The following is a 144,179-nucleotide window of genomic DNA, read 5'->3' as shown; positions in this document are numbered from 1 at the left end:
GGTGACCACCTCTGATAGCTTGCACATGATTAGAAAATTTTAGAGGAAAATGTTCCAATTTTTTTTAAAGTTTGGGTTTGGAATTCGTTGGAAACTGCAAAGACAAGTTTAATCTATTTATAGATGTTAACGAACCATCAGTAATGTGAGAGTTGGACGTGAATGAATTTGCAAAAGCAAATTGAATTGATTAATCCATGATAATGATTAATCATACCTGGAAAGGCTATCTGGGAATTAAACTTTAATTAGCCTGAGAAGTTGGTTCATCCAGGTTAATATGGGAAGTTTAAAAGTGTCTCATTTGATTGCAAGAACCTTAAGGTACAGTATGCTCAACAATTTAACTGATGATAATCCATACAATCTCCATTGATTGATTGGATATCATAAGTGTAAACAATAGTTCAAATGTTAGGGTACATTCACCACTAGGTTCACTTCTCCCTAAGGCCGAAGCCACATGCCAGCGGGAATCCCATATATGAACCTGAGAGGTTACTTCATCTAGGTTAATGTGGAAAAAAACACTTGAGTGTCACTTGAATAATTCTTCTTGAAGGAAAATGTACTGGCGATTCTTCAGAGGTCACTGATTGCACACGCTGAAATCAAACGGATGTACAAAGGGCAGGACTTCCATTGCGCAAGGCGAAGGAATTTCAACGTGACACAGGAAAAACAAAATGGCTGTTTTCCCTTTGTTAGCTTAGCATCTAGTGCAAGCTAATCCTACTTTGTACACTTTCAGGCATAACATAGGATCCCCTTCATCAAGGTAAGGTTTTACTTATGACGTATTATGTTCAAACCCTTTTCGGTGTAATTTTGACAATGTTTTAACCGGAACGCACGGCAAACAACGAAATGCACCGAGGTCTACCCACGTGGAAACGCGCGCGAGAGAGATAATTAACGCTGGTCAAGCTAATATCTACTCAATTTCAATCGGCTGGCTCTTTGTCCTCGCTCGTGAAATTAATCATGACCGAGCCTACCCGGGACTGAAACGCTGGAGGCACAAATAGCCCTGCGTTTGTCCAAACGCTCTATTTCTCCAATTTTGATAATTAGCTTTATCAGCCCTAGTACTAGAATTGTGTAGCTTACGCTACCCACTAGCTACATCAGAGAACCACATGGTGGCAGTCTTCAGAACACACACACACACACCACCAATAATTCCTATCTACAACTCCAATAATATGTATAATAAACTGGGTGTAGTATGTAATCTGCTTTTCAATTTTATATAGGCTGAATCAAAATGAAAGCGTCATTAAATTTTAGATTCCTTGCACAGGGAGTCATTAATGTTGTGTCTTTGCTATGCCAGATTAAGTGATATGACATGCTATTTTATGAAATAATTTCTCTGTAATTAATATTACCCGATTAAACTAATCATGTAAATATAATTACTAGGAAGTCGGGGCACCACGGAAGAATGTTTATAGAGCTGTTGTCTTCCGAATAAACTCTTAAAGACCTTCTAATCTTTTACATCAATAGCAGTCAATTATTAGTCGTCACCTTACTCAGTCTCATCTGAACATCGTAAAATTCTTGGTTATCTTCACAAACCCTGGCTAACAAGTTGAATCAGCAATACAACATTTGGTTTAATGATTTATTTACTATAAATACCTAAATAATCACACAGAATTACATATACACAGGATGGATCATACATTGATTACTAATTATGTCATACAAGAAAACGAAAACACAAAGACAGGTGGTTGGGTTTGAATGAAAGCGCGGGAAGACTAAGGAAGAAAAGGATTGGGTCTCTATCAGACCTCATGAAGCTATGCTATCGTAAATACAGAATCTTATGCTTTCTAAATAACCGCCCATTTGGAAGAGGAAAATGCAAGAAATATTTACTCTGAGCTGCGCTTCGATAGATTGGTCATAGATGGAAGGCTGGGTTGCTCAGCAAAAATCTCTCTTGTCCTCTGAAGAATATGTGTCACGATTGTCATCGGGAGAAAGAGAGGAGGACCAAGGTGCAGAGTGGTAAGTGTTCATCATTTTAATTAAAATATGAAACACTTGACAAAACAACAAAACAATAAACTAACAGTCCTGCAAGGTGAAACAAACACTAAACAGGAAACAATCACCCAATACACAAAATGGAAAACAGGCTACCTAAGTATGATTCTCAATCAGAGACAACGATCGACAGCTGACTGATTGAGAACCATACCAGGCCAAACACAGAAATACAACAACATAGAAAAAAGAACATAGACTGCCCACCCTAGTCACATCCTGGCCTAACCAAAATAGAGAATAAAAAACCTCTCTATTGCCAGGGCTTGACAATATGTCTTGTGGTAGAACGGATACGTTGTAGTACCGTCGTCGTGTGGTAGAACGGATACTTTGTTGTACCCTGTCTTTCTGAAGAGATTGTCCGTCCTCTTCTAGCCCGGGTTTACAGCTGCTGCTGCTAACTCGACATCTAGGATGTATCACTTCCTCAATGAATAAGAGTTCAAAGTTCATAACAAGTTGCCATACTATAAGCTCATGCTATATTCTGGCTGGTATAGTCGAAATTCATCTTTCCAGCGTGTCGATCATCACCTCCACGTTGAAATTAGCCCTTCTAAACGTATGGACATCAGTCACAATGTTAATTTTGTTAGGTTGTAGTCATTCAACCATTCACAACCAGAGCTCACACTGAGGTTGGCTTAGTTCTGCAGTTGATGTCAGTTGATATTAGCCCTTTTAAACGTATGGACGGCAGTCCTTACGTCATCGGGAACACAAGGTTGACTTTCATCAATGGGCTTTTGTAGTGGTGGAGAGAAGGGCGTGTTTTATAGTTCACAACCAATGTCTGTTCACTTGGCGGGGCCACTGAGTGAGCATAGTTCACTTATGAAAACATTTCTCTCATTTATAAGCTAAAATTACATTTAATCTTTTCACAAATAGTTTCATATTTAAACATTTAAATTGCACGACAATTCCATGTGAATCTGATAACTAGAATGTGTAGACTTTCCAAGATACAGTTTATGTCATCCTCTCATCAGTAATAATGTCTCAGACAACAACTGATCTGACATCATATTCTTTAAGTACCAACGGATATTTTCGACTGTTTGGATTACCGAAATATGGTTCCGTTCCCAACCTGTTACCAGTTAACAAAGGGCTTTCCAAGAGTAAAATCTGTAGAGTAGAGAGAGAGAAAAGGGGGAAAGGTATTTATGGGAGTCATAAACCTCACCAACAGGGCAACGTCATGACACCATCAACAATTTGTCAATTCCTGATAGAACATGGTGTGTGGTTAAAAAGCAAGACGGAATAATCAATAACGAACTTACTATTTTTAGATTCAGTCCAATTGTAAAAGGTGATTCTTATATGTTTATGAAATAATATGTCAGGGATTTATGAGACAAAGTATTACATACACTGAAATACAATGAAAAGACAGAAAATGACGATTTGCACTTGAGAGAATGTTAAATAATATAATTGAGAGAACCTTTGAAAGAGAAGCCACTTTCTCCTATTTCATCATTTATCCTGTGTTCCAGGAACTATTATCTGCTGCACCAGTCCCAAAACTGGGATCCTTAACATAACCCATGTCTTTTTAGTGATTGAGTGATGTTGTCTTCCTTGCACACCCTGACATTTCTATGCCTTATTTTGCCTTCCTGACAGATGCAACCAAAAACTTTTGTATAACTTTCTATGCTAGGATAGTTTCTGGCCGTCGGTGTTTGAACAAAATATATTACATCTAAGACCAAGAGTGTGCTATGTCAAATAAAAAATCTTAGGTGCCTTACTTCTTCCAAAGAAACTGTCTCTACACTGTTTTAATGTGGACTTTCATTTGGCTTTGGGTGATGGTGGGGGAGGAAAGAGAAGAGAGGCTGAAGGGTGAGAAGGAGGGTGGGTTAGGAACTAAGCTTGATGAAAAAGATTATTCCACATAATTTCCCACTCTTTGTCATTGGGGACATTGTCACAGTCAGTGAAGTTCTGTCTTGCAGTGGGCCTGAGCAAACATTGTAAAGCATGCCAATATTCTGCGGAGGGGGAATTAATTTATCCCAAAAGTACACACATCTCATCTCCTTTGGGTGGGGGCCTGTTCCATATGCATGGTGCAAGATGCCAAAGTTCTGCAGCATCTGTGGTGTTGTCAGCACCTTTGCGATGTCACTGTGCTCGTGTCCTCGCTAATACTGTAGCGCTAAATCATTCCCTGTTGAAATGACCCCCCTACTCCCAGACACACACCCCGGAGAGATGCATTAGTCTTGTTTGAGTCTGTCATTGTGGAACTAGTGCATTAGTGGGAGACGTAATTACAGAATTTCATCCTGGGTCCAGTCCTTTGCCACGTTGTGAAGGAGTGTCGAGATGGTGGCTGAGGTTATTAGCCCCCTTCGTTGCTGCGTTGGAGAATGGGGACGAGTGGAGGCTCAGTGTAGGCGGAGGACAAACTTATGTGGGTGGTCTTGTTCGTAAGAAAACAGAGGTAATCCATGAAGGCTCTATGTCCATTTTTTAAATTGTATTCTCTCTCCCCTTCTTTCTCTCTCCTATTTCCCCCTCTTGCCCTTGTGCCCCAGTCCCTTGGTGATAAGAAATGGCCTTAGCTGCAGTCATATCAGACCTCACTTTATGGGCCAATGACCCATGCATTCCCTCCAGCACTCTGGCTAAAGCTAGTGTCAATGGACAATGTAGTATTCCCAGTTGCACTTTGGCTGGTGTTCATGCCAACAGACCATGCGTTCCCTGCAGCATTTGGGCTAAATCTGATGTCTATCTCCTTTGGGAAGGCCTATAGATGCATTCAAATGGCCTGTGAGTTATGTAGGCCGACAAAACCTCCAACAGCATATTCTCTAATAGCACATTTCCCAATGTCTGTATTGGGCTTGACTAAATTTTCATAACCACGGATGTACTCAAACATCTTCCCGGGCAGATTGAACTCTGTTTCAACTCACGCTTCAAGACTGCTTCGATCACGCGGATTGGAATATGTTCCGCATTGCGTCCAACAACAATATTGACGAATATGCTGATTCGGTGAGCGAGTTCATTAGGAAGTGCATTGACGATGTCGTACCCACAGCAACGATTAAAACATTCCCAAACCAGAAACCGTGGATTGACGGCAGCATTCGCGTGAAACTGAAAGCGCGAACCACTGCTTTTAACCAGGGCAAGGTGACCGGAAGCATGACCGAATACAAACAGTGTAGCTATTCTCTCCGCAAGGCAATCAAACAGGCTAAGTCCCAGTACAGAGACAAAATCGAGTCGCAATTCAACAGCTCAGACACAAGAGGTATGTGGCAGGGTCTACAGTCAATCACGGATTACAAAAAGAAAACCAGCCCCGTCGCGGACCAGGATGTCTTGCTCCCAGACAGGCTAAACAACTTTTTTGCCCGCTTTGAGGACAATACAGTGCCACTGACACGGCCCCCTACCAAAACCTGCGGGCTCTCCTTCACTGCAGCCGAGGTGAGTAAAACATTTAAACGTGTTAACCCTCGCAAGGCTGCAGGCCCAGACGGCATTCCCAGCCGCGTCCTCAGAGCATGCGCAGACCAGCTGGCTGGTGTGTTTACGGACATATTCAATCAATCCTTATCCCAGTCTGCTGTTCCCACATGCTTCAAGAGGGCCACCATTGTTCCTGTTCCCAAGAAAGCTCAGGTAACTGAGCTAAACGACTACCGCCCCGTAGCACTCACTTCCGTCATCATGAAGTGCTTTGAGAGACTAGTCAAGGACCATATCACCTCCACCCTACCGGACACCCTAGACCCACTCCAATTTGCTTACCGACCCAATAGGTCCACAGACGACGCAATCGCAACCACACTGCACACTGCCCTAACCCATCTGGACAAGAGGAATACCCATGTGAGAATGCTGTTCATCGATTACAGCTCAGCATTTAACACCATAGTACCCTCCAAACTCGTCATCAAGCTCGAGACCCTGGGTCTCGACCCCGCCCTGTGCAACTGGGTCCTGGACTTCCTGACGGGCCGCCCCCAGGTGGTGAGGGTAGGTAACAACATCTCCACCCCGCTGATCCTCAACACTGGGGCCCCACAAGGGTGCGTTCTGAGCCCTCTCCTGTACTCCCTGTTCACCCACGACTGCGTGGCCATGCACGCCTCCAACTCAATCATCAAGTTTGCGGATGACACTACAGTGGTAGGCTTGATTACCAACAACGACGAGACGGCCTACAGGGAGGAGGTGAGGGCCCTCGGAGTGTGGTGTCAGGAAAATAACCTCACACTCAACGTCAACAAAACAAAGGAGATGATTGTGGACTTCAGGAAACAGCAGAGGGAGCACCCCCCTATCCACATCGACGGGTCAGTAGTGGAGAAGGTGGAAAGTTTTAAGTTCCTCGGTGTACACATCACGGACAAACTGAATTGGTCCACCCACACAGACAGCGTCGTGAAGAAGGCGCAGCAGCGCCTCTTCAACCTCAGGAGGCTGAAGAAATTCGGCTTGTCACCAAAAGCACTCACAAACTTCTACAGATGCACAATCGAGAGCATCCTGTCGGGCTGTATCACCGCCTGGTACGGCAACTGCTCCGCCCACAACCGTAAGGCTCTCCAGAGGGTAGTGAGGTCTGCAGAACGCATCACCGGGGGCAAACTACCTGCCCTCCAGGACACCTACACCACCCGATGTCACAGGAAGGCCATAAAGATCATCAAGGACAACAACCACCCAAGCCACTGCCTGTTCACCCCGCTATCATCCAGAAGAAGAGGTCAGTACAGGTGCATCAAAGCAGGGACCGAGAGACTGAAAAACAGCTTCTATCTCAAGGCCATCAGACTGTTAAACAGCCACCACTAACATTTAGCGGCCGCTGCCAACATACTGACTCAACTCCAGCCACTTTAAAAATGGGAATTGATGGAAATTATGTAAAAATGTACCACTAGCCACTTTAAACAATGCCACTTAATATAATGTTTACATACCCTACATTACCCATCTCATATGTATATACTGTACTCTATATCATCTACTGCATCTTGCCATCTTTATGTAATACATGTACCACTAGCCACTTTAAACTATGCCACTTTATGTTTGCATACCCTACAGTACTCATCTCATATGTATATACCGTACTCTATACCATCTACTGCATCTTGCCTATGCCGTTCTGTACCACCACTCATTCATATATCTTTATGTACATATTCTTTATCCCTTTACACTTGTGTGTGTATAAGGTAGTAGTTGTGGAATTGTTAGGTTAGATTACTTGTTGGTTATTACTGCATTGTCGGAACTAGAAGCACAAGCATTTCGCTACACTCGCATTAACATCTGCTAACCATGTGTATGTGACTAATAAAATTTGATTTGATTTGATTTGATTGATTTGACAACACTAAACAAAACATTATTTGCACTATAACAGTGACAAACGGTGCCCACAAACTGTTAGGGCCTACATAAGTCCCAACAGCAGTCCCAACACCTTAGCACTGCTACACCTGGCTATCAGCGGAGCCTTGTCTAGCAGCGAAACAGTTAATTCAGCCTCATTTACTGCCTTTTAAAAAACATGGCTGACTTGCTTAAACAAATGTGGTTTCTACTGACAATTGAGTTGTACAAACTATGGTATAAGGGGACGACAAGCGGATGAGAGACCATCCGTAATTTCGATTAAGACATTAATGAGCGAGCTAGGACGGATGTAGTCAATATAACTGTTTGTTCAGCACTTTTGAAATGTACAGCGACAGAATTCAGAACATGGGCCGTTCTTCCATTGTCCTCCCTGTACATTTCAAAAGTGCTGAACAAACAGTTATATTGACTACATCTGTACACCAAGTCAGAACCGTAGGAAAAAATAAAGGGAGGCATATAAGCAGAAAATGAAAGAAAATGAAAGCTCTTACAGTATTCGATGATTACATTTCTCAAAAACAGGTTAAAGGCTACATGTGCACCACCACGTCAGAAAAGTTGGCGAAATTAATTAAGAGGTGAAAATAGACCAAATTGTTAGGGTGAGGCACATGGGCTACTACCAGCTTACTACACAACATACACTTAGTATTACTTTCTTATCTACAGTATACATATCTCCTGGCATATTACATCATGTACGTAGCAGCACACAATACATTTTTGGACTCCCCTTGTTGTGCTGTGCTCACTTGAACAGGAAGGTGGTGCGGCGGTCCTTCGTGGGCAAATTTTGTCATCAAAGTCTGTAATTCTCTGGATTTACGGTGCTTTCAAGACAACTGGGTACTCTGAGAAGAAGAAAAAAGTTTGAATCATGATGACGTTAGTGATCTTCAGGTCGTAGCTCTAGAAAGAGGCCCGAGTTCTGAACTTACAATTCCAGGTTGGATGAAAGTTCAAAACGTATTTTCCCAGTCATTGCTCGTTTTTCCAGAGTTTCCAGTTGTCTTGAACTCACTAAAATCAGATTTTGCAGTTCCCAGTTAACAGTTGTTTTGAGTGTGGCACAAATCATGCTTCATTGACAGCATGGCCAATGTTGAATGTTTATCATTTTAAACTAGGAAAAGAGACTCTTAATCTTAGACTTGGCCATGACTAGACACAGCCATTCCACTTAGTGATTGCTTTGCATTGCTTGGAGTTAGCCACTGATTCCCTCCCAAACCACTCATTGTTGAATTTAGGATTTCCAACGTGTTGTGTAATGTTTATGTCCGATGGCAGATGAGCACCGATACGTTTTATCTATCATTTCTCTTCATTATTTCTCTTCATTTGACAAGGTTAAAAAAGGATTTTCCAGTAGATTATCGACTTGATTCATGATGATGACTGCTAGCTAAGATTTTGAAAGTACAGTATGACGTTGACATGATCAGTCCAATCAAAGCTACTGTAGATATAACGTGATTTGACGTTGTTTTATCTGTGGCCAATGACCTTGAGCCTTCTTGGATGGGCACTTCTAATGTAACTCTATGGCAGCACCCAAGGGGCTAGAATTTTCCACTGATAGTGTATGCTGATCACACCTAATCCTGGACTACAAACCTATTTCAATGGAAATTCTCAATTGAATTACATTTGTTATCTGGACTAGGGCTGTTACAGTGATCGTATTACCACCTCCCCGGCGGTCACGAGTCATGAAGACAGTCTAATTCCACGTGATCGTTTAGTCACTGTAATTAGGCTTTTCCATGCTGCTGATGGTCATTAGTAGCCTACCAAACTTGCTAACTGCCTGGTACTCAGCACTCTATTGTCCCTCTAATCACTGTGACATTGAAAATCTAATTAGACACTTCATGAGAAGAAGGAAGGCCGCAAACTCAGCTCAGATGCAATAATTTAATAATCTAATAACCAACGTTTCGACAGACAAGCTGTCTTCATCAGGGTATAATGACAAACACTGCGGGTCACTAGTTTGTATAGTGTCAAAGGACACACACAGGTGTCTGTAATCATGGCCGGGTGTGGCTTGATATCTTTGGTTAATTTATAGATATAAATACAACATATAAAAAACAAATGGATAACATACAATCACAGATACAATTTGGCTACATAAGCCTACAAACATTTACAATGAATAGCAAAATCACAATCACAAGACTGGCTTCAGATCAAAGTTTACGGTGAGACTGAAGAGAGCAAAGGACTTTAAATTAAAGATCCAGGCAGCCTTTAGTTTTAACAATAAATTGTCAAGGTCACCCCCTCTCCTAGGGAGGGTGATGTGTTCGATGCAGATATAACGTAGGTACGAAATCGAGTGGTTTGCTTCCAAAAAGTGGGCTTCAACTGGGTAGTGCCCCGAGATTCGTTATTTTAATTCGCTCTTTGTTTTACCCACAATTTCTGCCACAAGGACAAGTTAGAAGATAAATAACTGCCTTAGTGGAGCACGTGATAATACCTTTGATTAGGATCTGTTTCCCTGTTTGGCGGTGTTTGAAGGATCTACATTTGTATGTACCATTGCATTGAGCGTAGCCATTACACATGTAGTTTCCATCCGGGAGAGGCACAAATAGAGTTGTGTAGGTGTATTTTGGAGTGGTAAATCAGAGTTTATCAATTGATCTTGGAGATTTCTGCCCGTGAGAATACGACCAAGGGAGTGTCCAGAAACACATTCTCGATACTGTCATCGGATCTTAGAATGTGCCAAAGTTTGTGAATGATTCCCTTCATTCGTTCAGAGCGCATTGAATAGCGGGTAGAAAGAATGCAAGTATGCTTCTTTTTAGGAGGCTGTACTTGAAAGAGATCATGTCTCAATTTTTGGGGGTATTTTCTCAATGGAATTATTAACCTGACCATTTTTGTACCCCTTCTTGAATTTTCTTTGCATCTCAGCCCTATTTCTGTCGATGTCCTGGCCTGAAAATGAACCACAGGATAAGTGTCCTCTATTCGCTATTTAAGTGCATAATGTCATGTATTTTTTTCCCCTGCCCCTGTTTCGAGACAGGTGCATAATAATGGTCCATTCTAAATCAAAACAAATTTCACACATATTGTATATTATTTAGTATATGTAAAGACAAGATTAAATCAAGAAAGAAAATATTAGCCTATCATGTGTGAATTATATATTATCACTTGTCAATGATGCCCAGCGTAAGGCAAGAAACAACGCAGACCTTTTTCAAATCATAGTCGCACACCTCATGCAGCCTAGCCCATAGGCCTATATGTTTGTTAAGGTTTGTATCACAACTAAAGTTGCCAAATAACTTCTTCAAATTAAGCACATTAATCCGCTTTACAACAGGTGTAGAGCTTAACTGGCATACATACGCAGCGCGTGAGTTTGAAGTGTGGGGAAGATCATTTTCACCATAAAAATGCACCTTAAGAAAAAAATATAATCGCATTTGTGGTCAATTTTGATAATGTATTTTTCCCGCTAATGGAACATTCACGCTGATAACCTATAATAGTAAGAAATAGCCTAATAGTTTATCAACATTCTAAGCTAAACGTTGTGATCAGTTTTTTTTAATGCTAGTCGTTGTATTAATTTGGGATCTATCGCATCCCACAACTGTCCCAGACTCTGTTTGGAATGTTTATTTATTGCACAGAATAGAATAGGTCAGCTTTTTTACTATGGGGAAAAGTAAATTGACGTATGCTTTTGCTGTTCGTTAGGCCTACTCATCTTGTTGGCTGATAAAAAGTAAATGTGGACAGTTCTTCCAATATCTTCAATATGCGCCTCGGAATTAGATAAGGACGTGCGCATTTGCGTCCCCGATGTGTCTGCTTTAACTTGTAATCTGTGAGAAAGACCCTATCACATGAAGGAGATCCATGTGAGTGAGAGGTGCTTCAGAGCAAGCAGCATGCAGGGGAGAAGGGAATTATAATTATTATATTCAGCCCAAGGGGACAACAGCCACTGGCCGCAAAAGGCATGGAATTTTTAAGGTGGCATTACGGCCACACAAAGGTGATGCTGCCGGGAAATTCAAGGCATTATTCTGCGCTTGTCAAATTGGGAAATTGGGAATGAGAGACTGATGAAGTGTGTACAGCCTACACAAAAAAACTAAGCAGAGCTCATGCCTTTCATGCGACTTTTTTCAAATCATCATCAGAGTCATGTCATACAGCCTTAGAATGTATTAAAAATCAAAACATATAGCCCAACGTTTGTATCACAACTAAAGTTATATAACTCTAAATTGAACATTTATGAGTAACTGTTTTTTTGTTAACCACTCAACACAAAATAGCCCCATGTGTGCAATTGCTCAAATGTTTGGAGAAAATATCCTTTCTATTTTATTCAATTGTATTCTTCCAACTATAAAATACTATAAAATAATGCCACGGAATTCTAAGCAAATCATGTCTGCTAAATGAACTAGTGTAGCCCACAGCCATATGGCATAGCCAGATCAGTACCTAACATAAGGACAACTGAGTATGCTATTCTGTTCTTCTGAAATAGACTACATTTTCTTCATATCATGTTTCTTTAGACCTGTCTAAAATAAATAATGGATTTATTGTGTAGGTGTAGGCTATATACCATGGATTTATTACACCTTTTAAAATGTAGTAGTTCCAAAGGTCTGCATCAGTGGCTTGTAGGCTGTGTGTGGAGCCAGAAGATGCTATTGTAAATGTGTTTATGTTAATTATCGGTCAATTACCATGAGACCGACAGTTATTTGTTTGACAATCACCGGCTGACGAAATGTTGTGTCCCCCACAGCCCTAATCTGGACCTTCCAAGGGAACCTATTACACCACAAGTAGTCTACAGAAGTAGATTCGACATTTGTTTGGGGCTAAATTATGGGATACTTTTACATCATCTGCCACAGGGCCTTAGGCAATTGCCTCGGTTGTCTGCCCTTAAACTGTTGACAGCCCCTCTCTCGCGCACTCAAGAAAGATACGAAGGAGAGACAAGAGGAGATGGAAATGCACAGTGGTGAGATATCCTGTAGCGAAAGGTAATGTGTCAGCCTATTAATTATGAAAATATTAAAACCACCCTATTACTATACTATTCAAAATCAAATACAAATGTTCTATAATTGTAGGCTAACTGTCAGCCACCCTGCACAATCAATGAACCAACAGCATCCCCTAGTTCAGTTTTTTAAAATGCTTTTCTGCAGTGCATAATATGGGGTAGGCTATCTATTGTATAACACCACAATCAATCATTATTTTAATACAGGTATTTTTTCGGGCTTAGGCTCATATCAAGTGCATTTAGAAATTATTCAGACCCCTTGACTTTTTCCACATTTTGTTACGTTACAGCCTTATTCTAAAATGGATTAAATTGTTTTTCCACCTCTTCAATCTGCACACAATACCCCATAATCACATAGCAAAAACTGGTTTTTAGAAATATCACATTTGCCTAAGTATTCAGACCCTTTACTCAGACCTTTGTTTAACTTCTTTGGGGTAGGGGGCAGTATTTTCATGTCCAGATGAAAAGCGTGCCCAGAGTAAACTGCCTGCTACTCAGGCCCAGATGCTAGGATATGCATATTATTAGTAGATTTGGATAGAAAACACTCAGACGATTCTAAAACTGTTTGAATGATGTCTGTGAGTATAACATAACTCATATGGCAGGCAAAAACCTGAGAAGAAATCCAACCAGGAAGTGGGAAATCTGAGGTTTTTAGTTTTTCAACTCTTTGCTTATCCAAGATACAGTGGAAATGGGGTCATGTTCCTAAAGCTTCCATTAGATGTCAACAGTCTTTAGAACCTTGTTTGATGCTTCTACTGTGAGGTGGGGCCGAATGAGAGGGGATTGAGTAAGGTCTGCCATGAGCTGAACATGCGCTGACCATGCGCGTTCATGTGAGAGCGAGCTCTGTTCCATCGCATTTCTGAAGACAAAGGAATTCTCCTGTTGGAATATTATTGAAGATTTATGTTAAAAACATCCTAAAGATTGATTCTATACTTAGTTTGACATGTTTCTACGGACTGTAATATGACTTTTCGTCTGAACTTTTGCCTGGACCTGCCAGGCGAGGAATTTGGACAAATGATGGACATTATCGAACAAAACAAACATTTATTGTGGAACTGGGATTCCTGGGAGTGCATTCTGATGAAGATCATCAAAGTTAAGTGAATATTTAGAAAGCTATTTCTGACTTCTGTTGATTCCAACATGGCGGATATGTCTTTGGGTGGATTTGTCGTCTGAGCGCCATACTCAAATTATTGCATGGTTTCCTTTTCAGAATTTTTTTTTTTGAAATCTGACACAGTGGTTGCATTAAGGAGAAGTGGGATCTAAAATTCCATGTATAACACTTGTGTTTTCATCAACATTTATGATGACTATTTCTGTAAATTGATGTGGCTCTCTGCAAAATCACCGGATGTTTTGGAACTACTGAACATAGCGCGCCAATGTAAACTCATATTTTTGGATATAAATATGAACTTTACCGAACAAAACATACATGTATTGTGTAACATGAAGTCCTATGAGTGTCATCTGATGAAGATCATCAAAGGTTAGTGATTAATTTGATCTATATTTCTGCTTTTTGTGACTCCTCTCTTTGACTGGAAAAATGGCTGTGTTTTTCTGTGACTTGGCTCTGACCTAACTTAATCGTTTGGTTTGCTTTTGTCGTAAAGCCTTTTTGAAATCGAACACTGGCTGGATTTACAACAAGTGTATCTTTAAAATGGTGTAAAAGACATGTATGTTTGAGGAATTTTAATTATGGGATTTCTGTTGTTTTGAATTTGGCGCCGTTTCACTGGCTGTTGACGAGGTGAGACGCTACCGTCCCACATACCCTAGAGAGTTTCAGCACTTTTGGCAGTGATTACAGCCTTGAGTCTTCTTGGGTATGACGCTACAAGCTTGGCACACCTGTATTTGGGGAGTTTCTCACATTCTTCTCTGCAGATCCTCTCAGACTCTGTCAGGTTGGATGGGGAGCATTGCTGCACAGCTATTTTCAAATAGACTTTCGATCGGGTTCAAGTTCGGGCTCTGGCTAGGCCACTCAAGGACATTCAGAGACTTGTCCCGAAGCCACTCCTGCGTTGTCTTGGCTGTGTGCTTAGGGTTGTTGTCCTGTTGGAAGGTGAATCTTCGCCCCGGTCTGGGGTCCTGAGGTCCGCTTTGGAGCAGGTTTTCATCAAGGATCTCTGTACTCAGCTCCATTCATCTTTCCCTTGATCCTGAATAGTTTCCCAGTCCCTGCTGCTGAAAAACATCCCCACATCATGGTGCTGCTACCACCATGCTTCACCGTAGCGATATTGCCAGGTTTCCTCCAGACCTGACACTTGGCATTCAGGCCAAAGAGTTCAGTCTTGGTTTCATCAGATCAGAGAATCTTGTATCTCATGTTCTCAGAGTCCTTTAGGTGCCTTTTGGCAAACTTCAAGCGGCTGTCTTGTGCCTTTTTACTGATGAGTGGCTCCCATCTAGACACACTACAAAAAAACCTGATTGGTGGTGCTGCAGAGATGGTTGTCCTTCTGAAAAGTTTTCCCATCTGCACAGAGGAACTCTGGAGCTTTGTCAGAGTGACCATCGGGTTCTTGCTCACCTAATTGCTCAGTTTGGCTGGGCGGCCAGCTCTAGGAAGTCTTGGTGGTTCCAAACTTCTTCCATTTAAGAATGATAGAAGCCACTGTGTTCTTAGGTACCTTCAATGCTGCAGAAATGTTTTGGTACTCTTCCCCAGATCTGTGCCTCAACACAATCCTGTCTCAGAGCTCTACGGACAATTTATTCCACCTCATGGCTTGGTTTATGCTCTGAAATGCACTGTCAACTGTGGGACCTTATATAGACAGGTCTGTGGCTTTCCAAATCATGTCCAATCAATTAAATTGACCACAGGTGGACTCCAATCAAGTTATAGAAACATCTCAAGGATGACCAATGGAAAAGGGATGCACCTGAGCTCAATTTCGAGTCTCACAGCAAAGAGTCTGTATACCTATGTAAATAAGGTAATTCTGCTTTTTATTTCAAATAAATTTGCAAACATTTCTAAATACCTGTTTTTGCTTTGGCATTATGGGGTATTGTGCATAGATTGCTGAGGAAAACATTTATTTAATCAATTTTAGAATAAGGCTGGGGGTCTGAATACTTTCTGAATGCACTGTATAGGCCTATGCATATGCAAAAGCTCTATGTGTATTGGTGTTTTGAATTAATCAGCACTTTAGAAAGCGCTGTCCATTTCGTTGAGTTAGGCTTTAACAACATCAACCATGTTTTGCACACAGCTTCAACCTTGTTCAAATTCTATGTTCAAATTCTATGTTCAAATTCTATGTTCAAATTCATCAATCGCAGTGAGGTGTGTTTTAAAAGCATGATACTGCTTTGATCATAAGTGTTTTGATGCCATTTTCGATTGTATTTGCATTGACGTCAGAGTGGTTAGAGGGACAATAGAGCCCTTAGTACCAGACTATTAGTGACCTGATGGTCATTAGCTAATTGGGTACCAACGCATGTCCAGAGTGCATAAAAGGAGATTACCGTGTACCAGACCATTAGTGACCTGATGGTCATTAGCTAATTGGGTACCAACGCATGTCCAGAGTGCATAAAAGGAGATTACCGTGATCCAACGGTCACTGTGGTCATGACTTGTGACTGCCGTTGTGGCTTTTATATGGTCACCACAACAGCCCAATGGCACGTGAATATAATGAACAAACCCCTGTTCATGATTCCACTCGTTCGCAAAGAGGAAGGCGCAATTAGAACCTCACTCAAATCAAGAATATAAGCGTGCTGTGCTTTGATCAATGCTAAAAGCAATATTTACAAAATATATATAAAAATCACATTAGAAGATGAGAGGTGTAGTTAAGGCCCTGCCAGGGCAATTTGCTCCCAGGAGCTAGTGACGATGAGTGAGTAAGAGTTTTTCAGGCCCCGCTTGACAGTATTTTCCAAAAAAACGCGAAGTGAATACAGATTAATTGTTTCAAAGCATAATCATTTTACATTTTTGTGTCTAATCTTCTCCTCCATTGTCTTTGATCTGTAGTCATGCTAAACCAATTGTGAGTCATCTCTGGTCTGAAAAATCCTGATTGCATTGCATTTAAACAGTGTCTGGCTGTTTTTGAAGCTCAGGATTTGACCCCCGAAAAATGATTGTCTCCGAAACATGACACGGCCATTATTGATCCTCAAAACAAAAATGCCTACAGGGTCCATTAGCATCGAAAGTGTCCAGAGGCCAATAGATTAGGATATATCCTTTTGCCCTTTGCTATATCCCATTTTGTGTTTCTTTGTGTTTCTCATTAGACGCGGTGATAGATTACTGTGAACTGCTGTTCCACTATCTGTACCTGGTCTCGCTGGGTGTCAGCACCTTGTCTATCGATGGTCCATCCGGAGAGTACTGTACTCTTTCTATGGCCTGTGGTGAGTTTAGATATGGTAAGATTAATGTTTGATTAATGTCTGTGTGGTAGTCTGATGACCTAGGGAGAGGTCTGCAACGCCTGTTATGGCCCTATTATATTTAAAGCAGAAGTATGTCTGGAGTCCCAGGAGATACAATGCGGGTACCCTCTCCAAGTTGGGGAAAGAAGGAATAAACGGGGATAGCTTTTCACGTTGTTCATTCAGATAACGGTCCGTTTTTTACTCTTAGAATGTGTGTCCACACACGTGGTATGTATCTTATTTGAATAAGATGTATTTGAATATGTCTCTTGATTTAACATGTACGATGAATTAAACTAGGGGTCTGTAATTCCAGTTATCCATGGCTTCAGTGTCTGTTGGTTTTCCCGTCTCCTTGCTACGTAATTTATCATTTTATTTCACTGATCGGACAGAAAATCTACTCATTCAATTTCCCACATATCAGTCATTCTCGAAAGGAAACTACAGAATGAGACATTGCTGTTCACTGAGAGTAGATTTCTGTGCCCCTGTATTAGACAATAGCAGAAAGTAAGGATGAACTAACTGTTGGTTAAAAAAAATCTAATGGGACATAGGAACCCAACGATAAGTGATAATAAGTGACGTAGCCAAATCTCCAGATAACAGCAGCAATTATATACACTACCGTTCAAAAGTTTGTGGTCACTTAGAAATGTCCTTGTTTTTGAAAGAAAATCACTTATTTTGTCCATTAAAATAACTTAAAATTGATCAGAAATACATTGTAGACATTGTTAGTGTTGTAAATGACTATTGTAGCTGGAAACGGCCGATTTTTTTGTGGAATATCTACATAGGCGTACAGAGGCCATTTATCAGCAACCATCAAATGGCATGTTGTGTTATCATTATAAAAGGCTAATTGTTCATTAGAAAACCCTTTTTCAATTATGTTAGCACAGCTGAAAACTGTTGTTCTGATTAAAGAAGCAATAAAACTGTTCTTTAGACTATTTGCGTATCTGGAGCATCAGCATTTGTGGGTTCGATTACAGGCTCAAAATGGCCAGAAACAAAGAACTTTGTTCTGAAACTCCTCAGTCTATTCTTGTTCTGAGAAATGAAGGCTATTCATTGCAAGAAAATGCCAAGAAACTGAAGATCTCGTACAACGATGTGTACTACCCCCTTCACAGAACAGCGCAAACTGGCTCTAACCAGAATAGAAAGAGGAGTGGGAGGCCCCGGTGCCCAACTCAGCAAGAGGACAAGTACATTCGAGTGTTATTACAGTTTTTATTTTGAATACATTTGAAAACATTTTTTAAACATGTTTTCTCTTCGTCATTATGGGATATTGTTTGTAGATTGATGAGGAAATGTTTTTAATTTAATCAATTTTAGAATAAGGCTGCAACGTAACAAAATGTCAAGGGGTCTGAATACTTTCCGAATGCAGTGTATTTCGTGGTTATAAGAGCAATGAAATGAATGGTGACCATGAAGGTACCTCTAATGAATACACCACCAAATTAATGAATATATAATTATACCACATAATTCCACATATAAGGTTTCACATGTGCTCACAAAAATAATCAGATACCACTGACAAAATTACTGAACCGATGGCCTGTGTCAATTTGAATGCAGGCAATTTCCTCTGAGCAAATATAGAGCCAAGATAAAAATGTATAAAAACCCATTTTCACTTTGTCTTTGTGGGGTATTGTGTGTAGATTGATGAGACAAATCTAGAATTGAATCCGTTTTAGAATAAGGCTGTAACGTATCAAAATGTGTAAAAAGTCTAGGGGTCCAAATACTTTCTGAATGTACAATATATGTCAAATCAAATCAAATGTTATTGGTCACATACACATGTTTAGCAGGTGTTATTGCGGGTGTAGCGAAATGCTTGTGTTTCAGACCCTTTCAGAGACTTGTCCTGAAGCCACTCCTGCGTTGTCTTGGCTGTGTGCTTAGGGATGTTGTCCTGTTGGAAGCTATTGGCTCAATCGGATATTACCTTTACATTTCAAGCGCGACACAGCGCTGAACACTGAAATATGGGTTGAATCCAGCCCTAAAAACCTTTTTACTTCCTATAGCTGTTATGGCTTATGTACCAGAAAATGATCAAGGAGACGAGCTGTTGCGCTAAAACCTGCTGTCTGCCATAAGAGAATTCAGCTCATGCTCAAAGTAGAAGCATAATGAACCGACCGGGTCTTGCACTCTTCCATTCCCTTCCTTAGTAGAACATGCGGGGGCGTAATGTAGATGTGAACCTGGTTGACAGGGGAGGTTGTACCACCTGTCAATCATACGCCCCCACTGCACCTTACCGACTCCTCCCCCATTATTTTTGTCATCACGCAGGTGTCATTCCTTATTTATTTTTATAGATTTTTTTTTACATCTCAAATTTTAGAAACATATACAGCTGTTAGATTATCTATAAAGAATGCGAAGTACATAACCAAGCACTCAAAATTAATAAATAACACAAATAAAATAGGGGGGAAAAGTATTTTTTACAAATGTCACAGAGGACTTATATACATTCAATTATACATATCATATCAGGCTGCAATTAGCTTCAGGGTACGTTTGTTTTTAACAAATCTTAATGATTGCACAAAAAATAACAAACTCTCTTTCAAAAACAAATAATAAGGAGGTAGTCTTGAAAAATCTGCATTTGTATATAAAGGATTTGGCTAATACAATTAAATTATTGACCGGGAAATTGAAATCATTAGCATCTTGTAATAAATCAAATTTGGCGTCATTGTATGTGGAATTGGCAATATTAATAGTCTTTTAAAACAATAAATCATGTAATTCCAAGTGCTAATATGATCACAGTAAATAAAATATTTTCAGTAGCTTCAATGTCATTCCCACAAAATGTACAGTCAATGGAAGTACAAATATTTAGAATTTTAAGATGTTTCTATTTGGCCTTGGATTGTGTCATGACGTGGCCCTTTCTGGGTATAGATTGTGGCTTCCCCCTCTCTCACTCTCTCCTACACCCAGGTTCTGTTATCTCAGGTTGTAAATTCCTGGCGGAGACTCTCTCCCCCTTTTCATGCAGAGAGACCACAGACTGAACAAAGGATTTCACGTGGCCGAACTCCTAAATCACCAAAATGGGAATGGTCCGTGGACACTTAAGGGATGGGTATGACGAGAGTGTTTCATTTGGTGATCTCACAAAGGACAGGAAACACACATAACTATATCTCTGAATGTGTACATTTCTCAATTATGGTGTTTGCATTTAATTATTGTATAAAATGAATGAGTAAAGATGAATCTATTTGGGAACTGATGTAATTCCCTTGTCACGTTCGTTGTATGGAGGAAGAGAGGAGGACCAAGGCGCAGCGTGATATAAATACATTCTTCTTATTTATTTAACGAAACGAAGAACACTTGAACAAACTAATCAAAACAACAAAACGAACGTGAAGCTATATATATAAAGTGCAGACACAAGCAACAAATACATAGACAATAACCCACGAAATACCCAACGGAATATGGCTGGCAAAATAATCTTCCCAATCAGAGACAACGATAAACAGCTGCCTCTAATTGAGAACCAATCTAGGCAACCATAGACATACAAACACCTAGACCAGTGAACACCCCATAAACATACAAAACCCCTAGACAAGACAAAACACATACATCCCCCATGTCACACCCTGACCTAACCAAAATAATAAAGAAAACAAAGATAACTAAGGTCAGGGCGTGACAGTACCCCCCCCCCCCCCCAAAGGTGCGGACTCCGGCCGCAAAACCTGACACAGAAGGGGAGGGTCCGGGTGGGTCTTCTTACGGCGGCGGCTCGGGTGCGGGACGTGGACCCCACTCCACCATAGTCAATACTCGCTTTGGTGGTGCCTCTGGAGCGGGGACCCTTGCAGCGAGTCCCGGACTGAAGACCATCGTAGAGGGCGCCACTGGACGGATGGGCAGCTCCGGACTGAGGGGCAGCTCAGGACTGATGGGCAGCTCCGGACTGACGGGAAGCTCCGGACTGACGGGCAGCTCCGGACTGAGGGGCAGCTCCGGACTGAGGGGCAGCTCCGGACTGAAGGGCAGCTCCGGACTGAAGGAGCAGCTCCGGACTGAAGGAGCAGCTCCGGACTGAAGGAGCAGCTCCGGACTGAAGGAGCAGCTCAGGACTGAAAGGCAGCTCCGGACTGAGGGACAGCTCCGGACTGAGGGGTAACTCGGGACCGAGGGGTAGCTCGGGACTGAGGGGCAGCTCCGGACTGGCGGGCGGCTCTGGCGGCTCCTGACTGGCGGGCGGCTCCGGCGGCTCCTGACTGGCGGGCCGCTCAGGCGGCTCCTGACTGGCGGGCGGCTCCGGCGGTTCCTGACTGGCGGGTGGCTCCGGCGGCTCCTGACTGGCGGGCGGCTCCGGCGGCTCCTGACTGGCGGGCGGCTGGGAAAGTAGGATGACAAGGAAAGTCATGTTTTATCATAAAATGTCACGCCCTGACCTTAGAGAGCCTTTCTATTTCTCTATTTGGTTAGGTCAGGATGTGATTTGGGTGGGCAATCTAGTTTTCCTATTTCTTTGTTTGGCCTGGTATGGTTCCCAATCAGAGGCAGCTGTCTATCGTTGTCTCTGATTGGGGATCATACTTAGGCAGCCTTTTTTCCCACCTTAGGTTGTGAGATCTTGAATTTTGTTAGTTGCTGTATAGCCTGCAGAACTTTACGTTCGTTTTGTATTTTGGTGTATTTTGGTGCTCATTTTAAATAAAAGTAAGATTTTCACCTACCACGCTGCACCTTGGTCTCATTCCAACAACGGACGTAACATAAAATCATTATAGCTGAGGATATTACCACTTTCATCTAAAAGATCTGAAACAGACCAAATATTTTTGTTAATCCATTCTTCAATGAATATGGTCTTTTTTACGTTACAGAATACACCTATTATTCCATATTGGTGTGTTATGTGGAGTGAAGTTGTGTTTATATGCCAATGTCCAATATAACAACACTTGGTGAAATGCAGAAAGTTTCACAGATAGTTTGATAATACTAGTCACATCTAAGCATGAAGTCTATTCCTCCAATCTAGTCCTTTTTAAAGATGGAAGCAGGGACACTGAACCACAGGCTATCTGTATCACAGAGAAAAGACTTTAGTTTCAAAATACCATTCATAAATTCAAAATCAATAACATTCAAGCCCCCATCCTCATAGGGTCTAAACACATCCCAATTTCATATGTAGTGAACCTTGTTCTTCCAGATGCTATATCATTTAAGTTAGTTAGGTTGATAAATTTTATAAACTGGGACAGCTAATGACAGTTGGATGGATTATCCTTCATTCTAATGAAAAAGTTATTCGGCTGTCCCCATCGGAGAAACATTTTTGGTTCCAGGTAGAACCATTTTTGGTTTCAGTAAAATGGTTCTAAAAGGAACCAAAAAGTGGTCTTCAAAGGGTTCTCCTATGGGGACAGCTGAAGAAGCCTTTAAGGTTCTACATAGCACTTTTTTGTCTGTAGACAAACTTTCCATTTTTGTCAGTACAATTCTTCTAAATATCAAATAAAATGTTATTGGTCACATGCGCAACAGGTGTACACTTTATTGCCCACATGAAGCCATAAATGCTGTCTGCCATCTGCCCGGTACAGTTGAAACCGGGATTCACCCGTGAAGCGCACACTTCTCCAGCGTGCCAGTGACCATTGAAGGTGAGTATTTGCACACTGAAGTCGTTTATGACACCGAAATGCAGTCAGGTCAACATCCTGGTGAGGATGACAAGCACACAGATGAGCTTCCCTGAGACAATTCCTGACAGTTTATGTAGAAATTATTTGGTTGTGCAATCCCACAGTTTTATCAGCTGTCCGGGTGGCTGGTCTCAGATGATAAAGGTAAAGAAACGAATTTGGAGGTCCTGGGCTGGCGTGGTTACACGTGGTCTGCGTTTGTGACGCCGGTTGGACATACTGCCAAATTCTCTGAACATTCAATTATGGTATAGAAATTAACATTCAATTATCTGGCAACAGCTCTGATGGACATTCCTGCAGTCAGCATGCCAATTGCACACTCAGTTAAAACTTGAGACAATCTGTGACGTTGTGTGACAAAACTGCACATTTTAGAGTGGCCTTTTATTGTCCCTAGTACAAGGTGCACCTGTGTAATGATCATGCTGTTTAATTAGATTCTTGATATGCCACACCTGTCAGGTGGATGAATTATCTTGGTAAAGGAGAAATGCTCACTAACAGGGATGTAAACACATTTGTGCGCAAAATCTGAGAGAAAAAAGTTTTGTGCATATGGAACATTTCTGTGATCTTTTATTTCAGCTCATGAAACATGGGACTGTGTTTATATTTTTGTTCTGTGTAGTTAATGATAGAAGTTATAGGACTACTGCTGCATATCTCTGAGTTCCATGTGCTAATTGCTTTAGCTGCCAATGGAACACAGTTTAGGCTATCAATGTTTCCATATGGCATAGGCTGGTGCTCTTGCATTAGATACATTTTAATTTTGAGATTTTTACCATTTAATTCTTATTTGTCTGATTAACCACGTGACAATAATTTTGAGAAACAAATACCAAATAGTATTTCTGAATATCAGGAAGGCCCAGGCCACTTCTATTTCTATCCATTGATCATTTTGAACGGCTCACTCAGAGGTTTCTCCCTCAAGGAACTTCCTGAAAAAATGATTTAACTTCTTGAACCAGTCTCCCGAAAGGGGTAGAGAGATTGCACTGTATGTTATACATTTTTATTGTGTCTATTATACCCCCAACGTGAGAGAGGGAGGTCTTTCCATCTTTCAAGGTGATCAGATATCTTTTTAATTAGAATGTTAATGTCACGGCTGTTAAAAGGAGATGACCATGGTGCAGCGGACATTTTATTTTATTTAATCAAAATGACACCGAACAAAACAATAAACACTACAAAAACAAACTGTGAAGCTCAAAGGCTATGTGCCCTAAACAAAGTCAACTTCCCACAAAAAACAGTTGGAAAAAATGGATACCTAAGTATGGTTCTCCATCAGAGACAACGATAGACAGCTGCCTCTGATTGAGAACCACACCCGGCCAAACACAAAGAAATAGAAAACATAGAAATAAAGAAACTAGAATGCCCACCCTAGTCACACCCTGGCCTAACCAATATAGAGAATAAAAGCCTCTCTATGGCCAGGGCGTGACAGTTAAAGGGAGAGAATTTCATGTATTTTGGGTTTTAGTGTTACTCCAAGGTATTTAACTCCTTCTGTAGACCATTTGAATGGAAGGGAGGCAATACTGTCTTTGTGACAGTGTATTTTTAAAGGTATTGCCTCCGATTTGCCCCAATTGATCTTATAGCCAGATAGCTTGCTGGGCATGAAGTACTGTTAGCAGTATGTCATCTTCTTAGAGGCTTGGTTTGACGGTCTCTTTACCTTTATTAATTCCTTGTATCCTTTTATCATCTCTCAGTAAGCGGGCTAAGGGTTATAAAGACAGAATGAAGAGCAAAGGTGAGAGAATGGATCCTTAGTGTGTTCCTCTGTGGAGGGTGAAGGCATCTAACATCAGACCATTAGAGCAGATTTGGGCTGTTGGTTACTTGTATAAAAGTGATATGTTCTTAATAATGTATGGCCATAAACCAAACTCTGATCGTGTTCTAAACAATTATGACCATTCTATGTGGTCCAATGCCTTCTCCGTGTCTAAGGAAACAGCCATTGTTGGGAAATAGGACTCTGGTGTTTGGGACTCTCTGGCAAAAAAAAGACTGTGCATGAGTTTTGCATGTTGTCTGCTATTTGTCTATTTTTTTTACAAATTACATTTTTACAAAGTCAATTTGGTCTTTGTGGATTAGTTTGTGTAACATCTATCTAAGCTAATACCTTACCAAATATTTAATTTTCCATGTTAAGTTGAATTGGTCTGTAATTGCTGTAATCTACCGAGTCTTTATTTTGTTTGGGCAATAGGGTTATTATCAAGGAGTTCAATGGTTTTGGAAAGGTGCTTTTAGAATTGTTTTTAAAACCTTTAAACAATTTCGATGACCGTTGCTAATCAAACACTCCAATTTGTGAAAATCACATTCTAAAGATTACAACAGCCGTGATGCAGTCCGTCCTGTTACCCTAACTAACCAAATGAATGCCCCAGTTCTATTGCTATTCGGGCTTTGCACTGACTGTTCATCTAATGAGATGGTTCCCTCTCTCTGTTTTCACTATCTGTCTGTTATTCCCTTTCTCTTTGTCTCTTTCGTTTCCTCCCTCTGTCCCTGAGGATGTGATTAAAAGTGTAGGCGGGTTCCCGGTGGGAAATCGGTCATGTCGCTGCATGGTGTGTCCATGGTGGACTGTTTTTCCTGCTCACCGCATGCTAAATTACTGTGCCGACTGGGGTGGAGGAGGAGGACAGATGCTATTTTAAAGAGACTCGAGAACTGCACTAAACCCTTAACACCACTCTGTTCCATCTCTCCACCATGTCCCCTCCAAGTGGCTTTTATGGAACACTTTTAACAGTGCTTCTAAACTTGAATTCCTGGAGGTCTTTATGTGCATGTCTGTGAGCGCTGTAGTACAAGGCAAATCTTCACTCAAAGGGAAATTGGGCAGATTTATTAAGACCAATTAAAATGTTGCTCTTATTGCCAAATACCTATGAAACAGAATAGACTTAGGCCGGGATTCAATCCGAACTGTGTTATAACTTGCTTGAAATGTAAAGGTAAATTCCAATTAAACCGTCAACTTGCTCTGTTAATGAAAGAGCATCACCTTTAAATGCCCAATGCAGCCGTGTTTAATATCAATATCGATTCATTTCTGGGTAACAATTAAGTACCTTACTGTAATAGATTTCTGATCAAATGGGCAAAAATGGCTTTTTAGCAAAAAAAACTATTTCTCAAACAAGGATTTTGCTGGGACTGTCTAGAGTGGTCTGAGCAGAGGGGAGGAAACTGACAACCAGATGTTTCTGGCAGAGTGGTTCGGAACCCCTTTTGTCATTGTTCTGTTAACCAATTTGTCGCATGGTGATGTCACCATGGAAAGCTGAATCTCACGCCTATGCAAACCTTCTGATTAGAAGGCCCTGTGTAAATTGTATTTTCAACCAGCAACTATTAGGAAATAACACTGATCCAGTGGGTAAAACAGAATAGTTGGACTATTGGTCTGCCCTTACAAAAATACATTTGTTGAGGCAAACTTCCGGCAAGTTTGTGACAAATTTGCTACCAACTAAATAGTGTGGTGAATCGGGCAGCAAACCTTTAGCAACAATAGCACTTATTGCCACTGGCAAACAATTCTCTCAAGATTATATTTGAATCTGTGGCAAACCTACAATACATCCCAAGAAGGTATGTGGACACCTGCTCGTCAAACATCTCATTTCAAAATCATAGACATTAATATGGAGTTGGTCCCCCCTTTGCTGCTATAACAGCCTCATCTGGGAAGGCTTTCCACTAGATGTTGGAACATTGCTGCGGGGACTTGCTTCCATTCAGCCACAAGAGCATTAGTGAGGTTGGGCACTGAGGTTGGGCACTGATGTTGGGCATTTAGGCATTGCTCGCAGTCGGTGTTCCAATTAATCCCAAAGGTGTTCGATGGGGTTGAGGTCAGGGTTCTGTGCAGGCCAGTCAAGTTCTTCCACACCGATCTCAATAAACCATTTCTGTATGGACCTTGCTTTGCGCACGGGGGCATTGTCATGCTGAAACAGACTTCCCCAAACTTTTGCCACAAAGTTGGAAGCACAGAATCATCTAGAATCTCATTGTATGCTGTATAGTTAATATTTCACGTCATTGGAACTAAGGCAGCTAGCCCGAACAACGAAAAATGGCCCCAGACCATTATTCCTCTTCCACCAAACTTTACAGTTGGCACTATGCATTGGGGCAGCTAGCATTCTCCTCGCATCCGCCAAACCCAGATTAATCCGTCTGGGTTAATCTGCCAGATAGTGAAGCGTGATTCATCACTGCAGAGAATGCATTTCCACTGCTCCAGATCCAATGGCGGCGAGATTTACACCACTCCAGTCAACGCTTGGCATTGACATGGTTATCTTAGGCTTGTATAAGGCTGCTCGGCCATGGAACCCAATGTCATGAAGCTCCTGATGAACACTTCTTGTGCTGACATTGCTTCCAGAGCCAGTTTGGAACTCGGTAGTAAGTGTTGCAACCGAGGACAGCACTCAGGCCACACAAGCTCACAGAATGGGATCACTATCACTTTGAGGCTCAGCCGTTGTTGCTCCTAGACGTTTCCACTTCACAATAACAGAACTTAGAGTTGACTGGGACAGCTCTAGCAGGGCAGAAACGTGATGAACTGACTTGTTGGAAAGGTGGAATTCTATGGAGAAAAAAAATATCCCAATGCCCCAGTGCAGTGATTCGGGACACTGCCCTGTGTAGGGTGCCGTCTTTCGGATGGGATGTTAAACGGGTGTCCTGACTCTCTGTGGTCACTAAAGATCCAATGGCACTTATCGTAACAGTAGGGGTGTTAACCTCGGTGTCCTGGCTAAACTCCCAAGGTGTCCCTCATACTATCACGGTCACCTAATCATCCCCAGCTTACAATTGGCTCATTCATCCTTCTCCTCTCCCCTGTAACTATTCCCCAGGTCGTTGCTGTAAATGAGAATGTGTTCTAAGTCAACTTAGTTGGTAAAAAAAATAAAATAACAAATGACGGTGCAACGTTGAAAGTGGCCAAATCGACTAATTTGAAGTGGTGTCCACATACTTTTGTATTCAGTATACAGTACTTTGCTCCTTTCATCTTTCCCTCGATCCTGCCTAGTCTCCCAATTCCTGTCACTGAAAAACATCCCCACAGCATGATGCTGCCACCACCATGCTTCACAGTAGGGATGATGCCATATTTCCTCCTGATGTGACGCTTGGCATTCAGATCAAAGAATTCAATCTTGGTTTCATCAGACCAGAGAATCTTGTTTCTCATGGTCTGAGAGTCTTTAGGTGCCTTTTGGCAAACTCCAAGCGGGCTGTCACGTGTCTTTTACTGAGGAGTGGTTTCCGTCTGGCCACTCTACCATAAAGGCCTGATTGGTGGAGTGCTGCAGAAATGGTTGTCCTTCTGGAAGGTTCTCCCATCTCCGCAGAATAACTCTGGAGCTCTGACAGAGTGACCATTGAGTTCTTGGTGACCTCCCTGACCAAGGCTCTTCTCACCCGATTGCTCAGTTTGGCTGGGCGGCCAGCTCTAGGGAGAATGATGGCATGATGGAGGCCACTGTGTTCTTGGGAACCTTCAATACTGCAGACATTTTTTGGTACCTTTCCCCAGATCTGTGCCTCGACACAATCCTGTCTCGGAGCTCTATGGACAATTCCTCCAACCTTATGGCTTGGTTTTTGCTCTGAGATGCACTGTTAACTGTGGGACCTTGTATAAACAAGTGTGTGCCTTTCCAAATCATGTACAATCAATGTAATTTAACACAGGTGGACTCCAATCAAGTTGTAGAAACATCTCAAGGATGTTGAGAAAAAAAATGTTTTATTTCCTCCATTTTAGAAAATGGCTGTAATGTAACAAAATGTGGAATAAGTCAAGGGGTCTGAATGCATGGCTTTGAGATTTAAGTTATCAATAATTTGTTTTCGTAAAAATAATATGAATTGCCATATTAGGCATAACTCCATTTTATGCTTTTCTTTCACTCAAGCCTCATACACTTCAGTCAGGAAGAAGAGACAACTAGTAGACAACTGATTCTTAATGATAAAGTCCCCAGTCTAGATTAAATATTATAATTAGTTGGTTACTTTTAATCAATTGTGTTGAGGCTTGGATGGAGAAAAATGTTGTATTATGTGGTTCTCTAGGGACAGTTTGCCACACATTAAATGTTGATTTAGTAGGTCTAGGTCTTTTATGACTTCCGGTGCCGACAGAGATGGGCGCCTCGATTCGCGTTCCTAGGAAACTATGCAGTATTTTGTTTTTTTTATGTGTTATTTCTTACATTGTTACCCCAGGAAATCTTACATTTTATTACATACAGTCGTGAGGAACTATTGGATATAAGAGCAACGTCAACTCACAAACATTACGACCAGGAATACGACTTTCCCGAAGCGGATCCTCTGTTTGGCCCACCACCCAGGACAATGGATCGGATCCCAGCCGGCGACCCAAAACAACGGGGCCGCAGAAGGGGCAGACGGAGCGGTCTTCTGGTCAGGCTCCGTAGACGGGCACATCGCGCACCGCTCCCGAGCATACTACTCGCCAATGTCAAGTTTCTTGACAACAATGTAGACGAAATCCGAGCAAGACTTGCCTTCCAGAGAAACATCAGAGACTGTAACGTTCTCTGTTTCACGGAAACATGGGTCACTCGAGACACGCTATCTGAGTCGGTACAGCCACCTGGTTTCTTCACGCATTGCGCTGACGGAAACAAGCATCTCTCTGGTAAGAAGGGTAGGGGTGCATGCCTTATGATTAACGAGACGTGGTGTGATCATAACAACATACAGGAACGTCCTTTTGTTCCCCTGACTTAGAATTCCTCACAATCAAATGCCGACCGCATTATCTACCAAGAGAATTCTCTTCGATCATAATCACAGTCGTGTATATTCCCCCCCCCCCAAGCAGACACATTGACGGCCCTGAAAGAACTTAATTAGACTCTATGTAAACTGGAAACCACATATCCTGAGGCTGCATTTATTGTAGCTGGGGATTTTAACAAGGCTAATCTGAAAACAAGGCCCCATAAATTCTATCAGCATATCGATTGCGCAACCCGGGCTGGCAAAACCCTAGATCATTGTTATTCTAACTTTCGTGACGCATATAAGGCCCTCCCCCGCCCTACTTTCATAAAAGCTGACCACGACTCTATTTTGTTGCTTCCAGCCTATAGACAGAAACTAAAACAGGAAGCACCCGCGCTCAGGTCTGTTCAACGCTGGTCGGACCAATCGGATTCCACACTTCAAGATTGCTTCGATCACGTGGACTGGGATATGTTCGCATGGCGTCGGACAATAACATTGATGAATACGCTGATTCGGTGAGCGAGTTTATTAGCAAGTGCATCGGTCATCTTGTACCCACAGCGACAATTAAAACCTTCCCCAACCAGAAACCGTGGACTGAAGGCAGCATTCGCGTAAAACTGAAAGCCCGAACCACTGCTTTTAATCAGGGCAAGGCGACCGGAAACATGACCAAATACAAACAGTGTAGCTATTCCCTCCGCAAGGCAATCAAACAAGCTAAGCATCAGTATAGAGACAAAGTAGAGTCGCAATTCAACAGCTCAGACATGAGAGGTATGTGGCAGGGTCTACAGTCAATCACGGACTACAAAAGAAAAACCAGCCCCATCGCGGACCACAATGTCTTGCTCCCAGACAGACTAAACAACTTCTTTGCTCGCTTTGAGGACAATACACTGCCACCGACACGGCCCGCTACCAAAACCTGCGAGCTCTCCTTCCCTGCAGCCAATGTGAGTAAAACATTTAAGCGTGTTAACCCTTAAAAGGCTGCCGGCCCAGACGGCATCCCCAGCCGCATCCTCAGAGCATGCCCAGATCAGCTAGCTGGTGTGTTTACGGACATATTCAATCAATCCTTAACCCAGTCTACTGTTCCCACATGCTTCAAGAGGGCCACCATTGTTCCTGTTCCCAAGAAAGCTAAGGTAACTGAGCTAAATGAATACCGCCCCGTAGCACTCACTTCCGTCATCATGAAGTGCTTTGAGAGACTAGTCAAGGACCATATCACCTCCACCCTACCTGACACCCTAGACCCACTCCAATTTGCTTACCGACCCAATAGGTCACAGACGACGCAATCACAATCACACTGCACACTGCTCTAACCCATCTGGACAAGAGGAATACCTATGTGAGAATGCTGTTCATCGACTACAGCTCAGCATTTAACACCATAGTACCCTCCAAACTCGGCATTAAGCTCGAGACCCTGGGTCTCAACCCCGCCCTCTGCAACTGGGTCCTGGACTTCCTGACGGGTCACCCCCAGGTGGTGAGGGTAGGTAACAACATCTTCACCCCACTGATCCTCAACACTGGGGCCCCACAAGGGTGCGTTCTCAGCACTCTCCTGTACTCCCTGTTCACCCACGACTGCATGGCCATGCACGCCTCCAACTCAATCATCAAGTTTGCAGACGACATTACAGTGGTAGGCTTGATTACCAACAACAACGAGAGGGCCTACAGGGAGGAGTTGAGGGCCCTCGGAGTGTGGTGTCAGGAAAATAACTTCACACTCAATGTCAACAAAACAAAGAAGATGATCGTGGACTTCAGGAAACAGCAGAGGGAGCACCCCCCTATCCACATCGACAAACTGAAATGGTCCTCCCACACAGACAGCGTGGTGAAGAAGGTGCAACAGCGCCTCTTCAACCTCAGGAGGCTGAAGAAATTCGGCTTATCACCAAAAACACTCACAAACTTTTACAGATGCACAATCGAGAGCATCCTGTCGGGCTGTATCACCGCCTGGTACGGCAACTTCTCCGCCCATAACAGTAAGGCTCTCCAGAGGGTTGTGAGGTCTGCACATCACCGGGGGCAAACTACCTGCCCTCCAGGACACCTACACCACCCGATGTCACAGGAAGGCCAAAAAGATAATCAAGGACAGCAACCACCCGAGCCACTGCCTGTTGACCCCGCTATCATCCAGAAGGCGAGGTCAGTACAGGTGCATCAAAGCGGGGACTGAGAGACTGAAAAACAGCTTCTATCTCAAGGCCATCAGACTGTTAAACAGCCATCACTAACATTGAGTGGCTGCTGCCAACATTCTGACTCAACTCTAGCCACTTTAATAATGGACAAATTGATGTAATAAATGTATCACTAGCCAATGCCACTTTATATAATATTTACATACGCTACATTACTCATCTCATATGTATATACTGTACTCTATACCATCTACTGCATCTTGCCTATGCCGTTCGGCCATCACTCATTCATATTCTTTTATGTACGTATTCTTATTCCTTCCTTTACACTTTTGTGTATAAGGTAGTTGTTGTGAAATTGTTAGATTACTTGTTAGATATTACTGCATGGTCGGAACTAGAAGCACAAGCATTTCGCTACACTCGCATTAACATCTGCTAACCATGTGTATGTGACAAATAACATTTGATTTGATTCCATGTCCCAGTTTATGCTACAGTAGCTACATTGTTTGTTTATTTAGCATTCATACAAATCAGAATCATTTAGAATGCTAGTGTCAGTGAGAAGCATATTAACATCAAGACAACTTTGTAACAGCTGATGTCGTTTTCCCAAAACATTACCTGCAACCAATTAATTACAACATTACCCCAAAAATGGAGGAGGCAGGTGGCAGCGGGAAGGATGTAGGGAACTGGTCTGTCTGCCCACTATAAAGGATCAAAACTGGCGGAGGAATAGAAATAGTATAAATAGGAAAGTATACCAGTTTCGTTTGAGGACCAGTATGTTGACAACTGTGCCATACAGATTGCAAAATAGTTGGGAAGAGATTTTTGTACCGATTCCACTGTACAGGGTGTATGAGTTGATATATAAAACAACGCAAGATTCAAGACTTCGTGCTTTTCAGCGAGAATTATTATATATAATTCTTTCCATCAACAAATATTGAATATTTGGTGCATAAAATCATCGAAGCTCTGCAGATTTTGTTGTGAGGATACAGAATCAGAATCAGACCAGCTATTTTGGTATTGCCCTCAAGTAGCCTGTTTCTGATTTAAAATTGACCATAGAAGTAGTACTGTTAGATCTGGATAGACCGGGTCAGTCAATTACTAATATACTAATACTCTTAGAAAAAGTATTTATCTTCAACTCGCAATCTGTGGATTCTAGTCGATTAGATTGATTGAAATTGTACGTTAAACATCACAGCATAGTTGAACGATGTATTTTGCGTAGAAATCCGAAGAGGGTGGCCAGCAGAGATAGGTGGGATGGGCTGAGGGAAGCTGAGGGTTGGGATGTGGAATTGGAGACAAGTGGGAGTGGAGTTGCTGGGCGGGAGATAGAATGATAGTCAAAATAAAACCTAATAAAAAGGAAGTTTGAATGACACTGAGGGGCAGTATTTTTACAGCTAATGCCGGTTTGCCTGGGGCTGATGCCGTGCAGGTGTTTGTACACATGCATATACACACACTCTCATTCAAATACACACATACACAGACACACACATATGTAAATAGTGCCAGACATGCACTCAAACATGTACAGTTGGCCTTGCCGTTATGATTTTAGTTGTCCTTTATGTCCTTTGTTTTTTTGCATTGTGGTTTTCTGTTTTCTTTCGTCTTCTTTTTTCTCATGAGTTGAAAGCTATTGCTCAGTCACTTGGCTCATGTAAATTCTGTACCTGCCCCTTTAAATATCCTAAGGGCAACATCCCTACAGAGTTCACATTTTCTCTCATGTAAATGTTGTAGCTACATAAAAATATTACAGAAATAATGTATTTGGGAAACACAGTCTTTGTTCTTTTCTTCATTAGCACACGGATGATTTCAAGTTATATTGGATTTGTTTTAGTATATTTAGTACATTTAGTATGTTTAGTTTTCTTTGTGAGAAGCAAGTTTGTTTAAAGTTAGATGTTTTATTTATGTAGATAAGACATTTCAATGTTGTTAATACACAAAGTAACCAAAAACCGGGTCTAATTTGCATATTCATAATGAGTTTGCAGCACACAGTAGAATGTTCGTCACAAGTTTCCCAGAATTGTTTGCCAGAAGTCGCCACATATTTGCCACGACAGTTTGCCAAAAAAAGAATTTGCGGCGACTTGGGAACTCCTGGTCAAAGATTTGCCACAACTGTTTGCCAGAAGCCGGTTGTTTCGGTAAGAGTGAGCTGGGTCTACATGATTATACTGGGAATGGTCACAATGATTAAATAATAATAAGAGGATAGAGGTTCTGGTATTTGGTCTTTCATTGGACTCACAAACATAATTCATGGGACCATCCAACATCCAGTTGGGAATGTCCTGGATAGAAGTTACAGGTTAAGTCTTGTGACCCTAGTAGCGCCCTTGTAAAAGGAGAGCTCTCTGAAGTCAATCTAGGGTATTGACCTAAAAAACTTGACGAAATACCACGGAAGTCCCACTGAGCTTATTAAATGGAAAAGATATTCAGCAGAAGACCGAAAATGTCTTAATCGAACCTGTCACGTTCCTGACCTGTTTTCCCTTGTTTTTGTATTTGTTTAGTATGGTCAGGGCGTGAGTTGGGGTGGGCATTCTATGTTGTGTGTCTAGTTTGTCTGTTTCTGTGTTCAGCCTAATATGGTTCTCAATCAGAGGCAGCTGTCAATCGTTGTCCCTGCTTGAGAATCATATATAGGTGGCTTGTTTTGTGTTGGGGATTGTGGGTGGTTGTTTCCTGTCTCTGTGTTTGTGTTCTGCACCAGATAGGACTGTCTCGGTTTTCACGTTTGTTGTTTTGTATTGTTGTAAGTGTTCACAGTTCGTTATATTAAACATGTTGAACACTAACTGCGCTGCATTTTGGTCCTCTCCTTCATCCCATGAAGAAAGCCGTTACACAACCCAATTAGGGCTGCATGTCTGGAAGACCTTTTTCATATTAAATGTCGCAATGCTGTTTTTAAATTGGTAATTAAGCTTGAAAAGAAACGTTAGTGTGGGAAGTACTTTCCATCCGTCTCCTATAGTGCAAGAGCAAGCATAGGGTTTTATGGCCATGCATGTGAATAGAGTGGTCTTACATTACAGCAATGGGTTTATAACTACCAAACCAAATGCGGCCTTCTTCCTCATAAAGGACGGTTAAAGTAAAGGAGTTCACGCGGGGGTTACAATTACCTACACTGACGGATAAGGTTTGTAAAAAAAAAAAATATTGGACGGGAGAGGTTTGGCCGCCATCAATTTGTTTCACGCAGGCGACAGCGAAGACATCTGGAAAACGTCCATGTCACGGGATTCGGAGTACATCAAATCAAATTTTATTGGTCACATGCACCGAATACAACATTACAATGAAATGCTTACTTACGAGCCCATTACCAATAAAGCAGAGTTAAAAACAAGTGTTTGCTAAATGAAAAAAGGAAATAGTAACACAATAAAAACAATAATGAAGCTACAGTGTGTATACAGTACCAGTCAAAAGTTTGAACACACCTACTCATTCAAGAGTTTTTCATTATTTTTACTACATACACATTTTTACAAATACACATATGAAAGTGTAGCAACAAAGATTTTTTGAACAAATCAAAATATATTCTAGATTCTTCAAAGTAGACACCCTTTGTCTTGATGACAGCTTTGCACACTCTTGGCATTCTCTCAACCAGCTTCATGAGAAATGCTTTTCCAACAGTCTTGAAGGAGTTCCCACATATGCTGAGCACTTGTTGGCTGCTTTTCCTTCACTCTGTGGTACAACTCATCCCAAACCATCTCCATTGGTTTGAGGTCGGGTGAATGTGGAGGCCAGGCTAACTGATGCAGCACTCCATCCCTCTCCTTCGTCAAATAGCCCTTACACAGCCTGGAGGTGTGATAGTCCCACTAAGCACAAACCAGATGAGATGGCGTATCGCTGCAGAATGCTGTGGTAGCCATGCTGGTTAAGTGTGACTAGAATTCTAAATAAATCACAGACAGTGTCACCAGCAAAGCACCCATAACTCATAACACTTCCTCCTCCATGCTTCACAGTGGGAACCACACATGCAGAGATCATCCGTTCACCTACTCTGCGTCTCACAAAGACACGGCGGTTGGAACCAAAAATCTCAAATTTGGACTCATCAGACCAAAGGACAGATATCCATTGGTCTAATGTCCATTGCTCATGTTTCTTGGCCCAAGCAAGTCTCTTCTTATTGGTGTCCTTTAGTAGTGGTTTGTTTGCAGAAATTCGACCATGAATGCCTGATTCACGCAGTTTCCTCTGAACAGTTGATGTTGACATGTGTCTGTTACTTGAACTCTGTGAAGCATTTATTTGGGCTGCAATCTCAGGTGCAATTAACTATAATAAACGTATCCTCTGCAGCAGAGGTAACTCTGGGTCTTCCTTTCCTGTGGTGGTCCTCATCAGAGCCAGTTTCATCATAGCGCTTGATGGGTTTTGCAACTGCACTTGAAGAAACTTTCAAAGTTCTTCAATTTTTCCAGATTGACTGACCTTCATGTCTTAAAGTAATGATGGGCTGTCGTTACTCTTTGCTGATTTGAGCTGTTCTTTCCATAATATGGACTTGGTCTTTTACCAAATAGGGCTATCTTCTGTATACCACCCTTACCTTGTCACAACAGAACTGATTGGCTCAAACGCATTAAGAAGGAAAGAAATTCCACAAATTAACTTTTAACAAGGCTCATTTGTTTTTCAACAGGACAATGACCCAAAACACACCTCCAGGCTGTGTAAGGGCTATTTGACCAAGAAGAGTGATGAAGTCCTAAATCAGACGCCCTGCCTCCACAATCACCCGACCTCAACCCAATTGAGATGGTTTGGGATGAGTTGGACCCCAGAGTGAAATAAAAGCAGCCAACAAGTGCTCAGCATATGTGGGAACTCCTTCAAAACTGTTGGAAAAGCATTCCTCATGAAGCTGGTTGAGAGAATGCCAAGAGTGTGGTTGAGAGAATGCCAAGAGTTTTAAACAAAGAATTTGTTTCACACTTTTTTGGTTACTAAATGATTTCATATGTGTAATTTCATAGTTTTGATGTCTTCACTATTACTCTCCAATGTAGAAAATATACTAAAAAAAAACTTGAATGAGTAGGTGTGTCCAAACTTTTAACTGGTACTGTATGTAAAGGAGATTTCTGTATTTAAATTTCAAAAAATTAGCTAATTTCTAAAAACATGTTTTCACTTTGTCATTATGGGGTATTGTGTGTAGATGGGTAAGAAAACTAATCTATTTAATCTATTTTGCATTCAGGCTGTTACACAACAAAACTTGGAATAAGTCAAGGGGTATGAATACTTTCTGAAGGCACTGTAAAATGAGATATCATATTGTAATGTCTAATTCAAAGACAGGAAGTTGCACGAATAAGAATCAAATCAACTAACTCAAGTGAGTATGTTTTTTGTACTGTACTGCTGGTCATACTGCAAATTAACTTGCAGTCTTGAGTCACTCTCGTATTGTGGTGGTGATTAAATCCGACATTAATATAGAATTGTTGTTTCCGATCCATGAAAATGTTGTAATTAATGTTGTTGTATTGTACTGGAAAAAAATGACGACAAACAATAATTGAATGGGTTGATTAAGAAAAAACGTTCTAAAACAATTGGGGTGACAATATCCTACAAGAATGATCAAAAACCTATGGAATCCAATATGATAACTTTTGATTTCCAATAAGAAAAAAGTAGTCCAATAGGATTCTGATAGAGGTGACACAAAATCCTATAGGGTTGCAAGAATCCTATAGGATCCAATAGAATTACTTTTGATTTCCAATAGGAAAACCATGTCCAATAGGATTCCGATAGGATTGTGAGAAACCAATAGGATTATTTTCGAACAATCACAAATTATATAGGAATATTTGTCTTTCTTCTAAGGTTTCACCCATCTTTATCCAACATCCCACTGGCTGCGTTAAGATCAGAGCTCTGTACAGCAGCAAATGTTAACAGAAATTGTATGAAATGTCATATCTTCTCGGTCTGAAGTCATCCATCACGTACTGCGACAACAATACACAGCTTGAAAATGAATAGGCTTAATTGGATTTGCAACTTTGCCTTTGTTTTAGACAGAAATGATAAATTACCTTAACAACGAAGAAGGATCGATAGCAAGCACAAAACAGCACAGATTGTCATGTGTTGCCTATAACCGATTTACATGTGTTCTTGTCTTTTAAAAGGCGTGATTAAATGCTACGAATGAAAAGGCGAGTAAAACAAAAGGAACAAAGTATTCCTCTGAAAGAGAAGAGTAGCTCCTCTCCCACGGGATGCTGACATTCATAAAGGGAACTATTTTGTACGAAACTTTTCGCACCGTTGATTGGTGGATATATTTGATGTAGTGATGTAATTCAATTGGCAAAGATTTCAGGACCATGGACCGCGCCTGCACGTGGTGGTTACTAAGGTACAGATCAACAGTTTCAGTGATAGGCTACTATCACAGCACTTAGCCTAAATTTGGTTAGATTTTGGTCAAAAGAAGTTGAGAGTCGGCTGCACATGAGTGGTGTAGCCAACTGTACCCTACTCTTTCTGTAGTGGAAGTGGCAGCAAAATAAAAGGGGGAATTGGCAGTGAGGTCAGGCGGCCGCAGTATAACTCCTATTCGCTCGCTTTCATCTGCGTTGGCCTTTTAACCCTCACTGCATTTTCAGGTAATTTGTACCCCCTGCGAATACGAAATGCTCAGTTCCACGGCGCTCACGTCATCTGTGAAAGTAGTACAATAATATTAACACAGGCGGAGAGAGTCTAGTCCGGCGGTGTGTGTGTATTTTAACTACCACGTGGTGGAGCACAGCCTCATCAAACTTTGTTCTGGTTTTAAACCCTGAACTGGGACACAAAGTTCTACATTTGGAAAACATATTATTCAAAGCAAAAAGTTTCTCTGCAATCAACTTTATTGGATTGTAACTCAGAAACCCACATTTTCAGTCTCTCCTAAAAATGCCAACCACACGCTTGTGCTGAGAAAACGGATTGCGATGATCGTGCCCAACGTGAGCCTCAACGGCTGCACAAGGACCAATAGCGCGCTGTGCGCGGGTGCTGGAGACAGGAATCTGGAAGCGTCATACCGCACCACCCTAAGCCCGACCGGGAACCTAATAGTCGCTGTGTGTTTGGGCTTTATCGGTACCTTCGGATTCCTCAACAACCTCCTGGTTCTCGTCCTCTTCTGCCGCTACAAGGTGCTGCGCTCGCCTATCAACCTGCTACTAATGAACATTTCCTTCAGCGATCTGCTTGTGTGTGTGGTGGGCACTCCGTTCAGTTTCGCGGCAAGTACGCAAGGAAGATGGCTCATAGGAAAAAGTGGATGTGTATGGTACGGCTTTGCCAATTCACTATTTGGTAAGTGTACTATAGAGTTGCTTCATTAGTAGCGTTTGGTTTCAAATGTGGTTGTAAAAGAGGCATAGGCTATCCTCGATGTGGTGTGCGCTTTTGGAATCTGGCTAGCACAATGCGTAGAGGGGATATGCTTGGTATAATTTTTTTATAGTTTAATTTGAATATCACAATTGCATATCGATAGTCATCAGTTCCAACCGCAGCATGCAGGCCTAGATGAATGATGGGTCCTTTCTATTCAAACTTCCATATATCACCAATTAATAGCTTGTTTCGAAATCCCCTTCTGAAGTATCTCACTCATTTGTGATAGATAATAAGATGTAAAAAAAAAAATATATATAAATATATATATCTTGTCATAGACATTAAATCAGGCTAGTTAAACATGATCTCTGCTTGATTAAACTGCGTTATGGTGTTCACTGTAGGTAGGCTACATGACAGCTCTGACGTCCCGGTGCATCAGAAACGAATCTTATTTACAGTGTTTAGACATTTTGTTTAGTTGTGAGTCAAATTGGTTATTTAGTCTGTTAAAATATAGTCGTTTTCACACGATTCATATGCGGTCTTCAAAGAGTAATGAAATGCATTTGAGGGCACCAACAGGTCGGCTATCATGTCCTTTGAACGACCTTTGTTAGGAGACTGTAGCAAGAGTGCAAGATTGTAAAGTCGAAGATAGACTCGCCATAGGCTTCCTCGCCAAGAATGGGAGTATAGATACAATTGCATTGCACGGGAGATGCTTCAAGATCTTTAGTCACAATCAACTGTGGGTGTTATAGCTGTCTATTTACTGATAAACCACGCAGTGACATGGTTCGATGCCTATACTGTAAAACCATGAAATGTGACACGTTTATAACCAAAACGTCAATATTTAAAACTTAAACATTAGGCATTTAGGAACATTAGGCATTTTGATTTGCTAGTATTCTCATCTCAAACACAGACGTTCAGAATACAGTATTAAACGTGATAGTCAGTTTTTTCCAGTCAGTTCCAACCAGGAGAACATCTATATCTACTGAGTGTTTCGATTTTTAAACACAAGTGTTTACTTTCCTATCATTCTGTTTTGAGTGCATCTAATCATTAGGGATGTATGTGACCTTCCATGTCTTTTATTCCGTTCAGTGTTAGGAATGTCTGTCACCTTACCTACATTTCAGCAGAACTGAGCAGGACATTTCATTTAAAAAATGTTTTTAACAAGGTGGAGTAATAACACCACTCAATTAGAAGTGAAATGTATTTTTGTTAACTCAGAGTGGAAAAGATGTAGGAGGGGCCTCATCATTCTTTCCCAGTATGCTTTGTTGCAGGTCGATTTTTAGAATAGTTTGTTTTAATATCTATTTAATGTCCGCATGCACATTGATTAATTAATGAATCTATACAAAGATAAATAACTGACATTTTTTCGAAACTAATCCAATCTGTTAGCTAGTCTTGTTTATTAAGTCCTTCACCATAGTAGTCATTTAGGGTACAGGTTGAGTGTGATAAAAATATTCAAATTCTTGAATATCCTCCCTCACTTCACAACTAAAGGCCGTATGTAATGTATAAAATGTTGCCATAAAGGGTTTACTTTTGATTGAAACACATTCACTAAGGCAGTCACTTGGTGAAAGCTTCAGGAATATAATTTATTTAATGCAACAACCAGGTCTCTGTCACTAACAAACACAGTCATTGATGGGTATCTCTCTCATTCACTCAAAAGGCACGCTGGGAAATATGAAAATACGTATTTTACACCCTACAGTGTTAAAACAACACTCCCAGTGTTTAGTGTTTAAAACCGAAACACATTGTGAGAATAAACTTGTTAATGTGTTTAAAAAGTGTTACAGCGAATCAACATGTTCGGGTGTTTACGATCTAAAAACACTATGACATGTTTTCATTGAAATTCTAAATCCCTTGATGCATTTAAAAAGTGTTATGGAAAAGTGTTTAGTTATGTGTTCAGTGTTCATAAACACTTGGTTTTACACTGTACCAGAGATTCAGGATACCATTGACTTAATTTCCTGTGATTTCAAGCTAACTGAAATAATCACTTCAACAGTGACTCCGAGTCATTTTATCCGTCCTACTCTGTGATGCTGCTTCAGTCCCTCACAGATGTCTAGAGTTTAGAATTGTGCCATATTGGCTTCTCATGAGTTAAGTTGTATGAATTTTAGATAATGAAGGTTATGTAAATACTCCACGCGGGCTTATTCAGAGATTTGCCTCTTTGTGTGGTTTTTACTGTTGTTTTTGGAGTTGGGCTCTCTCCTAATTGCCCAAAGCACAGCTAATTTGCTGCCTTGCACATTAAACTGTCCAAAGTGCATTAGTCCATCCAACCAGGCCTCAATAGACTGTAAAGGAAGAATCACCAATGTTCCTGTGATATTTTTCCCGATATAAACACCAGTTTATTGAAACTGGCCATATGTGGGCTGCTCGGGTTGTTCTAGGCCAGAACTAGTCTTTTTATAACATCTCACGCTCTCTGCTATCTTTATACAACATCATTTAGCAGCTATAGCTCTTTTGAATAGTCTCCATAAGCTTGTTTGAAACCCCACTGGCAAATTGTGTTTTAATGTGTCCAGACCTGCATTAATACCCATTGGCACCATTTTAAAATACAATGTCATGTTTCAACCCAGTATGGTACATCCAAACCAGTTTTAACTGCCCCAATCACACCCAAGAGTCTTATGGCTTATGGCTGTTCAGGAGTCTTATGGCTTTGGGGTAGAAGCTGTTAAGAAGTCTATTTGACCTAGACTTGGTGCTCCGGTACCGCTTGCTGTGCGGTAGCAGAGAGAGCAGTCTATGATTGGGGGGGGCTGGAGTCTTTGACAATTTTTAGGGCCTTCCTCTGACATCACCTGGTGTAGAGGTCCTGGATGGCAGGCAGCTTGGCCCCAGTGATGCACTGGGTCGTACACACTGCCCTCTGTAGTGCCTTGCAGTCGGAGGCTGAGCAGTTGCCATACCAGGCAGTGATGCAACCAGTCAGGATGCTTTCGATGGTGCAGCTGTAGAACTTTTTGAGGATCTGAGGAACCATGCCAAATCTTTTCAGTCTCCTGAGGGGGAATAGGCTTTATCGTGCCCTCTTCACGACTGTCTTGGTGTGTTTGGAACATGATAGTTTGTTGTTGATGTGGACACCAAGGAACTTGAAGCTTTCAACCTGCTTCACTACAGCCCAGTCGATGAGAAGCCCCCATTCCTTTAGTCCACAATCTTCTCCTTTGTCTTGATTACGTTGCGGGAGAGGTTGTTGTCCTGGCCCCAGGTCTCTGACCTCCTCCCTATAGGCTGTCTCATCGTTGTCGGTGATCAGGCCTACCACTGTTGTGTCATCGGCAAACTTAATGATGGTGTTGGAGTCGTGCCTGGCCATGCAATCATGAGTGAACAGGGAGTACAGGAGGGGACTGAGCATGCACCCCTGAGGGGCCCCTGTGTTGAGGGTCAGGGTGGTCAACAAGTTATAGTGGGGTCTACAAGTTATCATGAGATACTCTACCACAGGTGAGCAAAACCTTGAGACGTCCTTAGATTTCATGCACCAGCTGTTGTTTGCAAATATACATAGAGGCTACTGTTCTATCTTGTCAAAAACGCGTAAAACCCGACAGCTGTATTTTATGCATTTTGTCGTTCAGCCACAACTCAGTGAAACATAAGATATTACAGTTTTTAAAGTACAGTTGGTAGGATATACAGTATATCACAAAAGTGAGTACACCCCTCACATTTTTGTAAATATTTGAGTATATCTTTTCATGTGACAACACTGAAGAAATGACACTTTGCTACAATGTAAAGTAGTGAGTGTACAGCTTGTATAACAGTGTAAATTTGCTGTCCCCTCAAAATAACTCAACACACAGCCATTAATGTCTAAACCGCTGGCAACAAAAGTGAGTACACCCCTAAGTGAAAATGTCCAAATTGGGCCCAAAGTGTCAATATTTTGTGTGGCCACCATCATTTTCCAGCACTGCCTTAACCCTCTTGGGCATGGAGTTCACCAGAGCTTCACAGGTTGCCACTGGAGTCCTCTTCCACTCCTCCATGACGACATCACGGAGCTGGTGGATGTTAGAGACCTTGCACTCCTCCACCTTCCGTTTGAGGATGCCCCACAGATGCTCAATAGGGTTTAGGTCTGGAGACATGCTTGGCCAGTCCATCACCTTTACCCTCAGCTTCTTTAGCAAGGCAGTGGTCTTCTTGGAGGTGTGTTTGGGGTCGTTATCATGTTGGAATACTGCCCTGCGGCCCAGTCTCCGAAGAGAGTATGTCACAGTACATGTTGGCATTCATGGTTCCCTCAATGAACTGTAGCTCCCCAGTGCCGGAAGCACTCATGCAGCCCCAGACCATGACACTCCCACCACCATGCTTGACTGTAAGCAAGACACACTTGTCTTTGTACTCCTCACCTGGTTGCCGCCACACACGCTTGACACCATCTGAACCAAATAAGTTTATCTTGGTCTCATCAGACCACAGGACATGGTTCCAGTAATCCATGTCCTTAGTCTGCTTGTCTTCAGCAAACTGTTTGCAGGCTTTGTTGTGCATTATCTTTAGAAGAGGCTTCCTTCTGGGACGACAGCCATGCAGACCAATTTGATGCAGTGTATTGCGTATGGTCTGAGCACTGACAGGCTGACCCCCCACCCCTTCAACCTCTCCAGCAATGCTGGCAGCACTCATACGTCTATTTCCTAAAGACAACCTCTGGATATGACGCTGAGCACGTGCACTCAACTTCTTTGGTCGACCATGGCGAGGCCTGTTCTGAGTGGAACCTGTCCAGTTAAACCGCTGTATGGTCTTGGCCACCGTGCTGCAGCTCAGTTTCAGGGTCTTGGCAATCTTCTTATAGCCCAGGCCATCTTTATGTAGAGCAACAATTATTTTTTTCAGATCCTCAGAGAGTTCTTTGCCATGAGGTGCCATGTTGAACTTCCAGTGACCAGTCAGTATGAGGGAGTGTGAGAGTGATGACACCAAATTTATCACACCTGCTCCCCATTCACACCTGAGACCTTGTAACACTAACGAGTCACATGACACCGGGGAGGGAACATGGCTAATTGGGCCCAATTTGGACATTTTCACTTAGGGGTGTACTCACTTTTGTTGCCAGCGGTTTAGACATTAATGGCTGTGTGTTGAGTTATTTTGAGGGGACAGCAAATTTACACTGTTATACAAGCTGTACACTCACTACTTTACATTGTAGCAAAGTGTCATTTCTTCAGTGTTGTCACATGAAAAGATATACTCAAATATTTACAAAAATGTGAGGGGTGTACTCACTTTCGTGATATACTGTACGTGCTCGTAGTTCGTCTCTTTCATCATCCAATGATTGTACGTTGGCCAATAGGGACCGATGGTAAAGGCAGATTACTCACTCACCGCCGCATCATTACAAGGCACCCAGACCTACGTCCCCGATATCTCCGACTCTTTTTCCTGCGAATGGCGGGGATGAGGGCCTTGTCGGGTGTCTGGAGTAAATCCTTTGTGTCTGACTCGTTAAAGTACAGGGTGAATAATTGCTGTCCTGATATCTAGAAGCTCTTTTCGGTCATAAGAGACGGTGGCAGAAACATTATGTACGAAATAAGTTACAAATAAAGTTGAAAAAAAAAACAATAGCACAATTGGCTAGGGGACCGTAAAACGACAGCCATCTCCTCCGGCGCCATTAACTTCTCTAGCGTCCCAACTGACAAGCACCCCCAACCCCCCCCCCCCCCTCACTGATTAGCATCGCGTCACAATGAAAAGGAAAATCTAAATATCATAAAATCACAAGTCCAAGACACCAAATGAAAGATACAGATCTTGTGAATAAAGCCACCATTTCAGATTTGTAAAATGTTTTACAGGGAAGACAAAATATGTAAATCTATTAGCTAACCACGTTAGCAAAAGACACCATTATTCTTTGTCCACCATTTTTTCTCACCACCAGTAGCTATCACCAATTCGGCCAAATAAAGATATTGATAGCCACTAACCAAGAAAAAACCTCATCAGATGACAGTCTGATAACATATTTATTGTATAGGATAGGTTTTGTTAGAAAAATGTGCATATTTCAGGTATAAATCATATTTTACAATTGCACCCACCATCACAACTCGACTAGAATAAATACAGAGAGCAACGTGTATTACCTAATTACTAATCATAAAACATTTCTTAAAAATACACAACTCACAGCAATGGAAAGACACAGATCTTGTGAATTCAGACAATATTTCAGATGTTCTAAGTGTTTTACAGCGAAAACGCAATAAATCGTTATATTAGCATACCACATGTGCAAACGTTACCCGAGCATTGATTCAAGCCAAAGAGAGCGATAACGTAATCATCGCCAAAATATATTAATTTTTTCACTAACCTTCTCAGAATTCTTCCGATGACACTCCTGTAACATCATATTACAACATACATATAGAGTTTGTTCGAAAATGTGCATATTTAGCCACAAAAAAAACGTGGTTATACAATGACAATACTAGCAAAACTAGCCTGAAAATGTCGGGCGCCATATTTGACAGTGATCTTGTCTCATGAATAACTATTCATAAACTTGACAAAAAAAATATAAGTTGGACAGCTATCGAAAGACAAATTAGTTCTTAATGCAATCGCTGAATTACATTTCTAAAATTATCCTTACTGTGCAATACAGGGTTCGCCAAGCGAAGCTATACAAACAAAAATGGCGGAATATGCGTTTAACATTTTTCGACAGAACAACGATTTATCATCTTAAATATTTCTTACTATGAGGTGATCTTCCATCAGAATCTTGGGCAATGTATCCTTTCTTGGGTCTAATCTTCTTTTGGTCGAAAGATGTCCTCTTGTCCGTCGAAATGCCCACTAATGTTCGACCGGGACCCCGAAACGTGCCCGGCGCTTGAAAGTGCATCACAAAGCAATGCCTCAAAATCGCACTAAACGGATATAAATTGCTATAAAACGGTTAAATTAACTACCTTATGATGTTTTTAACACCTATAACGAGTAAAAACATGACCGGTGATATATTACTGGCTAAACAACAGCTTGGAAAGAGAGCAGTTCCGACGTCCATCGTGCGTCAGGCGCAGGGAGCAAAAGAACGGTACATCTGGTCTTTGGCCTTTTATACAGGCCCTGATTGCGCAATCGACTCCATTCAAATTGTCACCACTTACTGACATCTAGAGGAAGGCGTGGGCAGTGTTTGTATCCTCATAGCATTTACATGGACATTAAAACTGACCTGGGACCAGAGGCCAAGATTTCTGAAATCTCAATCCATATCAGGAAAAGTGCTGTAGAATGAGTTCTGTTCCACTCAGAGACATAATTCAAACGGCTATAGAAACTAGAGTGTTTTCTATCCAATAATAACAATAATATGCATATTGAACGAGCAAGAATTGAGTACTAGGCAGTTTAATTTGGAGACCAATTTTCCCTAAGTCGAAACAGCACCCCCTATATCCCAGAGAGGTTAAGGTAGAATACAGTATATACATATAAGATGAGTAATGCAACATTTGCAAACATTATTAAAGTGACTAGTGTTCCATTATTAAAGTGGCCAGGGATTTAAAGTCTATGTATATAAGGCAGCAGCATCTAATGTGCTAGTGATGGCTTTTTAACAGTCTGATGGCCTTGAGATTGAAAAACAGCTTCTATCTCTCCGTGCCAGCTTTGATGCACCTGTACTGACCTCGCCTTCTGGATGATAGCGGGGTGAACAGGCAGTGGCTCGGGTGGATATTTTCCTTGATTATATTTTTGGCCTTCCTGTGACATAGGTGTAGGTGTTCTGGAGGGCAGGTAGTTTTTCCCCGGTGATGCGTTGGGCAGACCGCACTACCCTCTGGAGAAACCTGCAGTTGTGGGCGGTGTAGTTGCCGTACCATGCGGTACAGCCCATGACACAGCCCGACAAGATGCTCTAAATTGTGCCCCTGTAAAAGTTTGTGAGTGATTTAGTTACCAAGCCAAATTTCTTCTGCCTCCTGAGGCTGAGGAGGCACTGTTTGGCCTCTCTTCACCACACTGTCTGTGTGGGTGGACCATTTCAGTTTGTCCGTGATGTGTACACCGAGGAACCTGAAGCTTTCCACCTTTTTCACTGCGGTCCCGTCGATGTGGATAGTGGGGTGCTCCCTCTTCTATTTCCTGAAGACCACAATCAGCTCCTTTGTTTTGTTGACATTGAGTGAAAGGTTGTTTTCCTAGGACCACACTCCCAGGGCCCTCACGTCCTCCCTGTAGGCTGTCTTGTTGTTAGTAATCAGGCCTAATACTGTTGTGACGTCTGCAAACTTGATGATTGAGTTGGAGGCATGCATGGCCACGCAATCAAGGGTGGACTGGGAGTACAGGAGGGGGCTGAGCACACACCCTTGTGGGGCCCAAGTGTTGAAGATCAGTGAATTGGAGGTGTTGTTTCCTACCTTCACCACCACTCAGGGGCGGCCCATCAGGAAGTCCAGGACCCAGTTGCACCGGTTAGGGTTCAGACCCAGGGCCTCGAACTTAATGATAAGTTTGGAGGGTACTATGGTTTTGAATGCTGAGCTATAATCAATGAACAGCATTCTTACATAGGTATTCCTCTTGTCCAGATGGGATAGGTCAGTGTGCAGTGCGATGGCGATTGCATGGATCTGTGGATCTATCGTCTGTGGATCTATTGGGGCGGTGAGCAAATTGAAGTGGGTCTAGGGTGTCAGGTCAGGTAGTGAGTGCTACAGAAGTGAGTGCTACGGGGCAATAGTCATTTAGTTCAGATACCTTTGCTTTCTTGGGTACAGGAACAATGGTGGCCATCTTGAAGCATGTGGGGACAGCAGACTGGGATAGGGGGAATTTGAATATGTCCGTGAACACTCCAGCCAGCTGGTCTGCGCATGCTCTGAGGACGCGGCTAGGGATGCCATCTCGGCCGGCAGCCTTGCGAGGGTTAATACACTTAAATGTCTTACTCACATCTGCCACGGAGAAGGAGAGCCCACAGTGGTCGGTAGCACTGTGTTATACTCGAAGCAGGCGAAGAAGGTGTTTAGCTTGTCTGGAAGCAAGACGTCAGTGTCCGTGACGTGGCTGGTTTTCCTTTTGTAGTCCATGATTGTCTGTAGACCCTGTCACATAGTGTAGTGTCTGAGCCGTTGAATTACAACTCCACTTTGTCTTTGTCCTGACGTTTTGCCTGTTTGATTGCCTTACAAACAGTGTAGTTATTCCTTCCGTATTCGGGCATATTCCCAGTCACCTTGACATAGTTAAATGCGGTGGTTCCTGCATTCAGTATTGCGTGAATGCTGCCATCTATCCACGGTTTCTGGTTTTGGGTAGGTTTTAATAGTCACAGTGGGTACAACATCTCCTATACACTTCCTGATAAACTCAGTCACCGTATCAGTGTATTCGCCGATGTTATTCTCAGAGGCTACCCGGAACATATCGCAGTCCGCGTGATCAAAACAATCTTGAAGTGTGGATTCCGATTTGTTAGACCAGCGTTGAATAGTCCTTAGCACTGGTACTTCCTGTTTGAGTATCTGCCCATAGGAAGGGAGGAGCAAAATGGAGTCGTGATCAGATTTGCCAAAGGGAGGGCTTTGTAGACATCCCGGGAAGTTGGAGTAGCAGTGGTTGAGTGTTTCAGCAGCGCGAGTACTACTGTCAATGTGTTGATAGAACTTCGGTTGCGTTTTCCTCAAATTCGCTTTGCTAAAATCCCCAGCTACAATAAATGCAGCCTCAGGATATGTGGTTTCCAGTTTACATAGAGTCCAGTGAAGTTCCTTACGGGCCGTCGTGGTATCGGCTTGAGGGGGAATATACACGGCTGTGACTATAACCGAAAAGATTTCTCTTGGGGGGCGAAATACGGTCTGCATTTGATTGTGAGGTATTCTAGGTCGGGTGAACAAAAGGACTTGAGTTCCTGTATGTTATCACAATCACATCATGAGTAGTTAATCATGAAACATACACCCCCGCCCTTTTTCTTCCCAAAGAGATGTTTATTCCTGTCTGCACAATGAACTGAGTGTTCTTGGGTATATCCCGAGAGAGCCATGTTTCCGTGAAACAGGGTATGTTACTATCCCTGATGTCTCCCTGGAAGGAAATCGTCTCCCTGAGCTCGTCAACTTTATTATCCAGAAACTGAACATTAGCGAGTAATATACTCGGACTAGAAGTCCACTCCGTATCCCGCTTCTCTGCCGGCGGTGTTTTGGATCAGCCTCTGGAATCAGTTCAATTGCCCTGGGGGGTATGAACAAAGGATGCGATTTGGGAAATTCGTATTCCTGATCGTAATGCTGGTAATGCTGGTGAGTTACTGCCGTTCTGATATCCAAAAGATCTTCCGGGCTGTATGTTATAACACCAAATTATTTCTGGGCTAACAATGTAAGACATAACACATAAAATAAAAATACTGCAAAGTTGCTTAGGGGCTAGAAGCACGGCTGCCCTATCTATCTGCGCCATTTTCTTGGTTGTTTTTCTTGACAGCTGTGTGACAACAAATACTGACAAGGATAACCTCTCACTTCCTATTCTTTTTCAGGCCAATTCAGAGGTGAGGTAAGTGTACACAACACAGACTTTCAAGTAAATCATTAATTGATGTCAATGGGTGAATTATATGGAACTTTTAGTTAAGTATGCAGATCTCAAGTCGTAACACCGTCTTTGTTCTATGTTGTTAGTTGCCCAGCATAGGAACATCATATCGCTGACTAAACAATCTACCGAAAGAAAAGCACACCAACTTACCCTCAAGAGGACCCTCAAGAAGCTGTACCCATGACATTAGCACAATATCTAGCTTTGGTTTTGAGGCTGTAAAACAGTTGAATGTTGCATACATAAGTCTCGCCTTTGGACCTGAACGGCCATTATTGTAGTTAAGTGATGTCTGGAATGACTTTAGAACATGCTGCCTCAACTTAATGGCCTGAGATGAGAACTCAGCAGGTTTAAGACCGGAAAACATTATTGCAGTCACATATCTTATTTCACATTAAAAGGGCTTGCTTAGTTAGCAGCCCTGGGCAACCATTTAGCCAGTCCAACTCCTCTTTGCATTTGTATCCTTATCTCGCAGTGCCATTGTCCTCTATTATATTGAAAAATACTTCCTTCCTCTTTTTGAACTTTCTTCCCTCCATCATTGCTTCGTGATCCTGCATACGGTAATGCACTACATGACCAAAAGTATGTGGACACCTGCTCGTCGAACATCTCATTCCAAAATCATGGGCATTAGTATGGAGTTGGTCCCCCTTTGTTGCTATAACGGCCTCCACTCTTCTGGGAAGGCTTTCAACTAGATATTGGAACATTGCTGCGGGGACTTGCTTCCATTCAGCCAAAATAACATTAGTGAGGTTGTGCACTGATGTTGGGCGATTAGGCCTGGCTCGCAGTCGGCATTAAAATTCATCCCAAAGGTGTTGGATGGGATTGAGGTCATGGCTTTGTGCAGGCCAGTCAAGTTCTTCCACACCGATATCAACAAACCATTTCTGTATGGACCTCGCATTGTGCACAGGGGCATTGTAATGCTGAAACAGGAAAGGGCCTTCCCCAAACTGTTGTCACAAAGTTGGAAGCACAGAATCGTCTAGAATGTCATTGTATGCTGTAACGTTAAGATTTCCGTTCACTGGAACTAAGGCGGCTAGCCCGAACCATAAAAAATAGCCCCAGACCCTTATTCCTCCTACACCAAACTTTACAGTTGTCACTATGCATTCGGGCAGGTAGAGTTCTCCTGGAATCCGCCAAACACAAATCCGTTCCTCGTACTGTCAGATGGTGAAGCGTGATTCATCACTCCAGAGAACACGTTTCCACTGCTCCAGTCAGAGTCCAAAGGCAGCGAGCTTCACACCACCCCAGCCGACGCTTGGTATTGCACATGGTGATTTTAGGCTTGTGTTCGGCTGCTCGGCCATGGAAACCCATTTCATGAAACTCCAGATGAACAGTTCTTGTGCTGACGTTGCTTCCAGAGGCAGTTTGGAACTCGGTAGTGAGTGTTGCAACCGAGGACAAACGATTTTAAGCGCTTCAGCACTTGGCGGTCTCATTCTGTGAGCTTGTGTGGCCTACCACTTTGTGGCTGAGCCGTTGTTGCTCCTAGACATTTCCACTTCACAATAACAGCACTTACAGTTGACCGGGGAAGCTCTAGTTGGGCATAAATTTGACAAACTTACTTGTTGAAAGGTGGCATCTTTTGACAGTGCCACGTGAATGTCACTGAGCTCTTCATTAAGGTAATTCCACTGCCAATGTTTGTCTATGGAGATTGCATGGCTGTGTAATATATATACACTTGTCAGCAACGGATGTGGCTGAAATATCCAAATCCACTAATTTGAAGGGGTGTCCGCATACTTTTGTATATATATATATATCGTATCTGCCTCAGGTGTACACAGGCTTTGAATTAACCTAACCTTGTCTGTTCTTGCTGAATGCAGAAGTTGGACTGTATTCTGTATATGGCCCCGATTCGTCTAGTGTTTTTTTGTCAAGGTCGGGGAGAACTCTCAACAGTAAAGGGAAGCAAAATCCCTCTCACGTAAAGGTCATGATACGCTGGTAATGAGCAAGTCCAATAAATAGTGAATAAACACACCTCACAATACTCATTATGTATGATGGGAGGTGGGATTTCAGAGCATTAGTATTCCTATACAGACTTGCCTTGGGTGCAGATAGCAAAAGCAGTCACTTGTACTTTCTCCGTAACCTTTTATTCATATAAAGAAAACAAGTACACAGCTTATGTAAATTGTGTAAGCCACTTTCAGATCCTGTATCTTGTGAGTGGTGCATTCTTTGACCTTTTGTGCCCGTAAATCCTTTTAAATGTATGCACTTCCTCTGGCCTTATGATAGATAAAGCAGAGGTTCCAAAACTTTTGCAAAGGCGTCCTTTCTCTAATCTGTATCGTTCCCACTTCGAAAGTCATTCAGAGTGGTTGTCTTCTTTCTAAATGGAATTTATTCCTCTTCTCCGTAATAAAACAGGGTATCCACTTGAGTCCAAACTTTTAACAATGGGCCTTCATTCATTTTCTTGCTGATTGTATTTTCCTTATGGTACAAAGGATTCTGAGGCTAGTTTATGTATTTTATGTATTATGTATTTATGATTTTGAGAAAACGTGTTTTTGGAACACTTCACTTGTTCACGTGAAATTGGTATGGTTTTTCCATCAGGGTGACTATGGTTGAACTACAGATAGTGTGCATGAAAATCTTTTGCAAACCATTTGTGGTGAGCTCTCAAGTTTATATTTGATAGGGGAACTTTTGCACGGATTAAACTTTTCCAGATGTTGATTTACTGTCTGAAATGGGAATCAGAAATGACGGCAGTTGAGGATTTTTTCTGGCGTGGTCGCCCACTCGGTGTAGCTGAAATGTAGAGATCGTTTTCTCAACGTGCTCGATAGAACTGCAGTTTCTAAGGAAATTTCCTGTAATTCTACACATGTTGCCATGGCTAATCCTGTGCTCTTTTGCTCCAACATAAGTACAAAATACATACTGCTAAATTCATTGTTATTGCAATCTCCCTGACTGTGTAGATTATATTACGAGAAAATATATAGGACCCCGATTTTTTTCTACATACTTTATCTCTGGTTGAAAGTTAACACTGAAAGCGTTTTTCCACGCTGAACATTTCATTTTTACAGTTTGAATTTAGGCGCCCCAAAAACCGCTTAGACGGCCCACCCAAGGATTTCAATGGCAGAAAAATCACTGCAGTCAATTATTGGGCAAATGTAGGTATCCTTTCATCCTGTGGTAAGAACTGTGCAATACCGAAACATGTACTTGATTAGGTATTCTGTGAAAGACAAATACACGATGCACAAGGCACTAACCCAAAACGGGGGAAATGCTCAAGTGAATTTCATCTTATTTAGCTATTTTCAAAACATTGTGAAAATGTTGAGGATATTAGATTAAGCTGGCCTCTCTGATGTGAGGTCCATCAAGTTGGTGTCCCATTCCATAAGGCTCTACTTTGAATAAGCAATCCCATGTTGATTTCATGCTAGCCCAAACTTGGGCAGAGGCATCTGCTTGGCCAACTAACATAACCTCATTTCGGCTCTTCTTTCCTCGACATAATGATGAGTTTGAATATTAGATTTCATATTCGCCGTCTTTGAAGAAAGGCTTTAATTATTTTTTCGTAATTCTATTTGATTTCAGTAATTTGTTGGCTGTATACAGCTCTCCATCAGCGGAGCATGGCCTTTATTATACGTTTAGATGCTTGAATATGCTGGGGTCAGTGCACAGAGAAGATACTGGGCACTTTATTAAATGGACTACCTGGATGTCTATGTATTGAAACCATGAGATGCTGTAGCATTTTGGTGTCATTTTTGTAATATATTGCAATTTCATAACTTTCACAAAGCTACAAATCTCACCGGCCCAGATGGGTCAAGAGTAGCAATAAAAACATCCATTAAGTCCATCAAGCAAGCACATGTGAATCCAGTAGCCGTGATTGTATGAGGTAAACATGTGACTTATATCTCTGAGCTTTGCCTGCGGCTCAGACAGTCAACGGCTGTATATTACACATGTATGCAGCCACTGCGGTGAACCGGTGTGCACGCACAGATGTGCACGCACAGATGCGCACGCACAGATGCCCGTACACTCTCACCTAAACAACCTGCACTTCAGAGCCCATGCAATATCTCCCATTGCCTGTGAGAGCTAAGAACTATACAGGAGCTCAGTGAAAGGTCTGGCCCACACTTTTAAATTAGAGCGCTGGTTGGGTCTGCTTCATTGCTGTTGGATATCAATGGCCGTGGAGGACAGCCTCATGGATCCAAGCAAATGTTATTTGTCTTCGTAAACAACAGGTGTAGACTAACAGTGAAAATCTTAGGGGCCCTTCACAAAAATGCAGAGAAAGAAAATAGAGAAATAATAGAAAAGTAGTAACATGTAATAATAAAAGTAATAATAAATACACAATGAGTAACGATAACTTGGCTATATACACGGGGTACCAGTACCGAGTCGATGTGCAGGGGTACGAGGTCATTGAGGTAGAAACAGTGTATTTGGACTCCTTCCTTTTCCCACATTTTGTTACGTTACAGCCTTATTCTAAAATGGATTACATAAAAACAAATCCTCATCAATCTACACACAATAATGACAAAGCAAAAAAAGGTTTTTGAAAATGTTTGCAAATGTATAGAAAATTTAAAACAAATACCTTATTTACATAAGCATTCAGACCCTTTGCTATGAGACTCAAAATTGCCCTCCGGTACATCCTGTTCCCATTGATCACCTTTGAGATTTTTCTACAACTTGATTGGAGTCCTCCGGTGGTAAATTCAATTGATTGGACATGATTTGGAAAGGCACACACCTGTCTATAAGGTCCCACAGTTGACAGTGCATTTCAGAGTAAAAACCAAGACATGAGGTCGAAGGTATTGTCCGTAGAGCTCCGAGACAGGATTGCGTCGAGGCACAGATCTGGGGAAGGGTACCAAAGAATTTCTGCAGCATTGAAGGTCCCCAAGAACACAGTGGCCTCCATCATTCTTAAATGGAAGAAGTTTGGAACCACCAAGACTCTTCATAGAGCTGGCCGCCCGGCCAAACTGAGCAATCGGGGGAGAAGGGCCTTGGTCAGGGAGGTGACCAAGAACCCGATGTTCACTCTGACAGAGCTCCAGAGTTCTTCTGCGGAGATGGGAGAACCTTCCAGAAGGACAACCCTCTCTGCAGCACTCCACCAATCAGGTTTTCATGGTAGAGTGGTCAGACATAAGCCACTCCACAGTAAAAGAAAAAGGCACGTGACAGCCCGCTTTGAGTTTGCCAAAAGGCACCTAAAGGACTATTAGACCATGAGAAACAAGATTATCTGGTCTGATGAAACCAAGATTGAACTCTTTGGCCTGAATGCCAGGCGTCACGTCTGGAGGAAATCTGGCACCATCCCTACGGTGAAGCATGGTGGTGGCAGCATCATGTTGTGGGGATGTTTTTCAGCGGCAGGGACTGGGTGACTAGTCAGGATCGAGGGAAAGATGAACGGAGCAAAGTACAGTGAGATCCTTTATCTAAACCTGCTCCAGAGCACTCAGGAACTCAGACAGGTTCACCTTCCAACAGGACAACGACCTTAAGCACACAGCCAAGACAACGCAGGAGTGGCTTCGGGACAAGTCTCTAAATGTCCTTGATTGGCCCAGCCAGACCCCGGACTTGAACCTGATCTAACATCTCTGGAAAGACCTGAAATAGCTGTGCAGCGACACTCTCCATCCAACCTGACAGAGCTTGAGAGAATCTGCAGAGAAGAATGGGAGAAACTCCCCAAATACAGGTGTGCCAAGCTTGTAGCGTCATACTCAAGACGACGCAAGGCTGCAATCGCTCCCAAAGGTGCTTCAACAAAGGTCTGAGTTAAGGGTCTGATTTGCACAAAAAAATTAAAATGTGTTTGCTTTGTCATTATAGGGTATTGTGTATAGATTGAGGGAAAAAATACTATTTCAAGGGGTCTGAATACATTCCGAATGCACTCTATGTACAGTACATATAACTAGGAATATAGTTCCTAGACAACAGGATAGATAATAAACAGTAGCAGCAGTGTATATGCTGAGTCAAAAAAGTGAGTGCAAAAATCTGTTAAAGCAGGTGCTATTTATTTAACTATTTAACCAACTATTTAGCAATCTTATGGCTTGGGGGTAGAAGCCTTTCAGGGTCCTGTTGTTTCCAGACTTGGTGCATCGGTAACGTTTGCTGTGCGGTAGCAGAGGGCCTTTCTCTGACACCGCCTGGTATTGAGGTCCTGGGATGGCATGGTGCTCGGCCCCAGTGATGTACTAGGCTGTATGCACCATCCTCTGTGGCGCCTGCGGTCGGATGCCAAGCATTTGCCATAGCAAGTGGTGATGCAGCCAGTCAAGATGTTCTCAATGGTGCAGCTGTAGAACTTTTGGAGGATCTGAGGGCCCATGCCAAATCTTTTCAGCCTCCTGAGGGTGAAGAGGTGTTGTCGTCCCCTCTTCATGATTTTGTTGGTGTGTGTGGACTATGATAGATCCTTAGTGATGTGGACACCGAGGAAGTTGAAGCTCTCGACCCGCTCCACTATAGCCCCATTGATGTGAATGAATGGGGGCGTGCTTGGCCCTCCGTTTACTGCAGTCCACAAACAGCTCCTTTATTTTGCAGACTATGAGGGAGAGGTTGTTGTTTTGGTTATGTCACGATCGTGTGGCGGATTGATGGACCAAAACGCAGCATTTGGAAAGTAAGCCATCTTCTTTTATTTAAAAAAAAGATGGCTTACTTTCCAAATGCTGCGTTTTGGTCCATCAATCCGCCACACGATCGTGACAGAATTACTCACCATTATAGGACCAAGCGGCATGGAAAGCGGCAACAGGACCTACCTACACAGGATTCATGGACATGGGAGGAGATACTGGATGGTAAGGGGCCGTGGGCTCAACCGGGAGAATATCGCCTTCCTCGTGAAGAGCTGGAGGCAGCTAAAGCCGAGAGGAGGCGATATGAGGAGGCAGCACGGAGACAAGGCTGGAAACCCGTGAGTACAACCCAAAAATTTCTTGGGGGGGGCCTTAAAGGGAGTGTGGCGAAGTCAGGTAGGAAACCTGCGCCTACTCCCTGTACTTACCGTGGAGAGCGAGAGTACGGGCAGACACCGTGTTACGCAGTAGAGCGCACGGTGTCTCCTGTACGCGTGCATAGCCCGGTTCGGTACATTTCAGCTCCACGTATCGGCCGGGCTAGACTGAGCGTTGAGCCGTATGTCATGAAGCCGGCCCAACGCATCTGGTCACCAGTGCGTCTCCTCGGGCCGGCGTACATGGCACCAGCCTTACGCATGGTGTCCCCGGTTCGCCTACATAGGCCGGTGCGGGTTATTCCACCTCCCCGCACTGGTCAGGCGACGGGGAGCATACAACCAGGTAAGGTTGGGCAGGCTCGGCGTTCAAGGGAGCCAGTACGCCTGCACGGTCCGGTATTTCCGGCGCCACCTCCCCGCCCCAACCCAGTACCACCAGTGCCTCCTCCACGCACTAGCTATATGGTGCGTGTCTCCAGCCCTTTACCACCAGTGTCTAAACCACGCACCAAGCCTCCTGTGTGTCCCCAGAGTCCTGTGCGTCCTGTTGCTGCTCCCCGCACTAGCCCTGAGATGCGTGTCCCCAGCCCGGTGCCACCAGTCCCGGCACCACGCACCAGGCCTACAGTGCGCCTCAGCCGGCAGGAGTCTGCCGTCTGCACAGCGATGACTGAACTGCCCGTCTGCCCAGCGCCATCTGAGCCATCCGTCTCCCCAGCGCCATCTGAGCCATCCGTCTCCCCAGCGCCATCTGAGCCATCCGTCTGCAATGAGCCTGCAAAGCCGCCCGTCTGCCATGAGCCTGCAAAGCCGCCCGTCTGCCATGAGCCCACTGAGCCGCCAGCCAGACAGGAGCCGCTAGAGCCGCCAGCCAGACAGGAGCCGCTAGAGCCGTCCGTCAGACAGGATCTGCCAGAGCCGCCAACCAGACAGGATCTGCCAGAGCCGCCAACCAGACAGGATCTGCCAGAGCCGCCAATCAGACAGGAGCAGCCAGATCAGTCAGCCAGCCATGAGCAGCCAGATCAGTCAGCCAGCCATGAGCAGCCAGATCCGTCAGCCAGCCATGAGCAGCCAGATCCGTCAGCCAGCCATGAGCAGCCAGATCCGTCAGCTAGCCATGAGCAGCCAGATCCGTCAGCTAGCCATGAGCAGCCAGATCCGTCAGCTAGCCATGAGCAGCCAGATCCGTCAGCTAGCCATGAGCAGCCAGATCCGTCAGCTAGCCATGAGCAGCCAGATCCGTCAGCTAGCCATGAGCAGCCAGATCCGTCAGCTAGCCATGAGCAGCCAGATCCGTCAGCCAGCCATGAGCAGCCAGATCCGTCAGCCAGCCATGAGCAGCCAGATCCGTCAGCCAGCCATGAGCAGCCAGATCCGTTAGCCAGCCATGAGCAGCCAGATCTGTCAGCCAGCCATGGGCCGTCCCTCAGTCCGGAGCTGCCGTCCCTCAGTCCGGAGCTGCCATTCCTCAGTCCGGAGCTGCCATTCCTCAGTCCGGAGCTGCCCCTTACCCTGGTGCTGCCCCTTACCCTGGTGCTGCCCCTTACCCTGGTGCTGCCCCTTACCCTGGTGCTGCCCCTTACCCTGGTGCTGCTCCTGACCCTGGTACTGCCCCTGACCCTGGTACTGCCCCTGACCCTGGTACTGGCCCTTAGTCCGGAGCTGCCCCTTAGTCCGGAACTGCCCCTTAATGCAATGGGGTTAATGTGGAGGGGGGTCATTTGGAGGAAGCCTAGGAGGTGGTTAGGGACTGTGGTGACGTGGGGACCACAACCAGAGCCGGAGCCGCCACCGTGGATGGAAGCCCACCCAGACCCTCCCCTAGACTGTGTAATGGTGCGCCCGGAGTTCGCACCTTAAGGGGGGGGGTTATGTCACGCCCTGGCCTTAGTATTCTTTGTTTTCTTTATTATTTTAGTTAGGTCAGGGTGTGACATGGGGAATGTTTGTGTTTTGTTGGTTTTGGGTGTTTTTATGGTAAAGGGGTTGTTGGGTATAGTATATGGGTTTGTGTGGAGTACATGTGTCTAGTGTTGTCTATGTATGTTTAGTTGTCTAGGAGAGTCTATGGTTACCTGAATGAGTTCCCAATTAGAGACAGCTGATTTCGGTTGTCTCTGATTGGGAGCCTTATTTAGGGTAGCCATAGGCTCTCATTGGTTGTGAGTAATTGTCTATGTCAGAACGTTTGTAGCCAGTGTGTGCACATCGTTATTTAGCTTCACGATCATTTGTTGTTTTGTTAGTTTGTATTAAGTGTTTCGTGTTTATTTTTCGTCATCTTTATAATAAAAGAAGATGGCTTATTTTCCAAGTGCTGCGTTTTGGTCCGTCAATCCTCCACATGATCGTGACAGGTTACTAGAATATTCCTTATGTGTTATTTCATAGTTTTGATGTCTTCACTATTATTCTACAATGTAGAAAATAGTGAAAATAAAGAAAAACCCTCGAATGAGTAGGTTAGTCCAAACTATTGCCTGGTACTGTATATTATACTCAAAACAGTAGGACTATAGTACTTTTAAAACGCACCTCACTGTGACGATCAGTCTGAAGAAAGAAGTTCATGGTCCAGACAAGTCCAGACATGGTTGTTGTGGATGTTGTTTCAAAGTCTGACATAAAGAAATGGACAGCACTTACTAAGGTGATGATTCATTCAAAACACCCAGAAGCATAGTAGAGCTTATGCATATGCATAGACTTATGAGCACAACACCCCCCCCCCCCCCCACCTCTCCCCAAAAAAGAAATTGGATTGTAATTAAATCCATAGCGTACCACATATTATGTCAGAAAATCATTTTTTTTTACAGATTAAATATGTCTTTGGAGCATAATTGGTCTGGCATATACTCCAAAATTAAGCAGATTCAAGTAATCACTTTTGAGTATGAACTGTATTATGTATACTGGATGGACTGGTTACCTTATGCTACAATCCCAGAAATATCCATGAGTCTGGAAGAGAACGTATAGCCCTAGGCGATGATGTCGGTTCATTGATTGTGCAGGGCGGCTTACAGTTAGCCTACAATTACTGCATTTATAGTTTGAACGGCTAAGTAATAGTGATTTTTTTCATAAACAATTGGGTGACTCATTACCTTTAGCTATGCAGAATATATCACCATCATGCTTTCCCCTCCTCTCTCCCCTTTATTACTTTCTCGAGCGTGTAGACGGGCTGTCAACAGTTTAGTGAAATATGTTTAGTTGCGTACACATGTTACTATCGATGTTCCCGAACAGATTTCAATTGGTTTCCCAAATTAAGCACTGGGTAGCTGCAGGAACAAGGTTGGAGAGCCCATTCAGAGTTTCAGCGGGATATCATAGTTCGTGCTTGCTCCTCAAACAGTGGTTGATGCATGGAGTGAAATAAGTCTTCTTATATGTATTTCTCAGCTGCTCATCAGCTGCACATCTCCGCTATAAAACCGATGTAGCCTCCAAAACGGAGCGGTGGGAAACCTTGCGGGCTCCATTCGCCATTCGAGTGCATACAGATGCCATGTCTTCCCCCCCCCCCCCCCTGCCCCGGTTCCTACCCATTTCATAATCGGCCATTCTAAATCAACATTAAAGACTTTAAATGGAGCATAGTCTGAGGGGTGAAAATATGACCACTTGATGAGAGAACAGCTGTGCAGCCTGAGACAAGGAACAGAGGTTGTTTTGCTAATTTCTCAAATCATCAATAGCCTGTAGTCGCGCCATGCAGCCCATATATGTTTTGATTTCTAAGACATTCTATGGTTTGTATCATTCACAACTAAAGTTGCCAAATAACTCTGAATCTAGCATATAGGACCTTTTATAGGACCACATGATCACTTTTACGTTCAACATAGCCACTTCATATGCAGAGTCACTCCTTAATGGGAAAAATATTCTTTCTATTTTCTTCAGCTAAATTCAATTATATTCTTCTTATTTAAAAAAATATATAAAATAATAGAATGGCACAGGACGTATAAGCATATCTTGTCAGCTAAATTAACAAGCCTATGGCATGGAGCATATCTGTCAGGTTTTGGCCAGGACTGTTCTGGTTTTTGTCACTAGATGTCCCCATTGCACCTTTTTTGAACCTTTTGTTTTTTCCTTGCTCTTTTATTGTTTGCACCTGTGTGTCGTTCCCTTGTTAGTATTTAAACCCTGTGTGTTCCTCAGTTCTTTGCTCAGTGTTTGTATGTTAGCACCCAGCCCCAGCCCAAGCCTTTTTGTGTGAAACATATAGTTCTCTTATTGGATTTTCCAGAGGTTCTCTGGTTTAGTTTTTGTGTATTTTTGAGTAGTCTTTGAGGTTTGTTTTTCCCTGCTGTTTTTACCACTTTGTGGAGTTTCTTTGTATTTTGGAGGATATCCATTTTGTGCCTCTTGGCTTTATTTTGGACGTGGTGGATTTATATTCTTTGCCTGAAGATCTTGTCCTTTTATTAAATCATTATCTCTAGTACTGCTGAGTCTGCCTCATCTTCTGGGTTCTGCCAACTATTAGTGACTGTTTCTCTCACCGGGTCCTGACAATATCCAGATGTTTTAAGATGGCGCAGAAGAGGATGACTGCCCTAATACATGCTTCTAACCAACTGTGCTATTTCCTTAGTTTTTTTGCATTGTTTGTAACTTATTTTTTTACTTATTTGGTAAATAATATTGCTGCTTCCGTCTATTATGACCGACAAAATGACTTCTGGACATCAGAACAGTAATTGCTCACCTCGAACTGGAAGAAGCTTTTTCCTGTAACGAGTCCGACAAGAAGAATATACTGCTTTCCCAGGAACAGGCCCAAATCCCCATCATTTGCATGAAGAAAAGACAGAGGAAAAGGGGGCGCATGTCGGGCTGCCTTCTGAGAATCTGCAACTCCCATTGCCATCTGTCCTACTGGCTAACATGCAATCATTGGGAAATAAAATTGATGTCCTACGATTATGATTATCCTACCAATGGGACATTACAAACTGTGATATCTTATGTTTCACCAGGTCATGGCTGAACGACGACACGGATAATATATAGCTGGCAGGATTTTCCATGCACCTGCAAAACAGAGAAGCTATGTCTGGTAAAACGAGGGGTGAGGGTGTGTGTTTATTTGTCAATAACAGTGGATGCGCGATGTCTAATATTAATGAAGTCTTGAGGTGTTGCTCACCTGAGGTAGAGTACCTTATGATAAGCTGTAGACCACACTATCTACCATGAGAGTTCTCATCTATATTATTTGTAGCCGTCTACTTACCACCACAGCTCGCTGCTGGCACTAAGACCGCGCTCAACCAACTCTATAAGGCCATAAGCAAGCAAGAAAATGCTCATGCAGAAGTGGCGCTCCTAGTGGCCGGGAACTTTAATGCAGGCAAACTTAAATCAGTTGTACCAAATTTTGTCACGTGCAACCAGAGGAAAAAAACTCTCGACCACCTTTACTCCACACACAGAGATGCATACAAAGCTCTCCCCCACCCTCCTTTTGGCAAATCTGACCATAATTCTATCATGATTCCTGCTTACAAGCAAAAATTAAAGCAGGAAGTACCAGTGACTCGCTCAATACAGAAGGGGTCAGATGACGCGGATGCTACGCTACAGGACTGTTTACTAGCACAGACTGTAATATGTTTCCTGGGATTCATCCAATGGCATTGAGGAGTTTACCACATCAGTCACCGGCTTGATAAGTGCATCGACGACGTCGTCTCCAATGTGAACATGCATACATATCCCAACCAGAAGCCATGGATTACAGGCAACATCCGCACTGAGCTAAAGGCTAGAGTTGCCACTCAAGGAGCGGGACACTAATCTGGACGCTTATAAGAAATCTTGTTACGACCACTAACGAGCCATCAAACAGGTAATGCGTCAATACAGGACTAAGATCAAATCCTACTACAAAGGCTCTGACGCTCGTCAGATGTGGCAGGGCTTACAAACTATGCTTTCTTCTATGCTCGCTTCGAGACAAGCAATACTGAACCATGCATGAGAGCACCAGCTGTTCCGGATGACTGTGTGATCACGCACTCCGTAGCCTATGTGAGTACGAGTTTTAAACAGGTTAACATTCACAAGGCTGCAGGACCAGACGGATCACCAGACGCTGTAGCTTATCATCCGCTTCATCGGACCACTTCCATATTGAGCTGGTACTTCCTGTTTGAGTTTTTGCTTGTAAGCAGGAATCAGGAGGATAGAGTTATTGTCAGCTTTGCCAAATGGAGGGTGAGGGAGAGCTTTGTACGCATTTCAGTGTGTGGAGTAAAGGTGATCTAGAGTTTTGATCCTCTTGGTGCACAGATGACAATTAGGTAAGACATATTTCAGTTTCCCTGCTTTAAAATCACCGGCCACTAGGAGCACCGCCTCTGGATGAGCATTTTCTTGTTTGCTTATGGCCCGATACATCTCTTTGAGTGCGGTGTTAGTGCCAGCATCAGTTTGTGGTGGTAAATAGACAACAATAAATATAGATGAGAACTCTCTTGGTAAATAGTATGGTCTACAACTTATCATGAGGTATTATAACTCAGGCGGGCAGAACCCTCAAGACTTTCTTAATATTACAGCTGTTGTTAACAAAAAGACACTCACCTCCCCCCTTGAGCTTTCCCGATGCTTCCGTTTGATACTGCCAATGCATAGAGAAACCAGCTAGATGTATATTATCCATGCTCTCGTTCAGCCACGACTCCGAGGAACATAGGATAGTCTTGAACGGAGCTCGTCCAGTTGTTCTCCAGTGATTGTACGTTCGCCAATTGAACGGAGGATAGAGGCGGAAAATTTATTTGCAGACTTAGTTTTGTAAGGGTGCCTGCATGCCGGCCTCTCTTACGCCATCTTTTCCTTTTCCGAGTATCTGGGATACATAGCTCATCTGTAAATTGCCCATCCAACTGCCTACCTCATCCCCATATTGTTTTTATTTACTTTTTGCTCTTTTAACACTCACTCCAGTGTTAATTTGCTAAATTGTATTTACTTCGCTACTATGGCCTATTTATTGCCTTACCTCCTTACTCCATTTGCACACACTGTATATAGATTTCTCTATAGTGTTATTGTCTGTACTTTTGTTTATCCTATGTGTAACTCTGTGTAGTTGTTTTTTGTCGCACTACTTTGCTTTATCTTGGCCAGGTCGAGGTTGTAAATGAGAACTTGTTCTCAACTGGCCTACCTGGTTAAATAAAGGTGAAATAAATAAATACAAATTAAGGCCTGGCCCGGGGTGAGCGGTATGTCCTGCGCCCTCGACTCGTTGAAGTAGAAATCTTCATCCAAATCAAGGTTAGTGATCGCTGTTCTGATGTTCTTTTCGGTCATAGGAAACGATGGCGGAAATATTACATACAAATATTACGTTTCACTTCAAATGAAAAAACAAACAAGATAAAGAAGATGAGGGGTCAGGTTTCTGGGAGCAGTGGCTGGATATGAATTGCTCCTTTGCAAATGTTGCAGAGCAGGAAGTATGTGCATTGAAAGGTGAGAAATTATAGAATGCTATATGGAAGCTTTTGTGGCATCTATTCATCACTGCTATCATTGGCCCTCCTGCAGAATGTCTAAAAGCTGAATTCTGCATGCCCTATGCTACTTTGTGTGAAGCAATCACACTTACATGTTGTATAGTACATTGGAATCTCTCTTTGCAAAGTAATAACAACCTATATGGATGCATTACTTACCCTTCCAGGGTAAAACAGTAGGAAGCCAGCATACACTCAAGTGTGATATCATTTACTTGTGTCTGTATGAGCACTCCCACTAATGATTCTGCATGCATTTTTGTTTAAACATCCCGTAGGTAAACGTTTGTTTTAAGGCTGGAGTGTTGTGTCTGTGTTGTTTTGACCCCCCCCCCCCCCCCCCCCCCCCCCCCCCGATGAACTCCTGTATTGGCCCTGTTCTACATAGTCTGAGCGAGTGTCTGTGTTCTCGTTTCCAGGCATCGTGTCCCTCATCTCCCTGGCCGTGCTCTCCTACGAGCGCTACAGCACCATGATGGGCCCAACCAAGGCAGACTCCACCAACTACCGGAAGGTAGCCTTGGGCGTCGCTTTCTCCTGGTTCTACTCCTTGATGTGGACCCTGCCGCCGCTCTTCGGCTGGAGCCGCTACGGCCCCGAGGGGCCCGGTACCACATGTTCCGTGGACTGGAAGGCCAAGAGTGCCAACAATGTCTCGTACATCCTCTGCCTCTTTGTTTTCTGCCTCATCATCCCCTTCCTGGTCATAGTCTACTGCTATGGTAAGCTGTTGTATGCAATCAAACAGGTGAGTAGGACAACCACATTGGTTTTCTTGAAATCATACATTTATTCATGTTGATTTTCATTACAGCAGCTATTGCACACAACTCTGTTACAGTGCACACTACGAAATGCATGGACTACTGTTCCTTGGTCTCGGCAGTGCTGAGTTGCAATTACAGAGACATTTGTGGCCGTCTCCAACCTACCCATCCTTACTAATAACAACACACACTATGGGGTATTTTTTGCAGCTACTTGATTGTGGCAGTAATTGTACTAGCCGGTGTAAAAACCCGTGGAAATGACTAGAGATTCACACATTAAAATATTTTTCAGCCATTGTCCAAGTTCAGAAGTTAAATACGATGCAATATATGGAATAAACCACAATTGTGTCTAGAGTGCAGCAATGATGTATGTTACGGTACTTCCAACTTGTCTCACAATTGTATGTTCTTAAGTGCATTGTTACCCCAGTAAATCATCATGAACTATGGCAGCTTTTGCTTTCCTTTCCACTCTCATCTCTGACTATCAGCAGAGAAGCTGTAAAGGAAGCGCTGTCTCACACTGAGAGAGAGACCTCCCGGGGATCTCGCCTTGCTCTGATTTCTGAAAGCCGGTCTCAGAGCAATCTTTCCAGGATTACAGCTCACTCAACTCTTAGTGCATCATGCCTTAAATGATAAACGCTCAGCGGCTCATCAACAACCACGAGGAGCGACATGAATAATGACCAAAGTTTCTATTATTGTAATAAGCAGATACCTCCTTTCTTAATTTTTTCCTTTTATTTTTTCTTCTGAAGACGCATAGTAATGAAATCAGAGAAGCTGACAGCATTGAATTCCCCAATCTAATAAAGTGCTCGTCTATGGTCCGGGCCACATGAGGATAACAAAATCTCTTTTAAGCTGCGACAGGCTCCACCATCTCTACCTTATCAATGATATATAGCCAATCAACGTAAGGGAGGTGAGGGAGGGAAGTTTGGGATGATGCAGCTTCCCCATTGTGGGTGTAATCGTCTTTTTATTGCTGCCGCATTGTATGGAATTTAAGGGTGTTTATTAGTAGAGAGGAGTTGGTCATGGGACAGACTCCCTCTCTCTGTCCTTGCATAGAGAATAATTAGGGACAGTTTTGCAGGCTTAACTACAGTGCCTTGCAAAAGTATGTATCCCCCTTGCCGTAAAAAAAAAAAGCATTACAACCTGTAATTTAAATGTATTTTATTTGGATTTCATGTAATGGACATAAACAAAATAGTCCAAATTGGTGAAGTGAAATGAAAAAAATTACTTCTTTCAAAGATGTCTAAATAAATAAAAACCGTAAAACTAGTACAGATCAGGGTTGGGTTATATAAATATCAGAAACTTTGAACATCCCACGGAGCACCTTTAAATACATTATTAAAAAATGGAAAGAATATGGCACCACAACAAACCTGCCTAGAGAAGGCCGCCCACCAAAACTCACGGACCAGGCAAGGAGGGCATTAATCAGAGAGGCAACAAAGAGACCAAAGACAACCCTGAAGGAGCTGCAAAGCTCCACAGTGGAGATTGGAGTATCTGTCCATAGGACAACTTTAAGCCGTACACTCCACAGAGCTGGGCTTAACGGAAGAGTGGCCAGAAAAAAAGCCATTGCTTAAAGAAAAAAATAAGCAAACACGTTTGGTGTTCGCCAAAAGGCATGTGGTAGATTCCCCAAACATATGGAAGAAGGTACTCTGGTCAGATGAGACTAAAATTGAGCTTTTTGGCCATTTAAGGAAAACGTTATGTCTGGCTCAAACCCAACACCTCTCATCACCCCGAGATGCAGCATCATGCTGTGGGGATGTTTTTCATCGGCAGGGACTGGGAAACTGGTCAGAATTGAAGGAATGATGGATGGTGCTAAATACAGGGAAATTCTTGACGGAAACCTGTTTCAGTCTTCCAGAGATTTGAGTCTGGGACAGAGGTTCACCTTCCAGCAGGATAATGATAATAAGCATACTGCTAAAGCAACACTCAAATGGTTTAACTTTTACCGCCTCAGAAACCCGGATCCGGGATCACCCCCCCCCCCCACACTGATTAGCATCACTAGCATAGCGTCACATTTAAATAGTAGCATCTAAATATCATTAAATCACAAGTCCAAGACACCAAATGAAAGATACAGATCTTGTGAATAAAGTCACCATTTCAGATTTTTAAAATGTTTTACAGGGAAGACAAAATATGTAAATCTATTAGCTAACCATGTTAGCAAAAGACACCCTTTTTCTTTGTCCACCATTTTTTCTCAACACCAGTAGCTATCACCAATTCGGCTAAACTAAGATATTGATAGCCACTAACCAAGAAAAAAGCTCATCAGATGACAGTCTGATAACATATTTATGGTATAGGATAGGTTTTGTTAGAAAAATGTGCATATTTCAGGTATAAATCATAGTTTGCCATTGCAGCCAGCATCACAAATCTCACCAAAGCTCCTAGAATTACTACAGACAGCAACGTGTATTACCAATTTACTCATCATAAAACATTTCTTAAAAATACACAGCACATAGCAATGGAAAGACACAGATCTTGTGAATTCAGACAACATTTCAGATTTTCTAAGTGTTTTACGGCGAAAACACAATGAATCGTTATATTAGCATACCACATATGCAAACGTTACCAGAGCATTGATTCTAGCCAAAGAGAGCGATAACTCAACATCGCCAAAATATATTAATTTTTTCACTAACCTTCTCAGAATGACACTCCTGTAACATCATATTACACAATCCATATAGACTTTGATCGAAAATGTGCATATTTAGCGGCACAAATCGTGCTTACACAATGGAAATAGTGTTCAACTACTCAAGCAATCTGGCCGGCGCCATTTTGAAAATACAAATATTTTTATCAAAAACTATTCATAAACTTGACTAAAAAAATACAGGTTGGACATGAAATGAAAGATGTATTAGTTATTAATGCAACCGCAGAGTTAGATTTTTAAAATTAACGTTACTAGACATACAGTGTGCGTTACAGCCAGACTAGTGACGCAATAACGGCGTCACTATTCACCATTATTGAGTTTACATTTTTCCACATAAAAACGGAATAACATCATAAATAGCTCTTACTTTTCGACGAGCTTCCATCAGAATCTTGCCATGGTGGTTCTTTGTCCAAAAGAATCGTTGCTTGGTTGTAAAACGTTGCATTCAACTTCTGATATAGCAGCTAGCTAGCCATAGCTATTTTGCACCAACGTGTCCAAATCCTCAAGGCGCAATACTGTTGAAATTCCGAAAAATAGCAATATACTCGCATAATCTGATATAACTCGGTTTAAAATAGCTTCGTTATGATGCTTCTAACACCTATGTCTAATTAAATTACAGATGGATACATCTAACGTTTAAAATTGAGCGTTTGAAAATGGCATCCTGAGGTCCACTTCGCGCAATGTTCAGCTTCGAAAGGAAGGCTCCTCTCGCTCCTTGGCCTTTTATAACCTCTGAGAGCTACGCAGCAAGCCCATTCCACTTATCATTGGTTACTGACATCCAGGGGAAGGCGGGTGCAGTTCATGTCATTCCATAGGATATTCACAGACTTTCAAAACTGATCTGAAATCAGAGCTTCGCTCTCAGACCATCGCAGTACCTGTCATGGATTTCGCTGTAGAAAGAGTTCTGGGTCACCCACAGACAAAATTCCAACGGCTATAGAAACTAGAAAGTGTTTTCTATCCAATAGAATTAATAATATGCATATTGTACGATCAAGAATTGAGCACGAGGCAGTTTAATTTGGTGACACCCAGAAATAAAAATGCTAATTGCGCCACCTATTGGCAAAAGGCTAAGGGGAAACATTTAAATGTCCTGGAATGGCCTAGTCAAAGCCCAGACCTCAATCCAATTGAGAATCTGTGGTATGACTTAAGGATTGCTGTACACCAGCGGAACCCATCCAACTTGAAGGAGCTGGAGTAGTTTTGCTTTGAGGAATGGGAACAAATCCCAGTGGCTAGATGTGCCAAGCTTATAGAGACGTACTCAAGAGACTTGCAGCTGTAATTGCACAAGGTGGTTCTACAAAGTATTGTCTTTGGGGGGGTGAATAGTTATGCACGCTCAAGTTTTCCGTTTTTTTTGTCTTAATTCTTGTTTGTTTCACAAAAATATATATTTTGCATCTTCAAAGTGGTAGGCATGTTGTGTAAATCAATTGATACAAACCCCCCCAAAAATTTATTTTAATTCCAGGTTGTAAGGCAACAAAATAGGAAAAATACCGAGGGGGTGAATACTTTCGCAAGCCACTGTATATAATTTATTCCATCCTAGTCAAATTTTCTCATCTGCTTGCATGCAGCTCCCCTATCAAGGTGTTTTGGTACCTCCCATATGCACTACGCTTTTCGGCACGCTAACTATACCACAGGTACTGTAAATATAGCAGCCTAATGTTGTGTCCTGTACTCTATCTATCAGGTTTCAGGTAAGACCCAAATGCAGACTGTGTTGAAGTACAATGTTTATTACAGCAACAGGGGCAGGCAAACGACAGGTCAAGGCAGGCAGGCGTACATAATCCAGAGAAGGGGCAACGGTACAGGACGACAGGCAGGCTCAGGGTCAGGTCAGGCAGAGTGGTCAGGCCGGCAGGCTCAGAGTCCGGACAGGCAGAGGTTGGTAATCCAGAGAAGGGGCAAAGGTACAGGACGACAGGCAGGCTCAAGGTCAGGGGCAGGCGGAGTGGTCAGGCAGACCGGTTCAGAGTCAGACAGGCAAGGGTCAAAACCAGGAGGGCGAGAAAAAGATAGAATGGGGAAAAGCAGGAGCTGAGACAAACTGCTGGTTCACTTGACAAACAAGACGAACTGGTAACAGACAAACAGAGAACACTTGTATAAATACACAGGGGATAATGGGGAAGATAGGCAACAATCACAAGGACAGTTGAAACACAAGGCGTGACACTATCCACCATTAATAGTGACAATAGTGGGAGGTGGATCATTTGTACAGATCTGTAATAGGCTAACTAGCAATCTTACCACACATCATTGTTGTGTGGTGCATTAGCACAGAAAACTGTTGGTGGAAAATGTGTTGCATATATTTCATACCATGTAATATTCTGTAGTACCCTTGTGTTTTCTTTTCCATACACATGCTTGTCTGTAAAGACACATCTAGAGAGTATACTTGCAATTGACAATAAGGAGCTCAGAAACACATGGTTATCTGACTCAAACAGTTTGCATGTTTTTAAAATGCCAATTAGTGGGACCTTTGCAAGTGATCTTGAGGAAGCTCTTGGACAGTTTGTGTGTGGGCCACAAGTGGCAGGTCTGGCTCCTTCACTCTCCGTTTCTCTCTCTCTTGGCTAATCTCTCTCAATCTCTTAACCACTCTCTCTGTCGCTCTGTGTGTCTCACTCTTTCTCTTTGTCTCTCTGCGCCTTTGCATGCGCCTCTCTGCGCCTCTCTGCGACTTTCCTATCCACATCGTTAACCTGTAGTTACGAGGCCTTGAATCAGATTAATCCGCTACTTCTTTGACTCTTGACTTTTGATTAGCAGAGGGAAAACATAGGTGGTTGATGTGCTAGGGGTTCAAATTGAAGTTTTCTACGAAAGCTTCTGCCATCTGGAAGAAAAAGGAAATGGAAAGAGCTACGATTTGCTGTGAAAAGCACTTTGTTAGTCAACCAGGTAAGTTCATTTTAAACCTGTTCGTGTCGCCAATACCACAGACCTGGTCAGAGGCAAGTCACACATCGAGAGGCATTGTATACATTTATCTATTGTCAGTCACTTGAGAAAGGAACTGCATTTGTCCAAGCCTAAAAGATATGATCAGACAATTTGAGATGAGCAGGTCATGGCTGTCTCATTCGAACATTGCACAGATAACAACAGCACTCTCTACAAACCAGTGCTTTCCAGAGCTAACCTGTGGAAATACAGGATCCTGTGTACAGAAGTTTTCCTTGTCATATTTGTTTCTTCTTACAACAGTGACTAGGGTTGCAAAGGGAAGGTGTATTACTGGAATCGTTCAAAATTTACCAGTAAACTACCAGAATTTTGGTAAATAGATTTTTTGTTGTTGTATGTTTAGTCACCTTTTTGGGTACTTCAGATTATCACAGGTATCTGTAATTTTATGTAAAATATATAAAATAATAAAAATAAGATGATTTAAAAAATAAAATAAAAAGCTGTAAAACATTATCCTAAATATAAACCATCAACTTTAATATGCTGTTTAATATGAGGGTTTCAGCATTAAATATGCTTTTTTTCACACTTTCACCAGATTAGCTCACATTCTAAAAATCTGATCTACCAAAGTGGCACAGCGGTCTAAGGCATTGCATCTCAGTGCAAGAAGCGTCACTACAATCCCTGATTCGAATCCAGGCTGCATCACATTCGGCCGTGATTGGGAGTCCCATAGGGTGGCGCACAATTGGCCCAGCGTCGTAAGGGTTTGGCCGGTGTAGGCTGTCATTGTAAATAAGAATTTGTTCTTAACTGACTTGTCTAGTTAAATAAAGGTTAAATAAAAAAAATATGGATATTTGTGAAATCCGTAATGATTTATGCATTGTAACAGGCTCACATATGGTTACTTAAGTCCAATTTGGACATATGTGGCTGTTTTGCTGGCAACATTTAGAAGTTGTCCTTTTTCAGGATTAGAAGAATTGACTGCTAAATGCTGCAGTTCGTTTAAGCTGGTTAGCATAGCTAGCATACAGAAACGGGTAGTGGTAGTCAAAGTCATTTTTTAACTGTAATGCAGTTGATTGGTGATGATGACATGAACATGTGTTGGGGTTGACATCCATACAAGCATTATATTCAGATTTTTACCTTAATTAACATCGTGTGAAATACACATATAAACCATAGCTTAAATTTTGGCACATTTTTCTGGGGGGCAGTGAGGAGATTTGGGATCATTCCCCCATGCATTTCCATGGCAATTCCATTGTTTTGGTTGAGTTTGATTGACCTCTTTACCGCATCTATATTGGTCAGGAAGAAATCAAAACCAGTCAAATTGGAATGAATGGCAGTTGAGGCCAAATTTGACTTATGCAGGAAAATAAAAGGCATGTGATATATCAGTATTTATAAACTGGGTGGTTCGAGCCCTGAATGCTTATTGGCTGACAGTCGTCGTATACCACGGGTATGACAAAACATGTATTTTTACTGCTCTAATTAGCCGTGGTATGTTGGCCATGTCGTGTCTTTGACTATGCCGGATTAAGTGATATGACATGCTATTCTATAAAATCCTTTCTCCGTAATAACTATTACCTGATTGAGCTAATCATGTAAATGTAATTAACTAGAAAGTCGGGGCACCACTGTCACGCCCTGACCATAGATTGCTTTGTATGTTTCTATGTTTTGTTTGGTCAGGGTGTGATGTGGGTGGGCATTCTATGTTGTATGTCTAGGTTGTCTATTTCTGTGTTTGGCCTGGTGTGGTTCCCAATCAGAGGCAGCTGTCTATCGTTGTCTCTGATTGGGAGCTATACTTAGGTAGCCTGTTTTCCATTGTGGGTTGTGGGTGATTGTGTTTGTTTCACATTTCAGGACTGTTTCGGTTTTCGTTATCATTCACTTTGTTATTTTTGTATTTTGTCGTGTTCAGTTTATTAAAATATTATGGACACTTACCACGCTGCGTATTGGTCCGATTCTTCATACTCCTCGTCTGAAGAGGAGGAAAATCGTTACAACCACAAAATAATATTTATAGAGCTGTTATCTTCCGAATAAACTCTTAAAGACCTAGTAATATTTTACGTCAATATTAATCGTCACCTTATTTCAGTCTCATCTGAAAGTTGTAAATTCTTGGTTATCTTCACGAACCCTGGCTAACAAGTTGAATCAGCAATACAAAATTGGGTTTAATTATTTATTTACTAAATACCTAACTAATCACACAGAATGACATATACACAGAATGAATCATACCTTGATTACAAATTATGTCATAAAGGAAAATGTCCCTAGCGGGCGGAACAGATATGACAGCTGGTTACACAAAAGAAAAGGGGTCTGGGTTTGAGTGAAAGAGCGGGAAGACTTGAGGAACCAAGGGGAGAAGCCATGCTATCGTAAACACAGTATCTTATGCATTCTAAATTACCGCCCATTTGGAAAAGGAAAATGCAATAAATATTTACTCTGAGCTGTGCTTCGGTAGGTTGGTGGTAGATGGAAGGCCGTGTTGCCCAACCGAGTCCTTTGTCCTTTGAAGAATGTCTCTGCTGATAAATTGGTTATGTTGTAGTAATGTCGTTGTGTAGTAGAGGGGATACTCGGTCTGTTCTTTCCTAATTTACGTTTGCAGCTGCTGTTGCTAACATACCGTCTAGGAGGTATCAAAGTTCAAAGTTCATACCATTCACAACCAAAGTTCACGCTGATGTTGGCTTAAATCTGTAGTTGACATGTTAGTCCTTTTTAACGCAGGGACCGTCGTCCTCACATCCTTGGAACAGGAGGTTACATTTTCGTCAATGGCTTATATAGTGGAGGGAGAAAAGGGTTGTGTTTCATAATTCCACTGAGTCGGGCCTAATTCACTTATGAAAACCCAATTCTCACATTTTAGAAGCTAAAATCACATTTCATCCCATCACAAATAATTTCATATTCAAACATTTAAATTGAACAACAATTCCATGTGAATCCGATAACTCGGATGTGTAGACTTTCCACTGTAGAGTTTATGTCATTCTATCATTGATGAGAATGTGCCAGATGACAACCGAACTGACATAATATACATTAAGTACCACCACATATGTTCAATTGGTCGGATTACCAGAATATAGTTCATTTCCCCCCACCTTTCTGATGTTCCCAGAATCTCTATGTTAACTTCTTATGGCTGCAGGGGCAGTATTGAGTAGCTTGGATGAAAGGTGCACAGAGGTGCCCATAGTAAACTGCCTGCTCCTCAGTCCCAGTTGCTAATATATGCATATTATTATTTGTTATTGGATAGAAAAAACTCTGAGGTTTCTAAAACTGTTTGAATGATGTCTGTGATTATAACAGAACTCATATGGCAGGCAAAAACCTGAGAAGTTCCACTTCCTGTTTGAATTGTTTCTGATGTGGCAGATTTTCAACCAAGCTCTCATTGAAATTACAGTGAGATATTGATGAGTTTTCACTTCCTGCGGCTTCCACTAGATGTCAATAGTCAATAGAACTTTGTCTGATTACTCTAATGTGAAGGGAGGCCGAAGGAGACAGGAATTAGTAATCACTGCCATGAGGTGACCACGCATTGAACACGCGCCTTCACATGAGGAGGACCTCCATTCCACCGCTCTTCTGAAGTCAATCTAATTCTCTGGTTGGAACGTTATTCAAGATGTATGTTAACAACATTCTAAAGATTGATTCAGTACATCGTTTGACATGTTTCTACTGACTATTACGGAACTTTTGGACATTTCGTCACGTTATAGTAGATGCGCTTTGTGACTTTGGTTATCGCGTCAGCGGTAAACAATTCCAAAGTAGCTAATTGGACATAAATAACGGACATTATCGAACAAATCAAACATTTATTGTGGATCTGGGATTCCTAGGACTGCATTCTGATTAAGTTCATCAAAGGTAAGGAAACATTTATCATGTATTTTCTGGTATCTGTTGACCCCAACATTGCGGCTAATTTGGCTATTGTTCTGAGCTCCGTCTCAGATTATTGCATGATTTGCTTTTTCCGTAAAGTTTTTTTGAAATCTGACACAGCGGTTGCATTAAGGAGAGGTATATCTATAATTCCATGTGTATAACTTGTATTATCATCTACATTTATGATGAGTATTTCTGTTGAAACGATGTGGCTATGCAAAATCACTTGATGTTTTTGGAACTAGTGAATGTAACGCGCCAATGTAAACTCTGATTTTTTTATATAAATATGAACTTTATCAAACAAAACATGCATGTATTGTGTAACATGAAGTCCTATGAGTGTCATGAAGTCCTATGAGTCCGATGGACGAATGCCAGGAGAATGGTACATGCACCAATACATAGTGCCAACAGTAACTGCTAGGCCCGTTAGTTTCAGTGAAGGGAAATCTTAACGCTACAGCATACAATAACATTCGAGACGAGTATGTGCTTCCAACTTTGTGGCAACCATTTGGGGAAGGATCTTTCTTGTTTCAGCATGACAATGTGTGAGCTCGATGCGCAGTTTCTCTAAACATAAATCAGATCAAGCATGAACTGTGCGATGTACTAGGGAGTTGTAGTTTCCACCAGACCAATAATCTATATAGTTTACCGCAGAAAACATGGTAATTAACTACAATTACCATAATCAAATCAAATGTATTTATATAGCCCTTCTTACATCAGCTGATATCTCAAAGTGCTGTACAGAAACCCAGCCTAAAACCCCAAACCGCAAGCAATGCAGGTGTAGAAGCACGGTGGCTAGGAAAAACTCCCTAGAAAGGCCAAAACCTAGGAAGAAACCGAGAGAGGAACCAGGCTATGAGGGGTGGCCAGTCCTCCTCTGGCTGTGCCGGGTGGAGATTATAACAGAACATGGCCAAGATGTTCAAATGTTCATAAATGACCAGCATTGTCGAATAATAAACACAGTCGTTGTCAAGGGTGTAGAAAGTCAGCACCTCCGGAGTAAATGTCAGTTGGCTTTTCATAGCCGATCATTAAGAGTATCTCTACCGCTCCTGCGGTCTCTAGAGAGTTGAAAACAGCAGGTCTGGGACAGGTAGCACGTCCGGTGAACAGGTCAAGGTTCCATAGCCGCAGGCAGAACAATTGAAACTGGAGCAGCAGCACGGCCAGGTGGACTGGGGACAGCAAGGAGTCAGGTAGTCCTGAGGCATGGTCCTAGGGCTCAGGTCCTCCGAGAGAGAGAGAGAATTAGAGAGAAAATACTTAAATTCACACAGGACACCGGATAAGACAGGAGAAGTACTCCAGATATAACAAACTGACCCTAGCCCCCCGACACATAAACTACTGCAGCATAAATACTGGAGGCTGAGACAGGAGGGGTCAGGAGACACTGTGGCCCCATCTGATGATACCCTCGGACAGGGCCAAACAGGAAGGATATAACCCCACCCACTTTGCCAAAGCACAGCCCCCACACCATTAGAGGGATACCTTCAACCACCATCTTACCATCCTGAGACAAGGCCGAGTATAGCCCACAAAGATCTCCGCCACGGCACAACGCAAGGGGGGGCGCCAACCCAGACAGGAAGATCACGTCAGTGACTCAACCCACTCAAGTGACGCACCCCTCCTAGGGACGGCATGAAAGAGCACCAGTAAGCCAGTGACTCAGCCCCTGTAATAGGGTTAGAGGCAGAGAATCCCAGTGGAGAGAGGGGAACCGGCCAGGCAGAGACAGCAAGGGCGGTTCGTTGCTCCAGAGCCTTTCCGTTCACCTTCACACTCCTGTGCCAGACTACACTCAATCATATGACCCACTGAAGAGATGAGTCTGCGTCTCTCACATGGGTAGGCAGACCATTCCATAAAAATGGAGATCTATAGGAGAAAGCCCTGCTTAGAAATTCTAGGGACAATTAGGAGGCCTGCGTCTTGTGACCGTAGCGTACGTGTAGGTATGTACGGCAGGACCAAATCGGAAAGATAGGTAGGAGCAAGCCCATGTAAGGCTTTGTAGGTTAGCAGTAAAACCTTGAAATCAGCCCTTGCCTTAACAGGAAGCCAGAGTTGGGAGGCTAGCACTAGTAATATGATCAAATTTTTGGGTTCTAGTCAGGATTCTAGCAGCCGAATTTAGCACTAACTGAAGTTTATTTAGTGCTTTATCCGGGTAGCCGGAAAGTAGAGCATTGCAGTAGTCTAACCTAGAAGTAACAAAAGCATGGATACATTTTTCTGCGTCATATTTGGACAGAAAGTTTCTGATTTTTGCAATGTTACGTAGATGGAAAAAAGCTGTCCTTGAAACGGTCTTGATATGTTCCGTCAAAAGAGAGATCAGGGTCCAGAGTAATGCCGAGGTCCTTCACAGTTTTATTTGAGACGACTTTACAACCATCAAGATTAATTGTCAGATTCAACAGAAGATTATTTCACGCGGGCCTACTTGTCTCGTCTATGGGAATCACATACGGAGATGGAGAGAAGAGAGAACGCGTGATCAAGAGGGATAGAAAGCAGTTGCTTCACAAGGTATCTCTACCTGAAAATACATGATCTAAGTGATTGATAGTTGGTATGCAGCAGTCATAAATGATGACTTATTTACTTTGAAGAACTACTAAAATAATGATTTTGTCAGACAGCACAGCAGCTCTATAGAGTTATCAAATAAAACAAATAGACAACAACTGAAATATTATATATATATATATATAATATTAAAGTAAAGTAATGTGAAAAAATGATGGTTAATAAGTAGTAAGCAAAAATGGGCAGTCACTACCATCATGGGACTTTTATTAATTGTTGTATTCTGTGTTACAGTATTCAGCCCACATAATGCATAGTGCATAATGCATTTCATGTAAAAATAATAATAATCGAAACTGAAATCGAAAAACATGGTTATGTTCGAACCAACCTCAAAAAGCACTAATCGATTAGTACTACTTTCCATTGAACTTTTTTAAAATGATAGACTAAACTATTGGGAACGAAAAGCAAACAAAGGACTACAAACGACTACTTCCATGGCAACATGCCAGGCCACAATCATTTCCTTCCATTCTGCCGTGGCAGTTTATGACTGACACCAACCACTGAAAATGAATCGCTCACCTCTTAGGGATGTCTTTGTTCCTGAGTGTGGAACCACCTGACATTTGCTGCCTGCGCTGCCGACCTGAGATCTTATATTTCAATTTGGCAACCCTGCAACTTTGACAATTATCACGTTTCCAAAGAGCGTCCGTTACGAGCATCTCGCAGTATTGAAATTGGGTGTTCCATACCTGTAATTTAATTGAATTATCCTTTATCTTGGCTCTATATTTGCTCAGAGGAAATTGCCTGCATTCAAATTGACACAGGCCATCGGTTCAGTCATTTTGTCATCTGATTATTTTTTGTGAGCACATCTGAAACCTTATATGTGGAATTTTTTGGTATAATTAACGGATTAATTTGTTGATGTATTCATTAGAGATTAGAGATACATTCATGTTCACCATTCATTTAATTACTCTTATAACCACATAATATATCATCCATTTGATGTTTTGATCAATGGAACCGTGTACCTCCATGATCCACAATTGAAGAAAGTCAGAATCACTCTAAAGCTTATTGTGCCAGAAGTTTGACAACAAATAAGCTCGGTTCAGTGGATATTCCAAATATTTGGACTGAGGTTTCCTATGTCCTGTGAGTTTACAACATTGGATTTCTGTAAAGCTGCCCTAATAGATTGTGAGAAACTTCAGCGGCCAATTGGATTTAGAGAATGTGCTGATTTAAGTTTTTACATTGGATAAAACTGGTGAAACTAAGTGAAACTGCAGGTAAAGAACTTCAAACCTTTTATCACAATCCATGGCTAGGTTCCAAAGTTAGCATGCATACCCAATACATCTCTTCATTCGGAGTGGTAGTGTACATTTTGGAACTGAGCCATTATTCCTGATTCATTTGTTCATTCTCTGAAACACTCTTTTGGTACTTTTCTCTTCTATGTTTGATCATCACTCTCTAACTCTTTCACTGTCCTTCATTCGCAATGAAAGCTTCTCTCCTCTCCGTAATTGCCATTCCAACACACACTTCAGACATGTCTCATCTGCTGTCCAAATGTTGATGGTTTGGGCAACCATTTTCCGTCGATGGCGAGGCATGAAACAGTTTCACAGCTGTCAAGATGATACCACACAGCAGTTGCCTTGAAATAGAGGAACATTTGACATAGACAAGGTACAGTAGTAGTCTTTTTTTATTTGAACGATACATTTGGTGTCCAATGTTCTGAGTTGAGACAACTATTGCTATTTATTGGGCTTGGCTTTGTGGTGATTAGAAGTCATTTTAACAATGACACCACCTCCTTAATTATACATTTAAGGTGTCAATGTGATGTGTGTGTTTGATAAATGTCAGTTTAATGCTTTGTTTGTGTGTCACATGTTCCCTGTGTACTGCATTTTGTGATGGTAAAAATATTTTGTAATAATCACATCTTTCCTCCCTCTACATTGGCGATGACACACTCGACAGGCGAAAAACAGCAGTTATGTGTTCACTCTATTGAAATACAGTTAGATGTCGAGTGAATAAGAACACCTTTGCAGCAATCGACTGACAGACATTTATCCCTTTAGTGGTGAATACCTGTCGGATTCAGTCATTTTTTCCTCAATCCCTTGGTTTTATCTGATTATCTCTGCTTTGACACATCCAAATAGTCTGTGGTCATGATTTCACTTAGCAAGGTCTGTCACATAGGGCAGACCCATAGGGAAGGCTGAAATACTTCACACGTGTTACCAAGTGTTGCTTGCTTTAGTTACCAAAGTGTTCTGCTTTCATGCTCAGTGCTAGTTTTTTTCCCCCCGACACCATTGTCTCGTCAGATAGCGTGACGGCCATTTGCACTGATCTGTCTAATAACTCGCAAACACTCATGGGATATTGTTACGCACGCCTCTAAAAAGAGGGAACGCAACTCCCTGCTGCAACTCAACGTGAAGCGAAAGAGGTATGGGCTTGTTGGTGCGATGAAAGGACGACAAAGGCAGAATTTACCGTTACTAGGATTTATTTCCTACACGGTAATATGGGAAAAGGGGCTGGACGGAACCAAAGGAAAGAAAGTAAATATCAAAGCTCCCCCTCTCCTATCTAACCTGCCTACCCACTTAACTTACCTAACTTAACACCACCTGGTGCCCTAACCAAAATACAGGGGGTGGTCCACCCAGGTCTTACCTAGTGTGCCTAGACATTGAATATACTACGGGTATATGTATGCCCTCGGGCCTCTTGCCTAAGCACTCCCAAAGTGCCTTCTCCTTCCCCCCTGGGAACAAATGATACAGAACAAACAATTTCAATAATCAAAACAGTGCGTCCTATAACATATAACAGACATAACCAATCAGTTCCCTCAGCAACAAATTACATAGTACATACCAAATATCTTTGAGAAACAACCAACACTTTATCACTATCAAATTCTCCAGAAAAAATCTCTCTCTAATCATTTCTTCTCTCTAATCTTTTCTCCAAAATATTCAATCTCCCTCTAACCTCTAATCATTTCCTTTCCTTCTGAACAAAACACTGGCTTTTATATCTTCTGGTGGCAATGGTGATTAGAGTCAGCTGCTTCTTGACGAGGGGGCGGAGTCAGCTCCAATCATCAATTAGCCTGAGGTCGACCAATCAGCTGTTTGGGGAGGCTTCCAGGAAGCCATCTCCTGAAACATACACACTCAAATACAACACAGAAACTGGGGAACGTAACAGATATCATCACCGCCGGTGTCATGACCGCAGTAAAATTCCATGTGACCGTTGACTCAAGGTAATCTCCTTTTATGCATTCTGGACATTCTTTGGTAGTACCCAACTTGCTAACAGCCATCAGGTCCTAATGGCCTGGCACTCAGGGCTCTATTGTCCCTCTAACTCAGACATCAATGCAAATGTCTTTGAAAATCAGATGAAACAGTCATCATCAAAACACTATACTGCTTTTAAAACACCCCTCAATGTGATGATCAATTTGAAGAAAGAAGCCTGGTTCTGGGCTGTGTCGCAGCTGGCCACGACCGGGAGACCCATGAGGCGACACACAATTGGCCCAGTGTTGTCCGGGTTAGGGGAGGGTTTGGCCGGTGTAGGCCATCATTGTAAATAAGAATTTGCTCTGAACTGACTTTCCTAGTTAAATAAAGGTTAAATAAAAAATAAATAAAATTGTACCAGTGGTGTAGTGGTGCCTGGAGAAGTGGGTCTACTATAATTCTGCCCCAAAGAATGTAAGCGGCCCGCCTGGGCGAAGGAAAGGCACCCTGTGTAAAAGATTCTATAACAAACAGTGACATACACTTTGAATGACTTATATGATAAATCCCATATTGGTCTTTCAGTCAGGCCAAACCAAGTTGCACTGTGCAGTAGGCTAATAGTAGGCCTACTATTGAAACATATATGTCCGAAATTCACCGGTTTCAGATTTTGAAAAATAATTTCTTAAGGTTTTCGTTCGCAGTCATACTTTTTTTTGGACAGAATATGACAAAAATGTATGTTCTAATTCCATAACAATGCTTAACCCACATCAGGAGACCACTTTTGAGCGTATTTACCCTTTAATTCAAATGTGTAGGCACCTAGCACTATTGTTTGATTGAAGCTGTTTCTGGATCGATGCAAATAATCATGATATCATTCTGACAGGTAGGCAAAGTCTACTTTGTGTCTACAGTAGTTCACATTGAATAGAGAAGGTTTTTAGAAAAGCCTTTCCATCAACCAGAAGACTGATAGGCCAATCATTAGCGTCGCTATATGTTTCCTGTTCCTTTATTGTTTGAAACCTGGATGTTTCGCTTCATTTTATGAGCCATGTGTTAACTTTCTACAAAGTAGCCTTTAGAAACAAAATCCCACCATAGAAGCGTGGAGGCAATTATTATAATAAAGATCTACTCATATGCGTCTAGCAGCCAAATGGCATTATCCTAATCATATTAGCAGCCCATGACAGTTGCTTCTTTAAATCCCTCCTCTTCCTAACTGATATTTCCATCTCTGTCCACGAAACCGCTTGATTTTAGAAAGGTGTTTCCCGCAAATTGCATTTTGGAACATTCGCCTGTAGGCCTACCTCAGTGTGTACATTTCTGCGCCTAAAATGTGTAGAAATAATAGTTTATCAACATTTTAAGCTAACCATTACGATCTGTTCCATCAGCCCTATTAATTGATACGGCATATAGCTCCACTACACTACTTTGATACTTATCAGTGAGTATAGGCAATACCCGCTTAAAAATAAGTGCGTAGCCTATATGGCGTACCAACAGTACTATACCCTCCACTACTCCAGTGATTGTGTCTTATACAATACATAGCCTACCGAAAATGGCATTTTACGCATGACAGAAAAACATACAACAACACTGATTTAAGATGTCTTTGGCACATAGGCTAATTGGTCTAGCCTATATTCTAAAATCACTTGCTTTCCCAAATTTAGCACTGGGTAGCTGCAGAAACAGGGTTCGAGAGCCCATGTCATACAGAGTTTGGGCAAAATAAGTGTTCTTATATTTATTTTTCAGCTGCCCATATTAAGCACAGCTCTGCTATAAAATCGAAGTAGCCTCCAGGCAAAATTGGGAAAAAAAACGGACCAGCGGGAAAGCGTGCAGCCTCCATTCGCTATTCGAGTGCATACAGGTAACGTCTTTTTTCCCCAGCCCCTGTTCCTGCCCATTTGATAATAGAAACTAATTTTATATACACTACATTAATAAAAGTATGTGGAGACCTGCCCGTCATTCCCACCCTTTGCTGCTATAACAACCTCCACTCTTCTGGGAAGGCTTTCCATTAGATGTTTGAGCATTAGTGAGGTTGGGCACGGATATTGGGCTATTAGGCTCGCAGTTGGAGTTCCAATTCATCCCAAAGGTGTTAGATGGGGTTGAGGTCAGGACTCTGTGTAGGCCAGTCAAGTTCTTCCACACAGATCTCAACAAACCATTTCTCGCTTTGTGCACATGGGCAATGTTATGCCGAAACAAGAAAGGACCTTCCCCAAACTGTTGCCACAAAGTTGGAAACATAGAATTGTCTAGAATATTATTGTATGCTACAGCGTTAAGATTTCCCTTCACTGGAACTGATGGGCCTAGCCCGGACCATGAAAACAGCCCCAGGCCATTATTCCTCCTCCACCAAACTTTATGGTTGGCAATATTTATTGGTGCAGGTAGCATTCTCCTGGCATCCGCCAAACCCAGATTCATCCTTCGGACTGAAGTGTGATTCATCACTCCAGAGAACACGTTTCCACTACTCCAGAGTCTAATGGCGGCGAGCTGTACACCACTCCAGCCGACACTCGGCATTGTGCATGGTGATCTTAGGCTTGTGTGGGACTGCTCGGCCATGGAAACCCATTTCATGAAGCGCCCGACGAAGAGTTATTGTGCTGACGTTGCTTCCAGAGGCAGTTTTGGAACTCAGTAGTGAGTGTTGCAACCGAGGACAGACGATTTTTACGCTTTACGCGTAAAGCACTCTGTGGTCCTGTTCTGTGAGCCTACCACTTTGCGGCTGAGCCGTTATTGCTCCTAGATTTTCCACTTCACAACAACAGCACTTACAGTTGATCAGGGCAGCTCTAGCAGGGCAGGCATTTGATGAACTGACTTGTTGGAAAGGTGGCATCCTATGACAATGCCACGACGAAAGTCACTGAGCTCTTCAGTGAGGCCATTCTACTGCCCATGTTTGTCTATGGAGATTGCATGGCTGTGTGGTCGATTTTATATACCTGTCAGCCACGGGAGTGGCTGAAATAGCCCAATCCACTCATTTGAAGGAGTGTCATACTTTTGTATATATAGTGTATTAGTAAAGACAAGATTTAATTGAGAATAGTCTGATGGGTGAAAATATGATCACTCAGCTGTGCAGCCTGAGGCAAGGAACAGAGCGCACGCTTTTCTGTGACTTTCTCAAAATTATCAATAGCCTGCAGTCGCATCATGCAACCCATATATGTTTGATTTCTAAGACATTATAAAGTTTGTATAATTCACAACTAAAGTTGCCAAATAACTCTTAATCTAGCGTATAGGTCCTGTTTCAAATAATCACTTTCAGCTCAACATAGCCACTTCATATGCGCACTGGCTCCGGAATGTGAAAAATATTCTTTCTATTTTATCAAGCTAAGTTCAATTATATTCTTCTTACTATCAAATCATATCATTTAAAATAATGACACCGTACGTATCTTGTCAGCTAATTGAACAAGCAGCCTAAAGCATAGCCAGATAACATACAGTAGGGCAACTCATATTCTGTTCTTCAGAAATACATTTTCGTCATCTCATAATGTTTCTTTAGACCTGCCTAAAATAAACAATGGGTTTATTGGGATGGTGTATGATAAATAGATTTATTAGACTTTTTTTTGAATGTAGCTGTTCCAAAAGTGCTCCTCGGTGGCTTGTATGCAGCTTGTATGCGTGGAGGCTTGGAGATGCTAAATGTGTTTATGTTAATTCCCCGTCAATTGCCGAGAGACCGGCTGACTTTGCATGACAATAGCCGGCTGACAAAATGTAATGGCTGCCACAGCCCTAGTCCTAACATTCAAACATGTTACCAAGGTGACATCATCCATTGAACCCCCTTCCATCCTCAAAAGAGTCAGAGTTAATCTTATCAAAAACGATAAACTTGTCGCTAATATTGATATATTTTGTTTTCATGAGCAAGCCTTCACTACTTAATTCGACATCTAGCGAATGTGTTTTGTGGTGGTAGAATCAGTATTTATGACATTTTGAAATGTGCACGGACATTTGCTAGTTAAGGAGTAAGTGTCTGCATGCTGGCTGAACCAGTCTCAAATCAATCCACATTAAATGAAAGGCAGAGATGCTAACAACACTCAATGCTGAATACTCCCTCTAGTTAGCTAGCTAGCTAGTGTAGTCAAGCTCTAGCTAATGTACAAATTCGTTTTTTGGACATCTGTTCTTCCGCGATAAGTACTGCGAGTTCTACAGCACAGCCGACTACTCTCTGCATAGTTATCGCGTTGGCCAACTGTTGCAAAGTAGCCAGCTGGCACCGTGTCAACTATTCAGAATCAGATACATGCTGATTTCTGAGAACAGTCCCATAACTTTGATGCTTTACCACTTTGGTGCCTTTGGGAGTGTCTCCCGACTGGAGAAAGAGGTGAACGAGCTTTGTGGTAAGGCGACAGTACTGAGGCAGGATAAGGAGGAGCCGAGAGAGAAACGGGCAACGGTCGAGAGCATCATAAGGAGAGAGGTAGCTGACATCAGGGAAGATCTACAAAGGGAGTTGTCATAGAATTGCTACAACACGGACATCACCATCCACGCTCTAAGAAAACAACTGGAGCAACCCTCACTACCACACCCTCACATCCCCTCATCAACAGTACCACTGCGTCTCATAGTGAACCTCCGGGAACTCACACACTCAGCCCAAGAGGTCAGTAACTAGACCCAGTACAACTCCTCCTCCCACACCAGCACTTTCCCCTCGTCAGATAGGTCTGGCCAGACCTCCCCAAGATCATCCCAGCCCCAGAACACCAGCGCAAGCGGAGCCATGCTGGGACCCTCAGGAGAGAGCAAGACAACAAAAGGCAACCTGTGGTCCCCATCCCAGTCCATCCAAAGAACATAACTCCAGACACCACGGCCCAGAACCGCAGCACCCAGGCAGAGGACCATATGGCCTTCATTTTATATGACTCCAATGGGACATTTCTCATAGAGAAACTGCTAGTCCCTGGCATGTCAGTCAGAAAGCTATGGTGCCCAACAACAGCAAGTGTCTTGAAAAGTCAGTCAAGCAACAAACGAAATTGGGCCAAACATATTATAATTCACACAGGTACTAATGATTTGATGGTAATGATAAGACATGTAGCTCCTGCAACGCAGCAAGTGGCAGCCAGAGTTGTAGAGAGATTTCCTAACACCAAAATCACTATGTCCCCCCTGTTACCACGTGGCGATGTGCCCTTCCACATTATTCAAGGCAAGTAACGCTGAGCTGTCTAGAGTTCTGTGCATGACATTTACCACCCGCTGATGTGCAACCTAGTACACTTGAACAATCAGGGTTTTAAGGTGTTTGCTAGGAAACTGAATGAAAAAGAAGAAGAAAAAAACAGGAACTCTGTCATACATCCTGCAAGATCACAACCACCAGCCCGCACCTAGAGAGACCAGCACCACCCTACACCACCAGGCCCTAATCCAGAGAGGCCAGCTCCACCCTGCACCATCAGGCCCCTTCCAGAGTGGACAGCACCCACCCCACCCCACTACCCCCCATGCTAACAGGACAACACCCCAATCAGACGAGACCAACAGTCCAGCAACGCAGCTATGGAGAAGTGGCACAAAGAATAGAGCACCCTGCTGCAGCCGAGCTAACAGGGCCTGAAATGTACTTTTTGGTCCAACAGCCACTTAGACCAACTTTTCTGCCTGTGCGCAGCGCTTCTAAAAAGTCATCTTTCACCCAGCTCTTCACGTGCGCACATCCCCCAGCCAGGCAGTGTTACAGCACAAGGTGGGATAGGATTTATAGCTATTTTACTTTGCAAGATTAATTTACCAGCTATGAAAGAAAACGGCAGAAATACTTTGAAAACAGCTACTGCAGCATTTATTTTGCCATAAATGTGATCATACTTGACCATTTTTATTCACAACTGCAAGTGAAATGCTCACACTGTGCAGCCAAGCTGACCACCCGACAACATGTATGGTGAAATAGACATCTTACCCGCATTTGGCAGGCGGCGATTGTTAATTTTAGGCCCTGCGAGCTAAAATCCACGAATTCCTTATTTTGTGCTATAAGAAATAGAATTATTTGAAATACAACCTATTATCATTATGAGTTCAGTTTTATATAAGCTACCCAAGAAAGAGTTAACGTTAGCTCATATAAATATATGTAGCCTCGGAAACAAAGTTCATGAGATTAGTCATTTGCTAATCTTAGATAGTATTTTTATGTATTAGCCCTTTCTGAGACTCTTGATGATACAGCAGTAGGAATAAAATGATATAACATCTATAGAAAAGAAGGGAATGCTTACGGGGAGGTGTTTCTGTATTATTCGGAGCCTTATTCCTGTAAAGCTCAGAGAGGATCTCATAACAACTGAAGTAGAAGTGCTGTAGTCGCAGGTTTACATGCCTCATCTGAAGCCTCTTCTTTTAGAGTGCTGCTATAGACCACCAAGTGCAAACTGTCAGTATCTGGAGAATATGTGTGTGATGTTAGATAAGGTCTCTGATGCTAACAGAGAAATGTATTTTCCTGGTGAATGTCACGCCCTGACCTTGGAGATCTTTTCTATGACTCTAGTTTGGTTGGTCAGGGCGTGAGTTTGGGTGGGCATTCTATGTCTGGTGTTCTATGTTGTTCTTTGTTTTGTATTTCTATGTGTTTGGCCTGGTATGGTTCCCAATCAGAGGCAGCTGTCTATCGTTGTCTCTGAGAACCATACTTAGGTAGCCTGTTCCCACCTGTGTTTGTGGGTAGTTGTTTCCTGTTGTGTGTCTGCACCAGCCATAACTGTTTCGGTCGTTATTCTTTGTTATCGTTGTTATTTCAGTGTTCATTTAATAAATATGGACACGTACTACGCTGCACCTTGGTCCTCTCCTTCCAACAGCCGTTACAGTGACCTGAACATTGACTCGTTATCATCTAGTTGTCCTCTCAAGAGGACGCTTCTTACTGTGACTAATGCCTGTGACATGACCCAGGTTATCACTCAACCAACTGTAGTGTATACCAATAGTGTTGGATCTGTGACACCCACTTGTATTGATCATATCTTCACCAATGCTGCAGAGCTTTGCTCTAAAGCAATATCAGCTCCCATTGGCTGTAGTGACCATGATATTGTGGCAATAACAAGGAAAGCCAAAGTACCAATGGCAGGAGCTAAAGTTATTTAGTTATTTAAGAGATCATACAAAATGTTTTCTCAAGACTATTTTGTTGAAGATGTAAAACATGTATGTTGGCCTGATGTGTATGGGGAGAATCCAGATACAACACTTGGGAGTATTAGTACCATTATTCTTGACAAACATGCACCTGTTAAGAAACTGTGAGAACTGTTAGAGCCCACTGGATCGATTCAAAATTGTATGAAGCAAAAAATGTGGCAAACAAGTCAGGCTGCTCAGCTGATTGGTTGACATACTGTCAATTGAGAAGAAAAAAAATGTCATTTTTATTGCCAAAACAAGATATTACATAAACTATGGGGAAAAGACTTGAATGCACCTTAAACGATATTATGGGCAGAAAACCCAATTCATCGTTCATTGAGGGTCATGTATAACAAAACCTTATGATATAACCAATAATTTCAATGACTTTTTCTCAGGTAAAGTGGACAAACTGAGATGTGAAATGACATTGAACAGTGAACCATCATATTAGTGTATTGAATATCTAATAATGAAAGAGACGGATCGCTGTTTTGAATTTGGTCAAGTTTGTGTGGAAGAGGTGGAAAAACAGTTGGTCTCCAACCACCAGGTATAGACAACCTAGATGGGAAACTATTGAGAATGGTAGCAGACTGTATTTCTTTATTTGCCATGTCTTTAACCAAAGCCTAAAGGAGTGCGTCTCCACAGGCGTGAAAGGAAGCTAAGGTAATTCCACCACCTAAAAATAGCAAAGCACCCCATGCTGCCTCTTCACTGCCTGTTCTTAGTAAACTGATGAGAGAATTGTGTTTAAACAAATACAATGCTATTTTTTAAAGAACACTTTAAATACTGACTTTCATCATGCATATAGGGAAGGGTATTCAACTTGACTCGGATGACTGATGATAGGCTAATGTAAAAAGATAATACAATGATAGTTGGGGCTTTATTGTTAGATTTCAGTGCAGCCTTTGATGTTATTGATCATCATTTCTTTGTGAAAAAAACAAACTTGATATGGCTTTACTTCACCTGCCTGTCACGCCCTGACCTTAGAGAGCCTTTTTATGTCTCTATTTGGTTTGGTCAGGGTGTGATTTGGGTGGACATTCTATGTGCTTTATTTCTAGGTTTTGTATTTCTTTGTTTCTGGCCGAGTGTGGTTTTCAATCAGAGGCAGCTGTCTATCGTTGTCTCTGATTGGGGCTCATACTTAGGCAGCCCTTTCCCTCCTTCTGTGTGGGATATTGTTTGTGTGCAGGTAGTTTGCACATCGAAGCTGTTCGGTTGTTGTATTCTTTATTGTTTTGTCCTTTCAAAGTTTCACTTCGTTATTAAATTATGTGGAACTCAAAGAACGCTGCGCCTTGGTCTCTTCCTTCCGACGACACCCGTTACACTGCCATATCCAATAGAACTCAGAGAGTATGCGTCAATATAAGCTTGTCTAACATCAGATATGTACAGTGCGGTATCCCTCAGGGCAGTTAGTCTTCTCTATTTTTTTATAGTCTTCTCTATTTTTACAAATTATATGCCACTTGTCTTACAAGAAGCTAAAATAACTATGTATGCTGATGTTTGCAGACTCTACACATCAGCACATACAGCCAGTGAGTTCACTGAGACTCTTAGCAAGGAGTTGCAGTCAGTGCAAACAAAGTGTGGGCAAAACTGTCGTCAAGGCAAAGGGGGGATACTTTGAAGAATCTAAAATATATTTTGATTTGTTTAACTCTTTTTTTGTTACTACATGATTCCATATGTGTTATTTCATAGTTATGATGTCTTCACTATTAGAAAATAGTAAAAATAAAATAAAAGCCCTTGAATGAGTAGGTGTGTCCAAACTTTTGACTAGTAGTGTACATAAAAAACAGATACAAAAACATATTGCATCACAGCCCCTCTCCTCTTTCTGTAGATCTAATTTAACTGTACTGTATATAAGAATATGAATATGTATATATGAATAGTGTGTAAATAGTATGTTTGTTGTCTCTTGGTGTCTCTCCTATATATAACTCTTATTTAAAAAAATTAATAATTAATGTAATATCTTATGTTGTTCTTGTCTAAAACTGTTCTGTACTTTGTCATGTATTTGTATGTTTTATGTGGACCCCAGGAAGAATTGCTGCTGCATGTGCAGTAGCTAATGGGGATCCTAATAAACTAAACAACTTAATAAACAAAATGGCAATCTAGCTACCTTATGGGCATTCAAACAAGTTTTCACTAGGCTGCTAGCTGGAGCATGGTTTGGTTTGCCGCAGTACAGTGCATTCGGAAAGTATTCAGACCCCTTGACTTTTTTCACATATTGTTACGTTACATTTCTTTCCTCATCAATTTTCACACAATACCCCATAAAGACAAAGTGAAAACAGGTTTTAGACATTTTTAGCAAATTTATTACAAATAAAAAACAGAAATACATTATTTACATAAGTATTCAGACCCATTGCTATGAGACTTGAAATTGAGCTCAGGTGCATCCTGTTTCCATTGCTCATCCACAGGTGGACTCCAATACAACTTGATTGGAGTCCACCTGTGGTAAATTCTATTTATTGGACATGATCTGGAAAGGCACACACCTGTCTATATAAGGTCCCACAGTTGACAGTGCATGTCAGAGCAAACACCAAGCCACGAGGTCGAAGGAATTGTCCGTAGAGCTCCGAGACAGGATTGTGTCGAGGCACAGATCTGGGGAAGGGTACCAAAGAATTTCTGCAGCATTGAAGGTCCCCAAGAACACAGTGGCCTCCATCATTCTTAAATGGAAGAAGTTTGGAACCACCAAGACTCTTTTTAGAGCTGGCCGCCCGGCCAAACTAAGCAATCGGGGGAGAAGGGCCATGGTCAAGGAGGTGACCAAGAAAACAATGGTCACTGACTACCATCTCTGCAGCAATCCACCAGACAGAAGTGGAGAGTGGCCAGACAGAAGCCCCTCCTCAGTAAAAGGCACATGACAGCCAGCTTGGAGTTTGCCAAAAGGCACCTAAAGACTCTCAGATCATGACAAACAAGATTATCTGGTCTAAAGATTTTTTGTGACCCGAGTCTTTTAAACAAAATATCACAGATGAGTCACACATGTTCAGCTCCCCCTTGAAGGGTAGTAGGTTAATGTGGTAACAGGCCTGGAGTTTGTTGCTTTCATTGTGCAGGTGATAACTGATGCATAGTCACCTTCATACAGTAGTCACTTCACCATTACCTACATGTTCAAATTACCTCGACTAACCTGTACCCCTGCTCACCTGCATTTTAGTTTTTAGGGTTAATAAACCATTACACTTTCAAAAATAAAGACTTGAGTAGAAATCCTCATTACTAGTCAATTTAACTAAAGTTAGTCAATTTGAGAGCGTTCAAAGTTCAAGTGAAAGAAAAAGGATTATTTGATCTGCAAGACCTCATGGCCAAAGCATGAGCATTCAGGCTCCTGAGCCTGAAGGGATCTGAGTAAACATTTCACTTTGAATGTAAGAATTTATAGATTTTTGTTGATTATGGGATTTATTTTTCACCCTTTCTCCAATTTCCCTTTTCTATGTTAAAATTTTAACTATTCACCCCACCCAGTAGGTGGCAGCAATACACAATTTTGGGATGTAGTCCGCCCTAAAATCCTGAAGAAGAAGGAGTGGTAAGTGCCAACACACTCAAGTCAAGTGCCTGTGAGATTGAGAGAATTCTGACTAGTAGCCGACGACCGTTGAAGCAAACTCAAACATTGAAACACAACCTAGATTGTGAGCAAAACAATGTAATTAACCAAGAACATGAGGACAAAGTCTCACTTTAGTAGACTTTTGAGTAAATTAGACCAAATTTTCTGCATGTGCACAGCACTTTTCAGCACTCCTTGCGCACAGCCCCTCGGCCAGGCAGTGGTGCTGCGCGAGGTGGGATATAGGATTTGTAGTTCTTTGTGCGATTACCAGCTATGAAACTAAAAGCAGAAATAATTTGAAAACAGCTACTGCAACATTTATTTTGCTATACATGTGCTCATACTTTTAACAATATTTTTACTTGCACATGCGAGTGAAATGCTCACACTGTGGAGCCCTGACCAACCACCAACGTGGCTGGTGAAATATACAGAAGACTGAAATATAACAAAATCATTTGACATAGGAAAACTGGATTCTTTGGCTGTATAAAAAATATATTTTAATTATGAAAAATATGAATAACATTCCACCCATGAGGCCACTAGAGGGCGATTTGGTCATTTGACTGCAGGAAAGGGCTTCTGTTACTGGACGGTGTCTGTTTATTTATTACATCACTTCCTCATAGCTTTGGGGTGATTGGTATATCTGTTACATCTGCTATCCAACGCATCAACAGATTACACCTCAGTTTTAATCTAAAACATTGAACATTAATGAAGCCTAAACTAAAAACGGACAATACTTTTATTTCCCTTTTGACACACATTTTAATCGCATAGACCAGAGGTTCCCAAACTTTTTACAGTCCCGTACCCCTTCAAACATTCAACCTCCAGCTGCGTACCCCCTCTAGCACCAGGGTCATCGCACTCTCAAATGTTGTTTTTTGCCATCATTGTAAGCCTGCCACACACCCACTATACGATACATTTATTAAACATAAGAATGAGTGTGAGTTTTTGTCACAACCCGGCTTGTTGGAAGTGACAAAGAGCTCTTATAGGACCAGGGCACAAATAATAATATAATAATAATCAATCATTTTGCTCTTTATTTAACCACCTTGCATATAAAACCGTATTTGTTCATCGAAAATTGTGAATAACTCAACACAGGTTAGTGAGAAAGATGTGCTTGAAAGGATGCACATAACTCTGCAATGTTGGGTTGTATTGGAGAGAGTCTCAGTCTTAAATCATTTTCTAGTGAGGCCCGAAATGTCACTCTTACATAGTTACGTGGTTGCAAAGGGCATCAGTGTCTTAACAGTGCGATTTGTCAAGGCAAGACACTCTGAGTGCAGCCCAATCCAGAAATCTGGCAGTGGCTTCTGATTTAAATTCGATTTTCACAGAACCGCTTGTTGCAATTTCAATGAGGCTCTCTTGATCAGATATCAGTAAGTGGACTGGAGGCAGGGCATGAAAGGGTTAATGCAGACAAAGAAGAGCTCCAACTTCTTATTCATAGCCTCAATTTTGGCCCGCACATTGAATATAGTTGCGGAGAGTCCCTGTAATGCTATATTCAGATCATTCAGGTGAGAAAAAAACATCACCCAGATGGGCCAGTCGTGTGAGAAACTCGTCATCATGCAAGCGGTCAGTCAAGTGAAAATGATGGTCAGTAAAAAAAACTTTAAGCTCGTCTCTCAAATTTTTTTTTTTTTTAAAAACGTGTCAATATTTTGCCCCTTGATAACCAGCGCACTTCTGTATGTTGTAAAAGCGTTACATGATCGCTGTCCATATCATTGCATAGTGCAGAAAATACACAAGAGTTAAGGGGCCTTGCTTTAACAAAGTTAACCATTTTCACTGTAGTGTCCCAAACATCCTTCAAGCTGTCAGGCATTCCCTTGGCAGTAAGAAAGAGCCTCTCAGTGGACGCAGCAGTGTACCCAAGTGGCGTCGGGAGAAACTGCTTGCACACGCGTTACCACTCCACTATGTCTCCCTGTCATGGCTTTTGCGCCATCAGTACAGATACCAACATGAGCAGCAGTTACATTTGGCTACATACGGATTGTGAGTGGAATTCCTGCGAGAGAGTAACGGTTAATGTGATTGGATGTTAATTTTTTGACTAGGCTACCTGTATTTGTCATTGTGTTGTTATTTTGCTGAACACTAGATGGTTTCGTTTAGTTTTTGGCAGTGAAACGAGGCTCCTCAGGAAAGAAAACAACAACACCCAAATGTATAGCCCCGATGGAAAATATAAATGCTGTTTGAAAATGTGAAGAAAACAAATCAAATCAAATCAAATGTATTTATATAGCCCTTCTTACATCAGCTGATATCTCAAAGTGCTGTACAGAAACCCAGCCTAAAACCCCAAACCGCAAGCAATGCAGGTGCAGAAGCACAGTGGCTAGGAGAAAGGCCAAAACCTAGGAAGAAACCTAGAGAGGAACCAGGCTCTGAGGGGTGGCCAATCCTCTTCTGGCTGTGCTCGGTGGTGATTATAGCAGAACATGGCCAAGATGTTCATAAATGACCAGCATGGTCAAATATTAATAATAATCACAGTAGTCAGCACCTGCAACAAGTCAGCACCTCAGGAGTAAATGTCAGTTGGCTTTTCATAGCCGATCATTAAGAGTATCTCTACCGCTCCTGCTGTCTCTAGAGAGTTGAAAACAGCATGTCTGGGACAGGTAGCACGTCCGGTGAACAGGTCAGGGTTCCATAGCCGCAGGCAGAACAGTTGAAACTGGAGCAGCAGCACTGCCAGGTGGACTGGGGACAGCAAGGAGTCATCATGCCAGGTAGTCCTGAGGCATGGTCCTAGGGCTCAGGTCCTCCGAGAGAGAGAAAGAGAGAATTAGAGAGAGCATACTTAAATTCACACAGGACACCGGATAAGACAGGAGAAGTACTCCAGATATAACAGACTGACCCTAGCCCCCCGACACAAACTATTTCAGCATAAATACTGGAGGCTGAGACAGGAGGGGTCAGGAGACACTGTGATACCCCTGGACAGGGCCAAACAGGCAGGATATAACCCCACCCACTTTGCCAAAGCACAGCCCCCACACCACTAGAGGGATATCTTCAACCACCCACTTACCATCCTGGGTTTCCAGTCTCTCCCAAAAAATGTGGTGATCGATGGTATCAAAAGCAGCACTAAGGTCTAGGAACACAAGGACAGATGCAGAGCCTTGGTCTGACGCCATTAAAAGGTAATTTACCACCATCACAAGTGCAATCTCAGTGCTATGATGGGGTCTAAAACCAGACTGAAACATTTCGTATACATTGTTTGTTTTCAGGAAGGCAGTGAGTTGCTGCGCAACAGCTTTTTCTACAATTTCTAGGCCGATAGTTTTTTATATTTTCTGGGTCAAGGTTTGGCTTTTTCAAGAGAGGCTTTATTACTGCCACTTTTAGTGAGTTTGGTACACATCCGGTGCATAGTGAGCCATTTTATGTTCAACATAGTAGGGCCAAGCACAGGAAGCAGCTTTGCGCGTACCCTCGGCATTGCGCGTACCCCTGAGTGTAAGCATACCCCAGTTTGGGAATACCTGGCCTAGACAATCATGAGAAATCCAGTATTTTAAAAGTGTCACTTGAACACTTGCATGAAGATGCCCACATGCAGGAACCAATGGGATGCTCGAGGGGGGGTGTTCCTGGAACGCCTGGATTTGTGGGCTGCAGTCTCACACTATTGCCACAATTGCCTCTAGACTTCCAATCTTGCAAGCCTTGCCTTGCCTTAACATAATGCTTTAAATAACAGCTGGCGATTTTTTTATTTCCCAGCCTTACTTTTTTCTCTTTCTTTCAGTAAAAGCAACAATTATTCCCTGTGTCTGACCTCGCAGAGGGGAAACACCTTGATGGTGTGACAGAGAGGGAAGGAGGGATTGTTGGAGCCAAAGCACAGAAGGAGAATCTGGCTGCATATTTTAATTCACGGGCAATAAAGAAAAAACACCAGGTAAAAAACTTATAGTGCCTTCAGAAAGTATTCACACCCCTTGATTTTTTTCCACATTTTGTTGTGTTACAGCCTACATTTAGAAAGTATTACATTTAGATGTGTTGTCACTGGCCTACACACAATACCCCATAATGTCAAAGTGGAATTATGTTTTGGGGAATTTTTACTAATTCCTAAAAAATGAAAAGCTGAAATGTATTCAACCCCTCTCTTATGGCAAGCTTAAATACATTCAGGGGTAAAAATGTGCTTAACAAGTCACATAATAAGTTGCATGGACTCACTCTGAGTGCAATAATAGTGTTTAACATGATTTTGAATGACTACTACTCTGTACCCCACACATACAATTATCTGTAAGGTCCCTCAGTCGAGCATTGCATTTCAAACACAGATTCAACCACAAAGACCAGGGATTTGGTTTTTAATGCCTCCCAAATAATTGTACCTATTGGTAGAAAAACAGACATTGAATATCCCTTTAAACAAGTTATTAATTACACTTTGGATGGCGTATCAGTACAGCCAGTCACTACAAAGATACAGGCGTCCATCCTAACTCAGTTGACAGAGAGGAAAGAAAAGCTCAGGGATTTCACCATGAGGCCAATGGTGACTTTAAAACAGTTCCCGAGTTTAATGACTGTGATAGGAGAAAACTGAGAATGGATCAAAAACATTGTTGTTACTCCACAATTGATAGAGAGTAAAGAAGGAAGCCTGTACAGAATACAAATATTCCAAAACATGCATCCTGTTTGCAACAAGGCACTAAAGTAATACTGCAAAAAATGTAGCGAAGCAATTCACTTTTTGTCCTGAATATACAAAGTGTTATGTTTGGGGCAAATCCAATACAACACATAACTGAGTACCACTATCCATATTTTCAAGCATAGTGGTTGCTGCATCATGTTATGGGTATGCTTGTAATCGTTAAGGACTGGCGAGTCTTTCACGATAAAAAAGAAACGGAATGGAGCTAAGCACAGGCAAAAATCCTAGAGGAAAACCTGGCTCAGTCTGCTTTCAACCAGAATTAATTCCCTTTTCAGCGGGAGTATATCCTAAAACACAAGGCTAAATCTACACCGGAGTTGCTAACCAAGAATGTTGTTTCTACAAAGTTTTTATTGTTATTGTTACATTTTTTATCTTCCTGCTGTTTGTTGCGTAGTAAATATTTCTGTTTTTATTTTCATAGTTTTTTATTAGTTATTTTTCCTGTGAAGCACATTACGTTGTCTGAAATGTTCTATATAAATACAGCTTGATTTGATTTGGAAAGCATTGTGAGCGTTTGTGGCAAGGCGCAGTCGAGCGTTCAGGCTTCTTGCTGAGAAAGCCCTTTACCGGCGACAAGTGAATCTTGGCAGGCCACAGGAGCCTCATGTAGGGTAATGCGAGAGACACAAAGAGTGTGATCAATCACATTTAACGGCTCGAGCAGAACTGGCAGGAAGTCCTTGTGGATTCAGGAATTGGAATGCTGAAGCGAAACAGGCAGTCAAAAGTGCTGTGTGTGTGTGTTTGTGGGGTATGTGTGTGTCTCTGGTGTGTATGGGCATACAAATGTACTATCTTAATTTGATCACTCTGTTTCCTGCTCAGCAGGAAATGCAGATTGTAGTGTATTCAAGGTTTAAAAAGGCTTCTAAAGTTAATATTTTCCACTTTAAAATGTCAGACTTGATTTATCCTACCAAAGAAATGATCGACCTCTACAAAAATGTCCATTCATTATAATTCACACAATAATTCACAGTTCCTGTTGTTGCAGGATTAAGATAGCACATTTGTATAAGTGAGTGTGGCTGTTTGATTTGGAATACCAAAGTGTGTGAATGTGGGTGTTTTTTAGTTTTTTGGGAGGTGTGGGAAAAGTCTTATATATGTGATGAGCTTAAAGAGTGCCCCCCCCCCCCCCCCCCCCGTCGCCTCTAATACTTCACAACATACTGTAGAAAGACACTTTGGTTAAATACATTTTGAGTTGTGAAGATGTATTTTTGTATGACACTCGGCATTAGTGGAATTAATTGTTTCTCAGACTTTTAGCTTTTCCCTGGGGTATGGAGAGAAGATGAGGAGTATAATGTTCGATCTGATTGGTGAGGATGTAGCTTTCTGAGGCATTTATGTCCTAGTGGGAGATATCGACTTTACTTTGTTATCATACACAGCTGCAGCTGTCAAACCCTGCTAAGAAGAAATCGCCAAAATACTTATCCAAGTGACCGATACAAGGCACTACTTCCTTTATTCTCTGAAATGTATTTTCCTTAATGATAGCTGCACATAATCATTCATGTCAGAGTTCATGTCGGAATAGTAAATCGATATATTTGCCTCTGTGTTTTGCTCAATAAGTAACACCAGTCTATCTTTCAGGTTTGGATTTTACTCTGTAGTTTTCCAGAAGTGTGACCGTTGACTCTGGAATCGAGCTGACATCGTCACATATAATAAATTAACATACAAAGTTGATTGTTAATAATTTTGAACTTCAAGATGGCCCGGTTGATTCCCTTGCGATTCCCTTGCGAAACGTCCACAGATTCTTCCTCATTATATAGAATTTTATGGAAGAAAACCTATCCTGAAGTGGGAACAGACATCGCTGTAACACTTGATTGAGGTCTTGCCTCTGTTTTGGGCCTCGCCTTGATTCAAAAGCCGCTGCCGCTGAGATGTACCAGTGCAGTTTTGTTCTCAGGATTAAGTTGGACGCAACTGGAAATAAAAAAAAAGCAGTAGGAGATAGGAAATTCAGTCTTCACTCAGAAAGATGATTTCTTCTTTCGCAAACCATTCCATTCTTGCTCATCTCTCCCAAGAGTTTAAGGCGTAGATGATACTTTCTGGAAATTTCCCCATCCAGAACTAATTTGTTTGGCTGATGCTTTCTAAGAGTCTCTGAGGAAGCCGTGTGGTGGTGCGGGTGGCAGGTTTGTGTTGTTTAGCGGAGCATGCAACCACATCCCTAAAGGTGGAAGAGGCCTGTTTGTCTTTCCTCTGGAAACAGTACAGGGTCATTTTGCTTTCGCTTCACTGCCCAGGCGAAACAGAGGCTCACCTGTTCCAAGGCTGGCAAGCCACCGATGCTATTCACCTCATTATGCAAGATGGAGAAGGTGGGAGTCGTAGGAACACGTGCCATTTATCACCCTAATTCTCCGCTGATGGGACACGCACTGGACATAGATTGGACATCAAATGGTCATGAAAGGCCACACATTTCTTGCTCTCCCAGCCACTCCCGCACTTCCAGCAATGGGTGATGTTCACTGACCAGGCCAGTCGGTTGCAGTCGGTTAATCCATTTAGGTTGTCTACTACTTTAAATTAACGGATTATGTGGATTAATTAAGCACATTAAGGTGCTCTAATAAATGTCCTGGTGCCGGTGCTCTGTCTGAGAAGAAAGTGTCTTCTCGCAGAGTTGTTGGCTCGCTTTAAGGAGACACTCCAAAGGGGGGCAGGATAGACTCCAAGATTGATCATTGGCCATGTTGTAAGGCCGTCGCCTGGGTGTAGTGTAAACATGCCACCTTGAGTTATCCTGTGCCCTGTAGAGCCAATGGCGCCTCAAAGGAGATGGGTACATTTCACTTTGCTAATGTACAATATACCCTGCTCAAAAAAATAAAGGGAACACTTAAACAACACAATGTAACTCCAAGTCAATCACACTTCTGTGAAATCAAACTGTCCACTTAGGAAGCAACACTGATTGACAATAAATTTCACATGCTGTTGTGCAAATGGAATAGACAAAAGGTGGAAATTATAGGCAATTAGCAAGACACCCCCAATAAAGGAGTGGTTCTGCAGGTGGTGACCACAGACCACTTCTCAGTTCCTATGCTTCCTGGCTGATGTTTTGGTCACTTTTGAATGCTGGCGGTGCTTTCACTCGAGTGGTAGCATGAGACGGAGTCTACAACCCACACAAGTGGCTTAGGTAGTGCAGCTCATCCAGGATGGCACATCAATGCGAGCTGTGGCAAGAAGGTTTGCTGTGTCTGTCAGCGTAGTGTCCAGAGCATGGAGGCGCAACCAGGAGACAGGCTAGTACATTAGGAGATGTGGAGGAGACCGTAGGAGGGCAACAACCCAGCAGCAGGACCGCTACCTCCGCCTATGTGCAAGGAGGAGCACTGCCAGAGCCCTGCAAAATTACCTCCAGCAGGCCACAATGTGCATGTGTCTGCTCAAACGGTCAGAAACAGACTCCATGAGGGTGGTATGAGGGCCCGATGTCCACAGGTGGGGGTTGTGCTTACAGCCAGTCTCATGGAGTCTGTTTCTGACTGTTTGAGCAGACACATGCACATTTGTGGCCTGCTGGAGGTCATTTTGCAGGGCTCTGGCAGTGCTCCTCCTTGCACATAGGCAGAGGTAGTCTCAGCCAGAGTGAAAAGGACCCCCTATACTTGGCACGCACATACACAGCACACACAGACACTGCATCTGGATTAAAGTGAACACCACAATCTGTTGGCATAGATTTGTATGAATTGCTTAATTGCACCGCACAACATAAAAGGACTTCAGTGCCTGCCGAGGGATTTCAAAAGATAATGCATTTATTAATGTCTACATTCATGTTTTTGCCACGTTTAAATTCTATTATAGACAGAGTAATGTATACTTGTAAATTATATTATGTGAGCTAAACTATATACATACTGTATATATAAAAACATTTTCTTCAAGTATAATTTTTTGAGATTACTAATGTTACTACAACAACAACAAAATACTTAAATATAGGTACTTTTGTTCTTGAAACTTTTAAATTGACATACTGTAGAGTTCCATTCATTCCTATGGAGGACTGCTCCTACTGGGGAGTGCCAATATGCCGACCGGTAGCTTCAAAGCCTGTTCGATGCAACGTCATCTCGCTGAGTCTACCTTTAAAGGTACAAACTTTAGTAAGAGAACTAGTTCCAACATTTTCACTAACATTTCACCCTTTAGTTTTGTGGGGTAATGGAATTGCTGACCATTGGTAACTATACCTAACGAATCCTGCATCGTTGCCACAGATTCTTTTTTTTTTCAGAGCAGTAGATGATATGGAGACAGTGAGTCAGATAAAGTGAGACAAAACCTCTTATTGGCTACTGATCCTTGAAGGACAGTTTGTCTACCTTTGTATCTTCCGTATTTCTGTCTTTCCAAGTCACTGAGCAGTCTTGATTTACCCAATCAGTCTTTAGATTGAACCCATTAATTGTCCTTTGCTCAGTGCTGACTCAGTGAAAAGGTAATGGAGACAGAAAGGAAAAACGTTATCTCCTGGATCAAAGCCCTATTGGAGCCAAAATAGAGAGCGTATCAAACAGCCGAAGCCCTGCATTAAAAAAAGGATCTTAAAAAATATGGACAGAAGCCTTATGTCCAATGTCAATTTGGCATTACCTCTCTAACCCTGACCTTTTTCTCACATGCTTTAAATACAATGGTCCATAACTTCTGTCTTAAAGAGTAGTGGAGTCTGCTGTTCAATCAGTGATGATAATCGAACAAACTAAGTAGCATCGGGACAAAACAGTGGGCACAGTGGCCCTTTAGGCCTTGTGTTGTGCATGGAGAGTGAATAGTTAGCTTTTTTAGGGAAGCGCAAAGATGCTATGAGCAATGCTAGGGTTCTGCTCGACAACATCCGCTAAAATGGCAGAGCACGAAATTCAAAGATATATATTTTTTAAAATATTTAAGTTTCATACATTCACAAGTGCAATACACCAAATTAAAACTTAACTTCTTATTAATCTAGCCATCCTGTCCAAACAAATGTTCGTTTTGTTTGATAAAGTTCATCTTTATGTCCAAATACCTCCTTTTTGTTTGCACATTTTGTTCAGTAATCCAAAATGCACAAGGCGCAGCCACTAGGTCCAGACAAAGTCAAAAAGTTCCATTACAGTCCGTAGAAACATGTCAAATGATGTATATAATCAATCTTTAGGATGTTTTTATCATAAATCTTTAATAATATTCCAACCGGACAATTCCTTTGTCTTTAGAAATGAAAAGGAACGGAGCTCGTGCTCATGGCAGCGTGCGTGACTAAACTAATGTCATTCTGCCAGACCCCTGGTTCAAACAGCTCTTTTTCGCTCCCCCTTCACAGTAGAAGCCTGAAACAATGTTCTAAAGACTGTTGACATCTAGTGGAAACCTTAGGACGTGCAATATGACCCCATTTACAGTGTATATTGGATAGGCATTCACTTGAAAAACTACAAACCTCAGATTTCCTGGTTGGATTTTTCTCAGGTTTTCACCTGCCATATGAGTTCTGTTATACTCACAGACATCATTCAAACAGTTTTCGAAAATTCAGAGTGTTTTCTATCCAAATCTACTAATAATATGCATATCTTAGCTTCTAGGCCTGAGTAGCAGGCAGTTTACTCTGGGCAAGCTTTTCATCCGAACGTGAAAATGCTGCCCACTTCCCAAACAGGTTTTAAGGCAGTTAGCTCTTAGCCTTTTGGCGAAATCGGTCTCTGCCCTAGGCAAAGCTGAAAAATATTGCTTATAATGTAGAAGGGTCAACAACAGAATGAATAGTCCCAAGCAGTCATTACTTTAACCGATGGGCCAAATTACTGGAAATTCCCACTGCAAACAGAATAATTATGGTCATGTTTAGGAACAATTTATATAAAAAATACTTTGAAATGTGATAGTACTCCCCTGCTCGCTAGTGCCTAGTTCTCCCACACGCATAACCCATATTACAATGGGGAGCTGGAAGAGGCCTCCAACATTTATCAAATCAGTGTTTTTTTTTTTGTGTTTTTTTTGGGGGGGGTGGATCAGCTTAATATTGAGGAAAGAATGTTGCTTCCAATGTAATTGTCTGCATCATTTCCAATCCCCCATATTTTTTGGGGTAAATATATATATCCATTCACGTATGCATACATATACATACACATACCTACATAGACATACATACTTTTTTTTAAGAGTATACCTTTATTATTATTCCCCGCAAACCCTACCACCGATCCCCCAATTGGAGTAAACTGATAAACATTTCTGTTTTTACCTTCAATTTATACATCTTATACACATTTTACAGACACAGTCTACTTTATAATAGTTCTCTCTTGTTTGTTCTTAGTCCTTCGTCTATTTCTGTTGTCCATCCAGTTTGATTTCCACTTGTAACTGTGCTATTTCACAATAGCTCCGCACCTACACACATTTCACAGATCCCGTATGCCCTACATTGTTTATCTTGTTATTAGTCACTCCCTTCAGCTCCACTCAACCTTTCCCTTCTATCTTCCAACATCATCCATTTCGGATTTTTATTTGCCATATATTTTTCAACTGTGCTGTGATGCTTCACAAAAGATTTGAATCTTCCTATTCTCATAGCTTCCACGGATTGTAAATTAAAAATAAACATTTTTGCTAAAATAATTATTATATTATTGATTGATTGACTATGGCTTTTCAGATCCCCCAGTATTGCTATCTGTAGCGTTAGTTCTACGCAAATGTTGCAATTCTTCAACCATTCCTGGACCTGTGACCAAAAACGAGCTACATGCGGACAATACCAAAATAAATGGTCTAATGACTCTGCCTCCTCACAGCAGAATCTACAGAGCTGGGAAGATTGTATCCCCCATATATAACATTCTATTAGTTGCAAGAATTTTGTACAATAATTTAAATGGAAAAATTCGAAGTTTTGAATCCGGCGTTGTTTTGCGTATCAATTCATAAACCATGTGCCATGGAATGGGTACATCGAAAATCTCTTCCCAACTATTTTGCAATTTATATGGCACAGCTGCAAGTTTTTTGGTCCTTAAATGAAATTGGTATATGTTTTTATTTATCACACTTTTCTTTAACCATTTGTTCTTTAATATCAGGCCGACATACAAGTTCCTTACTTTTATCCCCTTCCACCTGCCTCTACCATTTTTGTGGTAATGCTGCAATTAATTGGTTGTAATTTTGGGTAGAGCAGACATTTCCATATGTCTGTGTTAGCTGCATGTGTGACATTACTCCACCAGTCCTATTTATGATATCATTCACAAAAATTATACCTTTTTTAAACATTTCTTCGATAAATACAGTTTTTTTTATCAATTACTATATTTGAATTTAACCACAAGATTTGTTGTACTATGTTCCGTCCTTTCAGGTGGATTAAACTGAAATTGCAACCAACTTTCCAAGGCTTGTTTAAAAAATAAAGATATTTTGGAGATTATTTCCTTTTCAAGCAACCGAAAGTGAGCAGGTGTAATCTGAATAAAGGGAAAAAGGCCCTTCTTGAACATAGGATGAGACATTCGTACCAATCTACTTGTCACGATCGTGTGAGGGAGAGACGGACCAACACGCAGCATTAGGAAAATAAGCCATCTTCCTTTTTATTATGAAGAAGGAGAACCGAAAACAAAACACTATTACAAAACAAACAAACGACCGTGAAGCTATGAACGTAGTGCACATACAGGCTACAAACGTATAACATAGACAATTACCCACATCAAACGAAAGCCCATGATTACCTTAAATATGGCTCCCAATCAGAGACAACAGAAATCAGCTGTCTAATTGGGAACCCATTCAGGCAACCATAGACTTTCCTAGACAACTACATCCAACATAGACACAGCTAGACACATACACTCAACACAAACCCATACACTACACCCAACACCCCCTTTACCATATAATCACCCAAAACCGACAAAACACAAACATTACCCATGTCACACCCTGACCTAACTAAAAAAAATAAAGAAAACAAAGAATACTAAGGCCAGGGCGTGACATAAACCCCCCCCCCCCCTTAAGGTGCGAACTCCGGGCGCACCAGCACACAGTCTAGGGGAGGGTCTGGGTGGGCTTCCTTCCACGGTGGCGGCTCCGGCACTGGTCGTGGTCCCCACCCCACCACAGTCACTAACCGCCTCCGTAGCTTCCTCCAAATGGCCCCCCTCCACATTAACCCCACTGAATTAAGGGGCAGCTCCGGACTAAGGGGCAGCTCCGGACTAAGGGGCAGCTCCGGACTAAGGGGCAGCACCAGGATAAGGGGCAGCACCAGGATAAGGGGCAGCACCAGGATAAGGGGCAGCACCAGGATAAGGGGCAGCTCCGGACTGATGAACGGCAGCTCCGGACTGATGAACGGCAGCTCCGGACTGATGAACGGCAGCTCCGGACTGATGAACGGCAGCTCCGGACTGATGAACGGCAGCTCCGGACTGAGGGACTGTAGCTCCGGACTGAGGGACGGCAGCTCCGGACTGAGGGACGGCAGCTCCGGACTGAGGGACGGCAGCTCCGGACTGAGGGACGGCAGCTCCGGACTGAGGGACGGCAGCTCCGGACTGAGGGACGGCAGCTCCGGACTGAGGGACGGCAGCTCCGGACTGAGGGACGGCAGCTCCGGACTGAGGGACGGCCCATGGCTGGCTGACGGATCTGGCTGCTCATGGCTGGCTGACGGATCTGGCTGCTCATGGCTGGCTGACGGATCTGGCTGCTCATGGCTGGCTGACGGATCTGGCTGCTCATGGCTGGCTGACGGATCTGGCTGCTCATGGCTGGCTGACGGATCTGGCTGCTCATGGCTGGCTGACGGATCTGGCTGCTCATGGCTGGCTGACGGATCTGGCTGCACATGGCTGTCTGTCGGATCTGGCTGCACATGTCTGGTTGGCGGCTCTGGCAGATCCTGTCTGGTTGGCGGCTCTGGCAGATCCTGTCTGGTTGGCGGCTCTGGCAGATCCTGTCTGGTTGGCGGCTCTGGCAGATCCTGTCTGGTTGGCGGCTCTGGCAGATCCTGTCTGGTTGGCGGCTCTGGCAGATCCTGTCTGGTTGGCGGCTCTGGCAGATCCTGTCTGGTTGGCGGCTCTGGCAGATCCTGTCTGGTTGGCGGCTCTGGCAGATCCTGTCTGACGAATGGCTCTAGCGGCTCCTGACTGACGGACGGCTCAGATGGCGCTGGGTAGACGGGCAGTTCAGGCATCGCTGTGCAGACGGCAGACTCTGGCCGGCTGAGGCGCACTGTAGGCCTGGTGCGTGGTGCCGGAACTGGTGATACCGGGCTGGGGACACGCATCTCAGGGCTAGTGCGGGGAGAAGGAACAGGGCATACTGGACCCTGGGAGCGCACATTAGGCCTAGTGCGTGGTGCCGGAACTGGTGGTACCGGTCTGGGGACACGCATCTCAGGGCTAGTGCGGGGATAAGGAACAGGGCATACTGGACCCTGGGAGCGCACATTAGGCCTAGTGCGTGGTGCCGGAACTGGTGGTACCTGACTGGGGACACGCATCTCAGGGCTAGTGCTGGGAGCAGCAACAGGACGCACAGGACTCTGGGGACACACAGGAGGCTTGGTGCGTGATTTAGGCACTGGTGGTAAAGGGCTGGAGACACGCACCATAGGGCTAGTGCGTGGAGGAGGCACTGGTTGTACTGGGCTGGAGACTGTCACAGGAGAGTTAGTACGTGGGGCTAATACAGGAGGTGCAGGACTAGGGAGGCGTACAGGAGGCCTGGTTCGTGGGACTGTCATTCCCAGACGGTTAGCACGCACATCAGGACGAGCATGGAGAGCTGACTCAGGTAACCTCACATCCCGCACACGTTCTGTCGGGTGGATCTTGTGCCTCACGCACCAACACAGCAGCTCCCTCATTTCACTCTCTTCCAACCTCCCCAATAAATCCTTAACAGTCTCTGTATCATTCCCATTTCTCACCTCCAATATCAGCCCAACTGGCTCAGGTTCCCTCGTAGAGTCCTCACGGGTAGCACGGGAAGTTGACGCAGATCTCCCATCTGGACTCGCCACACTCCCCATGAGCCCCTCCCCAAGAAATTTTTGGGTATTACTCACGGGTCTCCAGCCTTGCTTCCGTGCTGCCTCCTCATATTGCCTCCTCTCGGCTTTCGCTGCCTCCAGCTCTTCACGAGGGAGGCGATATTCTCCCGGTTGAGCCCAAGGTCCCTTACCATCCAGTATCTCCTCCCATGTCCAAGAATCTTGTGTAGGTGGGTCCTGTTGCCGCTTTACATGCCGCTTGGTCCTGCATTGGTGGGTAATTCTGTCACGATCGTGTGAGGGAGAGACGGACCAACACGCAGCATTAGGAAAATAAGCCATCTTCCTTTTTATTATGAAGAAGGAGAACCGAAAACAAAACACTATTACAAAACTAACAAAACAAACAAACGACCGTGAAGCTATGAACGTAGTGCACATACAGGCTACAAACGTATAACATAGACAATTACCCACATCAAACGAAAGCCCATGGTTACCTTAAATATGGCTCCCAATCAGAGACAACAGAAATCAGCTGTCTCTAATTGGGAACCCATTCAGGCAACCATAGACTTTCCTAGACAACTACATCCAACATAGACACAGCTAGACACATACACTCAACACAAACCCATACACTACACCCAACACCCCCTTTACCATATAATCACCCAAAACCGACAAAACACAAACATTACCCATGTCACACCCTGACCTAACTAAAAAAAATAAAGAAAACAAAGAATACTAAGGCCAGGGCGTGACACTACTAGAGAACCAGTTTGGATTTAAGTATAACTTTTGTATGACTGATGCCTTTAGTGAGAGGTCTAATGCTTTAATATTTAATAATTTCTGCCCTCCGAATTCATATTCGTTATATAAATAGGCCCTTTTAATTTTATCTGGCTTGCCGTTCCAAATAAAATTGAATATTTTTTGTTCATATAATTTAAAAAGCAGGTCACTAGGTGTAGGCAAAACCATAAGCAAATAGGTAAACTGTGATATGATTAAAGAGTTAATCAGGGTGATTTTCCCACAAATAGACAGGTATTTTCCTTTCCATGGTAGCAAGATCTTATCTATTTTTGCTAACTTTCTATAAAAATTTATTGGAGTGAGATCATTTCTTTCTTTTGGGATTTGTATACCGAGTATGTCCACATCACCGTCAGACCATTTAATTGGTAAACTACATGGCAATGTAAAATGTGTATTTTTTAGTGATCCAATACGTAATATGGTACATTTATCATAATTTGGTTTTAATCCAGAGAGGATAGCAAATGTATCTAGATCCTCTAAGAGGCCGTGGAGAGATTCTAGTTGTGGTTTTAAAAGAAAACATGAATCATCAGCGTACAATGACACCTTAGTTTTTAGGCCCTGGATTTCTAATCCCTTAATATTAATGTTTGATCTAATTTTAACAGCTAACATTTCGATGGCAATAATAAATAGATATGCCGATAGTGGACAACCTTGTTTTACTCCTCTAGATAGTTTAAAACTTTCTGAGATGTAGCCATTATTTACTATTTTACACCTAGGGTTACTATACATAATATTTACCCATTTTATAAGAGATTCCCCAAAATTGAAATATTCTAGGCATTTATATATAAACTCCAGTCGTACTTTATCAAAAGCCTTTTCAAAATCAGCTATGAAAACCAGGCCTGGTGTCCCCGATATTTCATAGTGTTCCATTGTTTCCAGTACTTGCCTTATATTATCTCCAATGTATCGTCCATGTAAAAAACCTGTCTGATTAGGATGAATAATATCTGACAAAACTTTTTTTATTCTATGCGCCAAGCATTTTGCTAGGATTTTTGCATCACAACACTGAAGTGTAAGAGGTCTCCAATTTTTTAAATGGACTGGATCTTTATATATACCACTTGGGTCCTGTTTCAGTAATAATGATATCACACCTTCTTGTTGCGTGTCTGATAATCTATCATTTATATAGGAGTGGTTAAAACAAGCTAATAATGGTCCTTTGAGTATATCAAAAAAATGTTTGTATACTTCCACTGGTATGCCATCCAGTCCTGGAGTTTTCCCATCCTTAAAGGCCCCAATTGCATCAAGTAGTTCCTCCTCTGTAATTAGGCCTTCACATGAGTCTTTCTGTACAGATGTTAATTTTACATTATTATTAGGGAAAAAATCCATACAATTAGTTTCAGTTAGTGGAGATGGAGGAGCCTGAAACGAAAATATATTCTTAAAGTACTTTACTTCCTCTTTCAAAATATCATTTGGTGAATCATGCGTGACTCCATCATTTGTAACAAGTTTTAATACGTTTTTTTTGGTAGCATTTCTATATTGAAGATTGAAAAAGAATTTGGTGCATTTTTCCCCATATTCCATCCAGTTCGCTTTATTTTTGTAATATATTACACTGGATCTTTCTTGAATAAGTTCCTCCATTTCTTTTTGTTTTTCCTCTAACGTATTCTGTGCCTCTATGGTACTGTTTTTATTGTTATCTAACTGTACTGTTAGTCCTTCAATTTCCTTTGTTAATATGGACTCTTTTGATCGACATTGCTTTTGTTTTATAGATGAGTACTGAATTGCATGGCCTCTAAAGGCACACTTAAAAGTGTCCCATACAATATGGGGATCTGCTGTACCTATGTTATGTCTAAAAAAGTCAGTTATAAATTCTTCTGTCCTAGTTGTAAACAATTTATCATCTAGTAGGCTTTGATTAAATTTCCAATATCCTCGCCCACGTGGAAATTCTGTAAGAGTAATATATATGCCAATTATGTGATGGTCCGACCGCATTCTGTCCCCTATCAAACACTTTTTAACTTTTGGTGCCAGAGAGAATGATATAAGAAAGTAGTCAAGGCGACTAGCTTGATTAAGCCTCCGCCATGTATATCTCACTAGGTCAGGGTATTTAAGTCTCCATATATCCACTAATTCCAATATATCCATGACATTCCTGATTTCCTTAAGTGCCTGAGGGTGATAGTTTGTAGTGTGATTTCCTTTCCGGTCCATAGAGGTATTTAAGACCGTATTAAAATCTCCCACTATAATAATAGAGTCTAGTGTTGCTTGTAGAGTTGATACATTCTTATATATATTGTCAAAGAAGCTTGGATCATCATTATTCGGACCGTATAGGTTAATAAGCCATATGTTTATTGTCCAATAACATATTTAAAATAATCCATCTACCTTGAGGATCTGTTTGGACAAGTTGCACATTTGGATCAAAGTTATTATTAATTAAAACCATCACCCCTTTTGAATTTCTTTGCCCATGGGAGAAATATATTTTGCCCCCCCAGTTCTTTTTCCACAAAACTTCATCTAAAACTGTCGAATGGGTTTCCTGTAAACAGTAGATATTATAATCCTTCTCTTTTAGCCAGGTAAATACTGATCGTCTTTTCTTATTATCTGCTAAGCCATTACAATTGTAACTGGCTATACTTATTTCACCACTTACCATAATGAGACACACCTTTCAATTATTTTTATCAAAATATATGTTTGTAAACGTCCTATTAAAAAGTAACATAATGATTGAGTGTCTATATAGTTGTACCATGACATTTGCATCTCCACTAAGCAAACCTCCAATTTGGTCCCCACTATTCCACCCGCCAAAAGCCCCCATCTCGAGTTGGGTTGTCATCCCAATGCCCGGCAGACCACCCCCGACCCCCCCGCATCGCACAGCCCCGGACCGACTGGGATCCATCCTTCGAAAAGTGCACACAGCACCATCCACCGAACCGAAGCAGATCCATTGCCAAATGCATTTCCATCGCCCTCACCTCGATTTTTATTACATATTGCTGTGAATCATCCTCTATAGTCCCTAACATCTTTTACTTCTTCCTTCGCAACAGTTGTGGGATACACACATACACCCACACACATTCAGCCCTTACCCCCACACAACCATAAGCTCACCCTCTCAACAATTGCACCGTCCCAGAGCCCAACTCAAGATGGGTCATGATTTACAAATGTACTTGCAGTTGCAGCTGCATGAGAAGGCCTGCAAGACCGCGCAAAAAATGAGCATAAATGTAGAGATTTATTTACCATTGTCACATCCTAGATGATGGAGGTCAAATGTACACCTTCTTCCTGAAACACCCACAATACGGTCATCCATTTTGACCATGTTCCCAAGCATCTCCATGCAGTCCGATTGGTTTCGTGCCACCAGGGCCACAATAATATACCATCACAGTGTTGTCTTTAGAGAGACTGATCAACTGATTGACTGAGCAGCCTGGTCTCAGAGCATTACGTATTATTCTGTATGTAAATCCGAGACACTTCCTTTAGTAAGATATGTTACTTTCGTATGGTATTTATTAATTTGTGGATGACCATAACCCATTTCGTATTTATGTTTAATTTTTAAATGTAACCTTTATTTAACAAGGCAAGTCAGTCAAATTCTTATTTACAATGACGGCCTACACCGGCCAAACCCGGACGACGTTGGGCCAATTGTGCGCCGCTCTATAGGACTCTCAATCACGGCCGGTCGAACCAGGATGTCTATAGTGATGCCTCTAGCACTGAGATACAGTGTCTTAGACCATGTATGATACACTATATATACAAAAGTATGCGGACACCCATTCAAATTAGTGGATTCTGCTATTTCAGCCATACCCGTTGCTGACAGGTTTATAATATCAAGCACACAGCCATGCAATCTCCATAGAGAACATTGGCAGTAGAATGGCCTTAATGAAGAGGTCAGTGAATTTCAACGTGGCACCATCATAGGATGCCACCTTTCCAACAAGTCAGTTTGTCAAGTTTCTGCCCTGTTAGAGCTCCCGCGGTCAACTGTAAGTGCTGTTATTGTGAAGTGGAAACGTCTATGAGCATCAACGACCCAGCCGCAAAGCGGTAGGCCACACAAGCACACAGAATGGTACCGCCAATAGTGCATAAAAATTGTCTGTCCTCAGTTGCAACACTCACTACCGAGTTCCAAACTGCCTCTGGAAGCAACGTCAGCACAATACATATTAGTTGTGAGCTTCATGAAATGGGTTTCCATGGCCAAGCAGCCACACACAAGCCTAAGATCACCATGCGCAATGCCATGCGTCGGCTGGGGTGGTGTAAAGCTCGCCGCCATTGGACTCTGAAGCAGTGGAAACGTGTCCTCTGGAGTGATCACGCTTCACCATCTGGCAGTAAGACGAACGAATCTGGGTTTGGCGGATGCCTGGAGAACGCCACCTGCCCCCAATGCATAGTGCCAACTGTAAAGTTTGGTGGAGGAGGAATAATGGTCTGGGGCTGTTTTCCATGGTTCAGGCTAGGCCCCTGTTCCAGTGAAGGGAAATCTTAAACGCTACAGCATACAATGACATTCTAGACAATTTTGGACGATGTTCGACGAGCAGGTGGCCACATACTTTTGGTCATGTAGTGTATGTTATGAATTACAATTCGTATTATATGTTACGAATTTGCAAAACATGCCATATGTTATGACATTTCAAAACGTATGATATGTTATGAATTCTAGCTAGGTGCCTAACGTTACCTAGCTTGCTAACGTTAGCTAGACTGGGGCTTAGGGCTTAGGTTTAGGAGTTAGGTTAAAGGGTTAGCTAAAAAGGTGAAGATCACGGTCAGGGGAAGGGTTGGCTAACATGCTAAAAAGTAGTAAGTAGTGGAAAGTTATGCTAAAATTCTAAAGTTGTTCCTGATGATATTCGAACACACAACCCTCCATTCATTTTTGCCTTAAGTAACCATCTGTCTTATGTAACCATTCCAAACGTAACATATACTATATGTAGCTTCACGGATTTCAGTACAGAATAATACGAAATGCTCTGAGACCAGGTTGGACTGAGAGTGAATCTCGCTACCATGATTAGCTGCCATGAGAATAGTGATTAATGGCTGAAACCCGAAAGTTGTTTTATGTTTTAGTAATGTTTTTTTGTTTGGATGGGTGAAAACACTCCTATCCCCTAAATCATGTCAGCACTGCAGAATTTTGAAACCGGATTCCTGCCGGTCTGTCTCCGTGGCAACTTGAGTGACAGGGGATGATGGACGGTCATCGGGGAAACAGTGCAGATAGTCAAATATAAACAGCTCATGTTTGTGCAGAGCAAGAGGCCCAGCGGGCTTTGTGTGTGTGTGTTTCTATGGCCACGTCAAGATTGGTGACATTTAGCCCTGATGTCTCAGTGTGCCTCCCAATGGAGATGCCATTTGTGGAAAAATGTTAAGAAATGAGGATTCCTGTCGCACACCAGTACCTAAATAGACAATGCACTCTGTCAGAACATGCATGTTTGGGAAAAGTGGTCGATGGTGGGCCGCTCGATCTCATTCCTTTCGCTTTGTTTCTCTGATTCCACTGTCAGTGCATTCCCCGTGTCTGATGAGCAAGAGTGACATTCCAGACGTTGCTCTCTCTCGCTCGTTGTCTTTCTCTTCCTCTGTTACCCCTTTTCCTCTAGTCTCTTTCATCGACTGCACATTCCTTCCTCTAATCTCCTTCCCTGCGTCTTCTCTACTTCCCTGCTTATTGCCTCCCCAGGTTAGCGGCATCAACACAGCTATGAGCAGGAAGAGGGAGCACCGTGTTCTTGTCATGGTAGTCGCCATGGTGCTAGTGTACCTGATGTGCTGGGTGCCCTACGGGGTCATGGCCTTGCTGGCCACCTTCGGACGCCCCAGCCTGGTCACCCCTGAGGCCAGCATCGTGCCGTCGGTCTTGGCCAAAACCAGCACGTTCATCAACCCCGTTATCTATATCTTCATGAACAAGCAGGTAAGATGTATAATCATGGTCATAATGTAATAGTCATACTTACAAAATTCTCAGGTTTTCCAGAAAAGGGTGGCTAATTTGAACACTTTTTTGGTTACTACATGATTCCATATGTGTTATTTCATAGTTTTGATGGTTTCACTATTATTCTACAATGTAGAAAACAGTAAAAATAAAGAAAAACTCTTGAATGAGTAGGTGTGTCCAAACTTTTGACTGGCACTGTGCATTACCTGACTGTCATAATGTAACATTTGCCCGAGGTCAACTACATCTTCACAAACAGGTGAGCGAAACGTCGTAATCATCCACACGAATTATGCAGATAAGTTACAAAATAATTATCTAACGTGGGTGAATCCTCACTACAGAAACAATGAGAAAGAAAAGAAAAGTGAGAGAAATAGGGTTCACTGGTAAACAGCTGTGAGCTGTGGGCATAACATTGTGTTGGATACAGGGTCAAAATCCACAAAGAAATGGTTAATTGACCACATAATCAATATTTTGCAATAGCCATCCGTCTCCGGACTGGAACCCCATTGAAAATGCGTGGTTTGAATTAAAGAGGGCAGGTCATAAGCACAGACGAAGGATATCAAGGATTTGGAACGATTATCTTTGGCGGAATGGTCAAGATCCCTAGCAATGCTTTCTCCCAACTCATAAAACCTTTTATAAATGGCACAGTTTTGTTATCCTCGCAAGTGGAGGGTGCTGGAGTATTGAAAACAGGGGAGGCAATCATTTTGAGATGTTAATGACTTGTTCAACAAATTCAACAAAATGTGCACCCCAGTATCTCTACTTGCACATCATCATCTATCACTCCAGTGTTAATGCTAAATTGTAATTATTTCACCACTATGGCCTATTTATTGCCTTACCTCCCTAACCTTACCACATTTGCACACACTGTACATACATTCTTCTAATGTGTTTTGACTGTACGTTTGTTTATCCCATGTGTAACTCTGTTGTTTTTGTCGCACTGCTTTGCTTTCTGGCCAGGTTACAGTTGTAAATGAGAACTTGTTCTCAACTGGCCTACCTGGTTAAATAAAGGTTAAATAAAAAAATTAAAAAATCATGCTGAAAGTTTGTGTTCGGTGTCCATACTTTATGCCACCATGGGGCACAACGTTGACATCAGAAAACCGCTCGCCCACACGACGCCATACACGCTGTCTACCAAGTCGGTTACGACGCCGAACTGCAGTCAGGTCAAGACCCTGGTGAGGATGACAAGCACACACATGAGCTTCCCTGAGATGGTTTCTGACAGTTTGTGCAGAAATTCTTCGGTTGTGCAAACCCACAATTTCATCAGCTGTCTGGGTGATAATCCTGCAGGGGAAGATGCTGGATGTGGAGGTCCTTGGCTGGCGTGGTTACACGGTTGTGTGACCGGTTGGACGTACTGACAAATTCTCTAAAACGACATTGGAGGCGGCTTATGGAGTAGAAATGAACATTACATTCACTGGCAACAGCTCTGGTGGACATTTTTGCATTCAGCACGCCAATTTCACGGTCCCTCAAAACTTGAGACATCTGTGGCATTGTGTTGTGTGACCAAACTGAACATTTTAGAGTGGCCTTTTATTGTCTGTCCCCAGCACAAGGTGCACCTGTGTAATGATCATGCTGTTTAATCAGCTTCTTGATATGCCACACCTGTCAGGTGGATGGATTGTCTTGGCAAAGGAGAAATGCTCACTAACAGTGATGTAAACACATTTGTGTCCAACATTTTTGAGAAATAAGCTTATTGTGTGTATGGGACATTTCTAGGATATTTTATTTTAGCTCATGAAACATGGAACCAACACTTTACATGTTGCTTTTATATTTTTCTTCAGTATAATATTATTTACATTTTTTTGAGCATACAATATAGCTCAGTATTTATATTATCCATGCCCCCTCATCTTCCCCAAATAAATGAACTGTTACACAAAAATATGGTATACGAATAACACAGTTATTCAGATTTACACTTAATCAATTCGATTTTTACTTATCAAGAAATAGTACATACAAACACCAGTACCTGGTTTCCGTTCCATATTGAAATCAAAAAGAAAGAAATAATAAATTAGAAAAAAAAGCTTACCGCTCTGCAATGTCACATGACATGTACAGTAGCTAGGGTGGACCAATTGCTTTTGCAGATTCTCAAATGAAAATAAAAACAAAAGTTGGTTCAGGAAGTATTGTGATTATTAGGTTGGATAAACAGGATGTGTGCTTTCCCCACACAATTTTGGCCTAAATTTAGAAAATAGGTTGCTGATGTTGGTCAGTGGTCAGAGTCTGGGAAAAAAGCAGGCTGCCTCTGACTAGAAGAGAAACAGGCTCGCTTGAGCCTACAGCCTGAGGTTCATAGAAACCACTCTTCTAAATCTGTATCCTAGAAACTAGATGTTTTAAGGTTTATAATACTACCAAAGTGCCCAATATAACCGTTACCAATTACCACTCTTTTGAAAAATGCGCATTCTCACTTTCTCCATTAAAAAAAACATAATTTGTGCTTATGAATTTACCATGTTACTTTTGACTGTACTATTTTAAAATGTTCCAAGTTAGCCTTGCTCAATTTCTTTTCCCTCCACAAACCAAGGCTTCGGAGGACCACGCCAAACCAAAATCATAATTAGCTGCGGAGGGGGGGTCCAATCGTAAAAGGAGGAAATTAGTACCACTATGTGGTGTAAAAGACACAGAAAGTGGCTTTCTGACACTTTACAGTGGGAAAATAATTTCCTGTCAATCAAATGAATCATGGTATATTACTGAGGACGTCAAATTGACCTGTCTCAAATATTGGATGGGGCATGACCCCCGTCCCCCCGCAAGTTAAGCGCTTGACTATGAGACATGGTCATTGACATTTTAGCATGGTACTCCTCACATCTGTCATCTAGTCAATGCTCCTCATTTTTATGTGAAGACGTCTCCATTTACATGTCTTAGGCCATGTCTGCTGATGAATTTCGTCTACGATGTTGAACCTTCATCCGAGCGTTGACTGTCCGTTACTGTATATCCTGAAAAGCAAACAGCCAATCAATCGGAGACAATCAACATATTTAGAGGAGGTCATCTACTAAAATTATTGAGAGACATGGCATCCTCCTCACTAACGACTCAAACCAGAAATGCAGTAATGACCAACTCTCTGCCTTGACAGGGGATTTCACCTTCACAGTCCTTCTCTCTAGAAATCGGTCATACATCCGGTTCAAACATTTATTTTGACCAGATTACCCTATGTTTGCTATGATGATTGCATATAGGTAAATTAATGACTGATCTGTTTCACCTGTCTTGTGCTTGTCTCCACCCCCCCACCAGGTGTCTCCCATTTGTCCCCATTATCTCCTGTGTATTTACATCTGCGTCTTCTGTTTGTCTGTTGCCAGTTCGTCTTGTCCCGTCAAGTTCTACCAGCATGTTCCGTGGTTCCTGTGCTCTAGTTTATCCCAGTTCTGCCCTTTCTGCCTGTCCTGTACCTGCCTGACTCTGATTTGGATTATGACTCTTTGCCTGCCTCGACTACCCTTTTGCCTGCCCCTTGTACTGTAATAAACTCTGAGACTCGTACTATCCACCTCCTGTGTTTGCATCTGGGTCTTAGCCTGAGTGCTGGTAAGAAGCACCAATTGACTTTGTTTTTTCTTTGTCAATGAGACATAATTTCTCTCTCAACAAGACCAACGGTCAAAGATAAATGGTTTGTTGTATCTTTGTATCTTTACCAACTTGTGAAACTTCCTGCACCTTCAGCATCTGGTGTGGGACAGAATAATTAACAACCCACTATTTCTGATGCGATCGCTCTAATCAAATGTATTGGCTACACTTTCATGTGATGTTATCCGATTGGTAGTGTTCCATTATCAGCTTCTCAAACTAACTCATTATCAGCTGGTCTTACAGTGGGCATAGTGGAAGAAGAAGGTAAAAAAATTGTCTATTTCTCTGAATGCAGCTGTTGTTAGGGACTTTATTATACCCAGAAACACCAAGGCAGTGCCAACTTAGAGGAGGGAAACTTTTGTAACTCAATCACAAGTACTGTCACATTGTACTTTGTGTGTGCGTGTATACAAAGCACATTTGAGAACAAGGCTACCTAAATTCTATCAGCATATTGATTGCATTACGCGCAGGGGTAATACACTCTATCACTGCTACTCTAACTTCGGCGATGTATATAAAGCCCTCCCCCGCCCTCCATTCGGAAAATTTGACCCCGACGACATCTTGCTCCTACAATCTTATAGGCAGAAACTCAAACAGGATGTACCAGTGACTAGAACCATTCAACGCTGGTCTGACCAATCGGAATCCACGCTTCAAGATTGTTTTGATCACGTGGACTGGAATATGTTCCGGTCAGCCTCAGAGAACAACATCGACCTATACGCTGACTATGTAAGTGACTTTATAAAGAAGTGCATTGGAGATGTTGTACCCACTGTGACTATTAAAACCTACCCTAATCAGAAACCATGGATGGATGGCATTCATGCAAAACTGAAAGCGCGAACCATCGCATTAAACCATGGAAAGAGGTCTGGGAATATAGCTGAATATAAACAGTGTAGTTATTCCCTCCACAAGGCAATCAAACAAGCGAAATGCCGATACAGGGACAAAGTGGAGTCGCAATTCAACCACTCAGACATGAGACGTATGTGGCAGTGTCTACAGGAAACCACGGCCTACGTGAGTAAAACATTTAAACGTGTTAACCCTCGCAAGGCTGCTGGCCCATACCTAGCCGCGCCCTCAGAGCATGCGCAGACCAGCTGGCTGGTGTGTTTACAGACATATTCAATCACTCCCTATCCCAGTCTGTTGTCCCCACATGCTTCAAGATGGCCACCATTGTTCCTGTACCCAAGAAGGCAAAGACTACTGAACTAAATGACTACCGTCCCATAGTACTCACTTCTGTCATCATGAAGTGCTTTGAGAGACTAGTCAAGGATCATATCACCTCCAACTTACCGGCCACCCTAGACCCACTTCAGTTTGTATACCGCCCCAACAGGTCCACAGACGACGCAATCGCCATCATACTGCACACTGTCCTATCCTATCTGGACAAGTGGAATACCTATGTAAGAATGCTGTTCATTGACTACAGCTCAGCATTCAACAACATAGTAGCCTCCAAGCTCATCATCAAGCTGGAGGCCCTGGGTCTCAACCCCGCCTGGTGTAATTAAGTCCTGGACTTTCTGACGGGCCGCCCCCCAGGTGGTGAAGGTAGGAAACAACATTTCCACTTAGCTGACCCTCAACACTGGGGCCCCACAAGGGTGCATGCTCAGCTCCCTCCTGTACTCCCTGTTCACCCACGACTGCGTGGCCATACACGCCTCCAACTCAATCATCAAGTTTGCAGACGACACTACAGGAGTGGGCTTGATTACCAACAACGACGAGACAGCCTATATGGAGGAGGTGAGGGCACTGGGAGTGTGGTGTCAAGAAAACAACCTCTCACTCAACGTCAACAAAACAAAGGAGATGATCGTGGACTTCAGGTAACAGCAGAGGGAGCACCCCTCTATCCACATCGAAGGGACAGCAGTGGAGAAGGTGAAAAGTTTTAAGTTCCTCAGCGTACACATCACAGACAAACTAAAATGGTCCACCCACATAGACAGTGTGGTGAAGAAGGTGCAACAGCACCTCTTCAACCTCAGGAGACTTGGAGCTTGAACCTTGGAGCTTGAACCTTGGAGACTTGGAGCTTCAACCTCAGGAGCTTGTCACCCAAACCCTGACATACTTTTACAGATGCACAATCGAGAGCATCCTGTCGGGCTTTATCACAGCCTGGTACGGCAACTGCACCACCCTCAACCGCAACGCTCTCCAAAGGGTGGTGCGGTCTGCACAACGCATCACCGGGGGAAAGCTACATGCCCTCCATGACACCTAGAACAACCGATGTCACAGGAATGCCAAAAAGATCATCAAGGACAACAACCACCCGAGGCACTGCCTGTTCACACCGCTACCATCCAGAAGGCGAGGTCAGTACAGACATTACCCAAATAATTGATCAGGTATAGACCCTGGTATATATTGTGAAATGTCTTCCTCTGCTCCCTTGTTTGTGTTATTGTTACCAAATGTATTCCCCTCACTGACAGATAAAACAGAGTGTATTTTTGTTGAATTATTCAGAAGGTTTTATTTGTGGTAGTGGGAGATTGGCCTTGAGCTCCAAACAAAAGTGTGATGAAATGTTTGACTAAAAGTTCAGACATGAATTTCTTTTTGTGTTTGTTGGACAACAAAACACAAAGTTTCCGAAATTAAGATTATTCAAAAGAGCATTGTTTTGCAGGTGAAAATGATTGAATCCCCTTAAGGGATGTAAAACTTTGCCATTCTGTCTTATTAATGACCATGGCGCATCTTGGTGTCCCTTTCAGAGTTATTAATTGCGGTAAAGCCTCGTTTACATGCATTTGCTTTCCTTCTGTCCTAATGATGAAGGGCTGGATTGTGGCTGCATTAATTCCGAGTATGATTAATCACATCGCTTTTTACTGATGTGTTCTGATTCGCACTGTTTCACGCAGTCATCTCTTTTCATCAAAGGGGTCAGAATAAGTGGCAAGTAAAGCACTGTCAGCTTCTTTCAGTGTGTGTAAAACACTAAGACAGTGGCTATTTATCGTGTAGCGCTGGAGATGGGAGAATCCCAGGGTGGGATGACGTTGTCTAATGGACACAGGCGTGTCATGAGTTTTGACTGGAAACACAATACATTGTTTAAACTTTGTTTAGTGAACTGGAGCATGTTATCTTGTATGAGACTCATAAATGAAAGAAAACCTGAAGTATTCAGTCAAATAATATGTAGGCGGAAGGTAGCCCAGAGGTTAGAGAGCCGAGCCAGCAACAAGATAATTGCCAATTCGAATCCCAGGTCAGATGAGAAAAATCTGGTAGGAAATGAGCCGACCACCAGAGGGTTGGCATCAGTATCCCAGCTGCCATCTTCAGCCTTTGTGCCCTTGAGTAAGGCAATTAACTGCTCACTGGGCACAATGTGTGTGTGTTTGTAATAGGCATTCTCGAGTTCATTTGGCTCCGTTCATGTGAAAGAGCCGGCTCATTTGGCTCCCAAAGTCATGCCCCCCTTTCATCACAGGGGAACATGGCTCCCAAACGGTTCTTTGTTCAAAATGCTTAAAAATTCACCTAGAACCATAAAAAAAATGCTAATCTCCAATGTCAAGCCCCAAAGGTAAGCTACCATTATGTCAGATTGTGAAATGCGTGTTCTGGCCAAATTATTAGACGGCCTGCAAAGATTGTTTTTACACTGACGAGCTCTCCCCACTATGTATTGTTTCTGTAGTGAGGGTGCACCCCCTTTAGATAATTATTTTGTAACTTATCTGCAGAAAAATTTTGTTTTGAGCTCAAAAAGCAGTAGTAGCAGTATGCAAATCAGGGAGCCACCGATGCGATTCGGTTCCTGACATTCGCCAAAATGATCCGGTCAAAAAGAGACGTTCGTTTTGCGAACGACAATCACTTGCGTGTGTGTGTGTGTGTCTGTATTGGGTGGTTGGGTGGACAACCATGAAAAACAAATGTCTTCTTCTTGTAATACCAATAGTGGTTATACTTGTATGGTATCCCCAGGACCAAGTTTGGGAAACGCTGCCATGAGATATGAGAGAGAGAGAAACCTTGACTTCTAGTATACTATTTCCTACACCAGTCCAACATTATGTCTATCAAGTGCAACATTTACTCAACAGTAAAACACTGGTTTTCCGAGTTGAATACCCTCTGTCTTCACTGAAGGTGTACTGCTCACAGGTTTCATATTAATGCAAGTTATATTTAGATATAATGGTATGTAATGACAGTACGAATGCTCCACTGTCCCTTCCTGGCACTTTCAATTAAGCATTCTCCTCCCTGTGTATCCCACCAATGGCTGACCTTTCAGGAAGATTTGAGCCCACTCATCCACTCAACGGAGACACGAATGTCCTGTGTGTCATTTTCAGTCTTCAATTCCTCCCAGCCCGTTACTATGGAAACTGTGAGTTGAGGCGAGTTAAAGACTAAAAATGCTGTACAGACAGAAGTAGCGGCATGTGTTTGTCCCATGAAGACGTATGGTAACAATTATCAGAGAAGACAGAACATTGCCCTCTAGACGGGGGTATGGCATTTTGCTTATGGTGAGTACAATCTTCTACTTCTCTTCCTCTCAGTATAGTGGATGTTGTAGATGGGTATGGTTAAAATTGCAACAAAAAAAAACAAGCATAGACTGAGAGGAAAAGATTGGAACAAATAAACCATCGACTACACCATAATGTTGATTTTGATTTCGCCCCCCCCAGGACTTTACAGTTTCTACGTTTCTAGCTACCACTGGAGGTATAAAGTGTATTGGGGTTTGGCCCTTGAACTATAACGTCTATGGTTCAGAAATATCCCCAATGTCACTTGCCTTAACTTGTTTAATTACATTTGAAAAACGAGGGTGCCTTATTAAAGAACCACTCATTCCCCAAATGAGTCCAGGGGCCTCAGGTTAACCAGAGAATGAAGGATGTGTACTGTGTCCTAATCAAAGTTCAGTAGTGAGACCCTGTAGGGCTACAAGCTGTCAGCTGTCCCTTGAGAGCAACAAGCGTTCATTATTGAATGCAGAGAGCAATGTGCAATGTAGCGCCTACTAAGCACCCCCCTTCTGCTTGTCTCGCCTTTTGTATTCAGACCTTTTATCCAAATTATGACTTTAATTAAACACGCATTGAAAAGAAAAGCAGCCGACTCTGCATCTCCGCCTCCCCCGAGGAGCATTGAAAGGCATTACATTTAAGGCCTAATGAATGTGTAGATGGGTACATGTAATGTAATATATATGCTCACAAAATATGTGCTCGCTGGCTTAGAGCTTGGGTTTATTATCGACTGCAAACGTGTGACCCCATCCAGAAACAACCTTTTGCTTGTACGCCAAACCCCCATAGGCACAGGTGTAGACCAGGGACAACTGATGTTAGAATTATGGCAAACAGTCCAGCAGGTTTATTGGAGAAAAAGAAGGCGATACTTACAGTGCCTTCAGAAAGTATTCACACCCCTTGACTTTTTCCAAATGTTGATGTATTACAGCCTAAATTTAAAATTTATTAAATATAGATTTTATTTTACTGGCCTACACACAATACCCCACATCATGTTAAAGTGTAATAATCTACATTTTTTATTTATCAAATTACTAAAAATGAAAATCTGAAATGTTTTGAGTCAATAAGTATTCAACCACTTTGTTATGGCAAGTCTAAATAAGTTCAGTTGAAAAAATCTGTTTAACAAGTCGCATTATAAGTTGCATGGACTAACACGATTTTTAATGACTACCTCATCTCTGTACCCCACACATACAATTATCTGTAAGGTCCCTCAGTCAAGCAGTGCATTTCAAACACAGATTCAACCACAAAGACTAGGGAGGTTTTCCAATGCCTCGCACATAAGGGCATCTATTGGAAGATTTTTTTTTTTAAAGTAGACGTTGAATATACCTTTGAGCATGGTGAAGTTATTAATTACACTTTGGATGGTGTATCAATACACCCAGTCACTACAAAGATACACAATACAACCACTCAGGGATTTCACCATGAGCCCAATGGTTACTTTAAAACCGTTACAGAGTTTAATGGCTGTGATAAGAGAAAATTGAGGATGAATCAACAACACTATAGTTACTCCACAATACTAACATAAATTAAGTGAAAAGAAGGAAGCATGTACAGAATACAAAATATTCCAAAACACGCATCTTGTTTGCTATAAGGCACTAAAGTAAAACTGTGAAAAATGTGCCAAAGAAATTAACTTTATCTCCTGAATACAAAGTGTTATGTTTGGTGGAAATCCTACACAACACATCACTGAGTACCACACTTCATATTTTCAAGTATGGTGGTAGCTGCATCATGTTATGGGTATGCTTGTCATCGGCAAGGAGTAAGAAGCTTTTTAGGATAAAAAGAAACAGAATAGAGCTAAGCACAGGCAAAATCCTAGAGGAAAATCTGGTTCAGTCTGCTTTCCAACAGACACTGGGAGACAAATTCACCTTTCAGCAGGACAATAACCTGAAACACACTACCAAATATACACTGGAGTTGCACACCAAGATGACATTGAATGTTCCTGATTGGCCTAGTTACAGTTTTGACTTAAAATCGGCACGAAAATCTATGGCAAGACATGAAAATGTCTGTCTTGCAATGATCAACAACCAATCTTGACAGAGCTTGAATTAAAAACAAGCCACTCAAAATAGGGCGTCTTCACACATTGTTCGAGCTATATTTCTAAATCACCATGAGCTTATTTGTACATTGTGTTTTTCTCATTTGGTCTGGTTGGCTTCACCTTGCCAAATTTCAAACAAACTAAAATGCCTCAACAAAACCACGTGTTAACGCAAGTCATTTGTTTAAATCCATCTGTGATTATGTAGAAGATTTCCTTTCTCACTCCCAAACTTCATATCACTTTTGCTTTGGTCTTCCAACAACATGCGGGAGGAATCTTCTCAATAGCCGCTCTAAGTGCGACGTAAATAGTCTTTATTCAATAGCCTATTGTAACGAGTGCGCTGAGTCGGGAAGCATGCACAGGGAGTATGTGTTTTAATAGATAAACAAAACAATAAACACAAAACACAAGCAAAGCACCGGCATCAAACAGAGTCAATAACACCCGAGGAAAGAACCAAGGGGAGTGACAGATGTAGGGAAGATAATCAAGGAGGTGATTATCCAGGTGAGTGTCATGAGGCGCTGGTGCGCTTGACGATAGTGACAAGTGTGCGGGATAATCAGCAGCCTGATCACCTAGCGACCGGAGAGGGAGTATACGTGACACCTACATCCCCGTATAGCCCGCATCTCCCTTAATCTGCATCCGATGCGCTCACGAATGCGCTGCTACTCATATAATGTTTCAGATATATCAAGTTATGGTACTGAGTGCATTTTATAAAATGCTCGCAGTCAAACAACCAATAATACTGGGCCTCCGGTTCTTTTCCTGTGTTTGGTCCAGACTGCTTTCTCACTGCCTTCTCGCCTGCAGCGAACAGCACCGTGATAGGAATGGAATCGCACTGAGACCATCATTTTTGAGCGAACCATGGTGCGTTGTTTAGTGCGCTTCAGAGTGAGGATAGAGTACTCCCACCAGTCCAAACTAACCGAACTAAGGGGAAAACACATGCCAGAGTTTGGGAAAAAATGCTATAGCGCGCTTGACATTTAAAGGCATATTTCAATTGAGGCGACAGCCTTTACCTTTAAATGCCATCTCTGCGAATGCGGTAGCATTGCCTTTAAAAGCTACATTGTTGACTAAAGCGCACAGATTGAATCCTGACCTTATATAAACCCTTGTGTTTGCTGAGCTAGCCTCGGAGCTCACTAACTCCTCTACCCCTCTTCGTGACATCTAGGTTGTGGATGTTTTCATCCAGACGTCTAGATCCAGCTTCACTGTCACGAACATGACCAGAATAGTCCAAATCCATGAAAAACGTTCCATATTTCACCCATAAATGACCTTACGCTGTGTCTCCTGCTCTGCTTTCCATAACTCACTCATCTATCCAATCCTCTCAGTGCCTCAGCAGGGTTTGTGTGTTGACAGCTGACAAAATCAGGGGATGCTCAGCAAGATCATAGCGTTTCTATGCTTTATACACCCCGTGCCAGTCTTTAGTCAATTTGACCTTGGGAAATGGGGGATTGTGTTTACTTTGCCAATGCATGTACTGTGGGTCAACGCAAGGCGGATCTGTGTTACTGTGTCTATGTTTTTGTCTGGATGATCTTTTCTCTGTGTGTGTGTGTGTGTCTGTTGTCTTTGTGTATTCCCTCTGAAGAGGCAGCGGTGCCGTAGGACACTTCTTCTTTTTTTACGTCTCTTGAGGAAATGTAGTAGACTATAAGTATACATGAAACTCGCAGAGTATACTAAGTACACTACGTTTTCTCAAGGGAGGTGACGTCAGAGCCCTTCTGATGACGGTATGGGACGGGAGGGTTGTTAAAGTTCAGCCTGGGACGTAAAGGCCTTTTCGACCGAGGTCTCTGTCTCCGTCTGTATGTGTGCGCGCCTGGAATAAAAAGGAACCAAATACCCTCAGTGTCTTGTTATGCTCTCGAAACTGGATCTGAAGTTTTTGAATAATTCACTCTGTCTGTCTGCCTCCAACAAGTGCTAAATTCAATATCTGCACTCTGAGCTCTGGTCTTTGAGCTTTGTTGACTTTGAAACACAGCACCTGTGGTTTCCTGATCAGTTTGTAGATTTTAAATATGGATGGCGTGTTCATGCAGATTTCCTTCTATAACCCCGCCCCCCCCCCCCAAAAAAAATGAATTTCCATGCTCATCTGCTGCAATCAGCTCCTGACTCTTCTTTTCCGAAATGTTTTCCGATATGTTTTTATAATGTTGTCGTATAACTTTTACAAACACCTTATAAAATCATATAAGTATATACACGTTACTTTGTTGGTGGATTGAGGGGATAGTGGAGTCACTGCGAATGTGAGTAGCGTTTCAAGTTATGATGAGTTATAACGGCTATTAGGACCTCACTCCTTCCTTTACCATGCAGAGCGTCTTGAGACCAGCTATCTAGTCCATTTTGTAATCATTACTCAGCCGTATGGGACGGGAGTATGATGTAGTGGTTAGGGTACGTATGAGAAAAATCAGTCTCTGTTGTCCTATTATTTTATCAGGCTTTTTATATAGCCAGTCAAGGTTTCCTGCGCCTCACATGATCAAATACTCATTCTTGAATGAGAAGAGAATTAGTTCAGCATTTAATACCATTTGGGAAATGTACAAATAATGAGTGTCTCTCAGCATTGTTCTATGTGAAAAGGCAAGGCGAGACAACAAGCTCGACGAACGATAGGGAGCGAGAGAAGAGGAAAAGGAGGTATCCAACCAGACGGTTCTGGGTTACTCATAATTATTCACCATTGCACTTCTCAGAGATAGAGGGAACAAGAGAACGGGAGAATAAATTTCCCTGGTGAGAAAGGTGCAACTTGTATGGACCCTTTGATTGTCCGCGGGAAGTAGGAGGGTTTAGGTGGTTGTGCCTGCGGAGGTGGGATGGGGAAACAACGCCAAGTAGGTACATAAGCAACTATAAGTGATCTTTGTGGAGTTGGGGTAGGAAACACCTTGAAGTCGGTACGTTGGTATAATGGTCCTTAAACCTTAATCCTGCTGTTTGTGACGGATAAAGAGTAACAGCAGCACATACATTATTTGTTTCCCCCTTTTTAAGGAAGGCAATGACTGGTTGGGTTGGAGTTTTGTAGCCTCACCATTCATTATTGTTAATTTTTCTGATATTTCAGCATTCGAGCAAACAGATGCTGTACAGTTAGTCCAGCTTGACTCACGTCTTTCTGTCTCCCCATCTTTTTTTCCGTTTGTCCGTCCGTATGTTGGGGATGTGTTTGAACGTGGGCATGTGTGTATGTGTTTGTTCACCGGTATGCCAGTTCTACAGGTGCTTCCGAGCCCTGCTGAGGTGCCAAGAGCCCCAGAGGGGTTCCAGCGTCAGGAGCTCCTCCAAGGCGCCGACCAAAGCTGTCCGTGGTGGCACCCACAAAACCAACGACAACAACATCACCTTCGAGGTGGCCTCCCTCGGGCAGCCCACCAGCGTCGTCCCCCAGCTGGGGAACGCAACTGTGTACGCAGCTGTCCCCGCTTCCTCTGACATGGTCAAGCCCAAGATGGTGTCGCTAGTGGCCCACTACAACGGCAAAGGTCTGGGGCCGTTAGGGGTTTTGACCTCTAGGAACCAATTACAGGGAGGGGAGGTGGATCCAGAGGGGCCGTCAAAGTGGATTTAGTGCTGTTACGAGGCTTGCCTCTTGCTAGTATGATGGACAGGAGGCATAGAGGGAAATCTTTGAAAGCCTCCTGACTCTTCGGAAGTGGAGCCACAGGAGCTACTAGTCCGTCTTGAGGAAGGGCTCTGCACAATGTTATACATATTTTCGCCATTTACCATCTCAAATACGCCTATGGACTGAGAGTGGGGAGAAAAGGGTGTGAAAAAACCCTGTTATTTTGTACCATTTCTAATGTTTTGTCGAATATATTAGTTCTATGAAATGTCATGATGTGACTTCCCCATCTGTACCTTTACAGTACAAAGATAAAGAGAGATGAAGAGTGCATTTTTGTGTTGATCTGAGATTGTAATCACAGATTGAGGAAACTCAATTATTGTATTCAAGTATTTTCAGGAGACAGTTTTCAAAAGTATCAAGATGACAAAGCGCTTATGACAAAAAAACAAAAAACACTAAAGGTAATGATGGGATTTGTACTGTTCATGATTTTTTTTTTTTTGATTGCTGAACTCAGCAGTTCCATCACTCAAACGTATTCAATTGTAGCTATAGTTACGTATATAATTTGTGTCATAAACATAGGTAGCATGAGTCTGACATGTATATTTATTTTGAAAAACATTTTATGTAAATATTTTTAAAACGTACAAAAAGCTGCATATGTGGGACATGAATCTGGAGGTCCACGATACTGTTAGTTTTCTTTTCTCCCTGGTGGTTAATTGATTAATGTAACTTATTGGCCAGAGATTCCACTCACTGTGTTAGGTCGCAATCAGTCCCTGATTATTTCTGGCCTTGCAGTCTGAATCTGAGAAAAGGGGATCTAATCTGTTCTGACAAAAATGTTGTATTTTTTTTTTTTTTTTTTTTACAATATGTTATGTTGGGTCTGTAGGCACTGCAATCCTCAAGTGACTTGAATAGAGCCCTGCTATGTAATATAAACTAGTTTGAACAACTTTACAGCATAATGTACAATAGTTTGTTCCTTTTCATGTGAAATATGATGGCCCATGTTGTGATTCAGGGCCTGCAAATAGCTAGGTGTCCAGCCAAAATGTGTGGCTTACTGTAGCTATGGCTAGATATCACCTATCATACTAAATTAGGCTTGCTAGTGTTAGCATGTGCGACACTCACCGCCCATCATCTCGATTAGTGTTCAGCATTTACCCATTTTAATAATACCACTACATCCCTGGCTTTATGTCTAGCCAGTTTGTGTGACCCCCCCCATTTGGTCAACACAATTGACATCCCGAGTTAAGCCTAAAATTATGCGAAATGATTGTAAATTGCTTCAAACGGCAGAGGCCTCATCTATATAGAAAGCACGTTACACAGTAATTACACAATTCATTACTGCTACCTAGTTACTTCTACTACTAGATAGGTTGTTTACTTTGTCTAATTGGTTCAATTTGAATATCAATGAAGTACTTTGGGACAGAAAACCAAGAAAATAATCACATTTGCATCATACCCAATTGGGTCTGACTGCATGACCTGTTAAGTGAACGTGGAGGACTGGTAGAGCATGGGCTCTTGAAATATTGCACTGTAGCCTTATGTCTTACAAAATGTACTGTGTACATTGGTCCTCAACCTTTGAGGCTGTGCTCAGTGCTTCAGGTGGAATACAACATATGTATTGGTGCACCAGTGAGTAGGCTTAATGGCCCACTGCATGTACAGTGTGTGCAGTATGAACAAAAGGAACTTCCTGTTTTTTTATTGTTTTTTTAAGTGGAGCACATTTTTGTTCAAATCTGAAAAAATACAGGAGGCATGAATATTATTTAGGTTTTTGTTAACAATACAATGGTTATGTAGGCGTTATAAAAGTCTTGAGTTGACCATGCTGAATGAGAGTAACCGTTGGTAGTGTAATGTTATCTCGCTGGGAAAATGTACATGTTTAAGAGTGTATGTCGATGTGTGTTTTAATTGACCACGACGACTGTTAAAGCGGGAATCAGCAGCGGAAAACAATAACAAGAGAAATGTCGAGAAATGGGCTGGAGAAATGTAGCACTCTCAAAGTCATAGACAGAGCTATGGATGCAGGGACAAAATGACAGTTCTGACCATTTACTTTGTTTAACAAACACTGGAGTAAAACAAGCTTATATTTTGGTTCTGACGGGGTACGACAGTTGAACTAAGGTCATGAGGCATTTGTACGTTGTTCTTCAAGAATCAATGGGTACATATACATTTATATGTCCAAAAATGTGTGTAGCACCTGCAGATTGCACCTTCATCTACGGACAGACCAGTTACAGTATGTAAATAATATTATACCAAAGCAATAGGAATTTCATACTGTATTGAGTAATAAAGACTTTTTGAAAACAATGTATAAAGTCTTGTGTTGTTGATGTATTCTGTAAAGAGCTGCTGTACACACTAGGCCCATTGAAAGCGGAAAAACAAGAACCCTGGTAACTGTGAAGTGAAGTGATGCTGTAGTGTTACACAATATGCAGATGTATGATCATATCGTAAGTAGCCTCATCCCGAGCCAGAACGTACCTGTTTCTGTTACGTGAAGCAGCTTGATATAAAGTACACCACCTTGACAGGTCTCGTCTATCGCAGGGCCTCACCCCCAATCCATCTCCTTCGATGCTGAGTAGTGTCAACCTACTTTTTTGAATGAGACAGATCTGTTACAGTAGGAGAGGATGTATACAACATTCAGACACCTGTTTTCACGTCACCTCCCTTTCATGTATGATTGCCTGACAACCAAGAAGGCCATTTTATTAGCTTTAGGTAAGGGTTGAGGTTATGGTCACAGGTAATATAAGTAACAGGTAATATAACTTACCCTATATATGGCTGTACAAGTTTAACCACAAGCCTACACCACAAGCTTTTCTGGCAAAATGCCACATATTGATGTAACCCTCAAGCGATCAACATAAGTCACATAAGCAACGGGTGGCAGAAGAGTATGCAACCACCCGTTGCATACTCTTCTGCCAGAAGAGTATGCAACGGGTGGCAGAAGAGTATGCAACGGGTGGCAGAAGAGTATGCCACAATTGGCAAAGCGCCAGATAAAACATGTATATTCTCCTTTCGCCTTGTGAAGTACTTTGCTCCTTAGAGCTACCGTAATGTAGTGTTTATAAAGTCTTCATTAAGAAATCATAAGATGTATTTAGTCAAGTGTTACTCAATTGACCCTTCGCTAACCCCCGCCCACCTTGGTTACTTTTGTAACCTCGGACAACATTTTCCCAGGAAACCCATTTCCCCCTTCTGACCACTGGCAAAATCCCCTCACAATGATCTAAAACGGTGTTTTAATACACAACGAAATTGAACACAGACTACCCCTTGCTAATCAGGAGACTATGTTGTGGGTATGTTGTGGTGGACTGTTATTACAATCGCTTCACAGGAACCTGGTAAAATTAAGGTTGTAGTGAGGCTAGCCACTTGATGGCTCTGAATGCACTGTCAGCATGCAGCCAAAGTTACTAAACACTTTTGGGGCTATCTAAGTGCTCTCTCAAATTGTTTCCTGATGCCGATGAGAGTTGTATTCATAACATGGCTAACTAAGCTAAATAATATTCATTTGGGGAAAAAATAGTTATGTTAACTAGCTAGCTAGCGTTAACAACGTTGGGTGGTCAATAAGACTGAGAACTAGTTAGCTAGCTAACTGCTGAGCTAGCAAACGATGTAACAAATGTAATTCCGGGTTTAAAAAGTACTCCAACAGGCGCTGCATTTCAGGAATCACAGTAGCAAGTACCCTTGGTTCACTATTCAATTATTTTGCCATTTAAACAGTGTGTCTTTGTAGGAAAACACAGTTTTTGTAAAACCCTCAATGGCTTTCATGTAGTGATGGGGAGTCACCTCCAAAATAATAAATTCCTTGACACCTTGCCCCTTGACTCACGGTGTCAGCTCTCATTTCTGGGTGTCAAGCTTCGATTCCGCTAGGAATAGACTCCTAATATTCAGGATTTTTGCAACGGAGGAAACTATTTTACGTAGTGTACTTCGAGAACACAAACTCTTGCATCTTTCACAGCAAATAAAGAGTGAGCTAGCGAGGGAGAGATGGGAGGTGGGACAGCCAGGCATAGGTAAGCGTGTTGACCACCAGGCAGACAGTCGGAAACTTGCATCGGTAAATAAAAGGATGTAAAATATGTCTCACACAAGTAGGGGCTATCATTGAGTAGGCTGAGCTATTCAACATGCAACAGACCGAAGACTGAATACACACTAGCGTTTTTCATGGCGAAGAGAAAGAGGAGCAGGTGATCCAGCGAGGGAAAGAGAGGAGTGGGGGAGGCAGACAGACAGTCAGAACTGTGAGCACAGGTTATATCTTGGTAATCTGTATCCAGCATTGTCTTGTCTAGCAATGCCTCGTAAATTAACCAAAAATATATTAAACTATCTATTAGGCAATCAATAAGTATGGCTAAGCTATTCTTCATGGTGCCAGTGAATTGAAGTTGAACATCGCCAAATGCATCAGTTTAATGGTGCCGGAGGGGGTGGTTGCCGTCTTATCGGCTCTTAACCATCCATGCTATTTTGTTTGTTTTTTCGCGTTGTTCTGAACTTTTTTTGTACATAATGTTGCTGCAACCGTCTCTTATGACCGAAAAGAGCTTCTGGACATCAGAACTGCGATTACTCACCTCAGATTAGAGAGAGTTTTTCTTCAATGAGTCGTACGGGAGGGATATACTACAGACACCCGACCAGGCCCAGATCCCCATCAATCGCTGGAAAAGGAAACGGACATTTTGTGGAAAAAGATCAGGGTGCCTTGTGAGGATTAAGCGACGGGTAGCTAATCTGCCTTTCCCTTCCGTCCTGCGAGCTAACGTTCAATCGCTGGAAAATAAATGGGACGAACTGAAAGCATGTGTATCCTACCAACGAGACATTAAAAACTGCAATATCTTATGTTTCACAGAGTCGTGGTTGAACAACAACATTAAGAACATACAGTTGGCGGGTTATACACTCTATCAGTAGGATAGAACAGCAGCATCTGGTAAGACACGGGGCGGGGGCCTGTGCATTTATGTAAACAACAGCTGGTGCTTCTCATGAGAAGCTGTAGACCCCACTATCTACCAAGAGAGTTTTCATCTGTATTTTTCGTAGCTGTCTACATACCACCACCGACCTACGCTGGCACTAAAACCGCACTCAATGAGCTGTATACCGCCATAAGCAAACAGGAAAACGCTCATCTAAAGGAGCCGTTCCTAGTGGCTGGGGACTTTAATGCAGGGAAACTTAAATACATTTTACCTAATTTCTATCAGCATGTTAAATGTGCAACCAGAGGGGGAAAAAATTCTAGACCACCTTTACTCCACACACAGAGACGCGTACAAAGCTCTCCCACGCACTTCATTTGGCAAATCTGACCATAATTATATCCTCCTGATTCCTGCCTACAAGCAAAAATGAAAGCAGGAAGCACCAGTGACTTGGTCTATAAAAAAGGGGTCAGGTGAAGCAGATGCTAAACTACAGGACAGTTTTGCTAGCACAGACTAGAATATGTTCCGGGATTCTTCCGATGGCATTGAGGAGTACACCACATCAGTCACTGGCAATATGTGCATCGAGGACATTGTCCCCACAGTGACTGTACGTACTTACCCCAACCAGAAGCCAGGCAACATTCGCATTGAGCTAAAGGGTAGAGCTGCCGCTTTCAAGGAGCGGGACTCTAACCCGGAAGCGTATAAGAAATCCCACTATGCCCTCCGACGAACCATCAAACAGGCAAAAGGCCAATACAGGACTAAGACCGAATCGTACTGCAGCGGCTCTGATGCTCGTCGGATGTGGCAATAATTGCAAACTATGACAGACTACAAAGGGAAGCACAGCCGAGAGCTGCCCAGTGACACGAGCCTACAAGACAAGCTAAATAACTTCTATGCTCGCATCGAGTCAAGTAAGGTTGCTGGGACACAAGGCTGCAGGGACAGACGGATTACCAGGACGTGTACTCCGAGCATGCGCTGCACAACTGGCAAGTGTCTTCACTGACATTTTCAAACTCTGTGTCTGTAATACCAACATGTTTCAAGCAGACCACCATAGTCCCTGTGCCCAAGAACACTAAGGTCACCTGCCTAAATGACTACCGACCCGTAGCACTCAAGTCTGTAGCCATGAAATGCTTTGAAAGGCTAGTCATGGCTCACATCAACACCAATATCCCAGAAACCCTAGACCCATTTCAATTTGCATACCGCCCCAAAAAGATCCACAGAAGATGCAATCTCTATTGCACTCCACACTGCCCTTTCCCACCTGGACAAAAGGTACACCTATGTGAGATTGCTATTCATTGACTACAGCTCAGCGTTCAACACAACAGTGCTCTCAAAGGTCATCACAAAGATAAGGACCGTGGGACTAAACACCTCCCGATGCAGCTGGTTCCTGGACTTCTTGACGGCCCGCCCCCAGGTGGTGAGGGTAGGTAACAACAAATCCGCCACGCTGATCCTCAACACGGGGGCCCCTCAGGGGTGTGTGCTCAGTCCCCTCTTGTACTCCCTGTTCACTCATGACTGCACGGCCAGGCACGACTCCAACACCATCATTACGTTTTCTGATGACACAACAGTGGTAGGCCTGATCACCGACAACGATGAGACTATAGGGAGGAGGTCAGAGACCTGACCGTGTGGTGCCAGGACAACAACCTCTCCCTCAACTTGATCAAGAGAAAGGAGATGATCGTGGACTACAGGAAAAGGAGGACCGAGCACGCCCCTAATTCTCATTGATGGGGATGTAGTGGAGCAGGTTGAGAGCTTCATGTTCCTTGGCGTCCACATCACAACAAGACAGTCATGAAAAGGGCACGATAAAACCCATTCCCCCCCAGGAGAATGAAAAGATTTGGCATGGGTCCTCAGATCCTCAAAAGGTTTTACAGCTGCACCATCGAGAGCATCCTGATGGGGTTGCATCACTGCCTGGTATGGCAACTGCTCAGCCTTCGACCGCAAGTCGCTACAGAGGGTAGTGTGTACGGCCCAGTACATCACCGGGGCCAAGCTTCCTGCCATCCAGGACCTCTATACCAGGCGGTGTCAGAGGAAGGCCCTAAAAATTGTCAAAGACTCCAGCCACCCTTGTCATAGACTGTTCTCTTTGCTACTGCACAGCAAGCGGTACCGGAGTGCCAAGTCTAGGTCCAAGAGGCTTCTAAACAGCTTCTACCCCCAAGCCGTAAGACTCCTGAACAGCTAATCAAATGGCAACCCGGACTATTTGTCCCCCCCCCCCCCCAACCCTCCTCTACGCTGCTGCTACTCTCTGTTATTATCTATGCATAGTCATTTTATTAACTCTACCTACATGTACATAGTACCTCAATTACCTCGACACTGGTGCCCCCGCACATTGATCCTGTACCGGTACCCCCTGCTATTGTTATTTACTGCTGCTTGAATTATTTGTTATTCTTATCTCTTACTTTTTTGCATTATTGGTTAAGGGCTTGTAAGTAAGCATTTCACTGTAAGGTCTACACCTGTTGTATTTGGCGCATGTGACAAATACAATTTGGTTAGCCCTAAATGTGCAATAAAAAGTATTGTGCCTATAGCTCATTTAATGACACCCTGGCTGACTGTTGATGCCCTAGGCCAGGGCACTCCAACCCTGTTCCTGGAGAGCTAACTTCCTGTAGGTTTTCGCTCCAACCCCAGTTGTAACTAACCAGATTCAGTTTATCAACCAGCTAATTATTGAATCAGATGCGCTAGATTAGAGTTGGAGTGGAAACCTACAGGATGGTAGCGCTACACGAACAGGGTTGGAAAGCCCTGTCCTTGGCAATAGATCGCAAAGCAGCATCCTTGCTAAACTTTTTGGAAATCGGGAAGTTCACTTTCTCATCCATAAACACAGTCAAGTAAAAAAAAGTATGATCACACTTCATCAATGTAAATATTATGGGGAGACCTACAGATTTGGCAGCCAAGCACGAGTTATCAGTGTAGCACGTTATCTTCGACACACGACGCTGAAATATCTTCATGCCTACAATAAAACCCTACAGGCTTCCATCATAAGAGTCAATTAAATTATTAAGAATTACAGGGGGCAGTTTGGAAGAACTAAGCCTGTGTAAATCGTTCTCTGGAATAATGCACATGCTTTGATAATAATTACAAAACCAACATCTCTAGTAATAACCGTCCGAATATGACATGGTAAATAATAGGTTAATCAGTATCATCCCATGGGATCCGTCAAGGGTGCGCAAAGCAGAAATAATGTTTTACTGAAATATTCTAGTTCCTACGCATCACCTTCTATATTCAAACAACAGGCCTTTAAAAAGGCTAAGTTGATGAGCAAATGGGCACCATCATGCTCATGTCAGTCCTCTAGAAGGCAAATGTAGTCTTACCAGGAGGACTTTGCAATAATGAGGTGGTGTGTAAATGTGTGCGCATCAGTTTTAGCGGGTTTTGGGAGTCAACTCGTGCACCGCTACTTCATGTGTTTCAAATGTGAGCATGTCCGAGGTGTTGGACTAGATGACAGTCGCTATCCGTTGGAGCGCTCTGATTGGTTGCCCAGAATTCTGGGGCGGGGCTTAGTGAAGGGTCAATTGGGTCACAGCAACAAATGATTCTTGTCTAGGAGCATTATCCCTTAAAGCTTTTACAGGGAAAAGCTTGCACACGTTAGCCAGAACAGGAAACAACAAGAGATTACCCGGCAATGTGGCGCTGTGCCGGTATAGATTGTACTGCTTTGAATTGATGGAATCAGGACCCAAACTGATGCTATCAGCCTGGAGTGAAGCAGACATTTGGAGTTTGCGGTGTAGGGCTGGGATTTGGACACTGGTGTTCATAGAGGCCTCAAGGGAGTGGAGATCTGAGCCCCTTCAATAATCAACATGGCTGGCCCACATTATCGTGGATCATTCCGATTACCCCCAGAAGGCTGCAGCCAGGTAATGGCTGATTAACCTTGTGGATAGCCTGATGACATCCCCACCTCTTAGGATAGGAGCCTGAATGAAATCAAAATGACCCTTTTTGTCATGGATCAGTTCACCTTTGGGCGAAAATTGTTCTGATAAATAGCCGCCATGTAATGACAAAGGTCCTGCGTCACAATTGAATATTTTTCTTCCCACCGCCGTAGAACAGCAAGGACTCCTCAATGTGGACATATGAGAGGAAAACAAACAGAAGGAAGAAATGAAAAGCTGCTCTTCAGCTTTGACCTGACAGAAAGTCCACTTCTTTTGAGTAATGGGGCCAATTTTTCTCTCGGTTATTTCCTCCCCCAAAGTTTGTGTACATTCGCCTCCATTCCATCATGTTGGCATTTATTTTATTTAACAGATCACACTACGTATAATTTTGTCTTTTTTTTTTTAAGTACAATTATATTACTCTAGTGTTAGTAAAAAATGATTGATAACTTATTTAGAATTATTCATAATTGTTTACTTGATTGTATTTTTTTATACACTTGTCACGCCCTGGCCTTAGTATTCTTTGTTTTCTTAATCATTTTAGTTAGGTCAGGGTGTGACATGGGTAATTTATGTGGGTTTTGTAGTGTCTAGGGTGGTTGTAGGTTTAGGGGGTTTATTTAGAGTAGTTGGGTTTATGTTTAGTGTAGTTGTCTAGGTGTGTCTATGGTTGAGTGTAGGTGTTTAGGAAAGTCTATGGTTGCCTGAATTGGGTCTCAATTAGAGACAGCTGGATATTGTTGTCTCTGATTGGGAGCCATATTTAAGGTAACCATAGGCTTTAGCTGTTTGTGGGGAATTGTCTATGTCTAAACGTTAGTAGCTTGTGTGTGCACTTTCGTTTTGTAGCTTCACGGTCGTTTGTTGTTTTGTTAGTTTGTAAGTGTTTTGTTTCGTTTTGCCTTCTTCAATAATAAAAGAAGATGGCTTATTTTCCACATGCTGCGTTTTTGTCCGTCTCACTCCCACACGATCGTGACAGAATTCCCCACCAACATCGGATCAAGCAGCGTGTGCAACAACAACAGGACCCACCTACACAGGACTATTGGAATTGGGAGGAAATTCTGGACCGTGAAGTACCAGGAGAATATAACCGCCCCAAAGCTGAGCTGGAGGCAGCGAAAGCAGAGAGGCGGAGATATGAGGAGGCAGCAAGGAGACGTGGCTGGAAGCCTGAAAAGCCCGTGAGTACTACCCAAAAATTTATTGGGGGGGTGCTAAGAGGTAGTGGGCCAAGGGCACGTAGGAGACCTGTGCCCACTTCCCAGGCTAACCGTGGAGAGGGGGAGTACGGGTGGACACCGTGTTACGCAGTAGAGCGCACGGTGTCTCCTGTACGTGTGCATAGCCCGGTGCGGGTTATTCCACCTCCCCGCACTGGTAGGGCTAGATTGGGCATTGAGCCAGGTGCCATGAAGCCGGCTCAACGCATCTGGTCACCAGTGCGTCTCCTCGGGCCGGCGTACATGGCACCAGCCTTACGCATGGTGTCCCCGGTTCGCCTACATAGCCCGGTGCGGGTTATTCCACCTCCCCGCACTGGTCCGGCGACGGGGAGTATTCAACCAGGTAAGGTTGGGCAGGCTCAATGCTCAAGAGAGCCAGTACGCCTGCACGGTCCGGTATTTCCGGCACCACCTCCCCTCCCCAGCCTAGTACCAACAGTGCCTACACCACGCACCAGGTTTCCAGTGCGTTTTCAGAGCCCTGTTCCTCCTCCACGCACTCTCCCTATGGTGCGTGTCTCCAGCCCAGTGCCTCCAGTTCCGGCACCATGCACTAAGCCACCTGTGCGTCTCCTGAGTCCTGTACACACTGTTATTTCTCCCCGCACTCGTCCTGAGGTGCGTGCCCTCAGCCCGGTACCACCAGTTTTGGTACCATGCACCAGTCCTATAGTGCGCCTTGAGAACTCAGTGTGCCCTGTTGTTGTTCCCCGTACTAGCCTGAAGGTGCGTGTCCTTAGCCCGGTACCTCCAGTTCCGGCACCACGCACCAGGCCTACAGTGCGTTTCAGCCGGCCAGAGTCTGCCGTCTGCCCAACGGTGCCTGAACTGCCCGTCTGTATTGAGCCTTCAAAGCCGCCCGTCTGCCATGAGCCTGCAAAGCCGCCCGTCTGCCATGAGCCTACAGAGCCTTCCGCCAGACAGGAGCCGCTAGAGCCTTCCGCCAGACAGGAGCAGCCAAATTCTTCCGCCAGACAGGATCCGTCTGAGCCATCCGTCTCCTCAGCGCCATCTGAGCCATCCGTCTCCCCAGCGCCGTCTGAGCCATCCGTCTCCCCAGCGCCGTCTGAGCCATCCGTCTCCCCAGCGCCGTCTGAGCCATCCGTCTCCCCAGCGCCGTCTGAGCCATCCGTCTCCCCAGCGCCATCTGAGCCATCCGTCTGTCCCGAGCCATTAGAGCCGCCCGTCTGTCCAGAGCCGTCAGAGCCGTTAGTCAGTCAGGAGCCGCTAGAGCCATTCGTCAGTCAGGATCTGCCAGAGCCGCCAACCAGACAGGATCTGCCAGAGCCGCCAACCAGACAGGATATGCCAGAGCCGTCAGCCAGCCATGAGCTACCCCTCAGCTCAGAGCTGCCATTAATCCTGAACTGCCCCTGAGTCCAGAGCTGTCTCTCTGTCCGGAGCTGCCCTTCAGTCCGGAGTTGCCCCTCTATCCTGAGCTACCTCTCTATCCTGAGCTATCCCTCTGTCCTGAGCTATCCCTCTGTCCTGAGCTATCCCTCTGTCCTGAGCTACCTCTCTGTCCTGAGCTACCTCGTCCCGGAGCTGTCCTTTCTCTTGGTGTTGCCCCTTAACCTAAGTGGGTGTATAATGAGGGTGGTCATTCTGAGGGAGAGACGCAAGCTGGGATTGACTATGGTGGGGCCGTAGGAGGGCAACAACCCAGCAGCAGGACCGCTACCTCCGCCTTTGTGCAAGGAGGTGCACTGCCAGAGCCCTGCAAAAGGACCTCCAGCAGGCCACAAATGTGCATGTGTCAGCATATGGTCTCACAAGGGGTCTGAGGATCTCATCTCGGTACCTAATGGCAGTCAGGCTACCTCTGGCGAGCACATGGAGGGCTGTGCGGCCCCACAAAGAAATGCCAACCCACACCATGACGGACCCACCGTCAAATCGGTCATGCTGGAGGATGTTGCAGGCAGCAGATCTCTGGCAAATGCCAAACGTCCTGCACGGTGCTGGGCTGTAAGCACAACCCCCACCTGTGGACGTCAGGCCCTCATACCACCCTCATGGAGTCTGTTTCTGACCGTTTGAGCAGACACATGCACTTTTGTTGCCTGTTGGAGGTCATTTAGCAGGGCTCTGGCAGTGCACCTCCTGGCACAATGGCGGAGGTAGCGGTCCTGGTGCTGGGTTGTTGCCCTCCTACGGCCTCCTCCACGTCTCCTGATGTACTGGCCTGTCTCCTGGTAGCGCCTCCATGCTCTGGACACTACACTGACAGACACAGCAAACCTTTTTGCCACAGCTCGCATTGATGTGCCATCCTGGATGAACTGCACTACCTGAGCCACTTGTGTGGGTTGTAGACTCCGTCTCATGCTACCACTAGAGTGAGAGCACCGCCAGCATTCAAAAGTGACCAAAACATCAGCCAGGAAGCATAGGAACTGAGAAGTTGTCTGTGGTCACCACCTGCAGAATCACTCCTTTTTTGGGGGTGTCTTGCTAATTGCCTATAATTTCCACCTTTTGTCTATTCCATTTGCACAACAGCATGTGAAATTTATTGTCAATCAGTGTTGCTTCCTAATTGGACAGTTTGATTTCACAGAAGTGCGATTGACTTGGAGTTACGTTGTGTTGTTTACTTGTTCCCTTTATTTTTTTGAGCAGTGTATTTTGGGGCAATTAGATGTCCAACATGTATGTTCTAATCATACTCGTATTAATTATACAGCTATTTAACCCTCAACTCCTATTTTGTTCTTATCCTTAACCACAGGTTAGACGCTGATAAATATCCTGTGAGATTTGAACTTGCATTAAAATGACAGACATAGGCTGTGTCTTCTGTATTCCGCTCCTGTAAATGAATAGTGTCTGTGACACCAAAGTGCTCCAAATCGGTCTTATATTCTACTGACATGCCCCGGAACAGGTGGAATTTGTCTTCAGCTCATGTCAAATAACACTCACTGCCATGCCGCTTGGCTGTGTGCCCAGCTATTAGTGGATAGCCAGCATTAAAATGATAAACCACAGGGTAAATACAGAGAGATGGGGCAGGAAGTTGAATAGCTAATTGGTGAATTGTTGGTATCCCTACAAGACCTTTCCTCATATGGATTTTTTAATGACGATTATTCCATCTGACCTCTCAGGATTTGTGTGTGCAGGAACATTTACATTACATTTAAGTCATTTAGCAGACGCTCTTATCCAGAGCGACTTACAAATTGGTGCATTCACCTTATGATATCCAGTGGAACAACCACTTTACAATAGTGCATCTAACTCTTTTAAGGGGGGGGGGGGGTTAGAAGAATTACTTTATCCTATCCTAGGTATTCCTTAAAGAGGTGGGGTTTCAGGTGTCTCCGGAAGGTGGTGATTGACTCCGCTGACCTGGCGTTGTGAGGGAGTTTGTTCCACCATTGGGGTGCCAGAGCAGCGAACAGTTTTGACTGGGCTGAGCGGGAACTGTACTTCCTCAGAGGTAGGGAGGCGAGCAGGCCAGAGGTGGATGAACGCAGTGCCCTTGTTTGGGTGTAGGGCCTGATCAGAGCCTGAAGGTACGGAGGTGCCGTTCCCCTCACAGCTCCGTAGGCAAGTACCATGGTCTTGTAGCGGATGCGAGCTTCAACTGGAAGCCAGTGGAGAGAGCGGAGGAGCGGGGTGACGTGAGAGAACTTGGGAAAGTTGAACACCAGACGGGCTGCGGCGTTCTGGATGAGTTGTAGGGGTTTAATGGCACAGGCAGGGAGCCCAGCCAACAGCGAGTTGCAGTAATCCAGACGGGAGATGACAAGTGCCTGGATTAGGACCTGCGCCGCTTCCTGCGTGAGGCAGGGTCGTACTCTGCGAATGTTGTAGAGCATGAACCTACAGGAACGGGTCACCGCCTTGATGTTAGTTGAGAACGACAGGGTGTTGTCCAGGATCACGCCAAGGTTCTTAGCACTCTGGGAGGAGGACACAATGGAGTTGTCAACCGTGATGGCGAGATCATGGAACGGGCAGTCCTTCCCCGGGAGGAAGAGCAGCTCCGTCTTGCCGAGGTTCAGCTTGAGGTGGTGATCCGTCATCCACACTGATATGTCTGCCAGACATGCAGAGATGCGATTCACCACCTGGTTATCAGAGGGGGGAAAGGAGAAGATTAATTGTGTGTCGTCTGGGAACCTTCAGGTTCCCACTTCGCCACTTGATTGCTCTTCAACCCAGTTCTAGAACCGTATTTGTTGGATAAATACTCCACCCGTAATGTGGTATTGTATTATGTTTCACATGGCATAGTAGCAGACTTGATGGAATATTAAACTGAATGGCCATAAGGCAGTTTGGGCAAATGGCAGATGGGCTGGTCCAATCTTTAGTTAGTCTAAATTGGGGGTTTTGTTCAGAATTATCATTATTTCACCAATAATGTGCTCTCAAGTGAAAATATTTCCTGGTGTGTTTGAAATACCAGGGACCATTTCTGGTCCCAGTCCATCCACGTTGAAACCCATCTCTAACCCTCTTAGCGGAAAAGTGAGTGTGTAACCCACCTCTAACCCATTAACATTCCAGATATGTACCTAGAGGAAACATTACCACTGGAGCATAGTTCCCAATAACCTTTCTATCGATTAGTTTTGAATGTTATTTTTTTTTTTTTACATTGTTTGAAGAACCAACGCACTGGGATGTACACTACACAAACACCCAGACAGACAAAAGCACACAGGACTTTTCACATGCTTCTATTTCTTCTCATTTCGTTATCAGTCCATTAATTATTTAGCCTTTATATATCCAGGTTAGTAGAGATAAAAACCTTTTGTGGAAAGTAAGCAAAGGAATACCTGGTCCAAGTAAATTCTTAATTGTGCAGAATACCACAACAAACTGAAAGGGCCATAAATGTTTTTGAGAGGGAAACTTTGCATCTTGTTGATCCCCTCAGATAAATACTGGTGTTGTGGTGATAGCACTGCAAATTGCAGTCAGAGCTCCACACACCTTTAGTCTTTACTTTAGATATAAATGCAATGGTAACGTTAGCTAGATAGCATGAAGAGCACCGGAGTTTAGCATAGCTAGGTTTAATGACGATAGTCGACAGATAATGGCAACAGAATGTAGCCACCTAAATGAAACCTAACGACGTCATAATGATGACAAAGGGATTATTTGCCTACTTTAGAAATGTCATTGTAGTTCCTACCCACGCACGTTCTGGCTTCAGTCGGTTATCATAACAAACATAAAAATGGAGTGACACGCTGTGAGACCAATGAATAGAAGGCTCTCCCGGGGGAGTGACAGGACAAACAGAGTCAGGAATATAATTCCAGGTGACTGGAAAAGTTTAGCCTTTTAGATCAGAGCGAATGAGGTTAAATGGACAGGGGAGACCTGATCCAAGATCAGCAGTTTGTGAAAACTGCCACAGGTGTCCTCATATTGAAGTGACCTGGACCCACGAGGCCTTCGGCCTGACTACCGGAGCCCTGCATACAAGAGTAAGGCTTCTCAGATCTCTAACTCCCTCTGTCCTGTTCTTATTATGTCTTTTGTTATTGCCCATTGATTATTTGCAGCTGTATCTACCCCCCTCTCTCTCTCTGGCACACACAGACACACATTCACACACCACATCCGTATAACTATCCCGATCTTCTTCCAAGTGAAAAAGGAAATGGTCTTTTTTTATGCATACGGATGTGGATGTACATCTCACAAATGAAAAAGAAAGAAGATGGTCACGTCAGTGACAGATAGTTAGTTGGCGAAAGTTGGAAGCGCATGACATACTTACTGTATGCTGAATTCTACAGTGACATTAATGGCAAGCATTTCAGTAAGGATGCCAACTGGACACTATTGGGTCAGTCTCTGTTTTGTGGTCAAGCCAGACCATCTGCAATTAGATACAATACCAGTACAGTCCTCAAGTGAGGGCCCTTCGAGAGTAAGGCTGAGAAACTCTCTAGTTAGTTATTGACCTAAAGAGACTTCTTTAATATCTCAGAATAGTGGAGAATAAACCATGTATTAGCTTATAATTATCCATTAACTAATGTTTCATCCAATTCAACAACACAGACATTAGTAAGCACTTTATGACTGACATGATCACATGGGGCGGCAGGTAGCCTAGTGGTTAGAGCGTTGGGCCAGTAACCGAAAGGTTGCTAGACGAGCTGACAAGGTAAAAAGCTGTAGTTCTGCCCCTAAACAAGGCAGTTAACCCACTGTCCCTAGGCCATCATTGTAAATACGAATTGGTTCTTAACTGACGTAAATAAAGGTTAAATTAAATAAAAATGGAATTCTGAAGTACTTTTTTTTTCAATTCTACCCACACTACGTGCAAGTCTTTTCACCACAGAAGAATGAGTATATGTCTTTATATATATTTATATATATATATATATATATATATATATATATATATATATATATATTGACTTTATAAAAGCTTTATAAATCATATTAATTTGAGGCTTCACAAAGCATCTATAACCTTATCATGTCATACTCAAAAAAAATGTATAGAATGGCTAAATCTTTTTCCCTCTTTGGTGCCTAGCCAATTGGACCTGACCCCAACCTTCATGTCATAGTAGTCACATAACACCAGGAATAACTTACTTTGATAAAAGCCCCCAAGATAAGGAAATGGAAAGTGGCTTTCTTCTGGAACCAAGTTACGTCTTCCTCCGTACACAAACACGCACACA

The 144,179-nt window shown here is 42.7% G+C and overlaps 1 protein-coding gene across 1 annotated transcript; it reads left to right on the top strand.

Moving 5' to 3' along the window:
* The first annotated feature begins 38,542 nt into the window (after nt 1–38,542).
* Nucleotides 38,543–129,603, top strand: LOC129814440 (vertebrate ancient opsin-like). The gene is made up of 4 exons (XM_055867553.1): nt 38,543–39,152; nt 64,892–65,220; nt 113,031–113,264; nt 126,880–129,603. The coding sequence occupies exons 1-4, from the start codon at nt 38,783–38,785 to the stop codon at nt 127,234–127,236; spliced, it is 1,290 nt and encodes a 429-aa protein (XP_055723528.1). The 5' UTR covers nt 38,543–38,782; the 3' UTR covers nt 127,237–129,603.
* The last annotated feature ends 14,576 nt before the right edge of the window (nt 129,604–144,179 follow it).

Source organism: Salvelinus fontinalis, chromosome 17, assembly GCF_029448725.1.
Source record: "Salvelinus fontinalis isolate EN_2023a chromosome 17, ASM2944872v1, whole genome shotgun sequence".
Taxonomy (NCBI): domain Eukaryota; kingdom Metazoa; phylum Chordata; class Actinopteri; order Salmoniformes; family Salmonidae; genus Salvelinus; species Salvelinus fontinalis.
This window is presented reverse-complemented; position numbering and strand designations above follow the sequence as displayed.

Coding starts and splice junctions, on each gene's coding strand:
- LOC129814440 (XM_055867553.1), top strand. CDS start 38,783: ATGATCGTGCCCAACGTGAGCCTCAACGGCTGCACAAGGACCAATAGC. Junction 65,221..113,030: donor TGTTGTATGCAATCAAACAG/GTGAGTAGGACA, acceptor TTGCCTCCCCAG/GTTAGCGGCATCAACACAGC. Junction 113,265..126,879: donor ATATCTTCATGAACAAGCAG/GTAAGATGTATA, acceptor CCGGTATGCCAG/TTCTACAGGTGCTTCCGAGC.